General features: G+C 35.1%; 2 protein-coding genes across 2 annotated transcripts in view; both read right to left on the bottom strand.

Annotated features, from left to right (window-relative positions):
* LOC129225663 (monocarboxylate transporter 12-like) overlaps positions 1–2,500 on the bottom strand; it is a 43,522-nt gene extending 41,022 nt beyond the window's left edge. Inside the window, exon 1 of the mRNA XM_054860139.1 lies at positions 2,399–2,500. The gene's annotated coding sequence lies outside the window, so the exon portion shown is untranslated. The remainder of the gene's footprint in view (positions 1–2,398) is intronic.
* Positions 2,501–41,083: 38,583 nt separating this feature from the next.
* On the bottom strand, positions 41,084–137,204 carry LOC129226786 (monocarboxylate transporter 12-B-like). Its single transcript, XM_054861415.1, has 10 exons — positions 137,181–137,204; positions 57,209–57,550; positions 56,023–56,166; positions 55,409–55,671; positions 53,405–53,599; positions 50,536–50,727; positions 45,678–45,983; positions 44,025–44,451; positions 42,753–42,878; positions 41,084–41,415 (listed from the first exon to the last, which is right to left on the bottom strand). The coding sequence occupies exons 2-10, from the start codon at positions 57,543–57,545 to the stop codon at positions 41,243–41,245; spliced, it is 2,163 nt and encodes a 720-aa protein (XP_054717390.1). The 5' UTR covers positions 57,546–57,550; positions 137,181–137,204; the 3' UTR covers positions 41,084–41,242.
* Between the last annotated feature and the right edge of the window lie 6,975 nt (positions 137,205–144,179).

Genomic DNA, 144,179 nt, shown 5'->3' with positions numbered 1-144,179 from the left:
ATCTATCTATCTGTCTATCTACCAAACTATCTACCTATTTATCTGTCTGTACATCTACATATCTACCAATCTAATTATCCTAGTCAATCTATTTATCTATCTATCTACCTGCTTTTTTACCTGTCTATCTACCTATCTATCTATCGGTCTATCTACCTGTCTATATATCTACCTACTATTTATCTCTATATCAGTCTCTCTACCTAGCTATCTATCTCTATATTAGTCTCTCTATCTACCTATCTATTTTTTAACCACTACCTATCTATTTTTCTATCAATAAATCTATCGATCCTACCTACCTATTCTATCTCTATATTTATCTACCTATATATCTATTTCCCTCTTATTTTTTATATATCTATCTCTATATCTTCCTCTATCTATTTATCTATCTGTCTATATAGAAACATACATACATACATATCCACCTATCTATTCTCTCTCATTGTATATAAATTTCTATTTCTCTATCTCTCTATCTACCTGTCTATCTATCAAGAGAGATAAATATATAAAAAGATAGATGTAGGTAGGTAGGTTAATGTACAGATAGAGATATAGATAGAGAAAAGATAAAACTCAGTAAAAAGTGCATTGTTTACAAAGACAAAAATAAAGAAATTATAAAATATATAATGAAATACATAAATAAATAAGCATATTAAACAACTATCTGCATTACAAAAAAGTACGAAAATGAAAATACCTCAAAGAAACTTTAAATTTCTTTTTAAATCGAAAGAAATTTTGCCATTGTTCTTTCACTGGGTTTTTGCAATTTTTCGTACCCAGTGACTGAACACCCCTCTACCTGAAAATGTACGCATTCTGCATTGACTGAAACAATTTAAATCCATAGCCTAAATATGTATACTTAATTTTTCTTTCGTAGAAATAAAAAATAAAATTTATTGATAAAAATAATATGTATCAAAATAATTGCTAGCACGAAACCAGCCTTATTATTTTGAAAGAGAGAAAGAACGATTCACGGCAGTCAAAATTTCAAATTTTTTCCAGGAAAAAAATACGTATCCAAAGTAACCAATCAGGTGTCAGATAGCTCAGAATATCAATAAAGAACGCTTTTGTAGTGAATTTATTCTGAAAAAATTTTTTGGAAGCTTATTTTTTTTAAAAAAATGACGTGCTGTTCATTCACTGGGTGGTGTTCACTCACTGGTCGGTCTACCCTACAATCAACATTATAAAACTTTCAAATCTTGCAGTAATACGTAACAGTACTAGTTCTAAGAGAGTTTCTCCGCCAAGAAAGCGGAACAATCAAATTCATTTTTTCTCTTCATAACCTTAAAGTGGAACTTATTTTCAATTCTTACTGGCGATGAAAATATATTTGTAAGCAGTTTAAATTTGAATGGTGATATTATAGGTATAAGAAGAAAACACAAAAACACCATTAATTTAATATAAGTTTTTACGTTTTCAAGTATGGAAAATTTGCCATGATGTTTGTCTGAATCTTAGTCTTCAGTATTTTCAAAGTAACTCGGTGCTTGTAACTGTGTATTAAATTTCATATATTTGTTACGAAAAACTGCAATCTCATAGCCCAAAACTAAGATTCTAATTGCCAGTAAGTTAGTTTTGATGCTTGATAAATTTTCAATTTGAGCTATATAATTTAAAGCAGTGATATTTTTATGAGTCAATTCGCAGGTCATGAATAAGTTTATCTCTTTCACAAGAAAGAAAAGTAGAGAAAATAGAATAAAAATAAGTAAAAGTTTTTTTTTTCTTTCTTTTTTTTTTTTTTTTTGCATTGAAGTTTTTGGGAATGATTTTAAAATGAAGACACGCTATCTGCTGTCTTTATTTTCCACATGTTTTTTCTTAAAAATTTAATAGCAATATCATGGAAAGTAGCAGCCACTACATTAATATGTAACTGGATTATTACTTGTGGTTATAATTTAGAACATGCGTGGAAACAGGGCGCCAAAATGGGAGGTCTGGGGAGGTCACTGTGACCTCCAAAAAATTTCCTTATTCGTCAAATTTTGTCAGAGGATTCGACAAAATTATCATCATTCAGCAAAATTTGGAATTCTATTCGGAAAAATTTGAGTCATTCAGAGAAAGTTGGAGTTTTATTCGGCAAAATTATCACCACTTAGCAAAGTTTGTATTTCTATTCGGCAAACGGATGACAAAAATTTAAGTTCGGGGAGCCCCTGCGTAGAAAAGACGCTTTAAAAATAGTAGAAGAGAAAAAATATTTTCATTGGCAATTCCTTTTGAATTTATTCATTTAACTATTTAAATCACAATTTCTTAGCCCCTTGCAAAACAATTTAAACAATTTGTGCAGATAATTTTCGCATGGCCACCGAGTGTAAAATTAAAGAAATAAATTAAGATTTCAATAACTTACTTGACTTCGGCAAAGCCTTCTTGAACTGAGATCTTCTCTGAGAACAGGACTTAAATAAATTTGTGCTCCGAGTTCACAGTTATAAACATTTATCAGAGATTCATCTTTGATTCTTAGCACATGCTTTCGATGGAGCAAAAACCGAACGTGCTTCCTCTCCGGTGACTTGGAGAAATGCCTGAAAGTTGTAGTGATGAAAGAAGCACGCCTTTAGCTCGACTTATTTTGAAATTACTATCGCACTCTTATGAGCGCCCCCTGGGTTGAAAAACCTCAGCTCCTCAATGAAATTTTATCTTGATGATCATTTTCTGCAGGTGGCTTCTAAAAACAACTTCAATCATATGTTTTTCGCCAGTCTTCTCTGTGGTTGCTTATTTATTTATTTCCGTACATTAGAAAGAAACACTGCTCTCCTAAGCAAAAAGAGCGCATCTTATTATCATTAAGTGTTGTTGTTTTACTTTATATTTATTTATTTATTTTTTTAATTGTCCATTTAAAAAAACTCTTTTTTCTTCTATGCATCATTTATAAGGTTCACAATACTGACATTAAACTTGAGATGACGATCGAAAAGGAATTTCGATTGAAAGTCAAAAAAATGTTTCTCCACTATTCAGCATAAATAAGAAGGCAATGAAATTGTGTATAAATTATTCTAGTTAAAGTAACAAGATTTTTTTTTATCTCCGCTAAAATATTCGCATAATAATTTAATAATTTTACATCAAATGTGGAAAAAAGTTGCTTTGATCGAGTTCTTAGGATTAAAATTTTATTTGATTCTGTTTTCTCATTTAAAGTCTAGTTAAACTACCACTATTTCTTACTATAAACTACGATAATAAAACTAAAATTTAGAACAAAAACTCCTTCTTGCAGTCAACAAGCTGCAGACAAATATTTATCTCCAAAATTAAATAAATGAATAAATAATAAATAAAAAAATAACTGAAAGGCACTGCGCGCTTACCTGTTGCAAAGGGTAAAAAGCATCTTCGTGACTGAACTACTGAGGAATAGTTTTATTTGGCCACAGAAATAGAATAAATTCTTTTTTGACAATATTGTTATTTTCTCTAACAGATTTTAAATGTAAAAAAAATTTTTTGGTCAGTATGCATTATTTTATACTGTGGTTTTTAACTAGGTAAATCGTACACTTTAAGACTTTTTTTTTGCATTTGTGTTTAAATATTCTTATTCCTGGGATAGCCAGTTTTTCAAAAAATCATGAACTTCCACATTACAGCTACTTTTACAGCTACAATACAAATAAAAGCACTGTTTTGAAGCTAATGTTACGCTCTTTATCAAAGATGTTACTCGCAAGTGAATAGTTTTTGAAATATGATATGAAAACCGACAAACCGCACCTAAAATCCGAAATGTTTCAGCATATTTTGATAGGCATTTTAACAGAAACATATTTATCTACTCATATGTACAAAAATTGTGTTTTGCTTTAAAAAGATAAATGGAGACAGAAATAAGCAGAGAGATCTTTTACTATTTATTGCATGTGAAAAACATATTAGGAGCTGATAACTAAAAGTTACAGCTTTTGTTCTTGGTCTTTCACGTTAAGGAGTGAAGTCATGTAGTATTCAACAAAGCGGCCGTTAAATGGCATATAATAAAGTTAGAAACTTCATCATACTTGTATTTAAAAGATTTATTTCTTCATCAAATGTATTACCAAAAATACTTATCAACAAAACAAATATATCTTTTGAAGGTAGAAACATTAGATAGTTAATTATTTTTCGCGAGAATTCAATGTATACAGTAGTTGTAGTGTTAGAAATAGAGACACGGCATCAAAATGACAAATGAACGATGGTCGAAATGAAAACTTCGAAGATAGCAATAAATTATCTAAACAAAGAAAGAAACTGTTTCAGAAGCAACAATATTTAATATGAATCAGTATCCCCTGAAAAATGTTATCAAGGTTTATTGGATTGATTTGATATTTGCTGTGGTTATTAAACTATAACTAACATTTTTGAACCGTAAGAATATAGAGATAAGAACAATTGAAAAAGCATTTTTTTAATGAAAAGGGAAATACTGCTTTAACATCTTCATGTGTATATAACACAAAATATATTCTAAGAACAAAACATATATTTATCACAATTTGAAAAGTGTATCACGTACAGAAAAATAGTTTTAACATTAAATATCTATTTTTATTGCAGACTTTAATTATGAAAAAAATCTTGGAAAAAGCACTTTGACATGGCTAAATGACGGAGCCCTCAACAGTAATAAATCCTTTAACCTAGCATTCACCAGTATCGAATTCTTTTAAGGTAACTTTCAAATTTTTAAAATAATTTATTGTTATTATTATCATTATTTCAAATCAGAATAACGGCAGTAAAACATCTAGCACGAAACGTCAGTGTTACACAAATATTGAATCAAATACTCCAACGCATTGATAATAAGAACATCGATGTTTGAGTGTTAATAAAATGTCTTGGAAATCTCAAAAATTTTCCAATTTCTAGATTTTCTTTTTTGCAGAAAGTTACGATGTCTTAACAAGAACATCGAAGTTTTAATGACGTCAACTTCTATGTTGCCTCTTTAGCTAGGAACAACAAATAAATAGACAGAAAGCTAAGTAGACAGTTCATGATGTAGCCGTGTTTTAATTGTGTATGATATTTTGATTTGCATCAAAATATCATACACGAGTTTCAAGCTTACATGAAATCGTTTCATCTCTCAGGGTAAAAATACAAATTATGCGATAAAAATACCTAATCATGCTTTTTTATCTTATCACATGCATCATTTTCATGCACTGCTGTACTCCAAAGGACGTGAATGCAATTTTCATTTCATATTCCTTCCTTGACATATGTTGTTTTTCATCAACCTACATTCAATAACTGTTTAAAATGTGAAATGCCGAGTTACTCAATTTTTTTTTTTTTACCTGTTAGTTGTTTTAACGGATAAAAGGCAATTTTTCCAAGTCAGAAATATCGTGAAAAAAGAGTCTCAGAAATACCAATATTTTTTCAATAACTAGAATGCCTGTTTATAGAAAATTACATTCATTTTATTTGACTCTCAGTGTTTGCCGCTTTTTCAGTAATTAGAATTTGTGCTACATAAAAAATTTCATTTATTTTATTTAACTCTGAGAGTGGGCCGCTTTTTCAGTAACTGCAATTTGTACTATATAGAATTTTACATTTATTTTACTTAACTCAGAGAGTGGGCCGCTTTTCCGATAACTAGAATTTGTGCTGTATAGAAAATTACACACATTTTATTCAACTTTCAGTGTGTGCCGCGTTTTCAGTAATTAGAATTAGTGCTACATAAAAAAAATCATTTATTTTATTTAACTCTGGGAGTGGGTCGTTTTTTCAGTAACTACAATTTGTGATACAAATAATTTTATATTTATTTTACTTAACTCTGAAAGTTGACCGCCTTTCCAACAACTACAATTTGTGCTGTGTAGAAAATTACATTCATTTTATTCAACTCTCAGAAAGGGCTACTTTTCCAATAACTAAAACGTGCATTGTATACAGAATTATGAACATTTTATTTACCTCTCGCTGTGAACCACTTTTCCAATAACTAAAAATCGTACTACCTGGAAACTTAAGATCATTTTAAATTCTGTGGTCCATTTTTCAGTTTCAATGCTAAGGAAAATTAACTTTTTTATTGCATATAAGGGTTTTTTGTTAGGAAAGATTTCATTTTCTTTGAAAAACTAAGTGAGCAGTTTTTTCATAAAAATAAGAATAATGATTTTTCTGATATAGGATTAAACAGGTATATAAATCCTCATCAAACATACTAACATTTGTTGGTCAGAAATTTATTAAAATGTTTTGAACAAAAATCTTTACTAATAATCAAGCTGAAAGTTTGTGTCTGGATATCTGTGTCTCTGGATGTCAGTTACGCCTAGACCGTTCGACCGATTTTCAGAAAATTTGACGCAGATTTAGTTCGTAGCATAGGAATTGGGATTTTTCGAATTGATTTTTCTAAAATTCGATTTTGTTCCTTTTCTATTCCAATTTTAAGAACATTTTACCGAACAAATTACTATAACGTAGACTAGCAAACTACTATATGCGACCATAGGCGAGCAAATTGAAATAGCAAATTGGCGAGAAATTCGGCATTATTTGTAAATATACAGGAGAACCAAATGACCTTTTAATTTTTTACTACGGGCATATAGCCGTGAGGGTACCGCTAGTGTAAAATAGAATGGAAAACATTCCGTCAGAATTATCAAGAGTTTAAAAGGAAATCCCCCCAAAAAAAAACTATTTCGTGAATTCTAGATTTGGTCCGAACCAATGTGTAATAATTTTAATCTATGATCTTAAGCATAGGTTTTGTTATTTAATAAAAATAAGTTTTCTTCATATGAAACTGGAATTTTCACGTTACCAAATAGAATAATACTTTCTATTACGCAAATTAACAAGTTTACAATTTAAAAAATGAGCAATAATTTCTTAGAAATTATAAAACTGTTCCCAAATTTATTTTCCGTGTTATTAAACAACGAACTAATTTCGATATTTAGAAAAGGCTGCAGATTATGACCATAAACTGCGCAGAACTTTTTTACTTACTCCGTAAAGTTTTCTGGAATTATATATTACATAATCTGCAGAAAATTATTGTGCGGAAGGTCCGTTATTGATTACTGTTATTGTGTAATAACAGCAATTAACCCCCCCCCCCTCCCCTGCTCTTCATGTGTAGCATTTCTTCCTTTTTTTCCAAACTCAATTAATCCAGCTATTACTTGTTCAAAACAGGAACGTGGGATGAACGTGACGGGCCTCCATCCTTTTTGTTTCAAATGGATTGACACGTGTCTCCCCCCCCCCCAACACACAGACACGCGCTTTTCTTATGGAGGGGGGGTATGAAACAGGTACCTGAGATAATCTTGAAAATGTGTTCAAAGTTGCTTTTTAAACTTATCTGCTTAGAACTTCCCCAGGGCATCTGCCGAGCTAATTGATGTTTACTTCTGTTATACAGTAACTTCAAGTGCGACGTCACCTAGCCACGTGTTCCAAAAGCACGTGCCATTCTATTGATAAAGCAAGCTCTTCCAACAAGGCGGTTTCTACGGACATTTAATCTAATCCCCCAAACGAAATTTCCCTATCTTCTTATTGTCACAGGAGTATCTCTGGTATTTAAGAAATATGATTCCGTTTATTCGGTATGAAGTTAGAACTTTTCCTTCAGAGCAGAAATCAGGTGAGCCCCGATCTTAAACTTTTGGGCTGGCTGAAATTCTCAATTTGCCAAATGGAACTCCAAATTTTGCTGAATGGAACTCCATCTTCAACCGAGTGATGATAGTTTCGCCGAATCGTCAGACAAAATTTATTGAATAAGGTTGGTTGGCTCTATGGGTCTTATGGCGCAAGAGCCTTGATAGGCCATACTGCGCCAAACGGTTGACCGAGTAAGGAAATTTTTGAAAGGTCATAGTGACCTCCCATCGGGACATGAGGAAGGTCATAGTGACCCCCCTGGCTGAAATTTTGCTCAATAAAGGGAGAAGAAAAAAGGCTCCTCTAATAATGGAATACTTTTTACTTAGTTTTTATAATTATAGAGAAGTAAAACCTTCTGTAAATATCTTATTTCTTCTCTTTGAGAAATGCACACTAAAACCTCGCGAAGTTTTGGAAGTATTCGATGAAATGGCTTCGTCAAAATTACTACCGTAAACATTTTTTTTTTAACAGTAGAACTTGAACATAGGATTCATTGACTAGGTAAACTATTTGTCAATTGAACATTATAAGCTTCTGAAACAGCCAAAGAAGAATCTTGTCTTGCAATTGAAGAATCCTCGAAAAGGAGCGATTTATTTCCAAGGGTGTTGATAGATATAAGTTCAAGTAAAATACCTTGAATTAAATTTAGTAATGGAAAGAACTCGATCAAAATTCAACGTACCTTATTAAAATATTTTATTTGTTCTAAATGTACTTCGCGAACTATAAAAATTGCCTGTTATAAAAATTTTCGATTGATTAAATACCCATACATTTGATGTCGAGAAAATTTTATTTTGAAACATAAATTTCCAGCTCAATTTCCCTATTTTAAAAACCCTTTGATAAGTTTGTTCTTATAATTTTTCCTCAGTATCACATAAGTGTAACTTATTTGTACAAATAATTTCAAAACTTTTTTAACCAGTTGAACATGATATAGTTCATATGATGTTTCACGTTTTAAGAATGCAATAAAATAATTTTGACGTCGCTTTACTAAAAGGCAAAGTAAGAAACCAAATTTCCAGCAAAGATGATTGATTAATAAAAATGGCATTTCTCTGACAAGCATAAACAGCTGTTACGATGGAGCTGAGCAGTCAATGAAACAATAGAAAGGGTGAAAATGGAAATCACAATTCCGACGTAAAAGACGTAACTTGAACAAACAACCTTCCTCCAGCAGTGCAGAATTTGCTTTACCCTTTCGCATGAATTTTCATCGAGTTTTCTCCTTAATAGTACCAGTAAAGCTTTCATGGGAATTTATCCAGTGCAATTTTAGATACATGTCGTTTTTAAATAATACAATGATCATTCGTATAAAAACTATTAATTTTATTTAAATTACACTAAAGTTATGTATTTAGAAATATTAGAAATATTTTTTTGAAAATAGGTTTAGGTTCTTCCTTTCGTACGTAACTAAAAATACATTGCTAAAAGAGTAAATGGTTTTAAAACTTTCTGAAAAACTATTTCATATCGGTTTTTTCCCCAAGAAAAACGTTAAAAATATAAAAATATGCTAGTTTTGTAGATTAGATTGTAAATGTTGGAGAAGTGACCTATGAAAAGGAGCTGGAAGCGTGTTTAATCAAATAAGTGAATAGGAGCTATTGATTGTCCTGCTTTCACATAGTAAAGGAGCCATTGGCGCCCCGATGGGAGGTCACGGGAGGTCACTGTGACCTCCCACTTATTCGGCAAATGTCGTCTCACTGTTCGGCAAAATTTGGAGTTCTATTTGAACAAATTATCATCATTCGGTGAAATTCGGAGTTCCATTCGGTGAAATTTTGAGTTCCATTCGGCAAATTGAGAATTTCTTCCCACCCAAAACTCTGAGTTCAGGGTGCTCCTAAAAAGAGCTTATAGACTGACTGTGATCGAATCATTCGCTTATTTAGAATCTTATGAAGACGCGAACATTAAGGTTTCCAATCCCGAAATCCCGATCCCGAATCCCGTGGGATCTCGCCGGATATTTAGCAGGAGTGATTTTGACCCCAATCCCGCGATTTTTTTTCCATTCAAGCGTTTTCCAGCTTTTGTCGCTCATAAAATGATTGTTTTAAAAGCATCATCTGAAATTTGAGTCTTCCTCGCATATCTGCAAGAAGAGCAAGAAAAACTCTCATATGACCAACGATGGATTTACCATTTAAGAACACAATAAAAAATAGAGTATATTTCTCTGAGAATGAATTGGTATTCTCATTCGAGGTTTCAGTTTTTATACATTCAGCAATTGAGAAAATGTGTAAAACTTATAAGCATTTTCGGAAACCATCAGTAAAATTTTAAATTCAGTAAATTACGCTTTAGAAAAAAATAGAAAAAGTGTATTATATGTACATATTTCAAAACCCGCTGAAGTAGCTTGAATGCAATGTTGGACCACTTATGTAAGCTAATGCACTCAAAACCTTCAAGTTACAAAAAGTGCACTCCAAATCCAAAGAAGAAAGCAGTGAAAGGTCTGACATTATTTATTATTTCGGCGCGACTTTAAAAGAGGAGACAGAAATTTGTATGAAACACTGTTTGACTCTCATGACAGTACAGTCAGTAAGTTAAGCTCTGCTCATGTTTTTTAATTCCTCTTTAAAGTAAGAGGTAAAATTAGCTAAGTTATCGAAACACTTTTACTGAGACTGCGACTTGGTGAAATGGTGAAATCAAGCAGCATTCACCCCTTGCTGCAATGAATCAAATTCACTGACACATGAGCAACGTCAATGAAGCAACAAGGGTATTTTCAATGCAAGTTAAATTGGATACATCAAATCACACATGCAACAAACATCGTTTTTGTCCGAAATTTGCAGCTCTTGGTGCAAAAACCTAGCATAAGAAAACAAAAATCTATTTCCGAAGGAAAGTTATGAAGTTAATTCGAATCGAATCTTTTTCTAAATGTCCACAATTATTTAATTTTGGTAAAACCAATTGCAGTGTTTGCAACTGCTGTACGGAATTCAAGAAGACTATTTTTATTCAAGTAATAAAAGCATCACTTCCTAAAAAGCACATCTTTTTCTATTTGACATAAAAATTTAATTTTTAAAAGAATAAAAGTCAATCCCGCGAAATCCCGCGAGATTGACTCCTTACAATCCCGAAATCCCGCGGGACTGAATTTGGCGCTGGATTGGAAACCCTATTGAACATAAAGTTTAGACTTCGAATTATTCATTAGAATGATTTTATAGTCGAGTGATTAATTTAAGTCCATGTCATAGTATGACCACAATATGTTTTTGACCTTATAGCGGATGTTGACATTGCAGCAACTAGTCAACGTGTAGACATCCTCATATACATAATAGAGAATTCATTGATCTAGAGCTGCTACATATAGGGGCCTTACACTGATCGAGTAACGCTCTGATGTCATCAAGAATAAATCTCGCGTCATAGCATAATAATTTGATAATATTTTTTGGTAATGCTTGACATGCATGGAAATGTTTTATTTTGAAGAGGCTGAACTGGATCCGATAACTGTACTGTTTTGCAAATATAACTGGGTTTAAGGAGAATGAAGAAACGAAAAAGTGGTTAACAACAAGCGCTATTTACTGGAGTTTAGGGTTATTCCACTGGGGTTGGGGTTAAAATTTCTTCGTAAAAGTTGCTTCGTTCAAATGTAGAACCAATTTTCACCCATCACATCTTGACGAGCGATTTTCTAGTAATAATAATATTAAGGTGCTTAAATTAAAAAACTCAACGAGTAATGTTAGACAATCTAATTACCTACATTTTGCATTTAATAAACAGTTTGGCATCTGGAGCTAGGAAAAGTTTTAGGTAGCAGACAAATTATTTATTAGAGTTTAGGAAGAAATCCAATGTAACATTGCGTTTCAAAGATTCATGTTCTTAAAGAGCTAGTCAGTAAGGTATTCCTTTTAGTCGTCTCTCGGGTGACCTGCGCTCGGGATTTGTGGATCCCACGCCCATATGCTCGGATGCACACCTGGGGGGGGGGGAGGAGGGATCATATCGCAGACTGTGCCATTGAAATTTTTAGAGGGATATATTTGTATTTTTTCTGAAGTGGTTCTCACTAGTATATCGTAGTATTGGGGGGGGGGAGCGTCCTTGCTCGTCATGGAATGGGCACCCTTGCCGTATGTAAAGTAATTCCGTTTCGAAACACCTTAGAAACACTATGTAGGCGTAATAATCGATGCATCGTTTCTCTGATGCAGTTTCAATTAATTTCAGTGCCAATAGACAATATTGCTCATTTATTGATAACTCCATTAACTAGTTTAAAGGTATGCTTGGAAAAGAAACTGGGCTTTGTACTACTTCCCAAAGTTTTCTATTATATTTTTAAACTCAACCAATTAAAAAATCGACAGCGAATATTATTTCAAGCAAATCAAATCACAGCTGATGTGATAAAAGGACAAAAGGTAAAATATGTAAGCTTCTTAAACACAACAATTGTGTAAAGTAAGAAATAACAACGTCAGAAAGTACAAATTGCAGATTACTGCAGACACGTGTTTCGGCGTTACAAGGAACGCATTTTCAACGCGAAAAGAAATGAGCTAATGGATGAAAAGACATTCGACAATCTGCAACTAGTGCTTTCTGACGTTGCTATTTCTTACTTTACTTTTCAACACAAAGGTATTCATTTATCTTACAACTAGCTGTACCCGCACAGCAATGCCCGCGCTAAGAAGTCAAAGGAAGTCCGTTGAACAAAAAAACTCCACGCCCCTAATCCTAATTATTTTTTTAAATGTCAGAGCAAAATGTTTCATTGTGTGACATCACTAGTGAAGACAGCCATCTTGAACCGGAGTAGTCTTTTCTGGCAAGATATCGCCTTTTAGTGATTTTCCACAGCGAGCAATTACTAGCGGAATGATAATTGTTAGTTAAATATAATATTCATTTGGCGAAGTTTGTCTATGTCCTGAAACTTTATTCTGGTAACCGTAGCGACTTGTGCACTTGTGACGTCATCAGCCAAGATGAAAACAGTCACTGCAAGTCTTTTAAAGATATTTTTTTGAAGACAAATTACAACTCAAAATGAAGAAAAAAAAAGTAACTCACCCCATGTTTTCGATCATGCTCTTTCAAAATATTTTTTTTTTTTTTGAAAAATGGGAACAACCCAATTGAAGCATTTACATGGAAAAGAGAGTAAGTTAAAAAAATGTTTTCTTTTTGCAACTTTCTTCTAATTAGCAGACGCATCAAGGTATTCAAATTTAATAAAATTATACGCTGGCAGAATTCAATCTTATTTATGGATCATTTTTAGAGCAATATTGTCATCAACAAACATTTTATAGAATGTAGCTTTGAATAGTTCACATCTCATACAAAAATTCGTCGTTTGTGATTACGCCCTACCCGCGTCAACACCTCAATTTCTTTTCAACATGAACTAATTGACACTTGATCCAAAGCAAAAGTTAGATATGAAACTTATTCTAATGGGAGTTCTCAAAAATTTGCATCTTTTCTTTGGCCTTCGAATATCGCGCAAAAAACTTCGAATCATCAAAATGCTTGTTAACGTTTGATCCAAACCGAAGTCGGATATCTAACTTCCGGGTAATAGGAGCTCTGATTTTAATTTTCTTCTGTGGAATCGTAAGATGTAAAGAAAAATACTGAATCCTAAAAATGATTAGTTAAATGACGCTTAAAAAAAACTTAAGCCAGATATCTGACTTCCGTGCATGAGGCTCTCATTTTCATTTCTTCTTCTGTGTGTCGGTGCAATTTAAAACATTGAATACTGAAAGTGAAGTAGCAAATTCAATTTTAATGCAACACCAAAGTTAAGTGAAACTCTCGTTCTTCTTTTCTGTGTGGCTGCAAGGTGTAGTGAATCTTAAATATGATTAGCTTATTGATAATTGATCCAAAAGCAGTTTTACATATAAAACTTTTGACTGTGGGAGAAGCAGGGCTACGGAATCAGGAGAAAAATCGCCGATTCCGACATTTTGAAAGGTTCGACTCCGGTTTTATTTATTTATTTATTTTATTCTATTTTTCCAATTCTCCTCCTCATAAGCAGAGGGGAAAATCTCTAAACAGAGATTGAAATATTAATTCTTTTTCATGAAATTTTCGCGTTATACACTGGTGTGCAAAAATTAAGGACAAGGTCGAAAAATTCGCATATCAGCTGAACGAAGAGCCAGAGCGAACAGAAAGACCAATCAGGAGATTAAGTAAGGTGATATACGGAAGCACATGCGCAGATATGCAGGCAGACGTAATGGGGGAGTGTCTGAGTAGTATAAAGCATGTTGTCGGTGTATGATCAGTATTTCTGGCAAAGAGATTGCACGCCATATAGCAGTTAAAATCACTCCGAGTTGCTGCCTCAGCGAGAAATGGCGAATAATCAATGTGTTAGACGACATCTGGATGCTTTTACCCGAGGTCGAATCATTGGGAAGTTGGAGGAAGGCCGCAGTGTGACAAGTGGGGCTGCAGAGTTCGGAATTGCTCACAGCATCGTTTCACGACTTTTTGAGACAATTTCAAACTACAGGAACAGCTATCCGGGGGTTCGGTAGAGACAATGAATGGGGACGTGTACTCTTAACAGATGAGAGCAGATTCAGTCTGAGTAGCGCTTCTCATCGCATACTCATCTGGAGAGAGCGGGGAAGCCGCAATCATCCCTCGAACATCATTGAAAGGGACAGGTATGGAGGTCGCGGTGTTCTCGTTTGGGGAGGCATCATGCTTGGTAGTCGTACAAATCTTCACATCTTCGACGCAGGTTCAGTCAACGGGACCCGTTATTGTAACGAGATTCTTCTTCCATATGTGCGTCTTTTTAGAGGCGCTATGGGTCCGCAGTTCCTTTTCATGGACGACAATGCACTATGTCATCGCACAGTAGCTGCCGAACAGCTCTTAGAGAGTGAAGATATTGAACGTATGGATTGCCGGCACGATCTCCGGATCTCAATCCCATCGAGCATGTATGGGATTTTCTAGGCAGACGCTTGGCAGCTCGTACCTTACCACCAGTAACGATTCGGGAGCTTCGATTCGCGCTGCAAGACGAATGGGCAGCAATGCCTCAACAACTCATTGACACCCTCATTCTCAGCATGGGCAGACGCTGTGAAACCTGCCCAGCAGTCGGGGGAGATCATATCCCCTACTAAAGACCGGATGTTTCTTGCTGGACAACCATCACATGGATGTTTCGGCCTTCAGTCGCATTGTGCTCCATGCTACTTTTTCAATAAAGCTTCTTTTTATCCCTCTGATTTCTCTTTTAGTAAGTGTTGCTTACATTACACATGTCCTTACGTATTGGGGATCTTACGGTATTAAATGTGTTGATTTGGAAAGCTTTTGTACAAAGTTATATTGAAAAAACCGTCTCGTCCTTAATTTCTGCACACCAGTGTATTTTATAGTAAAAGTATGATGCATAAACTTTCGAAATTCAATTTGAAAATCAAATTTTCCAATAGTTACGATTTTAAAAGTGAAATTATTTAAAAATCCAATTTAAAAAAATGAAAAGAATTAATATGCTCTTCTTTAATGTTTGATAAATAGATGTTGATCAAATATTATGCTTTCAATTTTTGAAAAAGTTACTTGAGAGAAAAAAACTTTTTTGCTAAGTCGAAAAACCTTTCTTGAGAGGAGGCAGTCCGGCCCGGGTGACAACCATCTGGTGGGTGACACACGGAGTTAATTTCAGAGTTTATAAAATGTATAAGCATCTTTAGTTTGAAACATTTCCCAAATATAGCTTGAATTATATTTCATCTATAAAATTTCAATTAAAATAGGGCACTATATTGTGGGGATAGGCCGGGTATATGCACGTCGGGATCAAATTTAATTCTATTGACAGGGCCCTACTCAACCGGTAAACCACATATGTGGGTGGTACGGGGAACTCTGGGGTGAAATGTAATGTAATGCTTTATAATTACCTTTGTATGAAGATTTTAAGATTAACTTCAGTTATTGAGTGTGGTAACACAGTTATCATATATATTTATTTTGTTTCATACTTTTTAGTGAGAACCAAGCCTATAGATATAGTCTACAGATTATAGTCTATAGATATAGTCTATAGATAGTTTGACTAAAATATATATTTTATCGGATAGTTTGAATTCGCACTTTCGCGTCAACACTTATTTGAATTTTCAATTTCCGGAACACCCTCAGAAGTTTCCTCCATAGCTACACTAGCTACGGGTCCTGACTAGCTCATGGGTTACACTCTATTTAAACGCTGTTTTATAACTGAGATCGAAGTAAAAATATATTACTATTTTTAGTGATATATTTTAGTTTTATTTTTAGTGTATTAGATGTTAGGTAGCAAAACCATTCGCTGGCATTTGCTATTAGTTAAAGAAAATTAAAAAAAAACAAGCAAATTAAGGTACGGTGTAGACAGCTATTACAGAAAGTTCGATAAACAGTCAAGCTAGCAGGTAGCCAATGACAGTTATTTTCTTATTAGTAGGCCTTTATGCAAGTGATCGAACCAATTGGTAATCAGTTTTTTTTTTTTAAATACAAAGAGAATCTGAAAATTAAGGAAAAAAAGAAGCCTGGAGTCGGAATCGAAATGTTTTCTAACGCTTCCAACTCCGACTCTTTTACCTCAAAATCAGGCCGACTCCGACTCCTCAGCCCTGGGGAGACGTCCTTCATTTTTTTCCCTTCCACTGTGTAGTTTAAACTGTTATTATAAAGATTTAGTCTTAAAACGATGCGCTAATAGATACCCTTTTCCCAAATCAAAGGTAACTTTTAAAACATTTGAGCGTGGGAGTTTGCATTTTCATTTCTCGTGTAGTTGTTAGGTTGTAGGGTAAGATCATCAGTAACAGACAACTTTCTAAGGAACAGACTGTCCGTAGTTTGAATATTTAAACAAAAAAAGCGATTAAAATTCTTTTGCCAATTAAGAGGGAAAAATTAATCGCAGTTTTAAAACTTTTATATCGGTTGAAAGGGCTTTAAGCCCCACAAAGAATATCAACTTTCTGAGAAACTCAAAAAGTAATGAGTTTAAACTTTATTTTTAAGAGGAAGGAGTACATTAAGTTACTATTAAATTTTTAGTTTTCAACATTATGCTGAAAGTGAGTAAAATAAGGCCGGAAATGAAATTAATGAATAAATAAAATAAATGAAGAAAATAAAACAATTGCTAATCTTTAAAAAAAAGTATTTTAAGCTACTAACATGTTAATAAATAAAGATTTCATTTTGTTTCGTTATCAAGTCAGTATTTCTCATGAAATCTATGTTTTTCACAGAATGCGAATGACTAGTCTAGTTAAAAAATATTAAAAAGAACGTAGCAGTGTGGATAAATCAGTAAAAAATTCTACAAATACAGTCGAGTCCCGACTTACGCACGGGGTGCGTTCCAAGAACTCTCGCTTAAGTCGAAATTTCGCGTTGTAGAGAAAAGGATGTATACGAATTTTTTTATTAACATATACAATCATTTTAGACATTTTTAAATAATCCTCAAGCTGTTTTAGACCACTTCTGAACTATACATTACCGTTTCTTACGTAAAAAGCTGAATTTTTACTGTATTTAGAAAAAAGCTGCATTATTCAACATAAAATACTGTTACAATGCGAGCTTTTTATTAAAACTAAGGTCTGACTTATACGGAGTGTCTTTTCTTGACTTTCAATTGTACACATGGAAGATTCACTCATACCTAATTGATGTGCTACCTTCGCTCCACTTTTTTCAAGCGTATCAAATATCTTTACCTTTTCTTAAATTGCTTCAAGCTTTCGCTTTTTCTTTCCATCTTAACAAACTTTAGAAAAAGCATCGTGCCTAGGTGCTACAATATTTCATTACCTTTCATATTTAGAATTAAAAAAACAAATGAAAACTATGGAGTTTTTTTTATAAATATTTATGCGCAATAACAATGCAATGTTTATACTAGTGTGGTATGGGAACTTGCGCAGTCAATGATGCTAAAAGGGTGAAAGTACATTCACGAAACCAATATTTAGTAGTCAATATTGAAGCCGACACTTAAGACCACGATTCTTTTTCAAATATTTTTGTGTTACGAGCGAAGAATTCGTATCAGCTCTAAAATTCGTTGCTATTGAAAAACTCGTGTTATAGCCATTTCGCGTAAGTCGAATCGCGTTGCAGCAGGAGTCGACTGTAAACATGAGAGGAGAAAAATCAACAATTAATCAGAACTGTATCAAGTAATAAAATGTGCAGATCAGGAAATAAAAGTTATGCATGTCATTAGCTCGCTATTTGGCTATCAGGAAATGTTTTTTTTTTTTTTTTTTTAATTTTATGATCAAAATAAAGTTGTACATTAAATAATACATTTTAAAAGATAAACAGCATGAGTTGTGTAGTTCAGGATGAAGTTCAACAAACAAACATATAAGATATTTTTGTTCGGTAGTTAATCAAAGTTTAAAACCAAGCAAATAGTTAACAAGCTGCGAAATAAAAAAATATGCACATTTTGTTTCGTTACATGCTTGCTAATGCGCATAAAATCAATGTCTTTCATTAAGATTTTTCTTTTTTTTTTACCATGAAAGAAATTTTGTAATATATTTTCAGCATCGGTCCAAGAAAATCATTAATCACTTAAGCTATTATTCAGCCCGCTAAATGACAGACGTTACATATTTACATTTTTAAAACGCTACGTATGAACAGTCTGATGTGTCAAGATGTCAACTCATCGAGCGAGAATATTTTTCTGAAAATGATGACACCGCCTATAATTATGTAACGGTTAGGCATGTTTTGGTACTTGGGCATCTTGATCAAGGTTAACTGTGTTTCCACCCTAATCGGAAGTGAAAGAGAATCTCTTGTTTGGCCGCCTCGTTGCGTCATATTGGGTTTTGCTTTACGCTGTTTACCTTCTCTGTATTGACAGCCCAACATTTAACACATTTTATTATTTCATTTTATAGTAAACATTGTTAACTTTGAACAATGTCGGTTAATTTTCCACCCCTTCATATTGCTAAGATGTACCGTTTTGCAGTAAAAAAATAAAAACAAAACGAAAACAAAAAGCATTGTCGTCCGAAAAATAAATAAATAAATCGACAAGATGTGAAAACATTTATCGTCTGCAAAAAGAAAAATTAGTGTTCAAAAAAATATTCCTCGTATGCAAAAAAATAATAATAATAATAATAAATATCAATTAGTAGGTATGAAAAAGCACTTTTCCGATTTCAACAAAGCACAAGAGGGAGAGAAAAATAGAAAATAAGGAATGAAAAGGATTCGATAATAGCTATCGTCTGCAAAAAGTGCTGCAGTAGGATGCGAAAAGATCATCTGGTAGAAAATGAAAAACTTTTGATTTTAAGTAAAAAATAGCCTTTATTCTCCAAATACCTGTAAACTTTAACAAAACGTCAATGAATAATGTTTCAAAAAAAAAAAAAAAAAACGTGAATAATGTTTAAAAAAAATAGAATTAATAAAGCGCAAAAAGATTTCTTGTCTGAAAAAAAGTGACAGAGAGAGAGAGAGAGAGAAAAGAAAGAAAATCAAAAGATAAATTATATGATGCAAAACTGCTTACCGTCTGAGGGGGAAAAGATTTATTAAAGAAAAACACGTAAAGTTATGTGGCAAACGTTTTAATGTTTTTAAAAATACAGCTTTTAAAAATATTAGGATTTTTTTGTTGAAATTATTGTGCTTATGTGTATATGCAGGGTACCGATTCCCCTTAACGCGAAGAACGAAACGTTTGAGCTGTTGCTGAAAAGAGACAAATAGCACACTTTCGCCTGACACATATAAAAAAATTGAAATTACGGGTAGCATTTTGAAATATTACAGCCATCTTGGATTATAACCACTTTGGAAGATCATCATCTTATACCCCGTCATTTTATAGCTATAAACTACTTTCTTCCACAAAATGCATTAAATTGCAGTTCTTCATTGATTTTTGTCATGTAGCACCATAACGAAGTTTACAGAGCAACCAGGGTGCCCCGATGGGAGGTCACGAGAGGTCACCATGACCTTCCAAAAATTTCCTTACTCGACAAATTTTGTCTGACGATTTGGCAAAACTGTCATCATTAGGAAAAATTTTGAATTCCATTCGACAAAATTTGAAGTTCCATTCAGGAAATTGAGAATTTTCGCCCTCCCAAAAATTTGAGTTCGGAGTGCCCCTGACAGCAACATATTTCAACGTACATTCGACTGAACTTGAATCATACCGCTTCTGCGTCAAATCTATTCCAAAACTAAGCGATTTGCGTAAACATCGTATTTTTGTTTTCAGACATAAAACTCGTCGTTTGACTTTCGTTTACCCTAAGTAACTCCTTAGTGGTGATTTTTAATATTCCAGTGGCGTTCTTAAAATTCTGGAAGCTCTGTTAATCTTTCAATGGCGTCGGACAGCAGGCGGTTGTTATGTGAGTTCATTTCTTTTTTGCTTAAGACTCAAAAGATTATTTATTTAATTCCAGAAAATGACAACTTCAGCGCCTAAAAATAACAGAAAGAACTCATTTTGTAATCTTGACATTAACCAGTAAAAAGAATTTCAATGAGCCAAATCTTCATATTCTTTTTTTTTTTGCCAAAATTTAATCTCATCAGCTCTACTAGTCCTTTCTCAATTTTATGTGAATTTTTGCACATTAGACGGATTTCAGATAATTTAAGAATGAAAAGTAATTCACACACGCCCCAACATTTATCTTTCTTTCCTTCTTTTTTTTTTTGAAATAACGCTCTTCACGGACCAAAAGGTTCGGTGTCACTGTTTAGAGTCACCACCAGCAATGCGTCTAAAAATGAGCTGAGACAACGGCCGGGGAGTAAACTCAAATTTTCCAGCTATGCAAATTGCCGTGTTTGTCCCCCGGAAGTCAAACAACTTCGTGAGGCTGATCGGTTTTTTGTTTCAGAAAACAAAATAATTGGGTTGAGAACATCAAATTGAAGTTTGTTTGTTATTTGTTCTCATCGGGATTTAATCGAAACATAGTGCTCTGCTCAACCGCTAAGTTATGCAATTCAGTTTGAACTTCTCCTTAAAAATCAATCATTTTGGGTTTATCGAATTGATTATGCGCTTCATGCATAGTGTGCACCATTACCATTTATCTAGCAATGTTTTGGTTTTCGTTTCAACTCTTCAATGTTTTTTAAGAGTTTAATGTCGTTTACTTCATCATCGTTTTGGATCACTTCCTTCATTTAAAATAGATATGGTAAGGAAGATGAGTCGCCTTCAAAACAGTTCTGTAAGCAAGTACTTCGCATTTTAAAGACTCTGTATCGATTTTGCTTGTGAAATAGATTCTACTTACGCAGTAACTCATAAAATCTTCTTAAAAAATTTTCTCAAAAATGTTTAACAAACAACGAACTATTTTTTGGCACCAAATTCTTGCTTTTTATTTGTATTTCTAACTACTAAATGACACAACTTTGTGGATCACGGATCTCGACAGAATTCTGGATTTAGATCAATTCGTACCAGATATGAACCCAGGTTTGACTGCATAGGCCGTAGCTTGGCGGTAATGGAGTCCACAGTTGCTTGTTCAGTTTTGAAATACATTGGAATCATTGGAATTGGGAAGTTTCAGCTCAGTATTTGCTCTACCAGCTTATTTTGCACCCTTTTCGAGTACTACTTAGGGGAAAGGGAATTTATTTTACAGTGAATGCATTGAATTTTTGAACATTACACTGCAAAATCGAGAAAAGAGAAATGCCTTTGCATTTCTGTGGCTAAAACAGCAACATTTTCAATGACAATAATTGTTTTTTAAAGAATGGTAAGTTGTCTCTCCCAAATTGACAACATTCAAACATCTCAAAAATCGTATTATTCAAAATAATATGAAGAAAAAAACAGCAAATAGCATTTTACCGATAAAGAAAAGCCAAAAAAAAAAAAAACAATTTTTTTGAATTTTGACGTTTTGAATTAAAATTACGTTTTTCGCAATTACGAATTGCGATAGGAGCCTACTCGTTGGGTTTCTTGCTTCCACAAATGAAATAGAAATGGCCAAAAAATAAGATTTTATGACCGATATCTACCAATGTTCTTAAATAAAGATTAGTTACAGCGAAAAAGTTACTTTTTTTTTCTTGTCAATCTTATATAATGTGAATTAGTAATCTTCAAATTTTGTATTTAGATGAAGTTTTTATCTCTATAGGTGTTTTTTCTTGAAGGAACGTAGTTTTACACATAAAACACTTTTTTTTTTAATGTTAAGTTTGCTTGAGTTAAACCCTGGAAAAAAAGATGAATAAAATCAAACCGCAGACGATTTGCTACGACAGCGAAAATTTCGCTCTCTAAATAAATTTTAAAAACATCCGTTGTCCTGGTAATTTGAAAAATCAGAGCAACATCAACTTTGGTCAAGTGAGGATAATGAGCGATTCACGATTGCTCAAAAAAAAAAAAGAGAGAAGAAGCTTGTTTTCAAACTTTTTAAATTATTGTCAACGCTTGAAAGCAGAAAAAGAAAAGAGAGAAAAAGGAAACGGGAGAAAGTGATACATATCAATGATTTTTAATGAAGTTTCACGTTCCTTTTTACTCGAACATAAAGTAAGTTCCATGTATTCAGCAGGGTTTCTTTCATTGGTCTTTTCACTCGGAAACGGCCACAGCAACTAACAGCCACGATCCTGGCACGTGAGGTGTTCCCTCCTGGCTAACTGCCAGCGAGACACGAAAAGCCACATCTGCGGCATGGCCATGAAAACCAAGTGTCAATATTATGATGCGATGCTGTCTCCGAGACTCTTCTTTCTCACTGAAATGTCTCGGAGAAAGAGAAAAAAGAGCTTCGCAAGAAAAGTTGCTACCGTTTTCACTTCACGGCAAATCTTTCCCAATCGTTCATTGTGTGTGAGGGCGCTGTTGCATTGACCTTTCTTGTTAGTTTACTGCGAACAGAAACTCCGCAATTATATCTTGAATATTCATCCATACCGTTGCAAGTTAAAAGATCACAGGGGTTTTCATGAAATCATATTTTTGGCATTTTTTTTCTTCTTTTTTTTATATAAAAAATCTATTTAAGCTCATAAAAACTATTCAAAGCTTTTTGAACTATTTAAGATAACACGATTACATAACATAAATTTACATGAAACTGTTTAAGATAACGGGAGTAAGGCGAAAACCTTGGGAGAGAAGAAAAAGAGGATCCTGAATCCAACATTCATTAGAATTTTGACGTGTTGAATTTAAATTGTTTTTCGTAATCACGCATTGCGATAAGACTCTGCCCATTGGGTTTCTTGTTTCTCCAAATGGCTCCTATCGCAATCATAATCGCGGAAATCATAGTTTGAATTCAAGGTGGTGAAATTTAAATGAATGTCTTGGGCTGGATGCTAGATGTTGTGTTCTAGATGCTAGATGTTGAGTGCTGGAAGCTAGATAATGTGTGCTGGACGCTGGAAGTTGTATGCTGAATACTGGATGCTATTTTTGTATAAAGAGAACTACTTAAAGCCGAGGAGGCCGCTTATAAGTAAAGTCATGAACTAGGACAAGGTGGAGAAATCACCGCCACCGCAACCACCCAGGCGGAGTATCCGCCTTCAGGAGCCGGTGAACCTCAAAAAAGGATAGGACATCAACTACAGTCAAGAAAAAACAATAAGCAATCGTGAATGCTCAAAAAAAAAAAAAAATCCTTAGAAAGAAAACCATTCTTTTTGAGCACACAATTATATATACTAATAATATAAAGCAGTAGAGTTTGTTTGAACGCGCTAATCTCAGGAACTACTGGTTCGAATTGAAAAATTCTTGTTGTGTTGAATAGTCCATTCAGTGAGGAAGGCTATAGGCGAACGTCATGCTATGACGAATACGAGTGGAGCAGCAACAAAAAATGTTATGAAAACGGGAAAATATATGCCATAATATAAAATGCTTGGAACGCAGAATATGCGTAGCCACGGTGGCTCGACCTTAAAGCGTGGACTTCGTGATCCAGTGGACGTAGGTTCGAGTCAGTCATGCGGCATAATTGAGTATACTTTTCAGAGGAAATCCTAAACGTTGCTAAAAGTGATGTTATATAAATATATATATATATATATATATATATATATATATATATATATATATATACTAGAGTGGTCCTTATTTTTGAAGTTGCAGATATCTTACGCGACGCCCCCTCAATTTGTTCCATTGTACAAGTAAATGATCCTTGCAAAATTTAAAGTCAATCCATGAACATTAACACGTGCCCCTAGGGCCCCCTTCTTTGAGTTTCGAAGAAAAAATTGCGGATTTTCTCATTTTTATGTAAAAATATTCTAATGTTTTATATTTAAAGTAATTTTGAACCTCAATACGTGCTGCTACTTCCAGATCGACCATTCTCTCACTTTCATTCTGTAAAATTTAACGTGTTGCAGAGAATAAAATGTATTCCAATGGCCTTGGGTCAAGCGCACCGCTCTTCGGCGCTTGTTCCAACCAAGCGGCAGGGGAACGTTTCTTCCCATCAAGATGGACACAAGGGATTCTATAGGCCATTAATGAATGGCCTAGGCCATTAATGAACGATCTTTAACAACAACAAATTGCCTCCTCCAGGTTTTGCGGGTGTTGATTTACAAAATTCTCTGTGTATGTAATAGGTGTGGCAAATAGAGTCGCAAGGTTTCACTGCTATAAATATAAGTAATTGCAATTATATTTTAATTCGCTGTTCTTTAGTTATAAACATATTTAAATGCTCTGCAATTTTTAATTTTTAAAAGGTAAATTTTAAAAATTTAAAAAAATCCTCGATTACTCTAACATAAAAATATACTGTATTTTCCATAGCTAAAATATAAATTTTAAAAAATTATCCAGATCGGAACAATGTAGAAATCTATACTTTAAATTAATTGTCTTCTATTTCAGTACATAGTCCTTTATTTTCATCAAATTCTTGCGATTCACAAGATTTAGAAACCGAAATGGATATCTATCCTAACCTGTTGAACTATTGTTTTCTACAGCTGGTGTACCACAATGCAAAAAAGCTTGACAACTATTGCTCGCCTTTTATCACTGTTAAACAAATGCCGTATTACGGATAAAGATGTTGTTCATTTATTTACAGCTTATGTAGATGCAGTAAATTTAAATCCAAGTGACCTAATGATCAATCGTACATTCCTTAAGAGAGCAAAAGAAAATCTTCGAGAGGTAAAATTAAATTTCATGAATTTAAGTTTAGATTTTGTAGTTATTCACTGGGATACAAAGCTACATCCGGATTTAACTGGAAAAAGAACGCCTACAGGATTACCGTGACAGCTTCAGGTCCTAATATTGAACAGCTACTCGGAATTCCTTAGATATTTCTTCAGTTGTATATGATACCTCAGATGATAGTTCTTTATTGCTAACTGTTCTAGCTGTAGTGTTTTATACAGCGGCTTACAATACCGGCCGTATGAATTGTGCCTGTAATTTTTTAGATCAAATGCTGAACGGTGATATATTGCATTTGTATTGCTATCATCGTGCACTTTAAATTGTACTGCAGAGTGTCTTTAAAGAAGTTCTTGCCTTTCTTAGTTCTACACTCGATATTCCATTATTTAAGCGCTTCAAAATTCAAAAATTACACATACCACTGAAATTCTAAAAGAAGAATTTGATGACATATTATTGTTCATAGAAAGCGGAATTAAGAAATACTACAGAGAATTCTCACAACGTGTAATAAAATTTCTTGGTGAAGTCCTCCCTCCTACAGGGATATGTTTTCGGCAACCTGGAGCTTATCTGTGAACCAGATGGGCGGCAAAAGGAATTTATTGTTTGAATATTTATATATTTAGGAAACAATTTAAATTGACCTTACATGAAGAGATTTCCCGTAAATGCTGTTTTACGTTGTATGAAGATATAGTTTTTCGCAGCAACCCAATCGAGACTCCTTTGAATAATATAATATGTCGGAAACACTAGCAGCGTACAAAATGACGACAAACATGCAGCAGAAGCAGTGATTGGAAAATTCATAAATCACTTATGGTACTTAGGGGATTAAATTAGTAGCTTTGTCCGTATTGGATGAAGGAAATAAATTTTGAAAATAGTTAAAGACTAGTCCAAAAAATGTTTGTGATAAGGAAGACGTGTCTGATGACTGTTTAACAAATTTCAGATAACAGTAGATGATTTGGAATACTTTCTTAGTAAAGATCTTCCTCTTTATAGAATCAATTACGATGTTTTCAAACAAACATTTTATCAAACAAACATTTTCATCAAACTACGTTAGTTTGATTAGTTGCAAATACTAAAAGATTTTTTCCTATTTGATCCTGATTCACGGCAAAATGAAGGAAGCTATTTAAAGGGAAGAGAGATCGTTAAAATACTGAAAATTGTGAATGATACAACTGAAAGAGGAGCACAATTAATTGAAGAATTTCACTACTAATTTACCAAATATGAGTCACAAAGCAATTTATTTTACAGACCGTCCAAGACTCGGAAAAAAATACACACTATCGAGATACATAGAGAAAAGCGTACGATTAAGGAAAGTTTCTAAAGCATTATTTCATTCCTTTCAACGTAAAATCTTTAGATGATATAAAGTAATTAAAAAGATTAATTTTAGTGCCACCTCACTGTAAAAATATTTTTTTACAGCATTATTTCATTCCTTTCAACGTAAAATCTTTAGATGATATAAAGTAATTAAAAAGATTAATTTTAGTGCCACCTCACTGTAAAAATATTTTTCAAACCTACGAGAAACGATGCACTGGGTCTGAAGTAAAAACTCGAAGATTTGTGAGAAAATTATCAAAAGTGTTAAAGTTCAACGGCCTAGGGGCACGTGTTATTATTGACCTATCGAGTTCAAATTTTGCACACGTTACTTGTTGAATTCTGAAAAACAAATTTTCCCATATAAATAAGGACCACCCTAATATATATATATATATATATATATATATATATATATATATCTTTGCATCAATGTTTTTTTTTTTTTTTTTGTTATTATTAACTAGTAATTTAAAGCCAGAGAAAGTGTTCATTTGTTTGAACGCGCTAATCTCAGAAACTACTGGTTCGAATTGAAAAAAAATCTGTTTGTATTGAATAGTCCATTTATTGAAGAAGGCCATTGGCGATTTTTTTTAAATAAGATGGAACGAAATATTTGTTATTGCAAATTAAATGTTTAATTAATTGCTTAGTTCTATGAATGCCTAATAGATGGCGGGGTAAGTTAACTCGAGAGGGCGCTGGCCGATAATATGGATAGCTGCGAGGAACCATGCCCATACTACGCTGTTGTAAGCAAAGCGAACAGATTTTTGAATGCATTTTTTTTTTCCTATTGGGTTTTGTTTTCCTTATTTCGTCAACGTTTGTTTTTGTTCTTATAGTTGAAGATAGTTACTTATCTAAGTAAATACAGTGAAACCTGTGTAAGTTGACCACTTGTGATGCACTACTTTAGTGGTCAACTTAAACAGGTGATCAACTTATAAAGGTTGAATTATATGAAAAAGATCTAATTCTTTGCCTGGAAATAGCGGTCAACTTAGACAGGTGGTCAACTTACAAGGGTGCTCAACTTTACAGGTTTTGTCGTATTATTCAATTTTGATTGTTCTTTATAACGTTTTTATTATAGCATTGTTTATTTGGTGAAAAACTTTAAATTACAAGGGAAAAAACCGTTTCACTCGCTAAAGGGCAAGGTTACGGTAGCGTGGTTGCCTGGAGCGAATATTTGTTATTGCAAATTAAACGTTTAATTAATTGTTTAGTTATATGAATTCCTAATAGATGGCGGGATAAGTTTAGTTCTATGAATTCCTAATAGATGGCGGGGTAAGTTAACTAACTCTTCGAAAGGGCGCTAGCCGATAGTGTTGATAACTGCGAGGAACCATGCCCATGTTACGCTGTTGTGAGCAGCAAACAGATTTTTCAATGCGTTTATTTTTATTTATTTTTTTTTTTTCGACGTTCATGGAACATAATTTGATTTTGTAGGATTTTTCTATTGGGTTTTATTTTCTTTATTTCTTCAACGTTTGTTTTTGTTCTTATAGTTGAAGATAGTTAATTATCTAAGTAAATAATTTGATTTGTCGTATTATTCAATTGTGATTGTTCTTTATAACGATTTTTTAAAGCATTGTTTATTTGGTGAAAAACTTTAAATTACAGGGGGGAAAACTCAATAAAGGGCAGGGTTACGGTAGCGTGGTTGCTTGGAGCGATAAGCGATGAACAAAATAGTTGAAGGATTATTTTGAGTTTTAAAGCTAATGTTAATATTTTTATGTGTTTTGGCGAAGTTTTCTATTTCAAAGATATTTTAATAGTTCTCTTGAAAAGGTGTCGACGCATTTTAGTTGGAAGAAAAATGATCACTCACTTTCAGTATAATGTGAAAACTAAAAATTTAATAGTAACTTAATGTGCTCGCTCCTCTTAAAAATAAAGTTTAAACTTATTACTTTTTGAGTTTCTCAGAAAGTTGATATTCTTTGTGGGGCTTAAAGCCCTTTCAATTGATACAAAAGTTTTAAAACCGTGATTAATTTTTCCCTCTTAATTGGCAAAAGAATTTTAATTGCTGTTTTGTTTAAATCCAAACTACGGACAGTCTGTTCCTGGAAACTTGTCTGTTACTGATAATCTTACCTTACAACCTAACAACCACACGGGAAATGAAAATGGAAACTCCCACGCTCAAATGTTTTAAAAGTTACCTTTGATTTGGAAAAAGGGTATCAATTAGCGCATCGTTTTTACGACAAACTCTTTTTAATAACAGCTTAAACTACACAGTAGAAGGGAGTAAAATGACGGACGTCTCCCCAGGGCTGTGGAGTCGGAGTCGGCCTGATTTTGAGGTAAAAGAGTCGGAATTGGAGGCGTTAGAAAACATTTCGACTCCGACTCCAGGCTTCTTTTTTTCCTTAATTTTCAGAATCTCTTTGTATAAAAAAAAAACTGATTACCAATTGGTTCGATCACTTGCATAAAGGCCTACTAATAAGAAAATAACTGTCATTGGCTACCTGCTAGCTTGATTGTTTATCGAGCTTTCTGTAATAGTTATCTACGCCGTTCCTTAGTTTGCTTGTTTTTTTATTTTCTTTAACTAATAGCAAATGTCAGCAAATGGTTTTGCTACCTAACATTTTCTAAGTAATCACTAAAAATAGTAATATATTTTTACTTCGATCTCAGTTATAAAACAGCGTTTAAATAGAGTGTATTCCATGAGCTAGTCATCAGGACCCGTAGCTAGTGTAGCTATGGAGGAAACTCCTGAGGGTGTTCCGAAAATTCAAAATAAGTGTTGACGCGAAAGTGCGAATTCAAAATATCCGATAAAATATATATTTTAGTCAAGCTATCTATAGACAATATCTACAGACTATAATCTGTAGACTATATCTATAGGCTTGATTCTCACTGAAAAGTATGAAACGAAATAAGTATATGATAACTGTGTTACCACACTCAATAATTGAAGTTAATCTTAAAATCTTCATACAAAGGTAATTATTAAGCATTACATTACATTGCACCCCAGGGTCCCCCGTACCTCCCACATATGTGATTTACCGGTTGAGTAGGGCCCTGTCAATAAAATTAAAATTAAAAATTGATCGAAACAGAAGTATAGGTATAGTAAAAACTATTTCTGCAAAGATGTATACCGCCGCATTGTGTATGAAATTGGATCCCGATGTACGTATTCCAGACCTCTCCCCGCAATATAGTGCCCTATTTTCGTTGAAATTTTATAGATGAAGTATAATTTAAGCTTTATTGGGGAAATTTTTCAGACTAAAAATGTTTATATTTTTTTATAAACTCTGAAATTAACTCAGTGTGTCACCCACCAGATGGTTGTCACCCGGGCCGGACTGCCTCCTCTCAAGAAAGGTTTTTTGACTTAGCAAAAAAGTTTTTTTCTCTCAAATAACATTTTTCAAAAATTGAAAGCATAATATTTGATCAACATCTATTTATCAAACATTAAAGTGAAGCATATTAATTATTTTCATTTTTTTAAATTGGATTTTTAAATAATATCACTTTTAAAATCGTAACTATTGGAAAATTTGATTTTTAAATTGAATTTCTAAAGTTTATGCATCATACTTTTACAATAAATACAACGCGAAAATTTTATGAAAAGGAACAGGGATGCCCATCCCCCCCCAAGTTCAATGGCGCAAATTCCCCCCCCCCCCCCAAAAAAAAAAATTCTCAATCCTCTTCCCCTTTTTTACTTTTTATCTTTTAATTTTTTTTAAATATTTTTATTTATTTATTTTTTGAAATATTTATTTATTTATTTATTTATTTGTTCTTAATTATTATTTTATTAGAAAAGTTCTGTGCTACGCCAAGGACATACACACACACAAACTAAATGAATAAATAAAATAAAATGTAAACTGAATAAAATAAAATAAATAATTTAAATTTAGAATTAGTTAATAAATAAATGAAAATAAATAAATTTAAAAAAGTTAAAAAAATCTCCCCCCCCCCCATTTGCAATTTGCGCCATAATCCCCCCTTGTGGGCACCCCTGAAAAGGAATCAATATTTCAATCTCTGTTTAGATGTTTTCCCCCTCTGCTTATGAGGGGGAGAATTGTAAAAATAAAATAAAATAAACAAATAACTAAAGCCGAAATCGGAGTCGAACGTTTCAAAATGTTGGAGTCGGCCATTTCTCTCCCGACTCCATAGCCCTGTGTCTCCCACAGTCAAAAGTTTTATAAGTAAAACTGCTTTTGGATCAATTATTAATAAGCGAATCGTATTTTAAGATTCACTACACCTTGCAGCCATACAGAAAAGAAAAACGATAGTTTCCACTTAACTTTGGTGTTGCATTAAAATTGAATTTGCTAATTCACTTTCAGTATTCAATGTTTTAAATTGCACCGACACACAGAGGAAGAAATGAAAATGAGCGCCTCATGCACGGAAGTCAGATATCTGGCTTAAGTTTTTTTTAAGCGTCATTTAACTAATCATTTTTAGGATTCAGTATTTTTCTTTACATCTTACGATTCCACAGAAGAAAATGAAAATCAGAGCTCCTATTACCCGGAAGTTAGATATCCGACTTCGGTTTGGATCAAACGTTAACAAGCATTTTGATGATTCGAAGTTTTTTGCGCGATATTCGAAGGCCAAAGAAAATATGAAAACTTTTGAGAACTCCCATTAACATAAGTTTCATATCTAACTTTTGCTTTGAAGTGTCAATTAGCTCATGTTGAAAAAGAAATTGAGGTGTTGACGTGGGGTAGGACGTAAGTCACAAACGACGAGTTTTTGTTAGAGATGTGAACTATTCAAAGCTGCATTCTTTAAAATGTTTGTTGATGACAAAATTGCTCTAAAAATATTTCATAAGTAAGATTGAATTCTGCCAGCATATAATTTGATTAAATTTGAAGACCTCGATGCGTCTGCTAATTAGAGAAAAGTTGCAAAAAGAAACCTTTTTTTTTTAACTTACTCTCTTTATCATGTCAATGCTTCAATCGGGCTGTTTCCCATTTTTCAAAAAAAAAATTTTTTTTTTGAAAGAGCATAGTCGAAAACATGGGCGAGTAACTTTTTTTTTTTTGTTTTGACTTATAATCTCTCTTAAAAAATAGCTTTAAAAGATCTTTAGTAGCTGTTTTCATCTTGGCTGATGACGTCACAAGTGCACAAGTCGCTACGGTTACCAGAATAAAGTTTCAGGTCACTGACAAACTTCGCCAAATGAATATTTTATTTAACTAACAATTCTCGTTTGCTAATAATTGCTCGCAGTGAAAAATCTCCAAAAGGCGATATCTTGCCAGAAAAGACAACCACCCGCTCCGACTCAAGATGGCTGTCTTCAGTTGGGATGTTACACAGTGAAACATTTTGTTTTCAAGATCTGACATTTAAAAAAAAATAATTAAAAATTAAATATCGAGAAAATAAAAGCATTTACTGGCTCCATATTATTATTATAATATTTTACTTTTTTTTATCAACTTCAGTGATTAAAAGTAGAACTACTTTTAACTGAAGGAAACACACCCTTCGCAATTTCGTTTACCTCCCTTACTTTACCGGAACGACTTGAAAAGAATAATCCTACGGTGTTTATCCAAAAAGCGATGTGATTTCTTGGAATAAAAGGAACAAATAAATGACATTTTCACCGAGACACCTAATGCAGCGCGAGTCTATTTTTGATTGTTTTGGATACAGCCGGCGAGAAAAACAAAGTGTTTCTCGAGAAATTATTATTCATCCATTGCGCGGTTTTTTAACTGCTCGTTTCTCCACCACAGGAATACGCTACGCATGCTCAGCTGTCTCGTTAAAGCGAATAGATCCGCGAAGCCAGCTTCTGAAGAAAACAATGTTACTCGCAGATTTTTTTTTTTTTTTTTCCAATGCAATTTGTATCGTTTGACACATCACTGTGAGCTCTTTCTAAAAATACAACTGAAAGTAATTAAACTTTAAAATGTTTACTAAACGAATGAAGCATTGCGGTTAGAAAATCCATCAGATGAGTATTGAAGAAGCTGTTGATCTGTTAATTCTGAACTTAAATATAAAATTAATAGAGCATGAATTGTCAAGCGATTCACACTGCTTCATTTGATTTAACTAAGCATTGTCCGATCTATCGGAAATAAAAAGCAAAAAATATTCTATATGTAAAGTTTTTGAAATGTTTAGGTCAATGATTGCTATTAAATAGGTTAATTTGTTATAACAGTCTCTGAAATATAGAGAATTTAACGTCAGATGAGCATTTTTTTTTTTTGCTAGTATTAAACTTAAATAAAAACTATTATTAGAGCATGAACTTGCAAGTAATTCGCACGGCTTAATTTGTTTTAACAAACCGTAGACCGATCTGTAGGCGATAAAAAGTTAAAAATATCCTATACGTAAAGTTTTTGACATTTTTAAGTCAATGATTGCTGTTAAATAGTTTAATTTCTCACAACACAGACGCTAAAGTGCCAAATGGCGAACATCTTCTTTTCCAAAAAGAAGGCATCTCAATGAAATGAAAAAATCCTTTTGGTTATGCTATTACTTAGCAAATCCGAAAAAAAAAATATTTAAAAAATGTGAAGCAATTTGAGCATGCATTTATTAGACACAGCGAAAACTCTGTGCAAATGCAAAACAAATAGTTAAAGAAGAAAACTGTTTATTTTATACATTTAGCTGTGCACTAATATGTTAAGTTTTAAAAGAAGTTTTACAAATTTAAACTTGATGATTGGGATTAAATAGTAAATTCTGTTATAACGAAACCACTAAAAAAAATCGTTTTGATACACTGACTTTAGAAGATCCGAAAGATTATTTAAATAATTATGTAAATAATTCTTAAGCAATTTGAGTATGCATTCATCGAATACAGCATTGTACAAAAGAAGATCAAAACGTAAAAGGACAAAATAAGTTTTTTAGAGATATACTTTACTGCAAATCTGCTGGTGCTAATTACATTACAATATGCAGCATTTGGGGCTTCTTTCATATCTTTACAGTAACAAATCAAATAAGTACTGTATCATGCTGATATATTAGTCTGCATTATAGATAAATAAATTTTTCATTCGTGTAATTGAGGAATTGTTGCTATATTCGACTCGAGTTACTCGAAGAACTTGAGGAATCGTAGCTATTATAAATTTTACAACAGTTCCTACGTTCATATCATTTTAAATCTACAGGATGAATCTGTTCTGTAAATAGTCACACTTCTAACTATTTTATAGGGATAACACTGAGTAAATTCTTTAAAATTATCATCTTGAAACAGCTCATCACGTTTAAAGCGCATATAATTATTATACATTCTCTTTAGCTTTTCTGGCATTATTGCCGAAGATCGAAATTTCGTCATTTCATCAGTTTTCTTTTACTTATTATTTTCATATCCCCCCCCCCTTTCCTCATCCTCAAAGCACTCAACAACTGATTAAGTCACATTTTTGTTGTTATGAATCGTTACTAGGTAACTTTAACTCGAGGTAGAGAACTTCAAAGTTAAAGATTCTGCAACCTGAATCATTGGAAGTAGTAGGGGCGGGCAATATGGAGGGGGTCCCGGAAAAGTCATTTGTGACCGGCCCAAAAATTTCTGTGCACGCCCCTAAGAGATGGCGATAGATTTTTATCGCGAATGAACTTGTTAGTTTTGTAAAAGGTACGCTAATGTAAATAAATTTTACCCTACAGTTAAAGAATGTGAAATACTTAGGACTTGAATAACTGAATGTAAAAATATTTTCCAGATTTAGACTATCAAGACAATAAAATGGCCTGCTCATAAGCTCCTTATGAGTGTATATATATATATATATAATATCAAAAAGAGTTTAAAACTGGGTGCATTTTTAACAGAAAAAGGGCTAGAAAAAAATTAACGGTACGATAATCAAGAAAAAAAGCTTCTGAAAGTTTGCACCCAAACGTATTTGGTACGTCATTTTTGTTTAATATTCTTACTGTATCATATTTACATGCATTTTCCAAGCATTAAACTTTTTTTTTTTTTTTTTTTTTTTTTTTTTTTTTTTTTGTCCTCTTAGAGGAGAAGCAAAAAACATGGAATTCGCAATGGTTAGTGCTGCTTTAACGGGTTGTAGAGAACTGCAAATGGACCATTCCACCGTCACGTACGGGACAGTCCGACTCGATAATTTTACCAACATTTTGTTTTAGATGTTTATATTTTAATAAAACATGGGGTAAGCACATTTTTTAATCATTACACATTTGATACAAAGATATTCCTGACACAGTGTTATTTTTATTAAATAACTTTGTTGCTTAAAATTGAATTTAACTGCATGCGTCACCTGCGGGACATCCGAAGTTAACCTCTTGTAGTTTGCTATGTGCATTACTTCATATTTTTGCTCTATAGATATAGCAATGACGAAACAAATTGTATGTTGTGAAAGTTTTTTTTAAATCGGTTTTGAGGCGTATTTGTCGGCGAACGAATGCTAACAATTGTGCAGTAGACTATACCATAGGGTTACAATGCGTTCGAAACGATATTTTATGATTCAGAGACATTTTCAAACAAACTAAGCAAAAGTACTTTTCTATAAAAAGTTTATTTGGCATTTTTGGTACAAAATAAAAGCATTCAGTTGGTATATATACATCATTAAAAAAGTTACGATTACAATTTCACAATGTTCATTACATTTTTAATTTAACGCTTCATCGTTAATTGAAGATTGTAATCTAGAGATCTTAAAGCATTACATTTAGTGATTGCAATATCGGTATAACGGTGGACCGAATACCGGCATTTTGAGCAGTTTTCATATTACCGGTATTTACTGAGGTAATATACCGGTAGTTTCGGTATTAGCTGAAAATAATAAATGTCTTTTAAAATTGAAAAGTTTTCAATTTAAATTATTATACATGTATATTTACAGTTAATTATCTTTTCAATGAGACTACCAAAATCAATCTATTGATGTATAAATTTGGCCTTAAAAGCCCGAATTAATGGAATATCGATGAATAAAAGTAGCAGAAAGATTATGAAATGATATTTTCACCACTATAGATGAATTGAATTGTCGTGCGCTTATGGGCTCCATCTTTTTTTTATTTTTTAAATATCCTAGACACTTACCCTTTTGTTAAAGTTAATTTTAAGTGTGATTGCAAATGTATTTGCAATAAATAATTTTTTCCAACAGTCAATTGCAACAATATTTTATGACATTCTATTAGATATTTGACTCACCTGTCCTGAATTTTGAGAAAATCTTTTTCTTCTTAGAATAACAAATGTTGATTTGTTGTCACTGGTATCGGGGTGCTGTTCTGTCTCGCTTTTAAGCTGTATGCTCGGCGAGATAATGCTTAGCAATTATACAACCCAAATTCCAAAAAAATATATATAATATTTTTTTTTTGAGGAAAAAGCTTAATCTAGCAAAATATATGAACAAAGTAGGTATTTAAATGAACGTGCCGCCTTTCTTAGACACTAAAGGGTACATAATACTTCATATAAACTTAATTAAAAATTATCCAAAAGTTTATAGTGATGATATTTCACAGTAAGTCAAAAAAATAGAATATTAAAATTAAAATTTGAAAAACATTTTTAAACGAAACAATATCAATATTTTGTAGCTTCATTTTTTACAAGAATCAATTTCAGATTCAAGTTCCACCAGTTGTTTACATTCAAGGCTACTGATACTGTTTCCAATGCGGCAATGAACTCAACTTTGTTAACGGGCTCTAGGTCTTGAATCTTTTTCTTTAGATTTGACGATGCCATAAATTTTGAATGGTATTGAGATTGGTTCAGTTGTCCGGCCAGTTTAAAACAAAGAGCCTTCTTTCTACTTAAAATCTGTGAGTCGATTTAGAGATGTGATACGAAGCGAAATTTGCTGAAAGATAAATGTGTCACTTAATGTGTCTCTGCTGTGTCTCAGAAAAGATTATAATGTAATCCAGTATATCTTGGTAAACAATGGAATAAACATTGTTTTCAGATACATACAATTGTCCAGTTCCAGCAACTCTCATGCCTCCCTATACCATTAAGGATGTATCAATTTGAGAGAACGTCTTACACGAGTTTTCTCAAGTACTTCGCTTTTCTAATGCCAAAACCAAAAACACCTCTTTCTCCAACAGATATTTCAAGTGAATCGATTATTTCAGAAAGGGCATAAGTCCAACTAATGCAACTTTTCAGGGATCAATAAAAAGTGATTATTTCATTCAGAAATGAACTAAATTCTATGAAAATTTTTATGACTAATCTAGCCACAAGTAGGATCATTAACTCACCTTAAATTGCGTTTCATTTCTTCACTGAAATCAATTATTTTTTTTAAATATAATTTAGACTTTCTAATTCCCATCTAATGCCCTTTCTGCATTAAATATCCTGGAAGACTAGTTTACAGTGATGAAACTGTAAAACAAGTGAAACAAATTTGTTTCAAATTGATTTATGATAATAAAAAAATAATATTACAAAATGACAAAAATAAGTTGTTCTTATTTTGACCAGCGTACATATCACTGAAAGATACAGTTTTTTCGCAGTTCCTAGAGTGATGTTATTGAAACCCCTGAGAAATTAGCGAATTTCATTTGGATTCTGCGATTTCGATCCCCCCCCCCCCCCCTAAACCCTCGAACTGACGAACCTACCATTACCGAAATTATGTTAGATCAAAGGAGTTATTTGTTTTTACTTCATTACGCCAAAAAATCTGGTTTTTCTATGATTTCGCCATTGCGTCTTACTATTTCCTCCTTCGCGTTTAGTGCAGAAAGGGCATAAGTCCGGGACTTACATTCTTTCTGCACTAAAAGAAAAATATCACCCCCTAAATAAAGTGCTTTGTTGTACAAGAATTGACTTCCCCGCTACACTAGTCGATGTCTCTACATCAAGCATGGGAAAACCACAGCTAACTCAATGTTACCCCAAAGGAGCTTTCTCTTTGCTCAAAGACAGTTGGGCACGTCTATGCTTCATGTTTATCTTTGGTTTTACTTCGAGGACTCACAATCGCAACTGCAGTTAATGCAATCGTCCAAATGTAGTTGGCTTGGACAGGATAACTACACATTCTTTCCAACACTTATGGATGTAAGAGGCATTTTTAAAACAGTTACTTTGGACAATTCACTGTGATTTGCGTTCATCTCTACCACCTGTTTCCAGCTTTGTACCTCATTTACTTCGGTTATTTTTCAATTGATTGATTCTTCTATATTCCTTTAAAATCTTCAAGAACATATATAGTAAATTCTTCTTTTAATCCAAGATTTACTGTTTTTTTTCTGACTTTAAACAATAATACAATAAGCAATTTCTTTGTTGCTGATTTTATCACGTTGACGAACCATTTTCAGCAAAAGAATAACGCAAAATTTTCTGAGCACCAAGCTTTATACTTATCGCAACCTGCACAGTTAACAGGCATGCAAATATTTTCGCTATTTTTCAAAGTCACATTAAATGAATTGATTATTCTAATTTTTTGACTCATGTAAAACATTAACCTAATTTTCAAATTTTTCAACGACCCCTATCTTGTTAAAATAATACCTTTAAGGTTGCTGAAATTGTTTCACCCATTCATTAATAACATGTTTTACTTTATTTAATTATCCTGCATTCATTTTGCCCGACTTAGTGACAAGTTTTGCTTAAACAGTTATGATATTCTATTTTTGTGAATTTGGGTTGTATAATACCTAGGAAATTTACATAGAGGAAAGGCATAATCAACTGGAACACATTTTCAGATATTTATATAATTCTGTAGAATTTTGAAAAGAAAGTGAAAACGGAGTGAAACTAAAAAGCTGAGATGAACTAAACTAAAAGGGTCAAATTTAGTTAAGTTCATCTCAAATTTCAATAAATAAACGCAAACACAAACCAATCCTGATCAAGAGAAAATCGTTGTGCATGATATTAATATTGTAAAATAATTGCCTCTCGAAGACAAATTAAAACTAACTATAGTTTTAAAAAAATACTACACACAATATAAAAGAAACACACACTCAAAATATAATTTATACAAAACCATCGTAAATTCTGAACGTGTATCTTTAATTGCAAGAAGTTCGTACACTAAAACATGTTCCAGGCTTAGTGACAATTTTATATATGCACTAGCTGCGTGCCCGGCGTTGCACGGGCTACTTAAAAAATGAAAGCGATGTCCAATTGATGGTTTTGTATTACTCTGACATCAGTTTTAAAAGCGCTAAGGAGTAAATAAACACGCGTAATGCAAGGTTTGCAAACACCAGTAGAGCATATTTTTGGCAAAAATCTCTTAAAAAGTTAATCATAGTTATCAATAATGCAAGTTATGAGTATTTTCAATTAGCACAAAAGATGAAAATATATGCATTATCAATTATAATCTGTGCTCACTTTAAACTGAATTAAATCTGATAGACTATACGTAAAACATTTGTATGTACAATTACGATCAGCTTTTTACATAAAATGACACATACTTTTTGGTTGCTTACGTGAAACTAAAGCACCAAGACTTAATAAATACCAATCATCATTAATTTAATACCAAGTCATCAGATTCGAATTAAGCTTTAGTTAAAATCCTTAAAAACAATATTTTTGTTCAACTCTGTTTCACAAATCCAAACATCTTAATTTAACATGTTCTTTTAACAATACAAACTATATTTCAAAAATAGAAACAGGAAGGAAAAAGAGAGTTATTACAATTCGAAAACTCACAGATGTGACGGGAAAAAGTCCAACAAAATAAACATAATTAGTTGCACATCCTAAATGTACCAAAATATGAGGCCGGTGAATGATAAACTTACACTACAATCAATAAACATAGCTAAAGAAACAACTTTCATATGTTGAAAGGAGTTAAGAACGTTGAATGTAAAAAATAAAAAAAGGACAGACGATAAAATAAAGGCTATATCCGAATAGAGCAACCAATTTTAAACTAATTTAAAATGAAATTCTAGATGGAAACGTTGTTTTAAGATTTGGACAGCAGCCAAAAAAATCTCTTTTAAAACAATTATTAGAATTTTACTTGCTCACGCAAATTCAAAATGGCAACAGAAAAGAAATAAAATTCCCGAATAACGTTATGTTAATTAACGTTTTAATTAATATCTCCGCTAATTAAAGTCGCACAATTACGAGATTGGTCCTATTGTTTTCTTTGGGAAATTTCGAATTGATCGGTATCTCGTTTGACTCCCGATTCGCAGCGGTTCTCGAGAAGATAGATCTTCAGACAGACAGACAGACGCGAACAGATTTTAATATTATAGTGGATTATGTTTCTTACTATTATTGATATCTTATTATAACATTTGGTCTTTCATTTTATATTCGTTAAAAATAAATTTTCATTAATAATGCAATTTTTGCACAAAATTATGAAATAGGTCAAAGAAACAATATTATTTTGATATTTTTTTGTGAAATTCCTAGTACCGTTATTTCGGAATCACGTTTTAAAAAATACCGAATACCGGTATTGCATATTTGTTCCGGTATTGCAATTCCTAATCACATTTAAAATTTCTCACTTATTACCTTACTAGCGTCATTTTCTGTTTTATAGTGTATGATTTTTAAACACTGTAGCCAGGGACACCCCGACGGGAGGTCAGTGTGACCTTCCAAAAACTTCCCTTTTTAGCAAATTTTGCTGATGGTTCGGCAATTTTGGAGACAGCACTGAGACATTGCGATTTTTTTTTTTTAATTTTGTAAGTTGTCTTTTTAAAAGGGTGCCGAATGTCCTTTTGCATTGGGTGAAATGAAATTACGGTTGTTCAATTTTAAAATTTAACAATTCATTCCTAAACAAAAATGGCAAAATTGGGTCCTTGAAAAGAATTCACAAACCCATCATGAAAGTCAAAATTCTTCGGCCTTCACAAGCTCCATTAGATAGAACAAAATTCTTTTACTTCCTTTCTTTCAAAGCTCTTAGTTTTAGCATTCCTTAACATATTTGTGCTAACCACATCTGAGGCTCAGTGCACGTTCACTTGACTGCAAATAGCAAACCGTGACTTTAACCAAATCAATCGAAACATACTCGTAGTTGCTGCCAGAGATGCGTAATAGCAACTTGATTGGATGAGATACTTCTGTGACTTGTTGGACTGTTATTATCTTGAAACCAAACTGCGCTAAAACGTTACAACAAGATTGGCAACATAAAAGGTATTAATCCTCAACTATTATAAAACTATTAAATGTGTTTATTACATGAAGATAAGACATGTTTTCTTTCGATGTCCTAGAAGTTACCACCAGTTTGAAATTACAGCAATCAACTCTCATTTAACAATTTAATCTTTAAAAGTGTTTTGTGGACTTGGAACATCATGTTTTGTATCAGATACAACTTGTTATACAGGGATGGGATGCCCACCAGGGGGAGTCTATGGCGCAGACAACGCCACTGAAACTTTTAGGGAAGATTAATTTGACAAGGTTTATGATCTCATTTTTTTATTGAAGGAGAGAGGGGTGCTCTTATTCTGGGGGAGAGGTTCTACCAAGCATTTGAGGGGGCGCACCATCGCCCTTGGGAGGATGGAAACCCCTGTGTTATGCATTAGTCACCAAAATTTTTAACCTTATCACACACACAAAATTTTAAACCCTCGTAGAAATCTACACTTTTAAAAAGTTTACGTGCTAACACCTCTCTCTCTCTGTCTTCCTCTCTGTATTTCAAAAAATTATTTTTATTGTCTTTCAAATGAGATGTAAATGCTGCCAACAACTTAATTAACACCGAGCGGTGTATGTAGAGTGTCAGAAGATCTTGAAGAAATAAAACAATAACAGATGAAACATCTTATAACGTCTGTTCTTTTCCCGTTTGTGCTTCAGAGACTAGTTGTTGGCTCCTTATCTGGCGTGGGGGCCCGCACCTGGAGTGCTGGTCCTTTTCTTCTGCTGACCCAAGGAATCACGAACGTACACATGCCAGCACCTATGAGTAAAGCCCCCGCAAGGTAGAAAGGGAGGTCATAGCTTCCCGTCCAATCATATACAGAACCTAAAAATCGAAGTTGATGAATTTCAAAAAAGCAATTCTGATGTTAACACGCCATACTTCTTTGTATGCCTATTTAATGACACATTTTTGTTAACTAAAAAATGATAACTATTGAAATTTGAAGATCAAAATCTTTCGCGAATGTTAATCGTTAATTGCGTACAATATAGTAATCAAAAGTTAGTGTGTGCCGCCAACACTCGCCAAATGAAGGGAAACTATAGAGTTGGACGGCTGGAAGGAAATACATATCTTAGTACGAAAAGCGGTTTCAAATTATCATTTATTTGAGACAAAAAACGACTTTTCAGCATCTGAGTGTAACCAAAAAGAGAGATGAACATTTCACAGGTTCAACATCAGAAATTTCAACATTCCTCGGCGAACTGTTTCTTATGTACGGGACATATATACGAACTTGCATATGTCTTTCCAATTTGTAGGGATATTACTCATATTTTCCATAAAAATGTATGCATCAAAAGATAGTATTTAATCAATAAGAGTATGTTACCGAAGATCCTGATGGAAAAAAGTCTCAGTATTTTAAGGAGAAGCGAAAGTGTAATAGCCTAGATATGTTTTTTTTTAATGAGTTAAGTATTTAATTGTTTATTTTTTAAACCTAATCTTCAAAAGTGTTCACGAAGCCCTTGGATAAAATCATATGAACCATTAAATCAATCACAAATATGCGTTTAAATTTACTCAGATTCTTGCATACAACGTATTTTTGCATTGGTGCGAATGCTTATTTCCTAATTTTGAGCATTTCAGAAAAAATGTGAAGAAAATATGGTTACGTAGGAGTTGATCTATAATCTTTGCATCGATTCCAAAAAAATTGTCTAAAACTAGCATCGATTGCGTTTTAAGAATAAAATGCTAAATTATAAAATTTTATGTAAACGAAATTGTTATTATTTTTCCTCAAGGTTCAAATAACATTCTGACTTTTTATTCATCTCAAAGTGACTTTATCAATACGTGAAAATATGACTGAAGTATAACTACTTTCCTAATTCTCGTGATAGACCTGGAAAGTTTTTTTCTAGTGAATTTGATATGTGATGTGTTTTACGTTTTCATTATTGCTTTTTTATTTGGTGTTTCGTTTTTGTCAATCGTTAAGTTTTGTATTACTTAGATTGTTCTAGTAACATAAACAAACAAATTTGCAAAATGTATCTCAACCTGGTTGGCTTTAATATGTCTCGTGAAAAAGTCAGGGAGCTTCAAAAACACTAAAATGTAATTAAGGAATACTTTTAACAAAAATTTTTCCTGACTAATGGTTATTCGGGAAACATGCGTTTCAGATTTAAAAATAGAGTTACCTGCGAGTGGCGGCCCGATGATCGAGGCAAAGCCCCGGAATAAACACAGAAGACCGAAAGAATTGGTTAGACGGTCCAGTCCAACCATTTCCACCAGAATGATAGACGTCAGTGAGATGTAAGCAGCTGAAAAAGAGTAGACCTTCATCACACTGAGCAGCAACTCCGTAACACATTTCAAAGCAGCATGGAATAAAACCTTTAAAATTTTCCATTGCTTATTTGTTAAAGTATGACAAGTATTAATGTTAAATTAAAAAAAAAAGATCCTGATGGACGATCTCACTCTAAAAAAAAAATCCGAAACCTATTTTGATGTAACGGAAATGTTCCTGGAATGAACGGAATCCTTTCGTCAAAAGCATTTTCTTATCTATTCTATAAAGTTTTTCATTTCTCCAAAGGAACATTTTTGATGCTGAGCTCAGAAGCGTTTTTGAAAATTTCATGAACCGCAGCTGCCCTATATGTTCAAAAGCGTTTCCGGATTTTTTTTTACAGTGCATATTAAGATGAATCTCTAGGAAAAGAACACATAAGTTTAAACGCATTTATTTTTTTTACAGTTGCGACTAAGCTTTCTTGACAGCGTTATGAAAGCTTTCAAGTTAACCTTGCCCCAACAGTAGAACATGGGGAAAGCAAAGAAAAGGGAAAATAATCACAACTACTAAGTTTTGCTAGTCCTAGAAGCAGAATCAAGGGAGAAAATTGAAAATCCTTTAAGGAACCTTGCTTGCTAAAACCAATTCTAAGTATTTTATTCATCAACAAATATAAACGTGCAACAGATAATTTTTTTTAAACATTGTTATTTCTGTCGTTATCAGCCCAATTATTTTTAATTCAGGCAGAATGAGCGGCACAGTTTGAAAAGAAAAGAAAGTACAATGCTTAGAATTATTCATTACAACCAATTCAGAAAACAACCAACTAAAGAGAAAGTTTAAAGCGAAATGTGACAAATTCTCTACCATTCCTGTCAGATAAGAAAATGTATTTCTGTACATTGGTTAAAGTATTTCACGCATTGAGTTTTTTCCTTTACAAATATTTTCTCCTGATAAAACTGGGGTAACTATATTCTTAGCATACCTAAACCTGGCAGCGTCGTAGTATACAATAGTCAATATTGATTTACTTTAATTAACAAATCACATTCAGCACGGTATTCACCTACATGGCAGCTGTACATTTCATCAAACAACATTAAAGACAATGTAAGTTATTTTTTGAGGCATTTTGGAAATTCGATTAAGAAATATTACTTACAGACAAAGACACTGAAAAACACGCATGCAGTAACTATGGTAGCATATGAATTACAAAAAGGCACCGATAGTGTGGCAATCCCACTGACGAAGAGGCACATGTTGTTGACGTCGAGGGCTTTGACGCCCGCTTTGTCCACCACCCACCCGAAGACAAGACGACCAATCAGATTCGTGATGCCGATCACGGATAGAAGAAACGCAGCAGCATCCTTGGCGATACCTTTCTTCACTGAGCTGTCTGTAACATAGACAAAGGGTACGTAAAATCCCATCATCCCGAGGACATTGGCGAGACACATCAACAGGAAAACAGGCTCTTTCAACAGGGAGAAGTCAAGGGCCTCACGCAGTGTATGCTTCATGCTGGGTGGGAGTTTTGGACACCACTTGGGACAACGTTTCTTTAATGACATTGTGGTTTCTACCTGTAAGACATAAACTGTTAGCACTTCAAGATGTGGTTGATGAAGGTGCCCAACCTCCAATGTCATTTTTCATAACTTTTATTACATTTTAGTACTTTTTTTTAACAAGCATAATGATATTACACATTTACATAAGTTTTTCAATATCTTATACAAGGTCTAGCTATTAATTTCCAGGACTGACGTAACTATAGCAGAACAAAAAGCCGGATGAAGGCGCTAATGATTGCATATTGAATAGCGTTTTCTTGCGCATGTGCAGTGCAATTGGCGTCAATCTAAAGTAAGTGGTTCTCGTGGAAAAGCGCAGTAAAACGTAGCTCTCAAATTCCTGTGGTCGAAGTGAAAATGGAGGAAAGAATTAACATTAAATTTTGCTTCAAATTGGGCAAGATAGCTGCAGAAATATACGAAATGTTGAAACAAGTTCACTTGAACTTTTGAATGGTTTAGACATTTTCGGTACGGGCGTAAAAGGGTCGATAATGATCCACACATGTCGGTCGCAGTCCGTACGCACGTTGGAAGGAATTCAAAAAGGTCGCATTAGGGTAACAGGAATTGAAGAGCTACGTTTTAGCGCCTTCCCACGAGAACCACTTACTTCAGAATGGCATGGCCCCGATTACACTGCGCATGCGCAAGAAAACGTTCTTCGATGTGCAATCATTAGCGCCATCTTCCAGCGTTCCGTTCTCTTACAGTTACGTCAGTCCTGGAAGTTAATAGCCGGACCTTGTATTATTTCTTTCATGATGATACTGAGAAGATGATGGTACTGATGATGGTATGATGTCACTGATAACTAGAAACGAAAACCTAAAACAGTTTTAATGATCCCCCATAAACTTGCCTTTTTGGCATTGAAGATTAGGTACCTTCGTCATCGATATATTAAGAAGTCCAACGTTGTTTTTTATTTTTTTTATCTTACATTATTAACCGAAATTCAACCAACCAACTGTATTCTCATGTTTCATAAGCTTTTGAAAACCAAAACGGAGGTCCATTGAAGGTATTTTCAAAGCCCAATAATAAATTTTTCCATGCTTAAAACCATTATCTGACCTACTGTAACATATGGGAGTGAAGCAAGGACCATGACTAAGGCTCCGGGGCAAAGTTGGATGATATGCTCTCTGATCCTACGCCAGATATATTTACATTGAAAATGGATAGTTAGTACTGTCAGACTTCCAAAGAGGATAATGGAAATAATCCCTTACCTCATCATCGGACTCGTCTTGAGGTATTGTGGTGACGCTCTGCATGTAAGATCGAATGTCCGCCTTGGACTGTCGGTACTGAGGAAGGTTTACAATGCTTCCGCTGTAGAAAATGTCCTTGCGATAAAGGGGCCGTACTACATCTTTTCGACTAGACAGGCGTCGCTGCTGCCTACGGGCCGCAGACCAGGATTCTCCTCGCGGTCCTCCCTGCAGTAAAGGTGTGGCATTGTTGTTGGAGGATGGAGCAAGTGCAAAGGTTGAAGCAGGCATAGCGGCTGGCATTGTGAAGCGACGTTGGAGCTCCTAGAACAAAAGAAGACAAATATTACCTTCATTACAGTAAACTGTAACAAAAAAAATTACGTCTGAAACTAACCAATAAGTGTTAATTTTATTTCCGTTAAAATGCATCAATAAAAAAAACATATTAATTTCTGAATATATTAACCAGTGACATTTTAAAAATTGTACAATTAAACAAAGAATATACTTTTTTTTTTTTTTTTTTTTTTTTTAAAGAGAAGAATGCAGCAAGAACCAGTTGCTTTCTCAGCACTGTTACTGTACTGATTGTGAAAACAGTTTTACAGAATGTCTTTTTTTTTCTTTTAAATTTGGATTTAATGCAAGACGGGCCGGACGATAAAATTGTTCAGCAGTTTTAAATGGCTTGGCGACAGTCACATATTATCTGCAGAATATAAGAAAAAGCTATAAATCATACGAAATCCGAGATTCGGGAGGTTTTTTTTTTTCATCCTTCCAGGCTACTTCTGCGTATAAAAACCGATGTACAAATGCTTCTTTTTTTTTTTTTTTTTTTTTAAACAGTGAGAGATTTCTGTAGCTCTGAGTGATTTTTCTCAATAATATTGTCAGTACCAAAGCATTAATACCCTTTTGTGTGAGCTGCATATAAGTATTTGTTCTTTCGAATACGTTACAGCGTCGTTGCAAATAGTTCTTATATTATTAAAGTTTAAAATTTTTCTAAGTTCATATTCGGTTCTTCGTTGCTGTTATGACTCAACAACATTATAGTTATGCTATGCGGGCCAAAAACGCAATCTATTACGCAAATAAATCTTAATATTTCCATTGTGTACCATTCATAACTATTCAGTGCTATGTTTCTTCAAAGTCACATGCATTGGTTCTTATTTTGAACAAGATCATTGGATAATGAAATCTCACATATAATCCGCAAGAGAAAGATAGAAATTGAAAACAGTGAACACTTACATGAAATACACCGCTGGCTCAGTCAATTCCAGCCGAGGACTGCAGTTTCGTGCTTATTAGCACTCATCAGCCCGGCATAGGACTAACTGAGCTGAGTGCTAATTCTATATTAGCTACCAGTTTGTTTAGCACTCTTGGCTTCCTTAAGAGGTTTTCCACCTCCAGCTCAGTTAGTACTATGCCGGGCTGATGAATGCTAATAAGCACGAAACTGCAGTCCTCGGCTGGAATTGACTGAGCTGGCGGTGTATTTCATGTATTTCTGCCTTAGCCCTGGCTATAGGGCGGTAACTTACTGAGTGAACACTTAGTTTCGTGTAGAGCAGGGGTTCTCAAACTTTTAGACATTGCAACCCCCTTTTTAGATTTAGTATTTTGGGGACCTTCCCAGAAAGTTTTAATTCTGTCTAAACCCTAAAACAAGAACTGAAAAACCTACTTAAATGGTTAAGTTTTATCCTTAGAAACACAAGCGACTAGTAAAAGAAACATGAATTTTTGTCTCTTGAATTATTTTATAATAAGAGAAAGTAGTAGACCGAACAGATTTTATAATCTTGCAGTAGTTTTATGACAGCTATTGCTGTGTTTTCAATAAAAACACAATAATAAATTCTTTTTTTTTTTTTTTAATTTTTCTTCCACATCTCGCAACCCCCTGGACACACCCCGTGATCCCCTGGGGGTCGCGACCCTCCGTTTGAGAACCCCTGGTGTAGAAACACTTCTTAATATGTAGTTTGCCATTCTAACTGCACAAGATATAACAGAAACTTTACTACGTAACAACCTATCAACTTAAGTGCAAAAAGTAATGAAAACTCCTCCCCCCTCAATAACATCTCTTCTAAAGTGTTTAAAACGTTAATTTTTTTTTTTTTTTTTGAGCAATCACATTGCTTATTGTTCTCACTTGACGGTTTTGATGCCTTATGATTTTATTTTTCCACCGCCTCCCTCTGCAGCACCACCGTCGACCGGCCCCACGATGCTGTTCCTCTTGCGAAAACCGTCTCCAGGTTGCGTCCATGTCCTACACACACAAATGCATACATGCACACCTACACACACACACACATACACACATACCCAAACACTCATGCCTGCACACAGACACAAACACACACACCTACATATACACACACTCACACACGTGATTGCGAAAAACATAATTTGAATTCAAGATGTCAAAATTCAACTTATTTATTTTTTTTTTCAATTCAGTAAATTTCCGATTATCCAGGGAATTGAGTGACACAAATGTCGCGGATAATAAAAATCGCGGATAAACCGCAACTTATCTACTTCAAAAACTTGGCTGTATTGATGCATAATACTTTCTATGAACAGCGAAAATATATACAGTACAGTAAAAATGTTTTGTACTTCTACCCAAACGAACTTCACATCAATAAAGAACAAGTGTACGTAGGATGAAGAAAGCGCAATAAGTAAATAAATAAGCAAATAATAATAAAAATAACAACCGAGTTTAAATTTACAATTTTTCAACAGGAAAAAAAACAGCCATCGGTATTTCTTTTTTTCCCCCGAAAAATATCCATTCCTCATCGTTGATTTACTCGCAAATAAACTACCCCGCGGAGAATCCGCTTGCGGATAACTGTACTTCGTTCTTCGTTATTTTGCATAAAGACACAATGTACTTGAATAATACACTGTATAACCAAACAATCGACGCACTAAGAAGGAGTTATCAGAATGAAACGAACTTATAAACACAGAATGGACACATTGATATTAGAAAGTGATAACAAAATGAAAGGAAAATGGTCATTTATTAGCTGGAATGAAGGTTTAAGTACGATTAAGTAAGTTGAGCCACCTCTAGCGTGAATGTCAAGGTGATATGGTTGAGCATTGAGGCATAGCCGTCCTGTACAATGTCCTACGTCGTCTCGTTTCAAAGTTACGACAAACACGACGCTAATTCGATCAAACTCATAGGCTGCCCAATTGACCGTCTCAAGTGATCCCTGATATGCTCGATTTGTGACAAATCGGGGCATTGCGAAAGCCAGAGAAACTGATAGTTTGGAAGAAGTATTCCCCTACGACCTTGCTGTGTGTGACTGAGCATTGTCCAGTTAAAAAATGGCGCCGCCATGAGTGGCAACACATGTGACGGAAGCATGACACAAGCGTATCGTTTGGCTGTCACAGTGCTGTGAATCAATGTAAGGGATGACCATGTTTCGTATACACTAGCAATTCATAACGTCTCTCCAGCTGCGGGTGTGGTGCACCACTGAAAAGTAAAGGCCTTATTAGGGCATTCACACTGTCGCCCCCACTTAATGGCAGTTCATTTATCGGCCATCCGTCCCGTCCATACCGTTTTTTGACGTGACGGACTGCCGACAAAAACAGAGTAGCATTCACATACGTTCACCGTACATCAATCACGTGGCTGAAACCACCCACCAGGAGGGAACCAATGAAATGCTGTCATACTTTTGACGGCCTGTCAAATATCAAGGTTCTTCTGATTGAAACCGGTCCCATTCAAGATGGCTTGCTGTCATGGCAACCAGCAAAGAAAACCTGTTTCGGGGGGAAAATCTCGGGATGGACATAACGGACGGCCGTAGTGTGAACAAGCCCTTAGAGCAGTGTCGAGTTCGACGGGATTTGACAGCAACCGAATGAATCCAAATCGTCTTTAACGATGAATCTATATCGAAATTGGGCAATTAAGACATTTTTGTACGCTTATGGAGAAACACGTTGTGAACTCCCAAATAGTGCCTTTGCTTTCCGGTGTTACATCGCACCCTCAGCTGAGGTGATGTTATGGGATGCTGTCATATACGAAGCATGGTCACCCCTAAAATTGATCCACATCTCAATGACAACATAACGGTACGTTAGTGTCATGCTTCAGTTTCATGTGTCAGAGCATTCATGGCGGGGCTTCTTGTAGCCATTTTTTAACGGACCAATTGTCGGTCACACACAGCAGGACTGTCAAGAGATTTCTTCTTCCATATTGTCCCCTTTTCTGGCCTGCGCGATGAATTTATTTGTCACAAATCGAGAATATCTAGGATTACTTGAGACGGTAAATAGGACAGCCTATGCGTTTGTTAGTACTGGCATGTTTACAGTAACTGTGGTACGATGTGACATAAGAACATGCTACAAGACTTAAATCCCCAATGCTCGCCTGTATCGCCTCGTACAATCACACCAGATGTAGCTCAGCTGGGTACTAAAACCTCCATTATTTCCAATTCTTCGAGTAATGAATGATAATTTTGCTTTCAATTTAATTACTGACAAGCAAAGGTTATATCAATGTAGCCCTGACGCATATTAAATTAATTGTCATTCTGACAACTCTTTCTTGGAGCGTCAATTTTTTTGTTATAAAATCTAGAATATACAAACACATAAAGTACAACATAAAAACCATAATAAAAAGTACGTATATAATTTACTTTTCATTGACGCTTAAATATTTCACATAATTACATTTTTTAACCGTTGTCTCTGCTAGTTAATGAACCAGCATTGCAATTTTTAAAATTAAAATTGTATAGCTACTTCATTCTAAGACAATTTTCTCGATACAGCTCTGTGAATCCGCTACCTTGACATTAATGTGGCTGTGACTTATCTTGATGGCGATAGGTTTAGAAGTCTTATCATCCACCAAGGCTCCAAGGGACGAGCCGTCTGCATGGGGTGATGCGTCCGGATTCAATCGTTGTACGGCATCCACGGAGCAACGCAGATGTTCTTCTGGTGTCAGGGCGGAAAGCAAGGAACTGGATTTAGGCTCCTAAAACCACACGAGAATAAACCTATGAGCGTATTTTACTACATTTTACGACAAACAGGGTGATTAATCCAGTAAATGATTGCTTAAGTGAAATTTCATTTTCAGACATTCCTTTTATTTTTAAAACTAGCATTCGGTACGTGACGGTAAAATTTTTTTTTATTGATATTTTTAATTGTTGAAAGAAAGGGGAGACCCCATGTGAGGTTCTATTTCAGTTTTCAAATAATTTAAATGAAAAGATTTGCAGCAACCCAGTTAATGAACATGTCTACACTGTAAATCTTCTGACACCTTTTGAACACGGACAATGGGGTTGTTTCCTTCAGCCAACAGTAGTAATTTTTGTCACTGAAATTGATAGAATAAGCAAAAAAAAAAACATGGATCCAGAAAATACTTTCATTTTTCCAACAGTTATTTTTTAATTAATTTTTTAAAACGTCCGATCTTTCAAACAAGGCGTGGTCTTGATGACGTCACAAATGATGCAATTTGCCGCATCTTTCGACCGCGATTCCACGTTATGAAAATCAAGAAACGAATTAAAATTGCGCTCTACGATTACCATCAACCATATCGTTGCCAATACACGTGAGTAAAGATTTTTTTATTTTATTTTAAACCAATGATACCTTCGTACCTGCCATTTCTAGCTTAACCGGTGAAGGGTACTATGGTGGTTAAGGGGGAGAGAAAGAAACTGAAGGGAAAACTCTTGAAATACATATACATATCGTACATACGCACATACCTATACACACATACATACATATATATATATATATATATATATATATATATATATATATATATATATATATATATATATATATATATATATATATATATATATATATATATATATATATATATATATATATATATATATATATATATATATATAAATACATATACACACATATATATATACATACATATACACACATATATACATATACACACATACACACACACATACATATACATACATATACGCATATACATAGAAAAAAAACAGGGGGAAAAGGCTTGAAAAAGTTAGTAGGCTCGAGGTGCTGTGAATCAAATATTTTGCTCTGTGAATGGCATTTCATCATTTGTGATGTCATTGGACAGAAGCATAAACATTGAAAGCGTGCCGATTTAAGTAGTTTTTTTAAAATATTAAACTTAAACAAATTATTTAAAAAATGGTCAGATCCTATGTTTTTAAGCATGCTCTTTCAGAAAAAAAAATACTTTTAAAATTTTGGAAACGACCCGATTGTCTCCTTTCACAAAGCGCTTTGAGACACGAGTTTTGGAACAACTTTTGAAATGATTTTCAATTTTTTGAACACGCACACACGTACCTTCTTTTGGAACAATTTTACGGCAATTACGGCTATCTCTTTGATCATACCGGAGTAGTAATAATCAGTCTCATAGTTTTTGCTGCTACTTTTACACCAATCTTTAGAAGCAACTGTCAATCGCCGCCTGGCAATGGACGGTCTTCGACGGGAGAAAGCCATACGTTTTGATGACATTCGAGAAACCAACCGACAATGATTCCTTGAAACAAACTTTCCAGTAGTATTATATTCAGAGACACTATTGAAGTAATTAATTAAAGCTGCTGAAATTACATTCTTACGAAAGAAAGCGATAATATCGCAAGTGTGTCCAAATTAGTTCTCAATCTGTTCTCAAATGTGCCCTCAAGTTTTTCTCAAGTGTGCTCTCCAGCTTAACTTTTGCAAATAGGCTGAGCGGGACACATTCAAACAAACATTTCAGTGCACTTTCTTTTTAATGGAGCACATTTTAGTGCACATTGATGCACCTGGAATATTTTTTCTGAACTGAAGTGCTCCATAAGTGTTTCTAATGCTAACTGGGCAGTGTAGCATCTTTATGCTTTAATTTCTTCATGATTCATCAGAATGCAATTCAAGTGTATAACAGCCCCTGATCCAACGCCCCTGAAGAATTTGGAATGGGAACTTAGTGGATTTTGTGACCTTGACACATTTAACGGCCCCAGTTACCATTAGCGAACACGGAGGATCTTTGACCACTGGCATCAACCCGATATCCAGCCACACCTTCTATTTTATTATTTTTTTAATTTGAAAAATGTTTATCTTTTTAATGTTATTTTTTACTTGGATAACTTCTTTTTTTAAACTCATTAAGCAAAATTATTGCCTTAGATTCTCCTCTCAATGAAATTTTACACGAATTTGTTACTAGTTAAACAGACATTAAACAAATTTTTGATGATATTTTACTGAGTTTTATCTGGTGTCAACCTTGATATTATTAATCTAAATTAGTTTAATGTAGTATTTACTATTTTCAATTTTCCATTCCAACGTCGGGTTTCTTCTAATTTCGAGCAAAAGTACTATTAACTAAACCTTTAAAAGTACTATTATTTTCTTAGAGCAGGAATTAAAATGGAGCGAGCAAGTCCAATCATGGGCTGAGCAAAAGCTGACCCAAAGATCCCAAGTCACGTGACTCAACAACGACGGATGGTTGGCACGTTTTTCGTGAAACAAACGAAAGAAACTCGACTCTTCCAATGCTTTTCTTTGAAATCTATATCACGTGACTTGGGGGATCTTGGTTTCATGAATGGAAGTCTTCACTCCCTCCATTTTATTCCTCCTCAATGGTTCAAACATACAATGTTTGGACACCAATAACAAAAACTACCAAACAAATTAGGTTCAATCCGACTTACTTGGTCTAAGTTGAGCGTAGACTGGACCCCTGGTTCGGTATTGATGTGAGGAACTTTTAAGGGACCATCTTTAATAATGAGTATGTCACCCTCCAATTTCTCCTTGTTATCTGAAGATTTTTGAACTCCATTCATTGACTTCTTGAAAGGTTCAGCATCGAGAAACATAAGCAAACAATTATTGCCTGCATCTTAATTTTAAAAATGGTTTGACAAACAAGAAAATATAAGTAGGTATGCATAACCACAGCTTAAAATTCATCAGTATTATAAGCCAAAAATAAATTATTCAGGCGTAAGACGACAGTAATACCATGGTTTAAAGGAATAAAAAGTAATAAGGATGTAAGTGAAAAAATATGAATGTTAAAAAATACATTTGCTCACTATTACTGCAAATATATTTAAACCCAGTTCATTTAGAAGAAGGCAATTTAATTACGTTTTCTCGACGTAAATTTAAAAGAAAAAGCAGAACAAATAGCAAGACATAATATATGTTTTCATAAAGTGTCCAAAGCGAGAAGATAATTTTATTTAATTGAAATTTGTCGATGGATTTGAATTTAACAGCATTCGAGTCAAAATATGTTAAATTTATTTTTGATGAAAATGATTAATTTTTCGTCTAATCTATATAAAAAATATAAGCAGATACAACGCTGTTAGAATTCTAATTAAAAAATTGCTTATACAAGCTTCGGAGTTGCAATATTTGTGTGATTGCAAGAAATTCTTCAACGTAGGAAGTAAAGCAAAAAAAAAAAAAAGTCACACACTTAAGCTGAAAAAATTAAATGAGGGAAAAGCTATTATTGAACTTAAGAAAAACATTAATACCTAGTATTAAATTTCCTCTACATTTCTAACTTTGTATCATATTTTTTACATAAAAGCATGAAGTCCAAAAAGCATAAACCGCGTGTTATACTATTTTAACTGAAAATCAGAGCCATAAGGAAATTGAATTTCTTAACACTAATTTAGTTTTAGGAAAAATAAGCTATAATAAGGAAATTACTGTTAGACTATGAGCAAATTACTGTTTTTCTAGTTCTGAAAGCTAGAAAAAAAGTAACTTAAGTAGCTTCATGTATAACTAGATGAGAAAAAAAAAGTTTACAAGTTGGTTTTGTTCAAATTGTCTTATTCATTGATATGTGTTTTTAAAATTCATTTAATGCGTCATGTTTTCATAAAATCGTTTTAATGACCCACGCACACATGCAAATTACTAAACGGTTTCATGTAGACCCGGCGGAACTTCTCAAGCTTTCTCTAATTGACTTGCTGTGAGGTTGAAAACAATCGAGGCAATATAAATTTGATTTTTATGTGCAGTAGCGTCACTACCGGAGGGCGGAGGGGCTATCCACCCCGGTGACACACTTCTGGAAGGCAGAGGTGCCGACGAAGAGGAGTTCATGGCGCAGACTGCGCCATTGAAATTTTTAGGAGCGGGGTGTTTTGAGGGGCATTTTTCTCTTTTTTGGAGGGATCGATATTTAGGGGGGATGCCCTTGCTCTTAGGGGGTGGGCACCCTTGTGGAAGGTGACACCCAAAATTGTTTTAAGAGTTTATAAAAAGCATAAATATACTTCAATTCTGAAAATCCCCCCTCCCTCCTAATATATCTAATTTTAATTTATAAATCCGATTTCAACAAAAACTGGGCACAATCTTCGAGTAGGGGTGGTCACAATGCGTTCATAATTTATACTTGTCTTTTGATTTACACTGTTTATACCACCTTCATCAAAATTTGTTTTCGTAACTTTGCTTACATAAAGCATGAAAAGTTTCGTTTCTTTTCTTTCTTTTTTGGGGGGGAGGGGGAGGTGAGGAGGACGGTTACACCACAAATTACCGCTCCGGGTGGCAGCCATGGCAGGAACGGCACTGTTTATGTGTTGAGGCTTTCAATTAACTTTCTCGATATTACTGACCTTAGAGGCTTGGGCGGTTGGTCTTGCTTCAAGGGGCTGCATGAGAGCACCGAAGACGGCGCAGTTGAGAGCGAGTCCTGCCAAGATGAGTAGGGCGCCCTTCCAGTCGTAAGAATCCAGAAGGAGTTGGGTGAGGGGCGCAAACACGAAGGTGCCCATGCCAGATCCGCACACTGCCAGCCCCGTCGCGAAGGCTCTGCGCGTCGAAAAGTAGTAGCCGACAGACACAATAGCTGGCAAATAGATCAGGCCAAATCCCACACCTGAGGAAAGAAAGAAAGCGAAATGTGACACAACGACTAACATTTCTCTAATATGCTCAATTTGTTTCACGGGTGTGACATTTGTACGGATATATTTGCACAGTTATCATATTCAGGAGCGTGTTGAACGTTTTGTTGAAGGCACACCAATTAGCTCGGGCCCGAGCCTGAAGGGGGCCCAATATTTTTAAAACTAGGCGTTAAATATAGGAACAAACAATATGGAGGGGCCCCCGGAAAATTCATTTGTGACTGGCTCCAAAATTTCTGTGCACGCCCCTGATCATATTAGCTTGAACACTTCACACAATGTACAAATAATTCATGCACTTATCATCGCAACGGACTCACCGGCCATTATTCCATATGTGATCATAAGGACATCAACAGACGGCGCAACTATGCTAAGAAGAAATCCTAGACATGCAACGATGCTGCCAGCTATAGTCACAGGCCGACACCCAAACTTGTTGGTCAAGGCACTCACCACAGGCCCTATTTAAGAAAAAAATGAGGATTTTTTATGGGTGATATCATAAAATTCAATCTTTATTTGAACTAAACATTCAAACATACTTTCAATATCAAAAACATTTTTAGAAAGCAAGTTTCTCGTACTTCTAAATGAATTCACTCAAAAATTAGTTTTCAAATAAAACAATAAAAATAACACTAATTGAAAGATCACAGTTTAGGCACAATATACTTGGAATAATTATCTCATGATTACCGCATGAGGCTGCGGGTATCCTAACACAACGCTTATTGCATCAGTACTGTACTGTACCCCTTCCCCTAAAAATTTCAACGGCGCAGTCTGCGCCTAACCCTCCTTCACCCCCTCCCAGGTGGGCAGTCCTGTATAACGTTAAAAAAATTATAGAGGAAGTTCTCCGAAATACTTGTGTGCTTGCGTGCCGAAATGTGTGCTTCCCGTGCTTTGAAATTTCGATGATGCTGGTGGGACACATAAGCCTCAGCATTAACTGCGAATTCAAGATATATGTTCCAACCTGTTGATTGAAAAATCTTTGATGGAACGAAATCCAACCGCTGAATTGAACTTCTTTTTGAACTCCAATGTTCATATACATCGTGAAAAAAAAATCGCAGTTGAAAGCTTGAAGACGAAATGAGACACATAAGCAGAAATAAACTTCATTCACGGGAAAAATAGACCGGATGTAAACAAAGAATGCCATCATTTGGCGACCTCAATCACGTGCTTGTTTTGAACAAGAGCAAATTGGTGCCAAACAGGCGCAAAATGCGAATCCTATTGGTCAACATTTTATTTCATTCAAGCGAAATTCCCCAAAAATGGCATAATGGCAAACTTTCTTGAAACCGTTTTGTTTCCTTTTGATTATTTCTGTGGTGTGCGTTCTTTTGTTTACTTTTGGTCTATGTATTCTGTGAAAAGAGTGTAGGTCGGTCAGTTGATTAGAACTGTCATAAAGAAATCATGAATACAAAACTATTAGGTAGCTGAATTTGAAAACAATCAGAAAAATTAAATTTCTATAATATATCATGCCTGCGCTCAAATAGCAGCCGGATAATAAAGATCCAATCCAGGCTGTTTTCCCCTTTGGAGATCCATAAAAGTCAACAAAGTGGATCAGGAAAATGCCGAAGCTGTAGGAGATGCCATCGACAACTACATTGCAGAAGAAGGAAGCTGCGACTATCACCCATCCATATCCACCGTCTGGAGGCTCTGGAATACTGGACCACCACTCTTCTGTCACACCTCCTCCTTCATCCTCCGGCACGCCGACCAGCGTGCATGGCAGCTTAGGTGGGGGTGTCGTTAAGGAGCTCCACACTTCGCCTTCTTCTTCCTCTTCGGCCTCTTCAGGAACACCTTTCATCGTACCTGAAACAAGAAAACTAAAATATATGACGCGTTTTCAACCAAACCACTGTGAAAAAAATAGAAATCCAGCAGAAGTTCAAACAAAATGAAATACAGTCAACTCTCGATAACTCGAAATCTCAAAGGACCAGCTAAAATGTTCGAGTTATTGATAGTTCGAGTTATGGGAAGTTTCCACAACAGTCTCAAGAATTCGGGATCTGATGAAAACTTTGAGATAAAGGAACATTCGAGTTACAAGCTTCGAGTTGTCGAGATTCGACTGTAATCAACTTATATGAGGTTGAAAATTCGCTTAGCCTTATTCATTAATTAGATTTAAAAAAAAAAAAACATGACGTACTAAAAGCTAGAGATGTTGAATGTCGTTCTTTTTAATGATCCGTCTATTGGAGGATCGTTCTTTTTTTTTTTAATCCGTTCATTGAAATCGTTCATTTGAGCGACTTCGTTCATTTAAAAACGTTGCAGGTGATCTCTAAGACATACTCACGTACATTTAAAATGTTTCTTTGGAGTAGTAAAAAAAACAAGTTCGACATTGCTAAAATCAAGGATGAAAAGCATTCCACTTAAAATCAAAAATTTTGGGCAACTAATGTTGTATACTTTGCACAAAATGTTTTACATTCAGCTGTTTAAATGCATTGAAACCCTTCAAGAATAAAATAATAGAAAAAATGTAACAGAAATAATAGAAATGGCTAAAAATTAGTTTTTTTCCCCTTTTCTTTTCTTTTTTAGATAAAAGGACAGGATGCGTTTTTCGATAAAAAGCTAAAAGGAATTAAGAAAGGTACAGGGTAGATAGCATTTAAGTAATTTAATCAAAGGGGGGAAACTTGCACAAATTTTAACTTTCTTATTTACATTTAAACCAGAAACATTTGAAAGTAACGGAACATTAAAACAATGCTAAGACATTTTCTTTTTCAATAAAAAAGCATTAAAAGTTAAGAATGCTGATGCTTTCAAAGTTTGATATTTTAGAAAAGATTTACGGCTCTTAGAAGTCGCGGAGACAATTCAACCATATTACGACTGCGAAAGACTCCGTAAAAGTAAATTGGTACTAGCGGTGTAGGGGCGCCCCGAACCTCAATTTTTGGGACGGCAAAAATTTTCAATTTTCCGAAGGAATCTTCAAATTTTATCAAATGATGAAATATGAGCATACACGCATACATACCTGCATCTAATGTGCATCGTTATTAAAGAAAAATTACAGCAATTTTTGAGAATAAAAGCATTAAAAAAATATTGTTTTTGTTGCTGGCTCCAAATTTGCCGAATAAAGACTTTTTTTAGAAGGGCACAATGACCTCCCGTGAACACCCATCGGACGCAACTGTGCTGGCATGCCGTGCATCCCGTAAATATTTTACTTCTTCATACATGATATGGAAACTAAATTTATGCCCTAAAACTTTTCCAGGAACCAGTTGATCAAATGCTACTCAATACACTTCGACTAGATATTGATTAATACATATAAGGAAACATTTTCCTTCATGATAAATTGAACACTTTATTTCAAAACCCAGTAAAGCGACACACTCTAAAACTTTGGAAAAACATTTTTACCTTCGTATTGAAATTTTTCTATAAATATTATAATGTTTTAAACTAAAAGGGATACATATTTATATGTATTTCTTTCGATAAACAATATTACAATCATCATTGAGCAATTTTATATGGTGATATAGATGTTTTCGTAAAATTAACAATCTTGTCGCTTGACTGGTTTTTGAAATAAACGATTCAATTGTATTTAACACCTTAGCTGCTAAAACTTCAACACTAAAATGAAAAAACCCTACTCACCAATTAAAGCAGTTTTAAGAGAGAAAAAAAATCTGTCTATAGTTCCTTCAATCCACAATGACTCAGAATAAATTATATTTTCAACACGAGAATGAATCCCCCAACATTTGAGGCTGATGCGTTACTTTGACAAAAGCTCGCCCGATGAAAACAACACTTTCTCTCACGAAAAGATCGAACCAAACATATCAGACAAGAAAAACACTTGAAGCACTTAGAAGAGGATAATCCAAATAAACGACAGACACCAAAACATTGAAGACGCGCTTCGAAATTCTTTTTCCTCCCGATGACCAAGACTCACTGATGGCACCATCTGTATCAAATAAGAAAGATACCAGCGCTTTGTGGAAAGGGGGGAAAAGGTCATCACCGATATCGTCACTATTTATTAGGGCATGGATTTCGATATGCGCAAGCACATCAATGATTAGTTCACCTATAATCAATATTAGTGTTTAACTTCAAATTAGAAGGGCTGTTTCGTGATCCTGGATTAACCCAAAAGTAATTCTTGAGAAATAAATATTCACTATGTTAAAAATCTCTACTGACAAAAGCATTGCTTTTCGAAAGTAATAAATTAACTAGATTTATTTAATTGGTTAACGACGGATCTTTTGGTTATTCAATAGGCTTTACAAATTGAAGCAATATTTTGAAAACCATCATGCCTCATATACAGAAAAACTGCTTTCTTCTTTTCTGATTTAATAAGATTAACAGCGTCTGGGTATCTTACAAATTATTATAACTGGGCAATTCCTGACATTTTTGACCATGTGTATTTTGTCACATTCCAAGCGAAATACACATCGTTTTCAAAATATTTTTTCTTGGTTTGTTATTCTTTTTAAGCTGAATTTAAGGCTGATATTGAATTCCCAAAGCATTCATTGGGTGGCTTTTAAAAAAACAACTAAAACCATGAAAACCATGGTAACTGATAACTGACTGACATTCAGGCTACCAGCACATCAGTCAGTTACCATTTTTTTAACTATTTATAAAAAACCAACCAAAAGTTAATTTGAGAATTAACTACACCATGAAATTTTGCTTAAAAAGTACAATAAACGAGGGCAAAATATTTTTTAAATAATGAATATTTTTGTGGAAGGTGATAAAATGCATACGGTTTTGCTTCAAAATTGTCAGTCAGCTACCCGTGGAATTACCCAAATACAAATTCCTAATAGGAGTATATCTCAAAAATATCTTTTATTTCGTTTTTTTTACCGTTTTTAACTTGCTCTAAACTTGTTTAAAATTGCTAATTTTATAGATTCTCCTCAAAAATATTTCACACTTCTGTTCTACCTCGCAATAATTGAGCTCGAGAAAAAAACAAATTTCAAGTCTGTACATATACATATTTTAATATTATAGTGGATGGATAGGAATCCATCCACTATAATATTAAAATATGTTCGCGTCCGTCTGTCTGTCTGAAGATCGATCTTCTCGAGAACCGCTGCGAATCGAGAGTCAAACGAGATACCGATCAATTCGAAATTATCCAAAGAAAAAACAATAGGATCAATCTCGTAATTGTGCGACTTTAATTAGCGGGGATATTAATTAAAACGTTAATTAACGTAACGTTATTCAGGACCTTTTATTTCTTTCCTGTTGCCATTTTTCATATGGGTGAGCAAGTAAAATTCTAATAATTGTTTTAAAAGAAATTTTTTTGGCTGCTGTCCAAATCTTAAAACAACGTTTCAATCTAAAATTTCATTTTAAATTAGTTTAAAATTGGTTGCTATATTCGGACATAGCCTTTATTTTATCGTCTGTCCTTTCTTTATTTTTTACATTCAACGGTCTTGACTCTTTTCAGCATATGAAAGTTGTTTCTTTAGCTATGTTTATTGATTGTAGTGTAAGTTTATCATTCACTGGCCTCATATTCTGGTACATTTAGGATGTGCGACTAATTATGTTTATTTTGTTGGACTTTTTCCTGTCTCATTGGTGAGTTTTCGAATTGTGATAACTCTCTTTTTCTTTCCTGTTTTTATTTTTGAAATACAGTTTGTATCGTTAAAAGAACATGTTAAATTAAGATTGTTTGGATTTCTTTAAGTGAAACAGAGTTGGACAAAAAAGATTGTTTTTAAGGATTTTAACTAAAGCTAAATTGGAATCGGATGACTTGGTATTAAATTAATGCTTATTGGTATTTATTTAGTCTTGGTGCTTCAGTTTCACGTAATCAACCGAAAAGTGTGTGTCATTTTATGTAAAAAGCTGATTGTAATTGTATTATCAGATGTAATTCATTTTAACGTGAGCACAGATTATAGTTGATATATATTTTCATCTTTTATGCTAATTGAAAATACTCGTAACTTGTATCATTGATAACTATGATTAACGTTAAAGAGATTTTTACCAAAAATATACTCTACCGGTGTTTTGCAAACCTTGCATTACGCGTATTTATTTACTCCTTAGCGCTTTAGAGACTGATGTCAGAGTAATACAAAAACATTAATTGGACTACTCTTTCATTTTTTAAGTAGCCCATGCAACGCTGGGCACGCAGCTAGTTACATTTTTAATACCTGTCGAACGTAACACAGATACTTCATGAAGTCTTTTTACTATTCATTTATTTAATACTAGCGGTACCCGCACGTCTTTGCCCGTAATAGAAAATTAAAAGGTCTCTTGGTTCGCGAGTATAATTACAAATAATGTATGGTGAATTTCCTCGCCAATTGACTTGTGCCCATGTTACGGTTCCACGTTATGATTATTTCGTAATTTACTTGTCCATCTTATGGTAGTTTTGTTCTTAAAATTGGAATAGAAAAAGAACCACATCGAATTTTCAAAAAACCGCTTCGAGGTGCACACCCCCATGCTACAAACTAACTTTGTGCCAAATTTCATGAAAATCGGCCGAACGGTCTAGGCGCTAGGCGCGTCACAGAGATCCTGACAGACAGAGAGTCTTCCAGCTTTATTATTAGTAAAAATTATCCATTTTTGATAACTTTTTAGCGATACCAAAAGGAATGTTTCATTTGACTTGAATTGAAATTAAATAAGAGGTTCGTGCTCTCAACGGGGCAGAAGAAGACCATTTATTGATTTTTTAGAGAAAAATTTTAAGAAACATTTTTTCATACCAATAAAACAAAGTAACTGTTGAAAAATAGCTTATAACCATGAAGTATACAAAAACTTGGTAAACCGGTAAACCAAACATCTTAAAGGTTATAAAGGCGTCCCGCATTAAGTGACCCGGGTCACATATTTCGTAGGTGCCCACCTAGGGGGAAGGGGAGGGATCATGGCGCAGACTGCACCATTGAAATTTTTAAGGGAGTTGTTTGGGGGGGGGGTATTTTGCTCTTGCTCTTAGTGGGGTCTTCGCAATATTTAGGAGGAGTTTGCCCTTGCTCTTAGGGGAATAGGCACCCCTGCATATTTCGATATGAAGATGCGTCGTTCTCCATAAAAAGAATCACTTTCTCCAACATTGAGGAAAAACGCGGAAGAGAAGACCCCCAGCCAAAGGGCTGGATAGGACAGAAAGGGATTTTTAAAAGTTATAGGAGTGAACGGATGGAGGGCCATTGCACGGGATAGGGTTAGGTGAAAAAAAAAAAAAAAAACTTGGGAGAGACGATCTTGGCCAGTAACAGACTAAGAGGTTCATCGCATGCTTAAAATCACTCATTTAATCTGATATTAAGCAATAATTTAAGCAATCTAACTTTTCTAAAATTGCTAAAAACTATAAAATCTAATACTTCTGTGTAAAATATTCGAAAATGTGCTTTAAGCGAATAAATGTGTGCCTCACCATATTAAATAAATAAATCAAAAGTTCATTGCATACTTAAAATACCTCATTTGGTCTCATATTAAGCAATAGATTAAGTCATCTAACTCTTGTAATGCATTCGAAACTTGCTAAAAACTTGAAAATTGTATCTTTCTGAGTAAAATTAACCGAAAATGGACTTTAGGAGAGTAACTGTGCTCTCCTAACTTCCATAACAAAATAAAATAAAAGCATAATCGCATACTTAAAACCATTCCTTTTTCTGATATTAAAAAATAATCTAAATCATCCAGTTTTTCGAAAACACTTACTAAAATTTCTAAAAACTCGAAAATTGTGTCTTTCTGTGTAAAAGCAACCGAAAATGTGCTTTAAGAGAACAACTGTATGCTTAACCATCTTTACTAATAATAAAGATGAAAGTATGTATGTCAGGATCCCTGCATCTCTGTCTGTGACGTACACAGCGCCTCGACCATTAGGCTCATTTTCATGAAATTTGGCACAAATTAGTTCGTAGCATAAGGGTGTGCACCTCGAAGCAATTTTTCGAAAATTCGACTTTGTCCTTTTCTATGATTTTATTTTTAACTCCATTGTAGATTTAATTCCTTTGCACCGAGCAAATTACCATAACATGGAGGAGTGAATTACCATAACATGGACGAACAAATTACCATAACATGGACGAGCAAATCAACATAGCATTTTGGCGAGAAATTCATCATCCATCATTTGTAAATATGTATACAGGTGAACCAAATGACCTTTTAACTTTCTACTACGGAAAGAACCGTGAAGGTACCGCTAGTAACAAAATAAAAGGTACATCGCATACTTAAAATCATTCCTTATTGAACAATTATTTAAGTCACCTAATTTCTCTTAAAGACATTCTAAAATTTCTAATAACTCGAAATATTATCTTTCCTTGTAAAATCAACCGAAAATGTGCTTTGAGGCAACAACTGAATGCATTACCATAACACGATAAAATAAAAGGTTTGTCGCTTACTCAAAATCATTCTTTCAATCTGATGTAACACAATAAATCAAGTCATCTAATTTTTCAGTTGATCTATCATCTTAAAATCTTAAGGCTCGTTTCGGATTCGCGGAAAGTGTGCAGAATGTAAACGTAAATGGATAAGGGACGGGAGAGAAACACGACCTATTTGTCAATACTTAAATATTTTCTTTTGATACGAGATAGCAGCAGAAAGTGAGGATGGATGGAATGATGGGTCGTTTATCGCTCTTGACAGAAATGTTTTAAAACAAAAACACACAAAACCAACGGATTACGGTCGCTCGATCTACGAGTTCTTTATTTTTCCTCCGTCAGTCCAACACGTTCAACAAATGCACTGAAGTGCACCGGCAACAGGGCGATTAAAGGAAAAATACGGTGATTTAAAAATCGTTTGCATATCATCAACCGGTTGCTATTTTAAAACTAGCTGATATGTGCACCACATAACTTCCTTTTACTCCAATTTAATGTCATTTTCCCATTATTGGCAATTTTAATGTGATTCAATAGTTTACTCTCTAAATATCACTAATAGTGGCAAAATTGAAACAGATTTTTAAAAAAAAATTAAAAAATCGCCAAATTTGTCGCCAAGTGGAGACAAAACTTGGCGACCAAAAGACTGGCGATATATTGCTAAGTGCCCGCCAAATAATAACACCACTTGAGTTCACATCGAAATTAACATTGATTTCCTCCCAAAAAGGGGCAAAAGATCCCCTTAGGAACATCCGAATGCAACTAAAAGGGAAGGTGCACAACTAAACCCCACTAGCAGTCCACGTACCAAATTTCAACTTTCTAGGACTTACCGTTCTTGAGTTATGCGACATACATACGTACATACATACATACGTACATACAGACGTCACGAGAAAATTCGTTGTAATTAACTCAGGAATCGTCATTATGGATATTTCGTGTGTCTATACGTTCTTAGGCACTTATCCACGTGTGGTCGAGTCGAAAAAAAAAAAACTCAATATTCGTTCGGGACTGAGTGAAATGGAAATCAAGGTCAATTTTTGAGTGAATATTTTTTCGCGAATACAATACTTCCTTTTTTGTAAAAGGAAGTAAAAATGATGAAGGACTTTAAACTTCAAAAAGCATCAACTAGTTGGTGAATTTTTTCCAACCGAAATCAATATGCAGCATTAATAAACTAATTTATCAAAAATGTGTTACTTACATTAATTAATGAAGTAAATATAAACTTCAACAAATTATTTTTAAAAATGTGATTTGCACTTTGAACTTAAAAAAAGGGGCGATTAATTGAAAAGAGTGGTTACTAATGAAATTGTCTCTAATTGCTGGTGGCGCCAAAAGAATTCTCTCAGCTTTGCCCTATTTAAATGAGCAACTTGGCCTTGTACTGTTTTATATTCAGTAGCGAGAAGAAAAAAAATCCACTTGAGAAAAAATGTTAGGTGGTTAGTTAAAAAAAAAAAAAAATAAATAAATAAATAAATAAAGTAAAATAAAATAATTGTGCGTACACATTTGAAAATGTAATAAATTTACGCGAACTTGCTGTCAAGAGAAATTTATAAAAGCGTTATCAGTAGCTTTTGAGAATCACACAACACAACCAATTAAAAGTTTTTTCTAACGTTCAGTTTAAAGTAGAACTCAACTCGTATTAATTTGATAAATTCTAATCTAAAATCAGACGTCTAACAATAAGACTAATTTTACAGCACAAAACTTTTTTTTTATATTGTTTGCAATTTTCTTGAGTGACTCAACTCATATTAATTTGATTAATTCCAATCTGAAATCAGATCTCGAATATCAAGAATAATTTTGTAGTACAAAATATTTCTTTTTCAATTATTTTCAATTTTATTGAGTGACTGAACTCATAGTAGTTTGATTAATTCCAATCTAAAATCAGATCTTGAACATCAAGAATAATTTTATAGCACAATTTTTTTTCCTCTATTATTTTCAATTTTATTGAGTGACTCAACTCATATTAATTTGATAAAATTTTATTCAAAATCAGTTCTCGAATATCAAGAATAATTTTACAACACAATTTTTTTCAATTATTTACAATTTTATCAAGCGGTTCACAGAACATGATTTAAAAACAAAAATAATCATTCTATTTATGATATTTACATGATTATTTTTTTGAAAAAACTATTTAGTAGCTTTATCATTTATTTATATTATGTTTATGAAATATTTAATTAAATTCCAGTAATAAAGAAAGGACAACTCAAACCCACTCAGTTTTGGCCGATACCACGTCAAGAGAGTAGTGAAAGCATAATAATTCTTACCATAAAGCTTTTGGAGTCAGAAAACACACCAAGAGTAAATACTGGTTTTTGTTACCATATATTTAGAGAATTCTTATTTGAAATAAGAAATTGTTACTTTGATCCGATTTTCTTCGAAGGTCAAGAGCATATACTCTATCTAACTTTTAAAATACAGATAATATCTTGTGAAGCTCTCTATGACGGTCAGCACTTAAAGTGTTTTTTTTTTTTTTTTTTTTTTTTTTTTTTACAATTTCGTCTTGGCAAAATAATTTGAATCTACATGCGAACATAATGAGTTTTTCAGTCTCAATACCTAAATATTTTTATTATCATATTGAATAAATGTTTTTCGTTATAAAATAACAAACATATTTTTAAACTTTACCCTAACTAAAAAAATTTCACATCAATCCATCTCAGAGATAATGTTGGAGGAATAGTTTGCCGACTAAATGTTGATAGTTAAAAACGAAAATGTTTCGTTTACGGAAGCATTTCTTTATTACATCTTACTAACAGAATATTAAAATGGGATTTATTTCAGGAAATTGTTCGAATGCTCAGATGATAAGAAAAGGATAAAACAAAAAGAAAAGGAATACAGGAATAAGCAATTTTTATTTATCTTCTACTCATAGTTTATTTGCATTCAAACTTCGATCAGGCACTAAAGGAAAATCAAGTATTTATCATAACAAGATTCAAGCGGATACTTGTTTCATCCGTAATATATTTTCCCTGAAATCAAGGTCTGAGAAATAGATTTGATAAACAAATTTTCGAACCCGCAATATGAACTATATGAAAAGCTAACATCATTTGTATGTGCTTCAGAACTACGTTGTAGGGGAATGTGGAGCAGAGTAAAATGGTTAAGTTTTTCAAAATGAACAAATCGGAAAGTAAATTTGAGTCTTCAAAAAGAAGTGGAAATTTTCACTTTTTTTTTTTCATGGGGTAAATTGAAAAATAAAATATTTTTTTAATGAAATATTTTCTATTCAATTCTAAAACACGTTTTTGATCAAAAGAATCAGTAAATAAAAGGTTGAATGAATAAATGAAAAGATAATGAAACAATATAAACGAATAATTAATATATGAAGAAAAAGAAATGAGTGAGTAAAAGAATGAATGAATAAGAAAATAAGTGAATCAACGAATAAATAAGTGAATTACTAAATGAAGGAAGGTAAATGAATTAGTTCATAGATGAAAATGTAAGTGATTTACGTTAAAGGATTGAGTTAGTAAATAAAACAAACTATGTCACTTTGCCCCGTATGTACTTCACTAATTGTACAATTAATTTAAAATGCAAATAAGCTTACTATTAACTAAATTAATACTGCATTGGATCTCAGGAGGTCTCAACTAACATTTAAAATGTTAATAACAAGAACTTTATCATTTTATAGTAATAAAAATATTTTTTGACTTACAGCAAAATATTACAATATGAGTATCAAATTTTTAAAATTGACTGTATAACCAAATACTTTAATCTTCGGCGGCATTTTTTTCCTGACTGGAATAGAGTACATATGATACTATAAAGTTAAAATAATACCAAATAAGTAGAGCTAAAAGCAGAGTAAATGTTTCATTATTTCACTTTGCCCCATGTTTCCCTTTTTATTGTAACCGAAATGTAACTTATCTGAAAGAAAAACACTTGGGCAAAATGAAAGATTCGGATGAATCGACTAATCATAATGTTCATTTTAATTGAGGGGATTGAGCAACTTTGACCGATCGGAAATTTAACCGTTTCTTAAGGAATTGTGGAATTATTATTTTGTCTTAAACATAATCATCGCCCCCCTATGGCCCCTCATGAATATACTGCTCCTTTGAGAAGCCAAATTGCTCCTTTGAGGGCAATCACCCCCTGGTTGGGAACCATTGGCTCGATCCATCTCGATAGTGCAATGAATATTTCTTGCAAGTGAACATGAACTTTTGGAACAAGTCAAGTTAAAAATTTCTTTTTAACACCTTCGTAACAACCTTTCATTTTTTAAATATGCTCCTGCACTTGAAAACTCAACGTGCACATCCTTCGTTCTTGATTATTTCCTTAGTAGAAAATACTTAGTCTCAAAAGCAAAAATCCGCCATTTGCATGTTTTTCAATCAAAATTCTTTTCTAAATTAGAGCTGCTACATCGTTTCAAAGGCCGAACTGCGCAAGTACTGGAGCGTGCTCAGAATATTCGAACTGGACCTCGATAAACAGATTCAAGGCCACGCATTGACTTGCTGAGGTGTCCTGAGATAATTTTATTATGGAATTCGATTTGATAAAGTATGTCGCTAATTAGCTCATCCTGAAGTTATTTTTGGTGCAGTGCAAAAAAAAATGAAACACGTGATAATCTATGGGGTCGTCCACAAATGAGATAGCCAGGGGTGCCACGAAGTACAATTTTTGGAAGGGCAAAAATTCTCAATTTGCCGAATAGAACTCCTAATTTTTCCGAATGATAATATAGTTGCCGAATCGTTAGACAAAATTTGTCAAATGAAGATAATTTTGCCGAATGATGATAATTTTGCTGAACCGTCCGACCAAATTTTGCCGAATGATGATAATTTTTCAGAATCATTAGACAAAATTTGTTGAAAAACGGAAATTTTAAGATCACAGTGACTTCTCGTGACCTCCCACCTGGATGTCTCACCTTGGAAAGAGGTTCATGAAATTGTGGCAATTTGTCAGAGGGGGAAGTAGTCAGAGGGCAATAAGAAGTGTGACGTCGCATTTTAACCAAAATGGTTAAAATAAAAACATTTTTTGCAACAATTCGTTGGTGCATTATAGCATGGAATGTGACATGGGTAGAAGAGGAGAGCAGGTAAGATTAAGTGTGACACTTAGTTTCAGAGGGGGGGGGGGGAGGGGTGTACATTATTTATGGACAGCTCCTTTCGGGAAGTGTATTTTCTAAGTTTATGCCGTGGAACTCGCCTTAAATGAATTCCAAAACTTCTAAAATTTTAAAAATGAATGTAATCTACGAATACATGAATAAAACATTTTTACCAAAAACGACCAAGCAAATTATACATTTTTACTAATTTTCCAATAATTTCAAATTTTCACACATGTTTATACCCAGAAAAATCATTCCTACTTTCTAAAAATAACACAAACCTGCAAAATGTAGGCTGCATTATGTTTTTAAAAGTTCTATAAGTAATTCTATTTCGCACTAATTGTTCCCGTGGCGACTCGTCCGACCCAACTGCAGTGGGTTGATGTACACCGGCTTCTGCAGTTTTCTTCTGCAGAATTCGGTGTACACCAACACGCACCGGCAAGAAGGAACTTCGTCCCTTCTTGCCACCAACATCAGCATTCTCGGGATTTTTTAAAAGAAGTAGTCCTTGATACTTAGAGGAATAAAGCAGTCATCTGAGAAAAGCAGTATTACGTACTGCTTTTCTAAAAAGCAGAATCCGAGCACCTTTTCTCGAATGAATTTTCACCATAAAGCTCATACTTCGTTGCATTGAAAAAGGGTTTCCTTGAAACCCCAAAATACGTATCTGCAGTAATCTGCAAAAATTTTGTGCAATGAAACATTGTCATATTTTATTTTAAGTTAAATGTTTATTCACATTTTAAAAAAAGTTTAAGATATCTTAGGTTATTTTAAATTTTACTTTTTTTATTTATTTATGGATTCATTTAATTATTTATTTGTCACCGGCAACTAAATAAAGCTCGATTTACCTTCTTATGAATCTTAAAGTTTTACTGTCTCATATATTCTTATGCGCAACGTTCCTGAAACTTGAAAACAAGAATGTTACCACATTATAGAATTATCTGATTCTTACTGGCCCATATGCATTTTAGCTAGAGCTTTTCGTGTTCAAATTCCCACTAAATATGCAGAATTATTTTTCCTTCAATAATCTTTTATTTTACTTTTTAATTTTCCTTATTTTAAGTCCGAACATGTGGTGCTTTGTTTGTCTACTCATTTGCGAATTTTGTCTGAGATATGTAAAAAAATATTTGCTTTATAAACCCAAATTGCTGAACGGAATAGGGAAAAAGGGAATCCATTTATTTTATAATATGAATGAAATCATCAGTGCCGAAAAGTTTTCAATAAATATTCAGTAGAAACGTTTTAATTTATTTAACTATCAGGATCACAAACGATATTTTTCCTTCTTTATCTTTATCTTAATCTTTATCTTTACTAATAATAAAGTTAAAAGTCTCTCTGTCTGGATACCTGGATCTCTGTCTGGATGTCTGGATTTCTGTGACGCGCATAGCACCTAGACCGTTCGGTCGATTTTCATGAAAATTCGGCACAAAATTAATTTGCGGCATGGGGGTGTGCACCTTCAAGCGATTTTTCGAAAATTCGATTTTGTTCTTTGTCTATTCTAATTTCAAGAACATTTTGCCGAACAAATTATCATAGCATGGAAGAGTAAATTACGAAATTATCATTCCGCGGAACCATAACATGGGCAAGAAATTCACCATCGCGAAGAAAATTGGCGAGAAATTCACCATTCATTATTTGTAAATATACAGGCGAACCAAATAACCTTTTAATTTTCTACTACGGGCAAAGCCGTGCGGGAACCACTCGTATGCAATAAACGCGATGTAAGTTCGTATTAAATTTCTCCAGTCAATGGCATTAAATGATTCGAAGGAATTGAACTGCTCGCGCGAAAGGCATGTGTTAAGCCACTTCTAATCCCTTAAAACAAATGTTTATAACACTCTTTCCGAGCAGGAAATTTAGTTTCAGCTTCCCCTACGGAAAATTCGGAAACCCGTTTTCTCGTCTGTCCCATTTATCTACTGATATCTGATTGGAACGAAGATTAACTTTTCATCACAAATGACCAATTGATTTAAAGTTCTTCCGAAATCAAACAAAGATGTTCAAACGTAGCCAGTACTTAATATTCACGACGCTTAAAATTTTAAACAAATATTTATACCGTGAAAAATATTTTCTTGCAAAATTTGTCAGCAAGAAAACATACCATGCAAGCAAGAAATTACTTATTTGTTATAACATAGATAAACGTCGTCCTTTTTGCTGTTTATAATTGATTTGACTATATTTTGGTTTAAAAAAGAATTCAATCACAATAATCTGCTAAGTGACAGCAGTCTTGCAAGCAACATGATAAAAATCCTCATATAAATGAAGATTTTGTCCATGTTACATGAGAGACCTGTAAAATTTTGCTTTGAATTTTGCTTTAAGAAAATATTGTGTTGTTGTATGTTTCAACAAAGAAAGTGTTCTTCGGCAAGTGAAAACACAACACACAAACGCACACAAATTAGTCAAAGAATTGCTATCAGGAATATCAGGCAAGGAATATTAGGTGTTGCGTAGTATACTAAAATTAGTTACAAAACAAATACAGTAGACTCTCGTTTTACGCGGGTTTATTTTACGTGGTTTCGATTATACGTGATTTAAGATTTGACATCTTTATTTTATTTTACCCAGATGAGTTTCGCTTTTACGTGGATGCGGCAATGGAAACAGATAAAATGTTGCCCTCTTTTAAAATCCAAACTCCTAAAGATTGCAGATTACACATAATAAACTGCATTTTGGCTTCTTAATAATCTGCTTGGACCACTGGAGACATTTTATGCGATTAGTTCCAAACCTCTTTTCAGAAGTAGTTATTAAACTCGCACAGTTCAGAACTCACTGGAAGAGAGCTTTTAGGAATAACAAAGGAGGCCAAAACCAACGAGGATACCGACGTCGGTGGCACACAACCACAAACGTTCACATTGAAAATTTTGAGCCATTCCTAGACAATAGAAATGATCTTTCTGATTTGTTAGGGAAGGAAGACTCTGGCATGGAAATGACGCAAGTGATCATGGATGCGTTAATGCTCTGCAAAGAATTGCAAAGAAAAATTCTTAATAACTGCCAAAAGACTATCGTTGCCAGCTCCTCTTTATAAACAGAATACGAAAATAATTTATGTTTTCTTTATGCATGTTGTGCATATAAGTCGATATAAGTACACATTAAACTTGTTATACAATTAGTCATCACTGGAATGAAGTATTGTTTTTATCTACGGAACCAAACCCTTATTTTAACACTACTATTAGGTCTCAATTTACGCGGCATTTCTGTTGAACGTAACCCCCGCGTAAAATGAGGGTCTACTATATTTATGTTGCCAGGATGAACTGTTGAGTTGTGCAAGAAGACATGTGATTGTTGTTACGTTTAAATTTAGCACTGCAGAATGTAAACCGTTAAGTTGTGTAACACTTGAAAAATACCTCAAATCGCACCCTGAATGTAAAAATAATGGATTTAAAGTCTAAATTATATTGGACACACAATTTTGGGAAATGTTGGAAAGAGTAGCTAAGAGAAAGAAAAAATAATTTGAATTTTGACATCTTGAATTGCTATTCCTATTCCTATTCAGAGTCACAACTGACTACAACTGTATTTATGTCGAGGACTGCATACTAAGTGCCTTGCCTCCATTATTTTATACACCGATAGATGGCAGCACCATCTCCGGATCGAACAGTTTTTGAGAATTTAGAACTAGTCCAGGAGCTAATAGCTACCTGGTGCTAGCACCCCCAGAGGTATCGTTTCACTTGGAGCACATTGAGACCACGAGCATATTTAACGTCGCCCAGTCCCCTTTAATGACGACGGTGGATCTTCGACCATCGAGGTTCGAACCCAGGACCCTCCGGCCCCGAATCCGACACTCTACCGATCGGGCTACCACGGCCCCATCTTGAATTCAAATTATGTTTTTCGCAATCACGAGTGTGTGTGCTTGTGTGCGTGGTGGGGTATGTGTATGTGTGTGTAGGTATGTGTTTTTGTGTCTGGGTGCAGACATGAGTGTGTGGGTAGTTGTGTGTACGTGTGTTTGTGTGTGGGGGGAGGGTGTATGTGTATGTAAGCATGTGTGTTTGTGTCTGTGTGCAGGCATGAGTGTGTGGGTAGTTGTATGTGTAGGTGTGTGTGTATGTGTGTGTGCAAATGTGTATGTGTAGGTGTGTGTATGTATACGTGTGTGTGTAGGATATGGATGCAACCTGTAGACTGTTTTCGCTAGAGGAGCAGCATCGAGAGGGACCGGTCGACGGTCATGCTGCAGAGGGAGGCGGGGGGGGGGAAATAAAATCATAGGAACATCAAAACTGCCAAATGAGAACAATAAGCAATTCGTGATTGCTCAAAAAGTAGAAGCTTTGATCGAATCAAGAGCACTTTGGGAAGATATTGTTTAGTTTTTTACACTGGAATCTTATCCATTCAATATAAATCAAACGTATTAGAACTATGCAAAAAACCTTATAACATTCTGAAATTAGAAGGACGTCCGTATACTAATTAATATTTTGATCCTTTTTTTAAGGTTTCATAAAATGACCCTGCCCTCAATTTCTAAACGTTTTAAACAGTGTTCACAATTGTAAGAACGGAGTACCGATTTATCTTTGAAACTGGTTTCCTCAAAAAATGAAAAGACATACAGATGCATCTTGAATATTCATATTCTTTGACTTTGAATGGAGTAACTTTCATTTAGTCAATGTCGAGTCTTATGTCCATTATTATGTCAAAGTACAAGCAATATTTTGTCAAATAAAATCACAACTTTAGTTTGTCGATTGTATCTTATGAAAAAGGTGATTTCTGCAAAAATCTAACACAAATAATTTAAATGTGTACTCTTCTCTTCTAACTGCAATCTAAAAACTTAGTTCTTGATAGCGACAGAACTTGTCTGAAAACATTGTGGCCATTTTTGTTGGACGGACTGGAAATTTTAGTCCGGAAAAAAATATATTTTGAGAAGGGAGGAGAAGTTGCCCATTCTAGTTTTGTAAAGTATAATGTATGTGTGAACATATATTCTGTTAGTTATTATTGTTTACATTGGTTATTCTTAGACTGTTCTTGATAAAAAAATGCTAATTATTCAAATATAAATGATCAAATTTTTGACCAACATGATGCACTCACTGTACTGTGAACTGGTTTACATGTAAAATAAACTACATTTCAATCAGTAAAAAACATTTTAAAGTTACATCCGTCATTACCATGACTTGTTCCAAACTGAAAACTTTATTATTTGAAGGATTACAGTAACAATTGAAATGCTTTAATGTCAAGGACAATAATTGACTTTGTATTTCATTTCTATCCTTTTGCTTTATTTGGAACTTAATTCATAAGAAAAAGAAACACTACTCTTTTTTTGAATTACACTGCTCGACATTGAAAATGCAACACCAAGAAGGAGTGTTCAGAAATGTATGCAAATTTTTGAGTAGACGTACAACACTGAGTTATGTAAACGATGTGAAATGCGCAGCCCTCCGACGCTCGTGAAGTAAGATATAAAGGAAGGAACTTGCAGAAAGGGCAATATTCGTGTCGTTATTTCTGACTGGAGAATTAACGAAAAAATTTTATTTTGTCTTGGAGGATACGTGTAACACGAGAGAATGCCAGGCCGCCGTCAACGAAGGCGATTCTAGCAGATAGACGATTTTACGAGGGGTATGGTGATTGGATTGAGAAGGGGAGGTTGGTCTGTAGGTCAAATCGCAGCTGATACCCACATGAATGGGAGCACGGAACATCAGCTCTGCCGAAGATGATTGGAACAACGAAATGTGGCAAGATTGAGGGGTGCAGAGACAGCCAGAGTGACGTCAGACCGCGTGGATCAACGCATCCACCGACAAGCTGTTTCAGACCCACAAGTCACTTGTTCCTCGATTCTGCAGCAGGTGCAAGATACCCTGAATGTTCCCGTGACAACCAGAACCATTTCCCGTCGTTTGGTAGCACGATGTCTGCAATCACAGCGTCCGCTAAGAAGACTGCCATTGACCCCACAACATAAACAGCAACGTTTAGTATTGTAACGGATTCGGTGCGACTTCCACTTTCTTGAAATAAAAACACAGTTCTTGATAAAAACACAGGAAATTTATTTACACTATGTACAGGAAAGATCGTCAACAACTGCTAAATTATTCATCAGCAATTAAGCAGTTATCACACAACACCGTAAACTCAACGTTTACACACGTATTTACTTCCAAATACGAAAACAACACAGCGAAATGCCTCGCTATAAACAGAGCTAATACACACTCCCAGTTCGAAATCTCCAGCGAAACTCACTGTTTATCCATCGCTAACGGCTTAAATACACCGAAAAGAAATTTCTCAAATATTCCACACGCTTCTGTAAAGTAGTAGACCGTTATCAAATTTTATCAATGAACAAAAAGGAAATAGGGGTCGCATACTTTAGCCATATGAAAAAGGGGTTGTATATTCATTACGGGAAACTATTTACAGGTTACGTTCCTACAATAATTACTATTTACAGGATTTGTAACATTGCCCCCTTCCTAAGGACTGCACGTCCCGGGCAGTACAATCCCCAGAAAGGGTGCCAAACTTCTATCACAAGTTTACAATTACACACATTAAATAATAACTAACAGATACAGAAAACACAATAATAACAAGAAATATTACTAAACATTAAAAGCAAAAATTATCTACAACTTTTATGTTATCAACCATGGTTGTTTACGTAATACTCATGAACTATGGCCATAGTATGGGGCTAACCGATCATAATGAACAACCCTAGGTTTTGCATTAGGTGATTTTTGGATCCTCACTACGACGTCATTCAGTCGGTTAAGGACTTTGTAGGGTCCATCCCAATAAGACTGTAATTTGGGTGAAAGACCTTTCCGTCGGATGGGATTCCATAACCAAACCTTGTCGCCTTCGTTGAATTCATGTCCAGTAGACCTTGTGTCGTATCGGGACTTCATCTTCTCCGCCGCGATGTTGATTCGCTCTCGTGCGAAGTTATGAACGTCTTCCAACCGGGCCTGGAGATCCTGGATGTACTCCTCAGGCGATGCAGGCGCATCCGGAGGACGACCGAAGACGAGATCGCAAGGTAGCCGAAGCTCTCGTCCGAAGAGCATCTGAGATGGGGCATATCCGGTAGTCTCGTGGACAGCACTGCGGTAGGCCAGCAGGAACAAAGGTAGCTTCTTGTCCCAATCCTGTTGATTTCTGGATACCATAAGTGAGAGATTGTTCAGGATTGTGCGGTTAAATCTCTCCACCATGCCGTCCGATTGTGGGTGTAGTGGTGTTGTCCTAGTTTTCTCAATTCCGAGAATTTGACATAGGCCCTTAAACACAGCAGAGATGAAATTCCTCCCTTGATCGGAATGAATCTGCAAAGGTGTTCCATATCTCGAGATCCAGTGTTGGACTAGAGTCTCTGCTACGGTGGTAGCCTCTTGATCTGGAATGGGATATGCTTCCGGCCATTTGGTGAAGTAGTCGATGGAAACAAGAATGTATTTGTTCCCATCAGCAGTTCTTGGTAGAGGACCCAGGATGTCCATCCCAATTCGTTCGAAAGGAGCTCCAACGTTGTACAGATGTAGCTTCCCTCTGCTTCTCTTCTTCGGTCCTTTACGAGCAGCACAGGCGTCACAAGAATGGCACCACTTCTCCACGTCATCCTTCGCCTTGCTCCAGAAGAAGCGCTCCCGAACTTTATTGAGGGTTTTCAAGACACCAAAATGTCCTCCAGTCGCACTACTATGTATTTCTTTCAGAACATCTGAAATCCTTGATCGGGGAAGTAGTAACTGCCACCTAGACGTTTTGCCGTCATCAGATTCCCATTTTCGGTGTAGCACGCCGTTCCGTAAATGGAGCGAGTTCCATAAAGCCCAGTATCTTTTTGTTGCAGGACTGAAGATGGAAACGTCCTGCCAGCTAGGTCGCCGACTGTCACTTTCCATGAACTCCAAAATTGGTTTTATGTCGGGGTCTTCAAGTTGATCTTTTCGAACTTGGTCGTCACTCCATGGATCAGGTTCTGATGATGTTGGAGTCACTGTCACCTGATAGGCGGTAGGGCTAGTCGTTCCATACTGTTTCTCGATTCGGGAACAATAGTGGCAGTTCTCAGGACAGGGTCTCCTTGATAAAGCGTCAGCATTACCGTGAGATAACCCTTTTCGATGCTTGATCTCCATCTCATATTCCTGGAGCCGCTGTATCCATCTGGCTATCTAGCCTTCCGGATTTTTGAAGTTCAAAAGCCAAGTTAATGAGGCATGATCTGTCCGAAGCAGAAATTTTCGGCCGTAGAGGTAATGATGGAAGTGTTCTACAGCTTTCACTATGGCCAGTAACTCCTTTCTGGTGACGCAGTAATTTCGCTCCGACTTTGATAAGCATTTGCTCCAGTAAGCGATGACATGTTCATTTCCGTCAATTTCTTGGGATAAAACAGCTCCGATGCTCTCGTTGCTCGCATCAGTGTCCAGGATGAAGGGTTTTTCAGGCTGAGGATAGGCGAGGATAGGCGTTGATGTTAAAGCCTCCTTCAGTCGTAGAAATGCATCTTCGCATTCTTTGGACCATTCAAACTTTTGCTTGCTCTCCGTCAGCTTATGCAAAGGTCGTGCAATGTTGGAAAAACCCTTCACAAACTTCCTATAGTACGTGCAGAGCCCCAGGAAACTTCGCAGCTGATGGATGTTTTCGGGACGACTCCAACTCTTGACCGCAGATACCTTCTCTGGATCGGTTTGCACACCCTCAGAAGAGATGATGTGACCAAGATAGTTCACTTCCCGGCGGAACAAATTACATTTGGACGGACTTAACTTCAGATTGGCTTCCTTAAGCTTTTGCAGCACCTTCCTAAGATTTGCCAGATGTTCTTCGAAGCTGCGTCCCACGATGATGATATCGTCTAAGTAGACCAGACAGGATTCGTAAGAGAGTCCTCTTAACACTGTCTCCATAAGACGCTCGAACGTAGCTGGTGCATTGCAGAGGCCGAAGGGCATCACTTTGAACTGCCATAAGCCTTGTCCAGTTGTAAACGCTGTCTTCTCTCGGTCGTCAAGGTGTATTTCAACCTGCCAGTAGCCGCTCTTCAAGTCCAGGGTCGAAAACCACTTGTGTCCGGAAAGAGTGTCCAAGGTGTCGTCTATCCGTGGAAGAGGGTAACTGTCTTTCTTGGTGATTTCATTCAGCCGTCGGTAATCAACACAAAATCTGGTGGAGCCATCTTTCTTTCGGACCAAGACGATGGGAGAGGCCCAAGGACTGGATGAAGGTTCGATTACATCATTCTCCTTCATCTCTTTCAGGAGGGTCTCAACCTCTTCCTTCTTGGCGAACGGTAGTCGTCTTGGATGCTGTTTAATAGGGGGGTGTTCTCCAGTGTAGATCCTATGCTGCGTTAAATTCGTCCGACCCACATCCTCCGATGTAGATGAAAACAGATGCTTGAAGTCGTCCACCAATTGTTCCGCAGCAGTTCTTTGATCTTTCGTTAATGGTGCACTCCCAATTAACTTCGATGTCAAGGACTCAGAAGACACAGTCTCGGGGGAATTGATTCTTCTAATGATGCAGTTTACTGGAGTACAAGTTGCTAACACATCACCTTTTCGGATATTCCTTGGCCTTTCACTCACGTTGGCGACTCTCACAGGAATTACATCCTTAGAAAGGTCCACAAGCGTAGATGCTACCAGTACTCCTTTTAGGCTATTGCTTAGGTTAGGGTATTCAATGAGTCCAAATCGAAAACTATTGGTTTCTTCAATGGAGCCAGGTATTAATGATTCTGACCTTGAGGGAATCGATAAATCTGTTTGGGCTATTATTTGATGAGCGGATTTTACATCACTTTCTGCAGGGAAAACGGCTATGTCTTCTCTCATCGAGTGCAGCTCGTTAGTCTTGAAGTCGAGGTTGAAGTCATACTTCTTTAAAAAGTCCAATCCGAGAATGAAGGGGTCTATGATAGCAGCAACGAATGCGGTATGATGGTAAATGGCATTTCCAAACACAATTTCTAAGTTCACTTTACCTTCAATCTCGATCTTGTCACCTGTCACAATTTGGAGGGTAACGCAGGGCGGCGTCCACAGAATGTTGAGTCCAAATTGACGAGCCACATCTGTTCTAATGATCGTAACATTGGCTCCAGTGTCAATAATCAGTTCGCATGGAAACCCGTTTACATATGCGTAAACAAACAGTCCATCACTGCCGCCACTCGTCGATGAAATCTGGAAAACTTTAAGATGGGGCTCATTCCAATTTGGCGACCTCCGCCCCGCGAGATTGCCATGGCTTAGTTTTCCTGGACCTGCGAGGGAGAGGTGCTCTTCCCTCTGGTTTCTTGACGAGCTTCACAGTTTCTTCGTAAGTGACCCTCGCCACCACATTTCCAGCACTTAAGTGATTGTCCATTATGGTCCTTGGGAGCTGAAGTCCTTTTGAGGATTCCTGCAATTTCTTTTATTTGCTTTTCCAGTTCAGCAAAACGTGACGAAACCGGATCAGGCTCATCAGTTTTCACGCCGCGGATTGAATGGCGATCCTTGCGGGTTGCTTGCTGGGCGGCCTCTAACTTCATCGCATACACAACAGCAGAACTCAGGTCTTTGACATCCGCCATCCGTAGAGCTTTCTGGATTTCCGGATCTCGAACCCCGTCGATGTAGTAGTTGAGTGCCAGGTTGTCTCGAACATCCGCAGGACAGTCACAAAAAGCAAGATGAGACAATCTCTCGACGTCCGCCGCTAGCTCTTGCAGGGTTTCCCCGGTTTTCTGGAAACGGGACTTCAACTGGAGTCGGCTGAAATCTTTCTGGCACTTCTCACCGAAGCGAAGCTCCAACGCAGATGTGAGGGCGGCGAAATCCAGGCGCTGGCTGTCCGGAAGGGTCTGGAGAATGTCCGCTGCGTCACCTCTCAGGGATGCTGCAAGATGACAGGCCTTGGTAGCAGAGTCCCATCCGTTCGCTTCCGCCACTATCATGAATTGAGTTTTGTAAACCTGCCACGAAGTTTTCCCATCAAATGTGGCAAGTTTAATGGACGGTCGAGCAACCGATGTGGGAGCGCCAAACTGTACACAGCTGCTTTCCGCGGTCGCCAATCTCCTTTCCACGTCCTTAAAGATCTCTTCTTTAAGTTGATGAAATCTTCTATCTTCATCTTCAAATTTATTTACTACAGCATTGAATCGGCTTTCAACGGTATTAAATTTTTCTTCAATAGCATCAACTCGATGCTCTATGTCATTAAATTTATTTTCCATCACAGTCTTTACCGAAATAAGGTCGTTTTTAATTTCTTCTTGGTTAGACGTTAAGTCCTTTTTCAGCACCGTTAAATCGCTTTTTAACTGGTCTTGATTTGCCAACATACTTGCAGTCAGATCATTTTTTAATTGTTCTTGATTAGCCGCCATATCATTTTTTAATTGTTCTTGATTAGCCGCCATATCATTTTTTAATTGTTCTTGATTAGCCGCCATATCACTCTTCACAGAGGTGATTGCGTCAAGAAGTTGTTTTAATTGTTCATCCATTGCGCGAGTAATCACCATAAAAATAAAATCCTAATTCAAAAAAGTCTTTATGAAAAAATGTCCAAAGTCACTTACTCCAAGAAAGTCCAGAAGAAGCCCCACGTTGGGCGCCAAATTGTAACGGATTCGGTGCGACTTCCACTTTCTTGAAATGAAAACACAGTTCTTGATAAAAACACAGGAAATTTATTTACACTATGTACAGGAAAGATCGTCAACAACTGCTAAATTATTCATCAGCAATTAAGCAGTTATCACACAACACCGTAAACTCAACGTTTACACACGTATTTACTTCCAAATACGAAAACAACACAGCGAAATGCCTCGCTATAAACAGAGCTAATACACACTCCCAGTTCGAAATCTCCAGCGAAACTCACTGTTTATCCATCGCTAACGGCTTAAATACACCGAAAAGAAATTTCTCAAATATTCCACACGCTTCTGTAAAGTAGTAGACCGTTATCAAATTTTATCAATGAACAAAAAGGAAATAGGGGTCGTATACTTTAGCCATATGAAAAAGGGGTTGTATATTCATTACGGGAAACTATTTACAGGTTACGTTCCTACAATAATTACTATTTACAGGATTTGTAACAGTATGGTGCCGGACTAGAGCAACGTGGATGACAGAGTGGCGAAATGTCGTGTTCTCAGATGAATCCCGCTTCTGTTTATCCAGTGATAGTCGCCGCATACATGTGTGGCGTCGACGTGGAGACAGATCCATTCCGACTGTAACTGCGGAATGTCACACCGCACGACAACGTGGCGTAATGGTTTGGGGCGCAATTGCGTACAATTCCATATCGCCTCTAGTTCGTATTCAGGGCACTATGACGGTTCAACGATATTTGGATAATGTGCTGCGGCGGGTAGCAATCCCTTACCTTCAAGGGATACCTAATTCAATTTTTCAGCAAGATAACGCCCGACCACACAGTGCTCGCATCTGCCAACATGCTCTCCAAGGCACACAGATACTTCCCTGGCCACCGTACTCTCCTGACCTGTCACCAATCGAACATGTGTGGGATGTGATTGGACCCCGTTTGCAGACTCTGTCCCTGCCTCGTTCAGAAGACGAACTGTGGCAAATGGTTCAAAGGGAATGGAGAGCCATCCCTCTAGAAACCATCCGCACCCTTATTGACTCTATGCCTAGACGTGTATCGCTGTCCGCGGTGGTCCCCACATCCTACTGAGCCGACGCCGTATTACTTGCTGTCTCTGTCTTTTTTCCAAATTTCATCCCTTTCTGACCACTCCTTCTTGGTGTTGCATTTTTAATGTCGAGCAGTGTATTTTTAACATTTTACTCAGAGTATTTATCACGTGTTATTACCAGGTTCCTTTTTACTTATGCATAAAATTTAAGAAGTTAAACTTACTGAATATTTTATAAAGAGCTTTGGAAGGGTGAGCATACTAAGAATAAATATTCAGGTGACCCTACAGGGGAGGGATCCATGGCGCTGACTGCGCAATCGAAATTTTTAGGGGAGTAGTTCAACAGGGTTTTTGATCTCAATTAGGGGGCCCTCATTCTGGGGGATACTCCACAGCAGTTGAGGGGGTGCACCATTGCCCTTGAGGGGGGAGGAGATGGACACTCTTGAAGTTTTAATAATAGTTTGAAATTGCTATATCCAAGCCAAAAAATCCGCTCAACCGTAGTAGTCATCAAGGTTTCTGAAAACAGTAATGATGCTTCGGCACATAGTAAAAATTTTTAGGCTCGCGAAGATCCCCGGAAGCATTAACTTTATGGGTGGCACGTTTCATACCACTTTTGTGATGTGTAGTGAATGAAATTTGATCTCGCTCTCAGGGCACGATTCAGAAGTTTTCGGACAGTAAGCCAGACTCATCTGTGGGGATCCCCTTGAACAGTACTAACAAAAAAGGTTATGTACTGTTACAACCGTACACCTTTTCTGTCATTGCATATGCTACAAATTAAAGTACACTAAAGATGTAGACTGCCTAAATGAAAAATATTAGATGGTAAAAAATTGTTGTCTTGATAAAATTCGTATTGATATATATTTTACGCATCGATATTGATTTGCAACATCAAAATATTTAAACTAAAGCCATATTTTGTGGAAAATTTCAAAATTTACAGTATTATGTAGAAGTAGAGACGGGGCTTAATTTGCATGAGAGCTCAACTTCCGGACTCCTTTCTAGCTTCTCGTGGGAAGTTTCTCATTGCCGTCAGAGTCTAACACTTCTTTTACTTCCTTTTACAAAAAAGGAAGTGTTGTATTCGTGAAAAAATTTTCACCCAAAATTCGACCTTAATTTCGATTTTGCTCAGCCCAGAATGAATGCTAATTTTTTTTTCGACCCGACTATACGTGCATATATACCTAAGAACGTATAGACGCCCGAAATGTCCATTTTGACGATTCCCGAGTTAATTACAACGAGTTTGTCATGACGTCTGTATTAACGTATGTATGTGCGTATGTAAGTATGTATGTCGCATAACTCAAGAACGGTGTGTCCTAGAAAGTTGAAATTTTGTACGTAGACTCCTAGTGGGGTCTAGTTGTGAACCTTCCCTTTTGGTTGCATTCGGGTGGTTCTAAAGGGGTCTTTTGCAGCTTTTTGGGGGGGAAATCATTGTTAATTTCGATGCAAACTCAAAATGCCATGATGTTACAATTTGGCGGACAAAAGGTGATATATCGCCAGTCTTTTGGTCACCAAGTTTTGTCAACTTGGCGACAAATTCGGCAATTTTTTTTAAATCTGGTTTTAATATGGCCAATGTTGGTGATATATAGAGAGTGAACTGTTGAATCACGCTAAAATTGCCAATAATGGGGAAATAACATTAAATTGGTGTAAAAGGAAGTCATGTGATGCACACATCAGCTCATTTTGCTAGAAATTAAGTCGAGTCCACTTTTTCATGTTTATACATTTAAAACAAGGATCAAACATATTCGGGGTCTTTGTAGGCATAGACTATAGCGGATAGACTGGGAGCACGTTATTCTTCTGAAGAGTCTGAGATTAGTGTGAAAGAATATATAATACTCACTTCACTAACTGTCTTCGAATTCAAGGGTAGATGATATCGCAACTCACCCATTACTTCTTTTTAATTGACTTCAAAAAAGGAAGTTATGATTTCGTCATGCGACTTTTTATGTATGTTTTCGGATTATTCCAAGACTACGGGACCGATTTGAAAAATTCTTTTTTTTTTTTTTTGTTTGAAAGGTTCCCATGGTAATTTGGTCTGGATCTGATTAGGGGTCCCGGAGAAATCCAAGAAACTTTGAATTTCACACGTTGTGGATACGTAATCCAGCTTACGTCAGTGGACGGAATACGTCACCGGTCACGTGGTTTTCCGTGACCGGTGCATTTTCACAGCAAAGGTTTTGCCTTCGTCTTAAACGAGAATTCTTGCGGCATATGGATGATTAATTTTCGTCGCCTGTTTATTTTCACTTATAGGCGCTCCTAATGTTTTACTATGTAGCAAAGCAGTATATTAAATATATTTTGCTATTTTAATAGCTGAATCAATTACCTTAGTATTATTTTTAACTAAAATAATTTAATTTATTCACTTTTTTTTGATAATTCAGTTTTTAAACATATTTAGTTTCCAAGGGGAATTGAATTCAGAACACCCCTCCCCCGATGAGTCAACCTGTATTCTTTAACAATATGTTGTAATTGGTGTCTGATTTCTCAAGTTTGACCAGTATTCTAGATTTATTATTTCACAATGCCGCAAGTTTAATTTGAAATTAGGGTTATACTAATTAGCAGGCTTCAAAAAAGGGAAGAGGTTCTAAACTCGCCGGATTAGTTTTTTCTTTGTATAATGTCCTATAAATACCCGAAGACATCTATACCCAGGGGCGTGCACAGAGGGGGATGAGAAAGAACACCAGTTCGTCTGGGCCTGAGAATGAAGGGGGCCCAAAATTTCTGTGCACGCCCCTGCCTGTACCGGTTAGGATTTTTTCTTTTTTTTTTGAAACGGTACACTTCCCCGGCGGTTTAATGGTAATTAAGTTCAGGTATGATGAAATTGGGGGAACTCTTCAAATATCATACTCAGATTTAAAGCGATTTGTATTTTATTAACTTTGTATATCGTCTCACTTAGTAAACCGGTTTTCATGTTTGTTTTTTTTTTTTTTTTTTTTTTTTTTAGTGATGGTTTTGTTTAGGGGAGGTCTAACTTAGGTTCCAAATATTTGATTTAGCCTGTTTGTTCGTTAGAGAAAAGTTATGGTAGAAAACAATAAATTTCATGTAATTTCCCTCACGAACGATTAAATATAAAACCCATTGTTAAAAGAAATGCCATAAAACAAAGGTATGTGTTTTCTTCACCCATAGTTAAAGAAAATACTAAAAAACATTATTATTAAGAGTAATCATAATGAAAATTTTGAATCAAGGATTCTCTGAAGCAAACATAAAATTCATTCTAGTGGAATTGGCATTTGAAGAACCATGCGACTTTTATCACGAGTTACATTACACGTATTCTTGTGAAACATAAATTATAATTTACAATTTTACAATTTCCAATGTTACAATTTATAATTTACAATTTTACGACTTACAATTTACAGTTTATTTGTAGTTTGGGAAACCGTGAACATTTAAATGGTTCTAACTAGATACTGAATCCAGTTTATACTGTATCAATTGTTGCATTTCTGCTAATGCTCGTTCATCGTGAGGTTTAGTTAAAAGTTTAAAGGGTTCAAAATCAGATCGAGCTATTACTTCAAGTCTTGACTATGCTGAGAAATACTCTTCTTCCTTTCGCAAAGTTCTATTTTCCTAAATCTATGACAGCTTTATCGAGGCTTGTGTGATGCGTATTGTTGTGAAATATAATTTACAATTTACAATGTTACAATTTTAAAATTTACAATTTTACAATTTTAAACTGAAAGCGATTTTAGTGATCCGTGCATTTGTTTTCAGAAAGCGAACTTTGATAAAGTCGAACTAATAATGAAGACAAAATTTTTTCTATCGTGCTCATCTTAGTTGTTTTTAGACCCATGTGCTCGACGTTTTCTTATTCGACATGCGCGTAAGAAAGTCCTCAACGTCATGTACCACATAATCTATCCTACGAACTTAATTTATATTTACACCACTAAAAAGCAAAAAATAAATTACTTTAAAATAAAAAAAAAACCGCCTTCAAAAACCACCAAGGAACTAAAAAGCAAAAAATAACCGATTACACTTACTACATACTATTTCCTACTCAAAACTAGAAATGAAATTTATTTTGCAATTCGAGTACAAAAATTAACAAAACTAAACACCCAATTATAAAATAAACACTGATTTTAATTACAATACAATGAATTATTTTAAATACCTAACTAATTATGTACGATCTCTTAATGTTTAATAACTTTTTGGAGTCAGGGCCTCCTATAAACTACTACTTAACGTAACTGAGTAGGTTTAGTTTTAAAGACTTATTTCGTGTTTAGTTAAATTAGTGTTTAATTCAGGATTCGGTGGGTTGTCAGTAACGTTACATGTAGTAGTTCATAGGAGGCCCCCGAATCCAAAAGGTTATTAAAAATTAAGAGATCGTATAGAGTTAGTTAGGTATTTAAAATAATTCATCGCATAGTAATTAAAATCAGTGTTTATTTTATAATTGGGTGTTTAGTTTAGCTAATTTTTGTACTGGAATTGTAAAATAAATTTCATTTATAGTTTTTGGTAGGAAATAGTAAGTGTAATTGGTTATTTTTGCTTTTTAGTTCCTTGGTGTTTTTTGAAGGCGCTTTTTTTATTATTATTATTTAAAAGTAATTTGATTAATGAAAAAAATATGTGTATCTGAACCTAAAAGAGTCATTTCAAGCAAGGAATCTAATGGCGAAATTATGGATTTCTTTTTCAGCTTATAAGAAGTGAAAAATTTAAAAAAAAAAAAAAAACGCATGGCATTTTCTGGGCAAAAAATGGGAAGTTTGAGGGAAAAGGCATGTAATATAAAAATGCAATTTCAACTGCATCCTGGCTTTACGAACAAAGCAGCAAGTGCTTCAAAATTCCCGAAAAAATAGTTAAACCTTATATATTATGAAGCTATGTTTTTATTATTTGCGTAATCTTTTGCTGTCTAATAAATACAATGTCTTTTGTAGGCGAGGGAGGAAAGGGGGCATTATAACACTCTCCCATGAGAAAAAATATAGAATTATAGATATTTATAAAAACTCAATATGAGGTTGTGAATCTGTCTTACACGCAAGAATATCCATAAAATTAGGCTTGCCAGACGTCCAGTTTGACCGGGACAGTCCCGGTTTTCAGACAAAATCCCGGTGTCCCGGCCGGTTTACTTCATGTCCCAGAAAAAGATAAATTTGATTACAAATGGCCAAAAAGGCCTTATAAATAATGAACTGTGAAGGATTATTTAGGATAATTACTGATACTTATTCAGTGTTACTTATGTCATTTGTAACATTTAATTGTAAAATTAAAACCGGTTTAGCTTGAGAGGAATTTTACAACAAGATTAAAACCACAAAAGACTGTCTGAAAAATCCTATAAAATGAAAAATATCCTTATATATTATTTCTGTAGCCTGTTTTTGGTTTCTACGCCAGATTTTCCTCAATTCTTGATCGATTTCTTTGATTTACGCCTTATTTTAAAGCTTATGGTGCTGGCTACTGACGAAAAATAGATCCACGGTCTAAAAATTGTTTTTTTTTCAGCCGAAAAACCTGTTTTAAAGAACCAGAATGAGATCTTCGGTTAAACTTATAACTTTAATTTGCGCTATGACCGACAGAGCTGAATAGCTTGATCGGCAGAGCGTTTTCTTCGTAACCAGGAGAATCCGTGTTCGGGCCCACGTCCGGACAATCTGCAACAAAAAAATTAAGAGAAATATCACGCATTACATGAACACTTAATTAAGTGAATAACAACTATGGAGGAAAAGAATAAATGAGAAGGAAACGCTCCTTGCTGATATGAAAACTTGAAGTGACGTTGGGCTAAATTACTTCGGAATTGTACGTTTTTTTTTTTTTTTCTTTTTAAGCTTTGGCTCTGGTAAGAAAATTAAAGCATAATGTAAACGAAAATATAAGTAACAGGTTTAAGATTTCAGACTACAATAGAATTGTTTTTTGTTCAGAAAAAAAATAATAAATCGTATATCCTTATATATTATTTCTGTAGCCTGTTTTTGGTTTCTACGCCAGATTTTCCTCAATTCTTGATCAATATCTTTGATTTACGCCTTAATTTAAAGCTTATGGTGCTGGCTACTGACGAAAAATAGACCCACGGTCTAAAAAATTGTTTTTTTTTTCATCCGAAAACTCTGTTTTAAAGAACCAGAATGAGGTTTTCGGTTAAACTTATAACTTTAATTTGCGCTATGACCGACAGAGCTGGATAGCTTGATCGGCAGAGCGTTCTCTTCGTAGCCAGGAGAATGCGTGTTCGGGCACACGTCCGGACAATCTGCAACAAAAAATTAAAGAAATATCGCGCATTACATGAGCACTTAATTAAGTGAATAACAACTATGAAGGAATAGAATAAATGAGAAGGAACCGCTCCTTGCTGATATGAAAACTTGAAGTGACTTTGTGCTAAATTACTTCGGAATTGTACGTTTTTTTTTTTTTTTCTCTCTTTAAGTTTGGCTCTTGTAAGAAAATTAAAGCATAATGTAAGCGAAAATATAAGTAACAGGTTTAAGATTTCAGGCTACAATAGAATTGTTTTTTGTTCAGAAAAAAATAATAAATCGTATATTGAAATATATATTCTTCTAATGAGTTTTTGACTCTTTGTACAAATAAAAAAATTACTTCCTCAATTTGAAGGGTTAAAATATATATTTTTTCTTCTTTTTGCAAAAAGACAAATAGCTTATCACATATTTACTAATTCGAAAAGCTACGCTTAAAAAAGAGCATAGTTCAATTTATTTTGTATTTTAATCGTGCTGTTAAATGATGAACACGTGCTGCCATCTAAGTCATAACGGTTCAAGCAGCCTGCGGTAACAAATTGTAAATATTTTCAAAAATAAAAACATTTTTCTTCAATATCTTATCTTATATATTATTCCCCCTCTCATTTTAAAACTTATCAGGCTGGCTAATGACGAAAAATAGACTTAAGGTCGAAAAATCAAGTTTTCGAAAAGGCCCCTTGCTGTTTCAAAACCTTGATACAACCTGTAGTTCTTATGCATTTTTAAAAAATAAAGTTCTAATGCAGTTTTCCAATTTTTTACGTCGCTTTCGACCAAAAAAAAAAAAAAAAAAAAAAAAAAATAGCCTGTGTGTGTGTTTATATTTTAATAAAGCTTAAAAGCACTGGACTTAGTTGTTCGGTTAAAATGATTGGGTTTTTTTTCGGTAGAGCTTTCGGCTATAAACTATCTGAACTTCGGGCAAGCTTGGGCTGTCCGACATAATATCAAATTTATATTAGTATTACGCAATACATGTACTCATAACATACACACGTAATAAAATAAATGCAGTGGGAATGCTAATTGGTGTTTTGACTCCTTTATGCAGGTTACAGTTATCATTCGGATAAGTTGACTGTTAATCGAAGGGTGTTCTTCCTTTTTTTTTTTTTAAGTTTTGACTATATCCAGATCACTCAGCATAAAAAAGTATTAAATTTACCTAAAGGAAATTCTTTTTGTGCAGAAAAACATTTTCATTGTATGCTGAAACATAGATGTTTCTAACAGCAGTGTTCGACCTTTTGTACAAATGAAAAAAATACTACGCCAAATTAAAATTACGAGTTTCACCCAGTAAACCTTTAATTTTTTATTCGCGCGAATACGATATAAAGCATTAAAATTATTATCAACTTCATTAGCAAGAAATCATTTTCCACTTCTCTGCTTTCTGCTGAAAAAAAAAAATACATTTTGTCTACGCTCGAAAAATTACACTTAAAAAACGGACTCAGTTCAACTGGTTTTGGTTTAAGTGTTCGATTAAAAGAGAAACATGTGCGGACATTTAAGCCGTAACGGTTAAAGCAACCGTTGTGAAATAGTTCAATATTCAAAGATAAAAACATTTATTTTCAATCTAATTTATTACTTCTCTAGAATGTTTGTTTCAATCGCTAAGTAAGATCTTCGTCAATCTAATCAAATTCCATGCTTTACGAATAATTTTAAATCGTATCATGCTGGCTAATGACAAAACATAGAAGCATGATCTTATTATTTTTTTTGGCAAAAAACTTTTTTGCTGTTTTTTACTACTCATTCCTTCAATGAATAGCTTTCGAAAAGGAAGGCGCAATTGCTAGGTTTGTTGGGGTGTCGGGCTGTTAATCAGAATGGCGCCAATTCGAATCCGTGCCAATAAATATCTCTTTAATGTTTCTTTTTTTCCCGTCAGATGCTCACATGGGCAGGACTGTATTTGCCACAACCTGCTTTTTCACATGCACAATTATTGCTTTTTCACGAGTCACTGCTCAGCTACACTTTTAATGATATTTATGTTTGCATTGAAAAAGGTAAGCGATGATCAAATTATCACAACGTTGTATTTAACGAGGTTTTGCTACTAATCTCTTTAAATTGCATGCCTTCTCTTCTGCGCTTACTTTTTTTCTGTTCATCTTCATAATGTTCTTCCTTTGAAATTTTTAAAGAGCGAAATGCCTTATGAAACGATTCGAAGCACAGTGCGGAGTTCCGCACGGGTCGACTAGTGTCTATAAATATTGTTTATTTTTTTTATCCCTCATTCAAAGTGTATTTTTTAACTAAAATAAATTGCAAATATTTACATCTAAGAAGCGAAATGATCAAATTTTATCTGCTTAAGTCATATTTTTGGTTCATAATTAGTAACCATAAATTCATAGCATTGAGAATAAACTGCCCAATAAAACAATCCAGCTACAGCCCAATAAAAATCAGCCACACCCTTTTGAATACTAGCGACGATTGGGGGGGGGGGGCATTCCGGTGTCCCGGTTCAGCATTTCAGAAATCTGGCAAGACTACAATAATGTTACTACTCATATCTCAAGCAGATGACATTAAATATCCAGCCTAAAAACTTTCAAAATTGTCGTTTACATTGTATTTACCAGTCATTCCAGTCTTATTTAGCTTCTTCACTTGTATACTTTGTTCATTTTATTGTTTATGATTTTATATTGGTTTCTGTGTTTATCAAAATTGTTTGAGCCAGTGTCGCTCGTGAACTGATCTGTTCTCCCTAGTCACTACATCCGGTTAGACCCTCCCCAGGGTTGGTACGGTGGTGATTGGTGGGGTTTAAATAAATAAATGAATAAATGGGTCTGTTTTAACAACCTCTTGATTTAATCATCATGACGACGTTTTTAAGTACAACCACTCATTACTATAGCATTTGGAGGAAAGTACACAAAATTCAGTTATTTGTTGACTTAGAGTATTAAAAAAGATATTTTTCGTCCTCATTCGAAGCAAATTAGTTTATAATTGTTCTGTACATTAAAGTAGATAAATTGGCTGTAAGGGGCCTTAAAAGGCACTTTAAAAGAACTTCACGAGATTTTTTTTTTTTTTTAAGTATTGGAGAAGGAGCAGGGTATTTTGTTCTACAGTTGATTCGTCTATTAAAATAGAATTTGGCCCAACCATTGATCTCGCGTATAAATGTTTTGGTAGAGATTCTGGTTACGCGTTTCGCTCTCAAAAAGACAATGTGCGCGAAAAATTAGAGACTGGGGGGAAAGGATACAGTGAAGATGGATATGCGCATCGATAAGGGTCGAGAGCATCCCTGTGTTTACACCAATCAAAGTGCTGTTCTAATTGGAATGAAAGACGCATTGACGGGTACCGATAACTGAAGAATGTAGTGATTTGAATGAGTATAAGTTGTTTACTTCCTCTTTGATGATTTTCCGTTTCCGTAGGGTTCTGAGAACTTCGGAAGAGAAAAACTGATTTTTTAACTGGATTAGACAAAGTGCCGCCCGTAAAGTTAATACTTATTTTTGGATCATTAAATGAATAAATGGGACACAGAGAGGCTGTTTTGATAATTTAGGAAAGGATAAAAAAGAGCAAAGATTCCTGAAATCATTTTACCAGATATTGAAGAGAAGTAAAAAAAAAACTTTTTGCACCAGACGTTTATAACATTTTTTTATAAATTTATTTCAATATAACTGCAGTGAACAAAAATATAATTAAATTTTGCATCTATTGTCCTTGCATTCGTCTTCGAATTGAATTTGACTTTTGATTTAAAACATTTTTCCATTTAAGCATATCGTCGGCTGAGAAAAACAGACATTTAAACGTGGAAATAATAGTAAGAAATCCTACTATTGTTCCGGGATGACGATATGGTAGCCGACTTAAAGTTAAAGTTTAAAAATTAAAACTTCTAAAGTTTTGTTTTTATAGCATTCGTTTTCAAACTCCTCTTTTGATGTTGTATGCAATGCCTAAATTCCAAACAGTTATTGTCAGGAAAATAAATATGAAAAAAATAGGAAAATTCTTTAATGTATTTATATTATGAAATTATTTTAAGCTAAAATTTTAAGTAACTTTAAGGACCTAGTTTAACATCAGGTAGACATTGTTTTGGTCTAGCAGCATCTGTTTAAGAGTATTACGTTATGCAATCAAAAAAAAAACAATGTATGAAATTAATTTGCTAAATTCTGTCGCTTACACAAACCAAATTCTCCTTACAACACTTTTTTTAAGTTCATCAATCGTTCTAAAATAGTTTAAAATTAATAAATTTAAAAATTATCTTAAAAATTAATTAATTAAAAAAATATTTAGCTCAGAAGATAATTAGTTTTAAAAATAATTAATATTGTAAAAATTAATTAATTTAAAAAACTATTTCTTTTAAAATTAATTTCCCTAAAAATTAATTTATTTGAAAGTTAATTTCTTTAAAAATTAATTTCTTTAAAGATTCATTCCTTAAAAAATTAATTAGCTAAAAAATTAAATTAAAATTCATTATTACCTTTAAAATTATTACTTATGTACGATAAAATATGAAATTGTGTAAGATTTTGCATTTTCTACCCCTCATTCACAGTCCGAGAATCGATTAACAGATACTGGGTAGGTATAGCATTAAGGCGCCTGAAGTGGAGGAGCCGACGCATCCGCCATTTTGACGCAAACTTGATCCAGCACTTCACAGCGATAGCATTGCTGCTGATGTTTACATTTCTTTAGCACGTATTAAATTGAGTCAAATGGGTGGTTGTTCGACTGTTAATGGGGTTGTTTCCTTCAGTCAAAAGTACTACTTTTAATCACTGAACTTGATAGAATAAGCAAAAAAAAAAAAAAAAAAAAACATGGACCCAGAAAATACTTTCATTTTCTCAACAGTTACTTTTTAATTAATTTTTTAAAATGTTCGATTTTTCAAACAAGGTGTGGTTTTTATAACGTCACAAATAATGCACTTTGGCGTATTTTTCTATCACGTTTCCACGATATGATAATCAAGAAGTGAATTAAATATTGCGCTCTACGCTTGCTATCAACCATATCGTTGCCAATACAAGTGAGTAAAGATGCGAATTAAATATGTTGTTCTGTGAGTGGCAACAGTGAATGGCATTTCATCATTTATATTGTCATCGGCAGAATCGTAAACAATAACAGCGCACCGGTTAAAGTATTTTAAAAAATATAATTAAACAAACAAATTATTTAAAAAATGGTCAGTTCCTATGTTTTTAAGCATGCTCTTGCAGAAAAAAATAGTCTTAAACTTTTGGAAACGACTCCATTATACAAACAGCTCCAAGAAAAGATTTCCAGCAGATGCAGAAAGAAAATAGAAATGGATAATTAACAGCAGACGAAATGACTGGCAGCCTGGAAATGGAGATTGCTCGTGTGAGGTTAAATCGATTTATTTCTCATGATTTTACCATCATTATGTTATAAACTAGTCGACCCGTGCGGAACTCCGCACTGTGCTTCGAATCGTTTCATAAGGCATTTCGCTCTTTAAAAATTTCAAAGGAAGAACATTATGAAGATGAACAGAAAAAAAGTAAGCGCAGAAGAGAAGGCATGCAATTTAAAGAGATTAGTAGCAAAACCTCGTTAAATACAACGTTGTGATAATTTGATCATCGCTTACCTTTTTTCAATGCAAACATAAATATCATTAAAAGTGTAGCTGAGCAGTGGACTCGTGAAAAAGCAATAATTGTGCATGTGAAAAAGCAGGTTGTGACAAATACAGTCCTGCCCATGTGAGCATCTGACGGGAAAAAAGAAACATTAAAGAGATATGTATTGGCACGGAGTCGAATTGGCGCCATTCTGATTAACAGCCCGACACCCCAACAAACCTAGCAATTGCGCCTTCCTTTTCGAAAGCTATTCATTGAAGGAATGAGTAGTAAAAAACAGCAAAAAAGTCTTTTGCCAAAAAAAATAATAAGATCATGCTTCTATGTTTTGTCATTAGCCAGCATGATACGATTTAAAATTATTCGTAAAGCATGGAATTTGATTAGATTGACGAAGATCTTACTTAGCGATTGAAACAAACATTCTAGAGGAGTAATAAATTAGATTGAAAATAAATGTTTTTATCTTTGAATATTGAACTATTTCACAACGGTTGCTTTAACCGTTACGGCTTAAATGTCCGCACATGTTTCTCTTTTAATCGAACACTTAAACCAAAACCAGTTGAACTGAGTCCGTTTTTTAAGTGTAATTTTTCGAGCGTAGACAAATGTATTTTTTTTTTTTTTCAGCAGAAAGCAGAGGAGTGGAAAATGATTTCTTGCTAATGAAGTTGATAATAATTTTAATGCTTTATATCGTATTCGCGCGAATAAAAAATTAAAGGTTTACTGGGTGAAACTCGTAATTTAATTTGGCGTAGTATTTTTTCATTTGTACAAAAGGTCGAACACTGCTGTTAGAAGCATCTATGTTTCAGCATACAATGAAAATGTTTTTCTGCACAAAAAGAATTTCCTTTAGGTAAATTTAATACTTTTTTATGCTGAGTGATCTGGATATAGTCAAAACTTAAAAAAAAAAAAGGAAGAACACCCTTCGATTAACAGTCAACTTATCCGAATGATAACTGTAACCTGCATAAAGGAGTCAAAACACCAATTAGCATTCCCACTGCATTTATTTTATTACGTGTGTATGTTATGAGTACATGTATTGCGTAATACTAATATAAATTTGATATTATGTCGGACAGCCCAAGCTTGCCCGAAGTTCAGATAGTTTATAGCCGAAAGCTCTACCGAAAAAAAAACCCAATCATTTTAACCGAACAACTAAGTCCAGTGCTTTTAAGCTTTATTAAAATATAAACACACACACACACACAGGCTATTTTTTTTTTTTTTTTTTGGTCGAAAGCGACGTAAAAAATTGGAAAACTGCATTAGAACTTATTTTTAAAAAATGCATAAGAACTACAGGTTGTATCAAAGTTTTGAAACAGCAAGGGGCCTTTTCGAAAACTTGATTTTTCGACCTTAAGTCTATTTTTCGTCATTAGCCAGCCTGATAAGTTTTAAAATGAGAGGGGAATAATATATAAGATAAGATATTGAAGAAAAATGTTTTTATTTTTGAAAATATTTACAATTTGTTACCGCAGGCTGCTTGAACCGTTATGACTTAGATGGCAGCACGTGTTCATCATTTAACAGCACGATTAAAATACAAAATAAATTGAACTATGCTCTTTTTTTAAGCGTAGCTTTTCGAATTAGTAAATATGTGATAAGCTATTTGTCTTTTTGCAAAAAGAAGAAAAAATATATATTTTAACCCTTCAAATTGAGGAAGTAATTTTTTTATTTGTACAAAGAGTCAAAAACTCATTAGAAGAATATATATTTCAATATACGATTTATTATTTTTTTTCTGAACAAAAAACAATTCTATTGTAGCCTGAAATCTTAAACCTGTTACTTATATTTTCGCTTACATTATGCTTTAATTTTCTTACAAGAGCCAAACTTAAAGAGAGAAAAAAAAAAAAAAAACGTACAATTCCGAAGTAATTTAGCACAAAGTCACTTCAAGTTTTCATATCAGCAAGGAGCGGTTCCTTCTCATTTATTCTTTTCCTTCATAGTTGTTATTCACTTAATTAAGCGCTCATGTAATGCGCGATATTTCTTTAATTTTTTTGTTGCAGATTGTCCGGACGTGTGCCCGAACACGCATTCTCCTGGCTACGAAGAGAACGCTCTGCCGATCAAGCTATTTCAGCTCTGTCGGTCATAGCGCAAATTAAAGTTATAAGTTTAACCGAAAACCTCATTCTGGTTCTTTAAAACAGAGTTTTCGGATGAAAAAAACAATTTTTAGACCGTGGGTCTATTTTTTCGTCAGTAGCCAGCACCATAAGCTTTAAATTAAGGCGTAAATCAAAGATATTGATCAAGAATTGAGGAAAATCTGGCGTAGAAACCAAAAACAGGCTACAGAAATAATATATAAGGATATACGATTTATTATTTTTTTTCTCAACAAAAAACAATTCTATTGTAGTCTGAAATCTTAAACCTGTTACTTATATTTTCGTTTACATTATGCTTTAATTTTCTTACCAGAGCCAAAGCTTAAAAGAAAAAAAAAACCGTACAATTCCGAAGTAATTTAGCCCAACGTCACTTCAAGTTTTCATATCAGCAAGGAGCGTTTCCTTCTCATTTATTCTTTTCCTCCATAGTTGTTATTCACTTAATTACGTGTTCATGTAATGCGCGATATTTCTCTTAATTTTTTGTTGCAGATTGTCCGGACGTGGGCCCGAACACGGATTCTCCTGGTTACGAAGAAAACGCTCTGCCGATCAAGCTATTCAGCTCTGCCGGTCATAGCGCAAATTAAAGTTATAAGTTTAACCGAAGACCTCATTCTGGTTCTTTAAAACAGGTTTTTCGGCTGAAAAAAACAATTTTTAGACCGTGGGTCTATTTTTCGTCAGTAGCCAGCACCATAAGCTTTAAAATGAGGCGTAAATCAAAGAAATCGATCAAGAATTGAGGAAAATCTGGCGTAGAAACCAAAAACAGGCTACAGAAATAATATATAAGGATGCTCTGAAATCTTTGCTAACATGTTGCAATGTTCTACGAAATGTCTTTTATTCGGTATTTCCCTGTTGCACGATAAGTACGCATTCTCCCACTTGCTCCAATATGGCGGATGCGTCGGCCTCTCCAGTTATAGGGGTTTAGGCAGCATTTGTTAATTTGTTTAGTCATTTATTGAATATTTATTGCCTGAACAACACAGTAAGAAGCAAAACAATGTTCCAAAACTAAACAGGCCTGTTTTCCTGTACACCCCAATATCTAGTTTATAACAACGGTAATGCTATCATCTATTGCAGTGTATTCTTCCATTCAAATACATTGACAATGCATTTTTTCTTCATCCACTAAAGCTTCGCATCATTTCAAATATAACTTTTTAACAGATAAAACCCTTTTGTGAGAGTAAAATGCGTTAACTAATGTAGAAAGAGAAGTATAGTTAATGTAAAAATAAAATCACATCAATTCTCTCGAACGATAATGTATGATTTTTGTCGGATGTCTTTTCATCCATAAAGATCATTTCTTTTGCATTGAAAAGAGCGTTTCTTGTAACGCCGAAACACGTGTCAGCAATAACAGTAATCTGTAATTTACTTTTTGACGTTGTTTATTTCTTATTTTACTTTTTAGAACAAAGGTATGTAGTTAACTTATAATATACTAGCAGTACCCACACAAGCGATGCCCGTGCTAAAAATTTAATGGAAGTCCGTTGAATAAAAAAAAAATCCGCGCTTCCTCCCCCTCTGATGTGAAATGATCATTTTTCTTTGTATAAAATGCGTACACACCTTTTCAAAAAAAAAAAAAAAACTATTAAAGTTTCTTTGGAATTTAAAACTTTTCGTCAAATTATTAAATTAGATTTAGTTGCTTTAAAACTATTTAGCGAGTGAAGCGGTTTTTACTGCAATTTAAAATATTTCGTCAAATCAACAACAACAAAAAAAAGACATCAAATAATATCTTTCAAATAAATGTAAAAATAATTCCGCAACTCTTTTGTTTATCGTCAAACTCGCCCGGCAACCACCCTATCATAATCTAGCCGTCTAACGAAAAAAAAAAACATCCAGTGAAACATTCAAAAATCATCGTCAGAAAAAAAGAAGAAAATGTCGTACATTTCACTCGGATAAAAACAAATCAAAAGTTTCTTCTCTTTTAAAACAAATCGCCAAAACAATGAGTTACATTTACGGTTGCTTTAAAACAATAATCCTAGACTGCTGCTCAGCGCCTAACGCGCCAAGCGGCCACGCTACCAGAACCCAGCCCTTTTGGGAGTGAAGCGGATGTTGTTTCTTTTTGGCAATAACAAATGTTTCGCTAAACAAACAAAAAAGTATTAAATCACATTAATAGTAGCCTTCAAATCTTTATATATTAAGAGCTGCGTTGCCCGGCTTTGTCCGGTCTACCTTGAGAATAAAATTGTGTCAAGTGACATACATTCAACAATCAGGCTTAAATAAAAGGAAAAAGAAAATACCATACAAAATTACCCTTCCAAACAATGACGAGGAGATACAGATATTAAAATACTTTTAAGAAATTAAAATGCGAAAAATGGATTTTAAAAGCGTAACCATTGAAACAGGAAACAAAATAAGTTTAAGAAATTAAATGGAGAATAAGGAAAGAAACAATGGATTCAAAAAGCGTAACCGTGGAAACGCGAAAATAAAATGGTTGACAACCTGAATCAAAATGACATTTTTCGAACTTGACTTAAAAATTCTTATAACTTTTTTTCCTTTGAAGATAGAAGTTCAGTTTTTCGATCATAGATCGAGAGAGATCTGAAGTAAAAAATGTAGCTTTTTCCAATGGTGTCAAAAAGAAAATGTGGGGCAATTTCTTCACTTTTTATTGGTAGATTTAATGAAGAAAGTATTGCCTAAATTTCAGCTTAGCCTAAAAAAGTTCAAGCTAAAAACGTAAATTACTCCCGCCGTAATTAAGTTAGAGCATTGAAACAAATTGTTTAGAACGCGGAAAATTCCACCCTTTTCAACGATATATAATATTAATATGTGCAAGTAATTTTTCACTCCCATATTCTGGAATTTATGTGAAATTTGGGCCTAAATTAGAATTAAAAAAAAGGAACTACAGTAAAACTCCTCCTAACGGACACCCCTCAAATGCGGACACCCCTCTTATGCGGACAATTTTCAATTCCCCGATTACAAGGCAAATAACATTATTAAACCCCTGTCCTGAGGACACCCCTTTGTTGCGGACAAAAAAATTCGCCCCGTTTGTGTCCGCATTAGAGGGGTTTTACTGTATTTATCGGATTTTTTTTCGAATTACAGCCTATGTCACTCAGTAAGAAAGCACCTTTCATATAGTGAAGGAATTTTTCAAATAGGTGCGTGGTTCCGGAGATTACCTCGAACATATAAACACACATAAATCCGCCTTCTCTCTTTATAATATATGTATAGATGATGTTGTGTTACAATATTTTCCAATCATTGCTGTTTTTAATTTTATTTCAAATAGAAGCATGGTTTTTTTTTTTTTTTTTTTTTTCTCTCAAGCTAGGCAAAATTAATCCCTGAACTCGATCACAACAAACATATTCCCCAACAAAAAAATTCGAATCCGAGTAGGCGAAAAATAAATAAATAAATAAATAAAACGAATATTTTTCAATCAATACTTTACAAAACCCCCTAGTTACGAGCAGATTATCTTGAGCTTACTTTATTCAATTATTTCACAGCAAAATCATTTCACTTTTTAATAATTGTCGAAGAGAAAACTGATATAAAAAAAATGAAAGTGCTAAATGGCATCATTTACAACTGAAAACAATTTGCAGTGTTGCAATGCTTTCTCTGAATTTGCCAAATCGTGAGTAAAAAATTGTCGAAAAGGAGAAATTGTTGGTTGGCCACAGTAACCTCCCATCTGGGGAACCCAGGGAATTTTACTTATAGATAGACAATGGTAGGCCTTTCGTTGTAATGAAATTTACTAAACAGAAGCATTGCAAATATGTTAAGTTTTTGGCATGGGCAATACATAAAACTTCCACATTTTTTGCCTTTTGAAAGTAGTCTGAAAAATAGGTATGCAATACAAGCGAGAAAGTGTCTGCAACATCAAGATGTTTCTAATGTCAGGCACTCATCAGAAGCCCTAAGTTGTGAATCTTAAATTTGATGAAAAGAACATCTCACTCAAAAGATTTTTTCTATTCAACAAAACAGTGAACAAGAACAAGTATACCGTATATTATTATAATACAGGAGAGTTGTCAGAAAAAATGGAGAAAATTGGGAAAAAATTGAACACACACAGAAGACATAAATATATATATATATATATATGTGTGTGTGTGTGTGTGTGTGTGTGTGTGTATATATATATATTATATTTTATCATACCTCTTGCTTTTGGTGACAAGCAACGTAAGAAATAAAATAAATGGAGGAAGATGTATGTGTGGAAAAAAATTAAAAGAGTGAATATCAATGTCACCACGATACGATTTTATTTTCAGAACGCTTGTTTTCACGCGCTTTCTTTCGTGAATATTAATTTTGGAAAACAGGTGATATAAATGCAAGGAGGGTGCGTTTTTAGTAAAACAGAAAGAAAGAAAGACATCACTCTATAACAAAACATTAGAAACCAAAAAATGTCGTCTCTTTTTGCATTTTCTGTTTTGCTATAAATATTTTTAATGGCATAAAAAAAATGAAATGCTTAGTAAAGGTTTTGATTTTACTAATCATCTTCAATCACTCTTCTATGAGCCAACTTTAGTACCCTAATTAAACTATTCCAGTATGAAATATTTGTTTAATGACGCGCAATACAATTAACGCCGATTAATTGAATCAGGGGTTAATTGAATCAACCGCTCTATTGAATCGAATTGTCAATAACAGAACAAAATCCAGCTTTATTGAATTAGCCGCTTTATTGAATCAACCGCTTTATGGAATCAAAACTGCTTACCACAATCGTTATTCATATAAGCGGCGGCCACTGAATAGCGTCTTTATATATTAATAGGCAAGCCGTTTTCTTTCGGTACCGATTCCTCCTCTGTTTGTGAACCGATTTCCTTCATTCTTTTTTTGTTCAGTAGCTATTGCCGAGTTTTAGTGTCATCAATAAAAATTTTTGAAATCGAACGCTAATTAACGGAGAGATCAATAAAAAACGAATTTTCGTCTTAAATGTCTCTCTCTACGCGAACGGATGGTCCAATTTTTTCGAATTTGATATGGCTGGAAAGGTCTTCAAAAAATGCTCCTAACGAAGAAAGGGTCAGGGCGTCCAAGGTCCAATAACCTAAATCCACTAGAAAAAAGTTATAAGCGTTTTTTAGTTAGCGAAACTCAAAAATTTTAATTTTATCTCTTTTCCATTGTTGAAATTCATTGTTGGAAGCGTGAAACATTAAGTTTTAATTCATTTTTTAAACCGCTTTTTCTACACGAAAAATGCATTTTAATGCTTCGAGCTTGGTATGGTTGGAAAGCTCGTGAAAAATACTTCAAAAAACGTCCCCCCCTCCCCCCCGTTTTACGACAAAAAAAAAAACAAAATCCTGCTACGATGACTAGAAAATGAGCTAGAAGCAATTATAAGTTAGCGAAAATTCATTTTTATTTAATTTTTCCCCCGATTTAGTTAGCGTGAAGAAATTTCTCGATAATATTGTCTCGCCATTTTTAGCTTGAGAGTGAAGAAATGAAATTCGTGCATTAATTTTTATTATTGAGGCTTTGCAATATTTTCAAAATTACTATTTTTGGACTGTTGATACTGTTAAGGATTTTGCAGCTAATGTATTTCGGCCTTGCTCATAGTTTCAGAACTAAACGACTGTTGTCTAAAATTTGGCAATCAAACCAAAATACCAGTTTAAATTAAACGTTCTCTAAACTTTTCTTCAAAAATTTCACTATACTGTTTTTCTTATTTTTACACAGCGAGGTTTTCTCACTTATTTCCATTATCCCTCAAAATAGAGTATTCCCGTAGCAAACTTTTATCAATACCTACTCTATGTTAGGTATGTAATCGCTCAGAAATCTTATATCTTTTATTTTAAAAAGTGCCTTAATTTATATTTTTGTACTATGAACATTGACTGTCATTACTTCCATTATGCCTCGATGTAGAAAATTAACAGGTCGAAGTACGAGACAAAGAAGCAGGAATAATTACTCACGTAATAGTATAAACTAGTCGACCCGTGCGGAACTCCGCACTGTGCTTCGAATCGTTTCATAAGGCATTTCGCTCTTTAAAAATTTCAAAGGAAGAACATTATGAAGATGAACAGAAAAAAAGTAAGCGCAGAAGAGAAGGCATGCAATTTAAAGAGATTAGTAGCAAAACCTCGTTAAATACAACGTTGTGATAATTTGATCATCGCTTACCTTTTTCAATGCAAACATAAATATCATTAAAAGTGTAGCTGAGCAGTGACTCGTGAAAAAGCAATAATTGTGCATGTGAAAAAGCAGGTTGTGACAAATACAGTCCTGCCCATGTGAGCATCTGACGGGAAAAAAAGAAACATTAAAGAGATATGTATTGGCACGGAGTCGAATTGGCGCCATTCTGATTAACAGCCCGACACCCCAACAAACCTAGCAATTGCGCCTTCCTTTTCGAAAGCTATTCATTGAAGGAATGAGTAGTAAAAAACAGCAAAAAAGTTTTTTGCCAAAAAAAATAATAAGATCATGCTTCTATGTTTTGTCATTAGCCAGCATGATACGATTTAAAATTATTCGTAAAGCATGGAATTTGATTAGATTGACGAAGATCTTACTTAGCGATTGAAACAAACATTCTAGAGGAGTAATAAATTAGATTGAAAATAAATGTTTTTATCTTTGAATATTGAACTATTTCACAACGGTTGCTTTAACCGTTACGGCTTAAATGTCCGCACATGTTTCTCTTTTAATCGAACACTTAAACCAAAACCAGTTGAACTGAGTCCGTTTTTTAAGTGTAATTTTTCGAGCGTAGACAAATGTATTTTTTTTTTTTTTTCAGCAGAAAGCAGAGGAGTGGAAAATGATTTCTTGCTAATGAAGTTGATAATAATTTTAATGCTTTATATCGTATTCGCGCGAATAAAAAATTAAAGGTTTACTGGGTGAAACTCGTAATTTTAATTTGGCGTAGTATTTTTTCATTTGTACAAAAGGTCGAACACTGCTGTTAGAAGCATCTATGTTTCAGCATACAATGAAAATGTTTTTCTGCACAAAAAGAATTTCCTTTAGGTAAATTTAATACTTTTTTATGCTGAGTGATCTGGATATAGTCAAAACTTAAAAAAAAAAAAGGAAGAACACCCTTCGATTAACAGTCAACTTATCCGAATGATAACTGTAACCTGCATAAAGGAGTCAAAACACCAATTAGCATTCCCACTGCATTTATTTTATTACGTGTGTATGTTATGAGTACATGTATTGCGTAATACTAATATAAATTTGATATTATGTCGGACAGCCCAAGCTTGCCCGAAGTTCAGATAGTTTATAGCCGAAAGCTCTACCGAAAAAAAACCCAATCATTTTAACCGAACAACTAAGTCCAGTGCTTTTAAGCTTTATTAAAATATAAACACACACACACACACAGGCTATTTTTTTTTTTTTTTTTTGGTCGAAAGCGACGTAAAAAATTGGAAAACTGCATTAGAACTTTATTTTTAAAAAATGCATAAGAACTACAGGTTGTATCAAAGTTTTGAAACAGCAAGGGGCCTTTTCGAAAACTTGATTTTTCGACCTTAAGTCTATTTTTCGTCATTAGCCAGCCTGATAAGTTTTAAAATGAGAGGGGAATAATATATAAGATAAGATATTGAAGAAAAATGTTTTTATTTTTGAAAATATTTACAATTTGTTACCGCAGGCTGCTTGAACCGTTATGACTTAGATGGCAGCACGTGTTCATCATTTAACAGCACGATTAAAATACAAAATAAATTGAACTATGCTCTTTTTTAAGCGTAGCTTTTCGAATTAGTAAATATGTGATAAGCTATTTGTCTTTTTGCAAAAAGAAGAAAAAATATATATTTTAACCCTTCAAATTGAGGAAGTAATTTTTTTATTTGTACAAAGAGTCAAAAACTCATTAGAAGAATATATATTTCAATATACGATTTATTATTTTTTTTCTGAACAAAAAACAATTCTATTGTAGCCTGAAATCTTAAACCTGTTACTTATATTTTCGCTTACATTATGCTTTAATTTTCTTACAAGAGCCAAACTTAAAGAGAGAAAAAAAAAAAAAAACGTACAATTCCGAAGTAATTTAGCACAAAGTCACTTCAAGTTTTCATATCAGCAAGGAGCGGTTCCTTCTCATTTATTCTTTTCCTTCATAGTTGTTATTCACTTAATTAAGCGCTCATGTAATGCGCGATATTTCTTTAATTTTTTGTTGCAGATTGTCCGGACGTGTGCCCGAACACGCATTCTCCTGGCTACGAAGAGAACGCTCTGCCGATCAAGCTATTCAGCTCTGTCGGTCATAGCGCAAATTAAAGTTATAAGTTTAACCGAAAACCTCATTCTGGTTCTTTAAAACAGAGTTTTCGGATGAAAAAAACAATTTTTAGACCGTGGGTCTATTTTTTCGTCAGTAGCCAGCACCATAAGCTTTAAATTAAGGCGTAAATCAAAGATATTGATCAAGAATTGAGGAAAATCTGGCGTAGAAACCAAAAACAGGCTACAGAAATAATATATAAGGATATACGATTTATTATTTTTTTTCTCAACAAAAAACAATTCTATTGTAGTCTGAAATCTTAAACCTGTTACTTATATTTTCGTTTACATTATGCTTTAATTTTCTTACCAGAGCCAAAGCTTAAAAAGAAAAAAAAAACCGTACAATTCCGAAGTAATTTAGCCCAACGTCACTTCAAGTTTTCATATCAGCAAGGAGCGTTTCCTTCTCATTTATTCTTTTCCTCCATAGTTGTTATTCACTTAATTACGTGTTCATGTAATGCGCGATATTTCTCTTAATTTTTTGTTGCAGATTGTCCGGACGTGGGCCCGAACACGGATTCTCCTGGTTACGAAGAAAACGCTCTGCCGATCAAGCTATTCAGCTCTGCCGGTCATAGCGCAAATTAAAGTTATAAGTTTAACCGAAGACCTCATTCTGGTTCTTTAAAACAGGTTTTTCGGCTGAAAAAAACAATTTTTAGACCGTGGGTCTATTTTTCGTCAGTAGCCAGCACCATAAGCTTTAAAATGAGGCGTAAATCAAAGAAATCGATCAAGAATTGAGGAAAATCTGGCGTAGAAACCAAAAACAGGCTACAGAAATAATATATAAGGATAATACAGAAAATAATGAAATTAGTTTGCGAGCTACATTTAAATGCGCATTGAACGCCATTCCAAGAACTTTCAATAGTTATGACTGCGGAATGATGGATTTACAATGCAGGTTTTGCAATGCAAAACATTTCGAGTCTGAAGTGACTTTAGGTAATAGGAACGCATTTACTTCCTGTTGCCATAAGGGTAAACGCTATTACCGTCTCTAAGTCAAAACGATTATTTCAAATCATTGTACAACAGATTAACTTCAAGTTAAACTTCAATAAAAACAAAGTCAAAAAATTATTTTAAAAATATTCGTAAATTTAATTCGTTAATTTAGTATGACATCAGTTATGCACCGCCCTTAACAATGTACAAATCTCAAAGACGACCTCTTTTTAAAAATTGTACTAATATTGCCGGTCCAGTGTTTTCGAATGGACAGTTATGTGTTGCCACGAATAGAGTTCGTTTATTTGGTACTTGGAAATTTATATTTCTAATGCAACTTATTCAGTAATAGTAGACGTTTTATAAGTAATGTTGTTCACACAGAAGTTTTACGTATAAACTGAGTTTTGATGCTTCATTTTATACGGGAAGATTTCGAAAATTAGATAATTGGCGGTTTTTATCCATTGGCGTCACATTTTTTGTTTCAAATACCAGCGCGAAGAATTTATTTCCTTTGCATACGTAAACAAAGAGTAGGGAAATATCTATTTGCATAGTGTTAGCACAAAGCAACATGATATCCAAAATAAAATTATTCAAACCAAGAATTTGACGACCACACCAATTTCTTAATGGGGTTGTTTTCTTCAGTCAAAAATACTACTTTTAGTCACTGAATTGATAGAATAAGCAAATGAAATTACGTTATTTTATATTATTTTTTTAAATGTTTGATTTTGGAAATAAAGCGTGATCGTCGTTACAAGTACTGTACTTTGGCGCGCTACTCCATATCCGCGCTAAATGTTTATGCTTTGCTGTCAATCGCGTTTCCAGGTTATGATATTTTTCGGTGTGCGATAATGGCATCAGTGAATGACATTTCATCGCTTTTGACGACATGTGCAGAAGCGTAAAAAATTAATTTCAATCTGTGCACCGATTAAAATAATTGTTAAAAAATATAACCTTTTTTCAAATTATTTAAAATATAGTTAAAATGGATGTTTTTAAGCATAATCTTTCAGAAAAAAAAATACTTTTAAAATTTCGAAAATGACCCCATTACCGAAATATCCCTTTTCATCCATTTATTTTGAGATTAACAGACAAAAATCAAAATTGGAATAAATTATTACTGTCTGTTATTGCGTGCACATATAAAAATTGCATGTTTCCAGATGTACAGTGAACATGAGTAAGAGTAGAAATAAAAACGTTGGAAATAGTTAAAATCATACAAGTTTTATCAAATATTCATTTATGAATATGGTCGAGTTTCGACCACTAGGCGAACACTAGTATTTATTTATCCTCCCTAAAAATTCCATCCATAAGCAGGGGATAGTACAAATGTGACTAGAGAAGAAATGGGGATAAAATTATCTAATTTTGAGTCATTTTAAAGTGAATTATCAAGGGGTAAAACAAAAACAAGTGATCAGATCATGATTTAAGCATCGAAGGGCAATCTTTTATAAATCAGCGTAGAAGAAATGCCGAAGTCAAAGAATTAACAAGGATTTAGCTCCTAAACATACGATTCCACTTCAAGTAAACTCGAGGCTTGCCTTGAATTTTTTCTTATAATTCCATTTCAATTTTAGGGTGTAAGGTTTGTTGCACATGTTGTAGACATCGTTCAAACTCCAATAAATCTGTACATAGGCGGATTTAGGCCGAAATATTTGGGGGTGCAACAATAACAGGGATCTGAGGAGGGGGGGGGCTATTTCCGGTATAACAAGGCAGTGGCGAAATAAGAAAATAATTTTAGGGCGGGACACACTTTTAAGTCTAAAAAATGCGATGCAAACCATATTTAGTAAGATTAGGGGATGGGCAATTCTTAACATTTCAAACTGCAGAAAAAGTCTTAAACGAAAGTCGATATTAGAAGCAATGGGTGAATCTAGCTACTGATTTGGAATGGGATTCACGCCCCAGAAAAAATTTGAAATAGTAGTTTTGAAAACGCAGTTTTACAGTTCTTGGTGATATTTTAGAGGCAAGAAAGGTACGTATGGCTCCAAGGCTATTTTTAGAAATTTTAGTCTTATAAATGTGGTTATAGTCCATATTTATAGCTTGGGTTATGAATGAGACTCATAGACTGCCTCCAATCGATTTTTTGAAAAGCAGATAGAAATACGTAACCCCCTCCCCCCACGCTACCTCTTTAACTTTTCATAATTGAAGTTCCAAAAATACTACGGAGGACAATTTTTGATGCTGTTACCGGACGGGGTGTTCTGGAGCTCTCCCCTGGAAAATTTTCGAAATTGAAGTCCTAAAAATGAAGTTCTTCTGCAATAATCCATGGTATTAAAAAAAAGGATTCTCCCACTTAAATGTTTCAAAATAGTAGTTTTCAAAACCAAAATATTAACATTCTTTGATGATAATAGAGAAAGGGGGGTCAGAGGCCCTTGTTCGAATATTTTCCAAAATTAAAGTCTTAAACACATGAGTGTAAGACCATGTTTGGTAACGTTAGGGACACTGCAGTTTTTCAAAACTGAAGCTCCAAAAACGAAATTTTAAACGATTTTCGATGTATTTTGGTGATTAGAAGATCTTTCTTGGACATTTTACGAAAGTGAAGCCCAAGATTTGGAGAAGAAACATTTTGAGGACCAATAGATAAAATGAAAACGAAATAGAAAAAAATAAAAAAAAGGGAGGGGGAGATATGAAAGAACGAGGATTGTGCGAGAAGGCACACAATCCGCCTCCAATAATCTAAAGCTGTTGAAAAATTTATATGTCAATATTTCTTTTTGAAAGAGAAATTAAGATTTTTTCCCAACATTCTTTTTTTTTCCGTAAAATAACTGCGTTTTCTCAAAATGAGATCCTTTCTTCTCTTCAATAATACAGAATATTTTTGTAAAAACTTCTACTCAGCATTTTGTGGGGAGGGTCACCAGTTTTGTGCCCCTTCCCCCCTGGATGCACAACTGCAGCAAATTGTCCGGTAGTCCTCCTTTAAAAAATTTTGATATTTTACCTTAAAATTTTTGGTTTTCGGTTGATTTCGGTGTAGATTTTATTGATCAAGTTTCTTGCAAAAGCCATGTTTTTTTGGCTTTTTTTATTTTTTTTTTGGACTTTATTAGCCATTGTTGTTTTAAAATAGAAGAATTTGTATTGAATAGAATAAATACCCAATTATAGAACATGCAACTATTCTACACAATAACACGGCACTGAACAATAAATTCTTTGAGAAGTTTCTTTATTTGCATGAAATTATTTATTAGGTTTTTTTTCCTCCAAATAGATAAATTTACTTTAATTCTTAATATGAGCACAGTTATGTTTTTCTTTCACTAGGGACGTTTGGTGATACACTGGATTTAAGTAAATTTACTAGTATAGCAGCTATGAATTTTTTCCCCCAACTGCATTTCTGAGTGAAATATACTAAACTAATTTTTTTTCAAAACCCAACCAAAAATTTTGGGGGTGCGGCGCACCCCCTGGCACCCCCGTAAATCCGCCTATGAATCTGTACCATCCAGTGTATTTATTACGGATTTTAAGGATGTATAAAACTAAGGGTGTGAAATAGTTTTTTCCATGCGTACTAATAGTAAATGTTATTAAAAACTCTACTCAAAAACAAGATTTAGCAATCGATTCTCAAACAAACATTTACTGTCATCGTACGTAAACTCATTTGCAGAGTTTCGAGTTTCTTTTTTAACTTAAATTGGGTGAAACACTAACTATAAACCAAACAGATTGATTCACACATACATTGTGAATAACTAAAGATAGTAAAAATGAATCTTCATTTCCTTAAAGTCATGGACTTCGACTGTCGTTTTAAGAGGCATGCACTGTGTGCAGTGGTTTTCCATTCTAAGTAGAGTGTGAAATTTAACTAGCTTTTTGTGTTTCTATTTTTAAGCAAATCTTGCGAATTTCAACATACAGTCCATTCAAATAAATTTGAAATTTTGTGTACTGTAGGAGCCCAGACCGGGGCGCCCTAACCACAGACTGCCTTGAGATAGCTGGAGGAGCCGGCGCCACCGGGAATCAACATATCCCACGAGTCTGCGTGACGAGCGAAAAAGAGCCAAGAGAACGAGAATGAAGGGACGCGCTGGAAAGCCGCCCGAATAGTTTTCGCTGTGAAATGCCGTAGTTCAGGGCTTCGCAACCGGTGTGCCGCGGCACACTGGTGCGCCACGACAAGGAACCGGGTGTGCCGCGGTATTTTCGTAGTTATATAAAAAGAAAGAGCCTTGATGTATTTTATTTTAAAGTTACAATCAAATAGCGTTTGTATCGTTCTGTAACTTCTCAATTCACCCTGTAGATCCTGTGCAATAAGACATACTCAAAAAGGGGAGAGGCGGGATTTGCTGCCCCACCTCTTTTAAACTTCTTGTGATCCTATTACCTTCAGTTTTTGAAAACGGATTCTAATTTCCACGAAATCAACTAATTATACAGAATTTTTCTAAATCTTTCGCAAACGGGATTTTCGCCCCTCCTCCAGGAAGAGATCGTGCCCTCCCGCCCAGAATTTTAGCCACAGCTTTAACTTTTGTTTTCCTCTTTTCCGGTTCCGGTACTAATTTCATTTTATCGTAGTTTCTCAAAGCTTGGTTCTGAAACTTAGCAAACTGGAAATTAAAACCATATACTGTTTCCACCATCTTGAAGCTCTCATGGCAAAGATCTTACCAGATAAGCTGAAGTCAGTTTTGGCTGAAGTCGTGAAAATCGTGAATTTCATAAAATTGAGGCCACTTAATTCTCGCCTTTTCTCCGTATACTTTGTGAAGAAGTGGGTGCAGATCACCACTCCCTACTTTTTCATACAAAGATTAGCTGGCTTTCATGTGGTAAGGTAATATCTATAATTTTCGAATTGAGGAACAAGGTACGACAGTTTTTGATTTTAAAAAATGAAATGCAGTACGCCAGTTTGTTGTAAGACAAATATTGGATGGGAAAACTAGCGTACATGGCAGACATTTTTGAACACCTTAACAAATTGAATCGGAAAATGCAAGGACAAGGAGAGAATTTGGGTTACATGTATGCACAAGCTAAACGGGTTTAAATCAAAAATTCAGCTGTGGAGAGAAGTAGATCGTGGCTCATTGGACATGTTCAAACGGACCGTCAGCATGGTATGTGAAGGAAATGGCATGGAAGAAAAGCTGCCGAATGTGGTGGCAGAGCATTTAGTCATACTTCAGGACATGTTTAAGCACTATTTCAAGAATACTGACAAAGAACAGTATGACTGGATTCGCGATCCATTCTCTTCATCTGCGGATGCATCATTTGAAGACCTTTCTTTGAAGGCGCGAGAAGAATTTATGGACCTCAAGAGCGACCGTACTCTTAAACTTGGGTTGAGCGAAGTGTCTCTGGTCGAATTCCGGTTGCTGGTTAAGAATGAGTATCCCACCATCTCTTGTCTTGCTATTGATGTGCTGCTACCATTTTCAACGACATATCTTTGCGAACTCTGCTTCTTAGCCTTCAGACTTATAAAAAACAGCAAGAGAACATCTCTAAAGAGCCTGGATCAAGAGTTTTGTGTAGCTTTTTCCAGCATAGAGGCGAACATCAAACGTCTTTGCTCCTCAAGGTAGACTCAAGTGTCTCATTAGTGTCAAACGGAAGTTAGGTGCTTGGTTTTAATTTCTTGCTTTCTTCTTTCTTGAAACATTATTTGATAAATCGTTTAACTGCACTGCACGCTTTAATGACATGTTTTACAGAAATGCTTTGAAACATATGAAGCATAATTTTCTGTTAAGTCTGATGTAGGTAGTTTTGTTGTTTATTATCAACCTCAATGCATTCGAAATATTTTTACTTTCTAAATAAATTTAAATACACTACATTAGTTATAACCGTTTTATTCATATGAAAAAAGTCCACCTCCCCTCGTCTTTTTACCTGTGAATGATAAAAAGATTTACATATTACCATTGCGAAATTAAGTTCAGTGTGCCCCGTTGATTTAGATTTTTTTTAAGTGTGCCGCAAAGTAAAAAAGGTTGAGAAGCACTGCCGTAGTTGATAATGTAGAATTGATCTTTGATTTCATAATTGTAAATAGCTGTTGTATATAGGTTCTGGTATTAATTAAAATTTCCTTATGAGTGCTAATTGGAATCGTTCGTTGAGTGACAGGGTCTTTAGTGTCAATATCAGAACCCATCGGATCCCACAGTACTAGTAATGAAGTATTGATTTAGCGAAATTGTTACTTTTGTTTATTCTATTTATCATATATTTTGTGGTGTAAATATCGAGAGCGTTATACTAATATATATTTGAACGTTTCGTTTTCCTAAGCGTAGTACATGTGTCCTCTGATGCAAAACTTATATTCAATGCCTATTAACATTTAAAGTTCTGATAATTTCGTTTTAAAACTACTTTTACAAATACAACTACTATGTGTGGTTAAAGAATACGTTACTGGTTTGACTGCAAGGCAAATTCAAAGTTTCATACTTGCTACACACATTTTCTTTAGATGAAAAATATGCAAATGAATTTCATGCCATCATTTAAAAGAATACCAATAAGAAATACAACTTTAAGAATAAAATCAAACACTAATTTTAAACATGAAGGTTAAACATGCGTCTTCAAACAATTTAAAAAAGACTTGAAAAAAAAAATTTACAAAAGATCTTACTTGTCATGAAATTGTCTCAGCTTGTGAGTCCAGAGAGGGAGAGAAACCGAATGATTCTGAAATCCCTCTTTAGAACAACGAATAGAGACGCTCTAGAGATAAGATCAACGAAGAATTTTTTTACGCATTTCGGCCGATTTGGATGATAACATGAGCCCTTTTTAAAAATGAGAAAAAAAAGTCGAATTTTCGAAATGGCAGACGATGTTTTAACAAAATCATTCAGATGCAAGAAACTGAATTTATTTTCTAAGCTACTAGAGCGGGGCAAATCTTGAAACAGCCGCCCCTAGCTATCTCTCTCGAAATTTTTTCACAAAAAAAAAAAAAAGAAGATAAATAAAAAAAATTAACTCTAATTTGAATTCCGAAACTTTGAATTCAAATTATGTTTTTCGCAATCACGAGTTGCGACAAGACTCTACTGTTTTGAGATATTGTTTCTAGAAATGGCTCCCCCGCCCAAGCATGTCCCTCCTCCTGGGTGCTTACGTGTATATAGTTGTGTGTGTAGGCTTACGTGTGTGCACGTAGGCGTGTGTATGTGTGTAAAGGCGTGCGCGCGTAGGCGGCTGTGTATGAGCATGCGTGTGTAGGACGTGGACGCCCCGCAAAAGTGGATTCCGGTGGACAGTGCTCAGGACTAGCCGCGCCGCCGCCGGTGGACGGTGGTGCTGCAGGCCTGGTCCAAGCTGAAAAAGGAACCGGAACATCAAGGACTGTCAAGTGAGAACAATAAGCAATCGTGATTGCTCAAAAAAAAAAAAAAAAAAAAAAACATCTGCGTCTGGCGATGGACCCTTAGGACCCTTTTCATTTGAATGCTGGCAAGTTGCATTTAAAAGATATTTTCGCAATCCGAATTGCGATCGCATCTTAGCACGTCAGTAGTGCGATAGCACGTTCTTCATCGGTTAGTTTTCGTCGAAGCATGACAAAACTATAAGATATAAACCAACCTAAGGTAAGGAGGAAGTCGGGAAGGTGTAAACCAACTCCCTGATTTCGTATATAAATTTGACTCCATTGTGTTATAATATTATATTGGGGATATTTTGATAGTTGAAATTGTAACCCTAACTCCAGTGGATTAACCATAGACTAATAATAAGAGTCTAATAACTCTTATTATTAGTCTATGGGATTAACTCTAAACTCCAGTAGCTAGGGTTCATAATTGACCGCTTTTTCGTTTCTTCATTTCCTTGAAATGACACAGTCTTACCAGTAAAACAGTTAAGTTACTGAATCGAGTTCAGCCTTGTCACGACAAAGCCTTTCGCTGCATGTTAAACATTACCAAAAGACATTATCAAATTATCATGCCGAGGCGCGAGTTTCATTTTCGAAACACGCGCGTTACTCGATCTTGGCTATTATATACTTGGCTATTATATTAGTTGTTTATTATATACAACACTAATTCCTTAAAAAGGAATTAGTGTAAATCTCATTGAAGATTCTTTAGTCAGATTTCGGACTGCTTTCAGGTAAAATATATTTTGCTTTAAATATATAAACGAACACATTGAACAAAAATTCCGTTTTCGAGTGAAATTTCAGAAAGTTTCTATTCGCTTGAATCAGAAAATCGAACCCTTTTGAAAAGTTTTCTAACATGCTCCAATCTGATCCTTTGTTTTTTAGAAAAAAAAGTGAAAATTGGTATTTTCCGCTATTATTCATTTCAAAAATAAATAAATAAATAAATAAAATAAAATAAAATAAAGCTTTTCCAAATGCCAACCTTGTTAAAAATCTTTGGTTCTTAGACATCCTGAAAAATGTTTAACAGTTTCCTGTTTTTTGAAAGATCTCAAAGAAATTTTAAAATTTCTATCCAAACGATTCAGATTGCAATATGCGCTCGTTTGTTCCACAAATTTGTAAATAGTGAGTGCTTCATTTGTTTAAATGATTTACTTATTTTTTAGTCTGAGCTCCTATTTGATGGTAACCGCTTAACAGCCGGTATTGGTGAGAGCAGCATCGATAAAAAGAAGTGAGGAAAAAACTCCCACCAGTTGATCAACGTCATTTCTAAATTTTTTCTCCATTGAAAAATGTCCATTGATTTTTAAAAATTCATCCTCATCAAAAATAATCGAGGATTCTCAATTATTCTAAACTTTTGAATTTCCCTAAATTACATTTTACCATTTAGTCAAAATTTTGTCAAAATATTTTGTTTTCGGAATTTTTACATAACAAAATAACGAATGAAAAAGTTTGCATTCGAAGTTGAAGTTAACTTAGTCCAATTATCTGCAACGGCATTCCAACTTTCTTCAAGACATTATAAAAAATAAACGTTTTAAGTTTCATTGCCAGAAATATTTAGCGCACCAGAGTTTTCAACCAAATAATAATAATAATAATAATAATAATGATAATAATATGCTTTATGCAAAATAAATATTATTCAACTTACTTTCAAGCACTTAAAAAAACAGCCAATCAAAGCACTGCTAAACTTGAAAAACATGATCGATTAAGTAATACAATCGTTATTTATACTGAATTTTCATCAACAATGTTTTATCACAGAGTAATAATATACATTTCAATCAATCACCGCAGCTCAAGATCAGAAATTCCAGCTCAGATTCTTTATGAGAAGTATAATTTAAACTTTAATGAAGACTGAAAATAAGTAAGCCTAACTTGAAGCAATTCAGATAGTCATCTAAGTAATCAGCAGAAAACTTACAAAAGCAATAGAAAAATGAGAAAAACGTGTAGTTAAGTCATGTGAATGATATGGGCTGCACTACACGTCCTGTCGGCACATGATAATTTATATATGAGGCAGTAAGAAGCAAAGGGATGTAAGTGAACATTTTCAAGTTTTGAGTAAAACGCGTTTAAAGATGATGTCCTAGGTAGGTTTTTATTGAAAAGATTTTCTAAATCATGTTCTGAAACAGAACCTGCAAGGGCTACTAGTACCACCTCTTGCCCCAAGACAGAGGAGAGGTTCACCTAACATGAGTACTGGTTATTTTCAAATTTTTAATTTTGTCACTTGCATTCCTTTGCTTCTCACTGTCTCATATGATGAAACAAGTTTTTGATGTAGAACATAGTAGATAACGCCCAAATTTGCAATTCAAATTGATTCGTTAGTGAGTACTTTGTAAACGATATTCTGCCAACAGAATAATATATTGTTACAAATTCTGTAAATAGTAATTATTTTTGTGATTAATTTGTTGTAATCTAGCTAAATTCAGCGTTTATTCCATTATCTTTCATCTAAAATTATTTTAGTATCGTAACCCGTAAATAGTTTCTTGTAATGTACATGCATCCTCCTAACATTCGACTAAAGTATACGGACCTCCCATTTCTGAACGATAAGGTTTGTGAAAAAGGAAGATATGAAAAATTTGTAGAACTTAGTAGGATTTTCTAAATATTTTTTCGCTCGATATAAAACGCTGGGCGTCTTATGAATGAGAGTAAAGTCAGTTGTGCTTTTTAACTGTCTGAGATTCGTCTGGGCCGTTGTTATGTTTATCGTGAGGCATTTTGCGCTGTGTTTTTGCATATTTGGAAGTAAATACGTGTGCCATCGTTGCGTTTACGGTGTTATTTGATATTTGCTTAATTGCTGAAGATTGATTTAGCAGTTGTAACTACATTTCCTGTACATAGCTGTAAATAAATCTTCTGTGCTTTTCTCAAGAACTGTATCATCATTCAAAGAAAGTTTGAAGTTGTATCACGAACTCTTAACAATATCCATCAAACGGGGTTCGCTCTTCCGATACTAATACTAGAAAAATACAGGGTGACAAGAAATAAATTAGATATACACATAATGCATTATAATTTTAATGCTAATGAAAATATTACGACCAAACTTGAAAATAAATATGGATACATTATTCCATCCAGTATATTAACAAATTTTCAATGTGGTTAGCCTTAATACAGAGTTTTAAACGCGTCACAAGATTTTCAGCTATGAGCTGCAACTCACTTCCTGATACTTTATCCTATTCCTACTTGCATAAGATTTTTTTAGGGATGCCAAAGTTTTATGAGGTTTAGCACACACCCGTGTCTAAAAGACATTCTTGCATTGTTGAATGGCGTCAACGACCCCAATCTGGGATGCTTTAGGGTAAGATACGTGCTAGTGGAAAACACCACTTTGTTTTTCGTGAAATACCCCGCCAGCTCAGTCATTTCCTGCCGAGGACTGCAATTTCGTGCTTATTAGCACTCATCAGTCCGGTGTAGGAAAGTGACTGAGCTGGAGATGGAAAACCTCTAAAGGAAGCCAAGAGTGCCAAACAAACTGGTAGCTAATATAGAATTAGCACGGACCAGACAAGTGACTGAAGCAAGGGTTCGGTTCAACTCGTAGATTGAAGACAAGGCATGGTATATTCAGTAAATTACCGCCCATTAACCAGGGCTAAAGCAGAAATACGTGAAATACACCGCCAGCTCAGTCATTTCCAGCCGAGGACTGCAGTTTCGTGCTTATCAGCACTCATCAGCCCGGCATAGAAAAGTGACTGAGCTGGAGATAGAAAACCTAGCACGAAACTGCAGTCCTCGGCTGGAAATGACTGAGCTGGCGATGTATTTCACGTATTTCTGCTTTAGCCCTGGCTAATGGGCGGTAATTTACTGAATATAACACTTGTTTTTGTCGATCAAGGGATATAGATTATGCAAGAAATATTTTTTAGGAGAATTTTTATTTTGCCAAATGAAACGAGTTTTACCGAATGATAGAATGTGAGCACACACCCATACTAAAAGAGACATGTGGAGCCATAACAAATTTGCTTAAAAGTCGCAGCTTTGCAATGCAAACCAAAATATTTTTCAAGTAATAATAATAGCGGTACAAATATTTTTCAGATTTTACAGGAACTAAGAAAAATATTTTTACTTACTTGATGCTTATGGGCAATACATTAATCTTTTGTTCAACATATTTGACGAAAACAGAGCTATCTTCATTTGTGGATCCTTGCGCTTCTAAAACTCTGCAAGTTCAAGAACTTTCCAATTATTTTAAATGATATAACATGATTTTGAACTAATTTTAACTCCGATAAAGAAAACTCATCGATTCACTATCGAAGCGATGAACACCCACAAAGCACTGAATTTCAAGAGCATCGAATATTAAGTCCATTGCATCAATTGAATTATAAAATTTCATTCATTTTGGTGCATTGGTGAGACGCAATGGACAAAGAAAACATTAGTCTTTCTTAATCACATTTGACAGCTCGACAATGACTGAAGAAGAAAAGGACAGAATCACCATTCCTTAATGCATATTTTCTTTTGGACGTTTTAGCTGATTAATTTTTTTAATTTGACGGAGCACATGAGGAAGTTCAAATGGAATTAGAAAAACAAAACATCCAGTATCAGCAATAGTATCTTATGAGTAGGAAGAAATCTAGCAGCGTTACTCTCCCTTGTACAACTGTTTATTTACCCAAATTCCACATCTGATATCATCCCTGGAAAAGCAAAATAAATTGGAAAAGCAAGTTTGTGCCAGAAACCGTTCGCCCGAAAAATATCGCAGCATAGTGTGAGTTAAGTTCCGGAGGAACTATGTCAGAGAGTTATTTCAGTAAGAGGAGCTTAAACTAATTTTCCTTGGGAGGGGAAAGGGAAAGAAAGCCGATGAATATATTACAATACCCGCATTTAACTCAATGTCACCGAGGTTTTTTTTTTTTTTTTTTAATTTTTGAATGATATTGAAGCAATCAATTTAAATTACCTAATTTTCAGGCCAAGTCATGTTAGTAACGTTCATTCAATAGATGAGAGTCTAACTTTAAATAATAATAATAATAATAATAACGTCGTGGGTTTTTTTTTTTTTTTTTTTTGAGGAATGAAGAATTGCTTACTATCCCCAAATGACCAAAGTTGACGTTTCTCTGATTTTTTAGATTACCATGGCAACGAGAATACGTTTAGCTCATTGTTTTCCTAATCATTAAGAAGAGAAATTTTCGTCGCCATGGTTACAAATCGTTTGCGTTCATTCAAGGTTCAACTTAAGCATAAAACTGTGAAGCCGGTCTGTGAACTCCGCTGTCCACTGACCTCCGCGGTGAGCGGCACCACTCCTACACATGCCTACACCATTGAAAAGAGATAAAATGTAGGGAGTGAAGACTTTCATCCATGAAGATAAGACCCCAAGTCACGTGATAGATTTTAAAGAAAAGCATTGGCAGAAATCAGATATTTTTCGCTAGTTTCACGCAATACGTGTCAACCGTTTGTCATTGCTGAGTGACGTGACTTGATTTGACGTGACTCCCTCCATTTAATAATTCCTGCTCTATGGCCTACACACAAACACACACCTCGCGCCTACACACACACATACACGCCTACACACACACACGCCTACACACATACACGCCTACACACACACGCCTGCACACATACACGCCTATCACACATCACACATGCACGACTATCACACATACACGCCTATCACACACACGCCTATCACACATCACATATGCACGACTATCACACATACACGCCTATCACACACACGCCTACACGCACGCACGCACACACACACACACACACGTACAAAAACATAATTTGAAATCAAAATGTGAAAAATCATTTTTTTTTTTTTTTTTTTGCACATAAATAGGAAAATTTTGTCTCAAATTAGTAGCTTGATTTCAATACTTCTGTGTCAAACATTGGAACGTATATTCAGTAAATTACCGCCCATTAGCCAGGGCTAAAGCAGAAATAGGTGAAATACACCGCCAGCTCAGTCATTTCCAGCCGAGGACTGCAGTTTCGTGCTTATTAGCACTCTTCAGCCCGGCATAGGAAAGTGACTGAGCTGGAGATGGAAAACCTCTTAAGGAAGCCAAGAGTGCGAAACAAACTGGTAGGCTGCTAATTCTATATTGGCTACCAGTTTGTTTCGCACTCTTGGCTTCCTTAAGAGGTTTTCCATCTCCAGCTCAGTCACTTTCCTATGCCGGGCTGAAGAGTGCTAATAAGCACGAAACTGCAGTCCTCGGCTGGAAATGACTGAGCTGGCGGTGTATTTCACGTATTGGAACGTATGTTTTTTCGACTCTACAAAGTTCGACATATCTACTTCTCGTACTTGGATAGGGGGTTGTGCGAGTCTTGGATGGTATACAGAGGTTGAAGTGGTATCGATAGATAGCAGTATACGTGCCAATTGCAGTGTAGCAATGGCATGTCGCTGCGACCACCGTCATATGTTTTTGAGGAGTGTAGGAAAACGTTGGACAAAACTGGATCCCAAAATGTTTTTGTTTTTTCCTAAGCTGCTACCTGAATAAAATTGCTTCGATGTTCTTTAGTTCTGTTCAAAAATATTTTTTAGTGTGGACAATAATTTGGAGGGTAAATAAATTATTTTTTTGAAGTATACGAGTACCTGGTTTATCCGACCTGGTGGAATACATAAAAGAATAATTTAAAAAATGTTGTACAACTGAAACATTTATTTAGAACAACAAATTGATACAGAGGCCCTCCTACACTGAGGAACAAATGTGATTTAAAAAAATTAGTCAGTTAAGTTCAATTCAGATTTGAAAGAAGCTTTAAGAATAGAAATGACAAAATTTCGATCGTGCTCTTCTGCATTGCTACCGATTTCATGTCTTCTAGAGATTGTTACCTGGCGTACAATTCATTACGAAAGATAGAGCTTCGTTACTCCCCGTTTTCTTCGTTTGATGGCGAGGAATCGGTTTTTACTCTCTGGCTAATTTTGCGATTTCCACCGGCAACTCAACTGTGACTAAATCTACTCATATCGCGATTTCCGCGGGCATACTGTAACATTGCCCCCCCCCTTCCTAAGGACTGCACGTCCCGAGCAGTACAATCCCCAGAAAGGGTGCCAAACTTCTATCACATGTTCACAAATACACACATTAAATAATAACCAATAATGCATAGGAAACACAATAATAACAAGAAATATTACTAAACATTAAAAGCAAAAAAATTATCTACAACTTTTATGTTATCAACCATGGTTGTTTACGTAAATACTCATGAGCTATGGCCATAGTATGGGGCTAACCGATCATAATGTACAATCCTAGGTTTTGCATTAGGTGATTTTTGGATCCTCACTACGACGTCATTCAGTCGGTTAAGGACTTTGTAGGGTCCATCCCAATGCGACTGCAATTTGGGTGACAGACCTTTCCGTCGGATGGGATTCCATAACCAAACCTTGTCGCCTTCGTTGAATTCATGTCCAGTAGACCTTGTGTCGTAACGGGTCTTCATCTTCTCCGCCGCGATGTTGATTCGCTCTCGTGCGAAGTTATGAACGTCTTCCAACCGGGCCTGGAGATCCTGGATGTACTCCTCAGGCGATGAAGGCGCATCCGGAGGACGACCGAAGACGAGATCACAAGGTAGCCGAAGCTCACGTCCGAAGAGCATCCGACATGGGGCATATCCGGTAGTCTCGTGGACAGCACTGCGGTAGGCCAGCAGGAACAAAGGTAGCTTTTTGTCCCAATCCTGTTGATTTCTGGATACCATAAGCGAGAGATTATTCAGGATTGTGCGGTTAAATCTCTCCACCATGCCGTCCGATTGTGGGTGTAGTGGTGTTGTCCTAGTTTTCTCAATTCCGAAAATTTGACATAGGCCCTTAAACACAGCAGAGATGAAATTCCTCCCTTGATCGGAATGGATCTGCAAAGGTGTTCCATATCTCGAGATCCAATGATGGACTAGAGTCTCTGCTACGGTGGTAGCTTCTTGATCTGGAATGGGATATGCTTCCGGCCATTTGGTGAAATAGTCGATGGAAACAAGAATGTATTTGTTCCCATCAGCAGTTTTTGGTAGAGGACCAAGGATGTCGATCCCAATTCGTTCGAAAGGAGTTCCAACGTTGTACAGATGTAGCTTCCCTCTGCTTCTTTTCTTCGGTCCTTTACGAGCAGCACAGGCGTCGCAAGAATGGCACCACTTTTCCACGTCATCCTTCGCCTTGCTCCAGAAGAAACGCTCCCGAACTTTATTGAGGGTTTTCAAGACACCAAAATGTCCTCCGGTCTCACTACTAAGTATTTCTTTCAGAACATCTGAAATCCTTGATCGGGGAAGTAGTAACTGCCACCTAGATGTTTTGCCGTCGTCAGATTCCCATTTTCGGTGTAGCACGCCGTTCCGTAAATGGAGCGAGTTCCATAAAGCCCAGTATCTTTTTGTTGCAGGACTGAAGATGGAAACGTCCTGCCTGCTAGGTCGCCGACTGTCACTCTCCATGAACTCCAAAATTGGTTTCAAGTCGGGGTCTTCAAGTTGATCTTTTCGAACTTGGTCGTCACTCCATGGATCAGGTTCTGGTGATGTTGGAGTCACTGTCACCTGATAGGCAGTAGGGCTTGTCGTTCCATACTGTTTCTCGATTCGGGAACAATAGTTGCAGTTCTCAGGACAGGGTCTCCTTGATAAAGCTTCTGCATTGCCATGATACAACCCTTTTCGGTGCTTGATCTCCATGTCATATTCCTGGAGCCGCTGTATCCACCTGGCTATCTGGCCTTCTGGATTCTTGAAGTTCAAAAGCCAAGTTAACGAGGCATGATCTGTCCGAAGCAGAAATTTTCGGCCGTAGAGGTAATGATGGAAGTGTTCTACAGCTTTCACTATGGCCAGTAACTCCTTTCTGGTGACGCAGTAATTTTGCTCTGACTTTGATAAGCATTTGCTCCAGTAAGCGATGACATGTTCATTGCCGTCAATTTCTTGGGATAAAACAGCTCCAATGCCCTCGTTGCTCGCATCAGTGTCCAGGATAAAGGGTTTTTCAAGCTGAGGATAGGCGAGGATAGGCGTTGATGTTAAAGCCTCCTTCAGTCGTAGAAATGCATCTTCGCAGTCTTTGGACCATTCAAACTTTTGCTTGCTCTCCGTCAGCTTATGCAAAGGTCGTGCAATGTTGGAAAAACCCTTCACAAACTTCCTGTAGTACGTGCAAAGCCCCAGGAAACTTCGCAGCTGATGGATGTTTTCGGGACGACTCCATCTCTTGACCGCAGATACCTTTTCTGGATCGGTTTGTACACCTTCAGAAGAGATGATGTGACCAAGGTAGTTCACTTCCCGGCGGAACAAATTACATTTGGACGGGCTTAACTTCAGATTGGCTTCCTTAAGCTTTTGCAGCACCTTCCTAAGATTTGCCAGATGTTCTTCGAAACTGCGTCCCACGATGATGATATCGTCTAAGTAGACCAGACAGGATTCGTAGGAAAGTCCTCTTAACACTGTCTCCATAAGACGCTCGAACGTAGCTAGTGCATTGCAGAGGTCGAAGGGCATCACTTTAAACTGCCATAAGCCTTGTCCAGTTGTAAACGCTGTCTTCTCTCGGTCATCAGGGTGTATCTCAACCTGCCAGTAACCACTCTTCAAGTCCAGGGTCGAAAACCACTTGTGTCCGGAAAGAGTGTCCAAGGTGTCGTCTATCCGTGGAAGAGGGTAACTGTCTTTCTTGGTGATTTCATTCAGCAGTCGGTAATCGACACAAAATCTGGTGGAGCCATCTTTCTTTCGGACCAAGACGATGGGAGAGGCCCAAGGACTGGATGAGGGTTCGATTACATCATTATCCTTCATCTCTTTCAGGAGGGTCTCAACCTCTTCCTTCTTGGCGAACGGTAGTCGTCTTGGATGCTGTTTAATAGGGAAGTGTTCTCCAGTGCAGATCCTATGCTGCGTTAAATTCGTACGGCCAACATCTTCCGATGTAGAGGAAAACAGATGCTTGAAGTCGTCCAGCAATTGTTCCGCAGCAGTTCTTTGATCTTTCGATAATGACGCACTCCCAATTAACTTCGATGTCAAGGACTCGGAAGACACAGTCTCGGGGGAATTGATTCTTCTAATGATGCAGTTTACTGGAGTACAAGTTGCCAACACTTCACCTTTTCGGATATTCCTTGGCCTTTCACTCACGTTGGCGACTCTCACAGGAATTACATCCTTAGAAAAGTCCACAAGCGTAGATGCTACCAGCACTCCTTAGGCTATTGCTTAGGTTAGGGTATTCAATGAGTCCAAATCGAAAACTATTGCTTTCTTCAATGGAGCCAGGTATTAATGATTCTGACCTTGAGGGAATAGATAAATCTGTTTGGGCTATTATTTGATGAGCGGATTTTACATCATTTCAACGTTGAAGATGGCTATGTCTTCTCTCATCGAGTGCAGTTCATTAGTCTTGAAGTCAAGGGTGAAGTCGTATTTCTTTAAAAAGTCCAATCCGAGAATGAAGTGGTCCGTGATATCCGCAACGAATGCCGTATGACGGTAGGTGGCTTTCCCAAACACTATTTCCAAGTCCATTTTACCCTCAATCTCAATTTTGTCACCTGTCACAGTCTGGAGACTTACGCGTGGCGATGTCCACAACAGTTTCAATCCAAATTCACGAGCCACATCTGTCCTAACGATTGTCACATTGGCTCCAGTGTCGACAATCAGTTAGCAAGGATTCCCATTTACATGGGCGTAAAAGAAAAGTCCATCACTGCCACTACTAGTAGAGGAAATCCGCATTGGTGGAGGTGATTTCTTTCCCTCGCGTAGCTTGGCGAGCAGGACAACTCCTTCGCAGGTGCCCTTCACTACCGCATTTCCAGCACTTCTGCTCTTGTTTCTTTTGGGCTGTTATGCTTTTCAGATGTCTTGCCAAGTCACCGAGTTGTCTCTCAAGTTCAGCGAGATGGGACGACCTGGAATCAGACTCATCAGCTTCCTGAATCCGGATTAGATGGCGATCCACACGGGTTGCTTCTTGGGCGGCCTCGTATCTCATCGCATATATTAAAGCGGATTTCAAGTCGTTTACATTCGCCATCCGGAGGGCCTTCTGGATCTCAGGATTCCGAACTCCGTCGATGAAGTAGTTGAGTGCCAGGTTGTCTCGAACATCCGCAGGACAGTCGCAAAAAGCAAGATGCGACAGTCTCTCGATATCCGCCGCTAGCTCTTGCAGGTTTTCCCCGGTTTTCTGGAAACGGGACTTCAACTGCAGTCGGCTGAAATCTTTCTGGCACTTCTCACCGAAACGAAGCTCCAACGCAGATGTGAGGGCGGCGAAATTCAGGCGTTGGCTGTCCGGAAGGGTCTGGAGAATGTCCGCTGTGTCACCTCTCAGGGATGCTGTAAGATGACAGGCCTTGGTAACAGAGTCCCATCCGTTCGCTTCCGCCACTATCATGAATTGAGTTTTGTAAACCTGCCACGAAGTTTTCCCAACAAATGTGGCAAGTTTAATGGACGGTCGAGCAACAGATGTGGGAGCGCCAAACTGCACAGAGCTGCTTTCCGCGGTCGCCAATCTCCTTTTCATGTCTTTAATTATTTCTTCCTTAAATGAAGTAAATTTCTTGTCTTCTTCTTCCAACTTATTTTCCACATTGCCGATACGCTCTTCCACAGTATCAAATTTTTCTTCCAGAGCATCAACTTTATCTCCCATGGCGGTTAGTTATTCTCCATCATGGCTTTCATCGACGTTAGGTCACTTTTTATTTCATCTTGACTTGTAGTAATTTTAGCAGTTAAATCACTATTTAACTGCTCTTGGTTAGTCGCCAATTCATTTTTCCATTGTTCTTGGTTAATCGCCAATTCATTTTTCAATTGTTTTTGGTTAGTCGCCAATTCATTTTTCAATTGTTCTTGATTAGCCGCCAAACTTTCGTTCAAGTCACTTTTCACAGCATTAATTGCTTCCAGAAGTTGTTTTAATTGGTCATCCATTGCGCGAGTAATCACCATAAACAAATAAAGTCCCAAATTCAAAGTCTTTATGAAAAAAATGCCTAAAGTCACACTTACTCCATGAAAGTCCAGAAGAAGCCCCACGTTGGGCGCCAATTGTAACGGATTCGGTGCGACTTTCACTTTCTTCAAATAAAGACACAGTTCTTGATAAAAACACAGGAGCTTTATTTACACTATGTACAGGAGAAATCGTTAACAACTGCTAAATTAATCATCAGCAATTAAGCAAATATCACTCAACACCGTAAACTTAACGGTTACACACGTATTTACTTCCAAATACGAAAACAACACAGCGAAATGCCTCGCTACAAACAGAGCTAATACGCTCTCAGTACAAATTCTCAATCGAAACTAAACTTTTTATCCAGCGGGACGCTTTTATGAACATCAAAAGATATCTCTCAAATATTCTACAAATTTCCAAATGCTTCTTGAAACGCGTAGACCATTATCAAATTTTATCAATGAACAAAAAAAGAAATAGGGGGATCGTATACTTTAGCCGAATGTTAAGGGGTTGTATATTCATTACGGGAAACTATTTACAGGTCACGTTACTACAATAATTACTATTTACAGAATTTGTAACAATACGTTTCTTCCTATATTGAGGAGTGCATCCCCTTTTCCCTCCGTTTAGTCACTGAAATAAATTATGTACAGTATTAGACTTTTAATTAACGTTTTGGCCACAAAATGACCTTTAGTTGTCCACTAAATTGCGGCATTTGAAGGATTCCTGATAGCGATAAAAAGTGGTTGTCCCGGAAGACGAGAAAAAATTACACAATTTTTGAAGCGATTACGATTTGCAAATTGAGCAGCAAGAGAGTTTTCTCAACATCTTTTTCTTCCGTGTTTTGACAGTTTTTTTTCCCAAGGGACCGTGAACAAATTCCCGTTCCAATTTAGAAAGTGAAGGAGTAAGGATTACTGTCCTAGGCTTTTTCACATGCATTGGGTTTTTTGCACTGGGGGAGGTTTATTTCTATTGGGGATATTGAGAAAGAAGACACTATAGTATAGTTAAACTGGATCCTGTGTGTAGAAGTTGAAGGTTACTGATCATCGGCTTTTAGTGTCTCAGCCTTTTCGCGAACATTGGTTAGTGAAGAAATCTCAGTTTCTGAACACGTTTCAACTCCAGGTTGTCGGTTGTCGAGGCAAAAGGTTGTCAATGATTAAGGATTCAACTTGAGGCCCTTCAGGAGGCAAAGAATTGTCGATGATTGTTGATTCAACTTGAGGTTGTTCAGGCAAAGAATTGATGATTCAACTAAAGGTTAATATGTCTCCCAATCTAAATTGGTTTTCTAATTGTATCTGAGGGTGCGAAGAGGTGATGGTCTGGAAATGCATCATTGTGGAATGTGTAGATCTCGGTTTTCTCAAACCCCTTGACAGCTGTCTGAGGAATCGCTGCACTTAAATATGCAGCTCTGAATAAATGTCCAGTAAATTGTCACAATACCACCAAGGATGATCGATTATTCATTTTATCACTTCCTCTTGGTTGAAGGCACCTAAAGGTGCCACCAGAGACATATCAAGATGAAGCTGCTGTAGGTGGTGTATTGTATATTTGTACTAAGTAGAATACAACGATGCAGAAGCCAATATTTAAACAAAGTCCCTTTTGAAAAGTAATAAAGTTTTTTTTTTTTTTTTTTTGCCTTTCATAATACTATTCTTGCTCTTTGAGTATTAATATTTTACAAGTTAAGCAAAATGTTTTCATCTCACAGAATAAAAAAAAGCTGTCCAAAACCGGGTACTATCCGGTTCTGTCTCACTGCCAAGGTCCTGGTTTTACCCGACAACTCTAGTAATCAGAAAAGAAGTCTTAGCACAGTAGCAACTCCAGAACAAAATTTTGAAAGAGGCTATCCTCTGTGTGTATGATATTTTTGTATGACATTCGCCCTTGATGCTGTTAAAGATATACCCGAAAAGACTTCAATTTCGAGCATTTTCCGGCGAAAAGTTCTAAGCCCGTATGTGTTTTTATGGCTATGAGACATATGACGCCCTTCTCCTCCCCATTCTTATTTGTGTGTGTGTGTGTGTGTGCAATTGTAGGCCTCTGTGAATGACATTAGATGAAGGGATGGGGTTTTGGCACTCCTCCTCCCAGGAAATTTTCGAAATTAAAGTCCTAAAAACGCCAATTGTAGGACTTTCGATGACATCATTGAATTGTGTTCAAAGCTACCACCGGGAAATTTTTCTAAACAGTGTTTCTAAAACTGCATTTTTGGCTGAGCCATGATCGATGATGTCAGCGAGAGAGGGTTCGGGAACTCTCTCACAGCGATTTTCAAAAATTGAAGTTTTAAAAACGCAATTTTAGATTATCTTCGACTATGGTTGGAGGATAACATGGTTCGGGGCTCTCTCCTGGAAATTTTGCGAAACATAGATCCTAAAAATTAAATTGTATCCCACCTTTTATGACGTTATGAGAAAGAATACAATTTTAACTGTTCCCCCTAAATGTTTCGGAATTAGAGTTCCAAAAGCTCAATTTCAGACGCTCTTTGATGGTGTTAGAGAAATTTGGGGGCCCACACAAAATTTTCTCAACCATTTTTTCCTTTTTTATTTTTTAGCTCGCTTTTTTTATTTTTTATATATTTTTTTTAAAATTATTATCATTATTATTTTATTAGAAAAGTTATGTGCTACGCCAATGACACACGCACACACACATACTAAATAAGAAAATAAAATGCAAACAGAATAAAATAAAATAAATATTTTAAATCAAAAATAAATCAATAAATAAACTTTTTTTAAAAACTTAAAAAATCCCCTCCCCTCCATTTTGATGGTGCAACTTGCGCCATGATCCCCCCCCCCTCCGGGCGCCCTTGACCCCTGAAATAATTTGTCTGCGTGCGTCACTGTTTGCAGGTGCAGAAGTCCAGAAATTCATAATAAAATAAATTATCAATGTGAGAATTAAAATTTCTATCTGTATGTCCTCCCTTTTTTGCATACCCAGGATAGTTACCTCGTACCCCAACCTTAGTCACATCATGCTGATGAACGAATAATTATCCGTAAAGATTTAAACGAATCTCGGATGGAGAATCGAGTGAGCGACAGTTCAAGGTGGGCCCTATTTACCAAAACACGAAGAACCCGAGCCCAAAGGGTAACTTTTCTTTTCACTCTGATCTGTTTTCCGCACCATTCACTCATTTATTTAGCTTTCTTTATTTGGCAATCGTCCAGCAGCAAAACACGTGTTCCATTCGAAGCACAAGTTAGCCTCTGGTCGTTTGTAATAAGGGATGAAATCATCTGGTTCCCAGGATCACATTTCGGCGAAATGGTACTGCCGGTGGCAGTTTATGGAAGAAGAAGATAGATTCCTGACGATATTAAAAGGGTTAATTACAGATGAAATAGGGGTGGGGCCGCGGCGTTCCCAGAAGAGCACCTGTGTCAGCTGACGTCAGATCGCCCTCGGCCCGTCTGCGGCAGACTGTTTGGCGACAGATGGATGACTCATAAGATTGAAGTTGTTCGTCCTGGCGGGCAAGCTTTTGAAAGTAATAATGGGTCTTGTTCTTCTGAGAAAAGTTGAACAGATTTTCCTTGGTGCAGGTGTGTTAATTAGGTTTCATTCCATGAAAAGTTGATTCGCGACGTGACACTTTATGTAGTCAATGACTCATCTATGGCATTCATTAGCCAGTGTTTCTCTCAATGGCCATCTCAGCTGAAAATACCTCTTTTTCAATCACTTTCAAAAATTAAATACTATCTGAACAGCTAAAACGATGATAGTTTCTTGATGCTGATGGCATCAATATCAGCCGTTGGAAATGACTAGGGATTGTAATTCCGGTATACCTAATACTGGTATTTTTAGCAACTTTGCAATTTTGAAATACCGGTTTTTGCTGAGGTAAAATACCGGTATTTTCGATATTAGCTGAAAATAATAAATTGTTTAAACTAAAGAATTTTCAATTGAACTTATTAAATACTTACTTATATTTTAAATGTATATTTCTTTTTCCATGATACAGAACCAAAATCAATCTATTGATGTAAAATTTAGCTTCAAAAGCACTAACTACTAGAATATAATTAAACAAAAGTAGCTGAAAGCTTTCAAACTGATACTGTCATTACTAGATTGTGAGATGAATCGCATTTTAGTGCGCTTTCGAACACCAAGTTTTTGGTTTTTCCATTTCCCTGATCCCTAACTTTCCCTTTTGTGAAAGTTAAAATCGAGAGTAATTTTGAATGCTTTTGTCCCGTGAAAAATTTATTCCAATCATATTGAAGTAATACTTTGATTTTTTTTTTTTTTTTCAACTTTACTAAATTTTGACAAAAACATTTTCTTGAAAGCATTACAAATAGTAATTTGTTGTCACCAGCATTGGTTTGTTGTCCTGTCTTGCTGTTTGGCTTTATACTTGGAAGATAATAATTTTAAATTATATAAGTAGTGCCTTAAATTTTGCATAGAGGTAAAACTTAATCAATTGAAACATACTTTGAGATACTTACACAATTATAATTGTAAAGAATTTTGAAGGGAAAAAAAGCGAAAACGAATAAGAGAAACTAACAAGATCAAATTTAGTCAATTGTATCGTAAATTTCAAACCAAACTGCTAATGAAAAGCAAACACAAACCTCTCCTGAAGAGACAATGATGTTAATATGGGAAAGTATCGTATCTCGGAATCAACATTTATGGACAGCCCCTTACCGAGAAATCGGACGGAGATTTGCAGAACTACGTATATGCAGTTTGAATTGGTGGACTGAGGACGCGCAGAAAATCAGCACTATACATACTGTTTAAGGAAATTGATAACGACATTGATTTAATTTGAATTTGTTGTTACTGAGGATACCTAAACTACAAAACTGTTAGGCAAAAAAAGAGGACTCTGTAAACCATATGGACATCAATGTCAGTTAGAAAATTGAAACAACGGTCAAACAGAAGGTTTCTGTCCAACTTTCATAATAACAGTCAGCTGACAAATCCGTTAATGATGAAGCTGTTGAAAAACGAGACAAATACGCTCCGAGCTTTAGGTGATGTTGACGTTGATATTGCTGTGACGGCTATCATCAGATGGCAAAATTCTTCGGTAGCTATCATTTGAGAGGAAGTCCGCCTGGTTGTTCTCTTGATAGCCAAATCCCCAACTGATCACCACATTCTGCTGTCAAAATGTATCAGAAATCTAAAATCATACAACATGTATCTAAGGTATATATCAACAGTTCTTCTTCCCCTGATCCGCTGGGGTCATAATAAACTCTCATGGTATGGTGTTCTAACCACAAAAAAGTCTCCCAACGAGTTCCGTTACAGATCATTTATCAAAGTAGCTGCATACATCGACTGATCTCTAACTCTGCGGTACCACCAGGTACACCTGTAATTTGGAATTTAATGATGAAGTATCGGATTGGGGGTTTGGTAGGGAGGAACGATCAACTCGTGCCGAAAATCTCGGAATCAGATGATGCTCCTGACGGAATCTTGAAGATGCTTTTGATCAATTGCTTTTCTACAAGTGACCTTCCGGTCACTTGTAGATAATCACCGTTAAACTAATCCGTCGCAATAAGCTTGCATTGCAAGGGCAGTTGCAACAACAGAATCAAAATATTTACCCAGGACGAAGGAGACGACGATGACATCAATACACTACAATTTCTAAGAACAACTTTTCCACTGCTGGTGACATGACCCTTCCGCCTCAGAATAAAACCAAGATGTCACCTTAAAGATGATATTTTCATTTTCTAATTACTGTTGGTCCATATTCCATATAAACACTTTCAAAATATGATTAGTAATAATGTAATAAAAACTAAAATTATTTACGAAAAGGTACTGCCTGTCAGCTACATTTATCTTATTTCTATTATTAAAATTTTCATGATCATGCCATAGCGTCACATATTCATTTCAGTAAGAATAACGAAATTGAGTGCATGATAGAACTTTATAGTTTTGGTTGCTTGTCAGCTGTGTATCGCGGTGATTGGTCATAGGCTTCGTATTTCTTTGGTATCAGGTCTGAATTTGCAGTTCAAGTGTTCAGCCGGTGGATTTTCAAGACACAGAAAACCGTCAAGGTCCTTATGTGTATGGAGCTAATTCAAATTGCATATACGTAGTTCTGCAAATCTCCGTCCGATTTCTTGGTAAGGGGAGCTGTCGGTTAATGATGTTACACTTTTTTTCAACTTTTTTGACCCCCTCCCCTTTTGTCAAAATTCGTTTTGCAAGCTACTTTTCATAAACATATTCGTATTAAAAAATGCTTGATGTCACACTTCTTACTCTTTCCTTCCCCCTTGTCACAATATCACGCCCCCCCCCCCTTAAACATCATTTGTGTTGTAGTAATCCAAAAATACTTCTTTATTGTCCATCAGGATTGTCGAATTCATTGAGGAAAGAGAAAGTGCGCAGTCCTTTCGAGTCAGTTTGAAATTTGTGAATGGCAAGTGTTCCATTTTTTGCCGTGAAAATTTATGTTTCAAATTCTGTAACTTTTGATTGGTTGAATGAAATGTTACAAAATAGCATACCAAATTGAAGGAAATTTAAAGCTCTACAACTTTGTTTCTGACAATTTTCATGGATACTGATCCTAGGAGGCACTAGGAGCAAATGTTTGATAAAAAGAGGGAATTTTTCCGAAAATCATCAATTTTTCATAACATATACCCAGAAAATTATTGGAAATTTGACAAATATGTATAGCAACAGTTTCGTAGGAAGTTTATTTAGCTTGATTTTTACTTTCTTCTATATCTAATATATAGAAGAAAGTATTGGATTCGTGCAAATTTTCGAATTTCGAATTTTGACGGATTCGAACGTTTTGAGGTGTGCTGAGTCCATTTCGACCATTTTTGGAAAATGTCTGTCTGTCTGTGTGTGTGTGTGTATGTGTGTGTGTATGTATGTATGTGTGTGTGTATGTATGTGTGTCACGTCTGTGTGTGACCAGTTTTTTGTGGCCGCTCTACAACAAAAACTACCGCATGAAATCGAACGAAATTTAGTACACATATGTGCCCCTATGTGAACTTGTGCCCATTAGTTTTTGGCGCGAATTCCTCCAAGGGGGGGTGGAGCAATGGGACGTTTTTCGAGTTACGCGTGCTTGCTATTCCTCAGGAAGTTACTGGCGGAATCAAACAAAATTTGGTCCATATGTTGGTATTAACAGGAACAGGTGCTGATTCAATTTTGGTGTCAATAACTCAAACGGGGGTTGAGCTATAGAACGTTTTTTGTCGTCAATTGTGACTGCTGTATCTCAACAAATAATGAACGGAATGAAAGAAAAATTTATCGGCAAGTAGCCCTTAGTGGGTATAAGAGCTGATTTTATTTTGGTGTCAACAGCTAAAAAGAGGGTAGCGCAATCGCCCGTTCTTTTTTTCCATTGTGAGTGCCCTATCTCAAGAAGTAATGCTACGTTCTGGTTGAAATTTGGAATATATGTGAATCCATATGTAAAGAGGCTTTGGTTCAATTTTGACGCCAATCGCTCCAAGAGGTGTTGATTTTTTTTTTGAATAAAAATAGCTTTATTAATGCAACAATAAGAAAGATAAATCGTAATAGATTGTCGTCTGCGTATTTCCCGTGATTTTAATTGTATGGAAATGATCGGAAATATTATCTCAATGATTTAAAATTTTTAACTGTTGCCATCTTATGTTTGTTAACAAATAAAATATTTGTAATTAATTCAAGCAAGGCTTTTAAAATAACTTTCAATTTTCGCTCTTTGTTTTGCTTTTGCAATAATTCAGACATTGAGATGGTCGTCAAGTTTTTGCATGTGTAATTTTGTTTTCATTGGGAATATTGCTTCCTCGTCAAGCATGGGGAGGGATCAGAAAAAAAAGAAAGATGTAGAAGAAAGTTTCGTGATGGCCACAACATACTAGTTTATTTTAAACTCATTTTCTCCACCGTTTCCTACATTTTCTCGAAAAACCCAAAATTTTCTTCCCCCTTCCCTCGCACTTTTAGCTCACCCCCTAGGGTCGGGGACTTTTAGTAAGTTTACTTACTAACTACTCCCTTACAATATTGTGAAGTCAAAAATTATCGCATATTCCATGCACGCTACACCCCTGTTTTGAGCACTCATTGACTGAACTATATTAGCACTAACTGGCGGTTATTTCATGTATTTCTGCCTTAGCCCTCGCTATAGGGCGGTAACTTACTGAATATGCCTTACCTGCCTTTAATCTTTGAGTTGAACTGAACCATTGCTTCGGCCACTCGTCTGGTCAGTGCTAATTCTATATTAGCTAGCAGTTTGTTTGGCACTCTTGGCTTCCTTATGAGGGCTCCCACCTCCAGCTAAGTCACTTCCTATGTTGTTGAGTGCTAATAAGCACGAAACTGCAGTCCTCGGCTGGAATTGACTGAGCTGGCGGTGTATTTCATGTAAATCTAAGAAGGTTTCTCTGCCTTTATATAGGAGTTTAGTAAGACCTTATTTAGAATATGCTGTTCAGTTTTGGTCTCCTTATTGTAAGAAAGATATTTCTGAATTGGAAAGGGTTCAGAGAAGGGATACTAGATTAGTAAGGGGACTTTCAGATTTAGACTACGATAAAAGAGTTAATATAGGCTTAATATGCATAGCCTAGAGTAAAGAAGAGTCAGAGGGGACATGGTTCAGTTATTTAAATTTATCAAAATGAAAGATGTTAACAGGGTAAATTTTAGCCCAGAAAGCAGGACGAGGGGTCATTGTCTTAAGCTATTCAAATCTCAGGATAACCTGGAAATTAGGAAAAATTACTTCTTTAGTAGGGTTGCTGGCACTTGGAACAGCTTACCAGAGGAGGCGGTAATGAGCAAGGGGGTGGATAGTTTTAAGAGGATCATTGATCTTCATTGGGGACTTTTAAACTGACTAGGACCAGCCTAGCTGGACCAAGAGCCTGTTGCTGGTCGTCACAATTGTATTTGTATTTGCATTAACAAGCAAAATCAAAAATTGCGTTTTTAGGAGTTTAATGTCGAAAATTTCCGGAGAGAAAGAACCCTCGAACTCTCCCATACCTCATTAAGTAGCATCACCAAAGGTGGCCAAAGCTTGACTTTTAAAAATTTCAATGTCCAGGACGAGCTCCTCCTGACTCCATAGCGTCACCAGAGATAGCATAAAATTGATTTGTGAATTGATCAACAATCAACCGAACACGTTTCTAAAAATATAACACTGCTTCAGCCAAAAGACATCATTGTGTGTTGGATGACCGATCAGCAAGGCAACTCGTATACGATTGGTAAAAAACTTCTAGGTGAAATGTCTATTTTAAAAGTTGAAATTAAAATAATATGTGCAACGACATTAATTTGCTGAGCTTAGTTTAACAATGTCATGAAAATGGATAAAAAACCAAGACATACTAATGCCTGTTAAACTTTTTACTTTTCTAGTAATGTTATACATTATATGATGAAAAATTTCGGGACACTTTTAAAAATTCACATTTTTACGGATTTCTCGATAAATAAAAGACCAATTGCTCTGTAATTATTTTTTTCATATAAAAAAATATTCTAGCTGTAATTTCCAAAAACAATTAAGTCTGCTATTCATTTAGGGGACCAGCAACAAATTGAGGAAACAAAAAAAGGTTTTCGATCATTTTTTATTGTAAATAGCTGAGAATAAGCTATAAATTTCAGTAATAAGTTTAAAAACTATCAAGAATTTATTTTTATATTTCCGTGAAAGTATCTCTTATAGCTACGGAGATATGAGCATTTCTTTTAAATATGCCTTTTTTTTTTATTGAGGGTGTTTGGCTTATACACGCAGAGTTTTTCGACAGATAAACAAATTAATTAGATAATACAAATTTAGGTCGTTACATTTCTCAGCTTTAAGTCAGAAAATTTCTGCCGGTAAAATAAATAGCAAAGATGGAATTGGAAGAGTAGTTTTGTAGCGTGACTTTGCTTTTCACAAATAAACCAAACCATGGTCGCCACTTCTGGCGACTGGAACTTGATTTTTGGTAGCCTTTTAAATGAAATGATCGCCAGTTGGCGACCGCTGATCTGAAGTTTTATCTTCCTCCCCAAAGAAGACCTTAAATCGAAATTTATGCATGGCATTTTGAAAAACTGCAAATTTTGTGCAATTGGGAGGATAGTAAACATAGCAAAAATCCCATGTTTTGGAAGTTTTCAAAATTTCCTCAACAAAAAAAATTCTGTTTATTCCTGCGTTTAAACCGGGTTTTTCTCCATTCTTTACATCTCTACGTAAAGTATAAGAGTATTGTCAAAGCATGGAAAAATTTTCGGCGGCTGTCTCTCTGCGAGTCAAAAAGTTCTTTTAATACTGGAAACAAAATATCTCAGGTTATCATACTCAGCTCAAAGCAACTTCAGGATATTTTAAGTTTTGTATAAAATAGCAGTGTAAGCGAAATTATTTTTGCAGAAAATTTAAAAAGAGTCACAAGTGCAAATTTTTCTCATTTTAAAACTTCAGATTACTTAGATTTTGAGTTTGACGTCAAGAACAAAGTTCGTGGGCACCGCTGACTAACAAAAGGTAAACTAAAGTATAACTCTCACTCTGCCAACTGAAAAATAAATAAATAAATAAATAAAATAAATAACTTTCTATTCCTTAAATTACGAAAAAATAAATAAATAAATTTAGCAAATAAATTCAACGCAGGAAGAAATAAAGGAACTGTTAATTTGTTACTTAAAACTTCTCAAAACAGTAAAAAATCATTATTACAAAACCAAAAAATCATAAGTCCAAACCAACCGAAAATTACTTTCTTATATAATGGGTTGTACTTCGGGCATTTCTTAAATGATAATTATAAGTATTTATAAGTATACATTATGCATCAATAAATTTTTAGACGCTTCTAAGATATCTTTCCTTAATTTTATTTTACTTCTAAGATATTGAACAGATTCAACACATTCATCGTGGCAATTGCGAGCCTTCATCCTCTGCGCTAAGATCAAATTGCAGGGATTATGTAAAAACAATGCACCAATTCCTTTAAAGCTATTTCACTTCATTTTATTTCAAAAATAATAATCCATAATAAAAATAATTAATTATCTCTGCAATGATTTCAATAACGTAAAAAAAAATAATAATATTTTAAAAATATTTGCATTAGTTAAGAATTCATCTAACTTGTGATTAACGTTTCCGTATTCAGAAATTTGTAAAAGCATAACAAGGACGGATGCAAGGGAGGGGCGATGACCCCCTCCTTGAGCCGAGATGCAGGAACTCTCCCTCGGCATATTTTCGATACTGAAGTTCCAAAAACGACATTAATAATGCAATGCTTCAGTATGACGCAATAGAGGGATTTTTTTCCCTTTAATTTACTCCCGGAATTTTTTTCAGAACTGAAATCTTAAAAACGTAATTGTAGCAAAAGTTGCACATCTCTTTAATACTTTCGTGATAGGAATCGAAACTATGCACAGGAAGTTTTTTAAAGTTCTAAATACTCATTATTAGACGATCTTAGATAATAGATGGAGCTCGAGGGCTCTCTTCTACAAAGTTTTTTTTTTTTTAATTGAAGCTCAAAGAGGCAATTATAGGACCCATTTGAAGGAAAGGGATGTAGTTCAGTACACTAATTCGAAATATTTAAGAAATGGAAGTTCCAAAATAAATAACTTTTTTTAAGACGATTTTTCATAATGTTAGGGGTGGAGGATTGGAAATTTATAAAAGGTTAAGCATCTGAGATAAATCGCCCCCTCCTTGAACCCTTTCTGGATCCGTCCTTAGCATAACAATGCAGACTGGGGTGCGTTAATCAAGAAAAATGTTGTAGTCGCGTTATCTCGTCCTCATCGTAAAGGTGTTAATTTGTGCATTTCATCAATAAATCAATCATTTCAGCAATCAAAATTAAAAAAACATTATTCACAAATTGTGATAAAAACGAGAAATATTACTTACTCAGAAACGGTTTCGTTGAAGCCATTTTTGAATCCTGCGCCCAGTAGTGACTTGGGATTATGAATTTCGACAATTTTTCATTTTAGTGATGCATTTGGAACAAAGCCAGTTTCACGCTATTTCACATAAACCGCTCAATTGTCCTTCAAAAAATTCTCCAAGATTGCCATCAAAGGGTGCGTCTTGGTGTGATTCGAAACTATTATCCACCAAGTGTTTCCTGCAAAACACGGCCATTCTGTGAAGGTTTTCAAAAGCAATTTTGTAGCAACAAATGGAGCGTTGCAATTAAAGTTCGTGGGACGCAACTAATTTTTGTACAAAATAGTACTTAGTAAAAAGTAAAGGAGTTTATTTTTGTGCCAGAATAATAATCTCAACAAAATAAATGCATAGCTAGCAATAGTATTAATAAAGCTTTTAGAAGTTTTGCATTGATGAAGTTGATTAACCCTGCATCGCCAATTGCGCCATAACACGCGTCTTCAATTTTAATACTACAGTGAAACCCCGATTTTACGTTTCTCAAGGGACTGGGTTGGAAACAAAACGTAAAGTACGGGAAAACGAAAAGTAGGGACATGCATAGAAAGCAAAAATCAAATAGAAAAATAAATAAATAAAGGTCTTAAACATAGGCGGCTGGTGCACGAAAAACGTGGGGGGTCAAAAGAAGTGTAAGAGTTGGGAACCTGGCCGCTGAAGCTGATTTCTCTTTTTGTAAAATTGAGCTATATTACTGCCTTTTAATATTATTGACTTAATTTCCGAAAATGTGGAATATTTGCATCAAAAATCGGGACGGATGGCCACCGTAGACTTTCCCTCCTCCGTTTTAAAATTCCATTCTTACAAATCAAGATAAGAAACGTTCATTCATTTGGGAATTTTTAGTTTTTACTTTCGTAAAGTAAATCAATCCACCCTATAAAGATCATTTTTAATCAATCATTAATTTTTAACTCTGAAAATAGAGGGGGAAAGGCATTTTACTTTTGGTAGTGAGGAGGCAGTTGCCCACCCGTACGAGCCGCCTATGGTAGTATTTTAATGACTCCTTATCTCTCAAACGGTATTATATCTACATTTTACTAAAGAACATGTTTGTACAGCATATCATTTTAGATCATTTTAACACATTTAGTTGCGAATCCGAGCATTTAGGTTGAGAATAGTCCGTAATTGTGAATTGTTTTTTAGTTTTTGAGTTCAAAGCAAATGCAACATCTACCAGGATTGAAATACTTTAACTTTTTTTCGTGGTGTTTATGGGAAAGAAAATAGTCTTTTACGTTTTTAAAGCTCTTTAATGCAATATTGAAAGAAGGGACGGGGTGTGCTTCCGGTTCTTCTTGTTCATCTTCATTGGCGGACGATGAAAAGTCCAAAAGGTTTGAAGCATATTGCTTATTTTAGAACATTTTTCTTTTCTTTACTTCCCAAGGAAAACTTAAAATGTGGGAAATTCATAAGTAACAAACTTTCCATTCGGGTTAAATTAAAATTATAAGTATATGGAAGAACTGGAATCTGATGGAAAAAACGTTAAATCCATGAAAAACGTACATTCGGGGGACATAAATTCGGTGTTTCACTGTATTTGTATACGTTCACTACCTTGATTTTGTCATTTATTGCATTTTGTATTCACAATACCTTAAAGCTTTTTTATTTTAAAAAAAAAGTTATTCTGACAAATTTAGTTTTGTAGCAAAACGGGGTTAGTACAGTGGATGCCGGTTAATTGAATCAGCAGCTTTAATGAATCAAATTGTCAAAAACAGAATAAAATCCAGCTTTATTGAATCAACCGCTTTATGGAATCAAAACTCTTTTGAACAAATGTGATTCATATAAGTGGCGGTCACTGTATATATGAATCAAATGATTTTAGGGGAAAAAACATTGAAAAAAATAATTCAAATTTTTTTTTTTTCAAAATTCATTTTGCAGTTTCTTAATGTATTGTCTGCCAAAAACAAATACGTTGCATTTGCAACTTCAGCCTCAATTAAGCAAGGTCTCTCTCTCTCTCTCTGCCGTGCCCATCTGTCTGTGTGTGTTTTTAACCGTTTAGAATAATAAGTGTTTTAGAATCTGGCAATATTAGTTATTCTTCAGAGATGAAAAAAAGGACAAGTAAAAATTGCAGTTTTTCAAACACCAATTTTGCAAAGAAAAATTATAATTTCATGGAAGATTCTTTTGCTAAAAACGCACATGATTAGGAACAAACTGAAATTTCTATCTTAAAAACAAAACCGCTTCCTGCAACAATCCACTAATTATAACATATACGTCCGAACCTTAACATTTATGAAATAATTAGAAAAAGTACCCTAATTTTGATAGCAAGCTGCGTGGATCTATTAATTCAAATTGCATTTCCCCCTAAGATCTCCTTAAACGACCCCTGGTAAAAATTTCAATGACCCAGTCTGCATTATGCCCCCCCCCCCCCCGTTGGCACCTCTGCAATCCAGAACTCCCATTAAAAACATAACATAATTGCTTTGGTTTATTTCAGATTTCAAAAGTAAACTAGTATGTTGTGGCCATCACGAAACTTTCTTCTATATTTTTCTTTTTTTTTTCTGATCCCTCCCCATGCTTGACGAGGAAGCAATATTCCCAACAAAAACAAAATTACACATGCAAAAACTTAACCACCATCCCAATGTCTGAATTATTGCAAAAGCAAAGCAAAGAGCGAAAATTGAAAGTTATTTCAAAAGCCTTGCTTGAATTAATTACAAATATTTTATTTGTTAACAAACATAAGATGGCAACAGTTAAAAATTTTAAATCATTGAGATCATATTTCCTATCATTTCCATACAATTAAAATCACGAGAAATACGTAGACGACAATCTATTACGATTTATCTTTCTTATTGTTGCATTAATAAAAATATTTTTATTCGCAAAAAAAAAAAAAAAAAAAAAAAATCAACACCTCTTGGAGCGATCGGCGTCAAAATTGAATCAAAGCCTGTTTACATATGGATTCACATATATTCCAAATTTCAACCAGAACGTAGCATTACTTCTTGAGATAGGGCACTCAAAATGGAAAAAAAGAACGGGTGATTGCGCTACCCCCCTTTTTAGCTGTTGACACAAAAATAAAATCAGTTCTTATACCCACTAAGGGCTACTTGCCGATAAATTTTTCTTTCATTCCGTTCATTATTTCTTGAGATACAGCAGTCACAATTGACGACAAAAAACGTTCTATAGCTCAACCCCCGTTTGAGTTATTGACACCAAAATTGAATCAGCACCTGTTCCTGTTAGTACCAACATATGGACCAAATTTTGTTTGATTCCGCCAGTTACTTCCTGAGGAATAGCAAGCACGCGTAACTCGAAAAACGTCCCATTGCTCCACCCCCCTTGGAGGAATTCGCGCCAAAAACTAATGGGCACAAGTTCACATAGGGGCACATATGTGTACTAAATTTCGTTCGATTTCATGCGGTAGTTTTCGTTGTAGAGCGGCCACAAAAAACTGGTCACACACAGACGTGACACACATACATACACACACACACACACACACACACACACACACACACACACACATACATACACACACACAGACAAACAGACATTTTCCAAAAATGGTCGAAATGGACTCAGCACACCTCAAAACGTTCGAATCCGTCAAAATTCGAAATTCGAAAATTTGCACGAATCCAATACTTTCTTCTATATATTAGATATAGAAGAAAGTAAAAAGAACTTTAATTAAAATCAGGGGTGATTGTGAGTTCATCAAAAAATACCTGAAAGTTTCAAAACGAGAACGGAGGGGGGGGGGGGTGTAGGGGGGTGTAATCTTTGGCCCCCTATTACTTAAGTGCACCTTTGCCATAGTTTTAAATAGTTCTGTGTCAAAATTTTGTGTGCACATTTAATTAAATTTTTAATGGATTACAAAGTTACTTTTGAGCTGGTGTTATACAAATTATCTTCACATTTGTCCATTTTAAGGGATAGGTGTCCATCTTAAGGCTCTTGCAGGTATATTTGATGAGTATTATATAATAATAATAAAAAAAAAAAAAAAAATTGCGGAGGTAGGGAGATAAAAGCATAACGAAAAAAAAACATAATTCCGGTATTTTCGGACATGAAAATACCGGAACACAATCACCCCTGTAAAATTCCTCACAGTTTTTTTCTGTAAGATTGTGTTATTATTCCTCGTTTCTTAAACCTTAAATGTGAATTGAATAATGCACGTACACATTAAAATTGGTTCCATCGTTCTAAACCTTAAAATTTAAATACTTCATAAAATATAGTATTTGTGGAGCCTTAGAAAAAAAAGGGAAAAAAAAAAAAAACACTTCATTTGGGGGGTTGGGGGATGGAAATTAACATGCAATGGAAATCTACTTTCTTGGGGGAATCGACGTTATTCTTATACAAATAGCTACATAAAATTGTTGCAAATTGCTATGTATGGTTTTTCATCGGGTTGGTTTAAATTGAACTTATATTTCAATTTCAGATACTTAAATTCATGAAATATTTACCACACTGGATCGTACAAAATGTAAGATCCTGACTTCTTGACTGTTGAAACCCTAAAACGATCTTTCAATATACTGTCCGACTAGCACAGGCGGATTTTTTCTTATAGGGAGAGGATAGGCAAAACAGTTCTTACCTTACTATCCTAGGACGTTAATAAATGACAAGACTAAGAGTTCAGGGGGGGGGGGGGTTTACCCTCAAAACGCCCCCGTGCTGCACCCTGCATTGTGATTGTGAAATAAATGTTCAAGCAATCTGAATTATAATTTACACCGCAACAAATTTAGATAAATTAAAAACCCCTCCCCTTTTTACTTTCTTCTATATCTAATATATAGAAGAAAGTATTGGATTCGTGCAAATTTTCGAATTTCGAATTTTGACGGATTCGAACGTTTTGAGGTGTGCTGAGTTCATTTCGACCATTTTTGGAAAATGTCTGTCTGTCTGTGTGTGTGTATGTATGTGTGTGTGTGTGTGTGTGTGTATGTATGTGTGTCACGTCTGTGTGTGACCAGTTTTTTGTGGCCGCTCTACAACAAAAACTACCGCATGAAATCGAACGAAATTTGGTACACATATGTGCCCCTATGTGAACTTGTGCCCATTAGTTTTTGGCGCGAATTCCTCCAAGGGGGGTGGAGCAATGGGACGTTTTTCGAGTTACGCGTGCTTGCTATTCCTCAGGAAGTAACTGGCGGAATCAAACAAAATTTGGTCCATATGTTGGTATTAACAGGAACAGGTGCTGATTCAATTTTGGTGTCAATAACTCAAACGGGGGTTGAGCTATAGAACGTTTTTTGTCGTCAATTGTGACTGCTGTATCTCAAGAAATAATGAACGGAATGAAAGAAAAATTTATCGGCAAGTAGCCCTTAGTGGGTATAAGAACTGATTTTATTTTTGTGTCAACAGCTAAAAAGGGGGTAGCGCAATCACCCGTTCTTTTTTTCCATTTTGAGTGCCCTATCTCAAGAAGTAATGCTACGTTCTGGTTGAAATTTGGAATATATGTGAATCCATTTGTAAACAGGCTTTGGTTCAATTTTGACGCCGATCGTTCCAAGAGGTGTTGATTTTTTTTTTTTTTGCGAATAAAAATATTTTTATTAATGCAACAATAAGAAAGATAAATCGTAATAGATTGTCTGCGTATTTCTCGTGATTTTAATTGTATGGAAATGATAGGAAATATTATCTCAATGATTTAAAATTTTTAACTGTTGCCATCTTATGTTTGTCAACAAATAAAATATTTGTAATTAATTCAAGCAAGGCTTTTAAAATAACTTTCAATTTTCGCTCTTTGCTTTGCTTTTGCAATAATTCAGACATTAGGATGGTCGTCAAGTTTTTGCATGTGTAATTTTGTTTTTGTTGGGAATATTGCTTCCTCGTCAAGCATGGGGAGGGATCAGAAAAAAAAGAAAAATATAGAAGAAAGTTTCGTGATGGCCACAACATACTAGTTTAGTTGCTAGAAAGAGAAGAAACTGAGCTTTTCTCAGAAACGCTATGTCTTTACTACTTAGGTCTCAAATTAAAATGAAACTAGTGAGATTGTTTACTTGTATGACTAGGAGTCTAAAATTAAAGCTTTTTTTTTCTTCCCATTTGTCGACTTTTTTTTTTCTTTTTTGATATATTTTGAAAGGAATTGATTGCATATTTCGCTCATTTAGAAGAAGAGTGCCCAATACAAAGAAATGAAATTTTACAGAAGCGTGTAAAGTCATGGGCGGATTTATGGGGGGCAGAGGGGGGCAATGCCCCCCTCCAGTTTTGGGAGAACTTTATGTAGTAATAACACATTTTCCAAAAATAAAAAAATCATTTTTTCTTTCTTTTTTGATTAGTTTAGAAGAGCATGGGTGGATTTATGGGGGGGGGGGCATAAGGGCAATACCCCGCAGTTTTGAGAGGACTTTATATAGTAACAACACATCTTCCAAAATCTTAAAACAAAAAAATCATGACTTTTTTCTTTTTTGAATAGTTCAGTAAAAATAAAGAGAATACCGAATGTCCTTTTCTGATGGGAGAAAAGAAAAGGAAAAAAAAAAAAAAACGAACATCAAATACAAATAGTGCAGCTGTCACTGGGGTGCTGAAAATGTGTCTAAATTCAGTATTTTGGACTGAAAAACATTTGGGCAAGTGTATGAAAATATAGGCTAAACAAGCTCTAAATTAAGCTGCAACACTCAATAATAATTGACGATTATTTTAACAAATTAGAACCTAAAAAAAAAGGGAGGATTCCCCCCCCCCCATTCGCGCTAAAAGAACGATCTACTCGTTATGATTTGTGTCCACATTTAAAGCATATTTGTGCAATGTGCATAATATTTATGTTCTTAGTAGATTAATTGGCTTTTTGAGAGATTCTAAAAAATAGTCCCCCCCCCACACTTTTTTTGAGAGAGAGAGAAATTAAATTCTAACACAAAT

The sequence above is a fragment of the Uloborus diversus genome, chromosome 7 (genome assembly GCF_026930045.1).
Source record: "Uloborus diversus isolate 005 chromosome 7, Udiv.v.3.1, whole genome shotgun sequence".
Classification (NCBI taxonomy): domain Eukaryota; kingdom Metazoa; phylum Arthropoda; class Arachnida; order Araneae; family Uloboridae; genus Uloborus; species Uloborus diversus.
Note: the sequence above shows the minus strand (reverse complement) of the source record. Positions and strands in the feature narration are given on the sequence as shown.

Excerpts from the sequence above, each read along its gene's own strand:
- LOC129226786 (XM_054861415.1), bottom strand. The coding sequence starts at position 57,545 with ATGAAAGGTGTTCCTGAAGAGGCCGAAGAGGAAGAAGAAGGCGAAGTG. Across the intron at positions 53,600-55,408 it reads CAACCGCCCAAGCCTCTAAG|TCAATGAATGGAGTTCAAAA; the intron begins GTCAGTAATATC and ends CCTTTCAAGAAG. Across the intron at positions 42,879-44,024 it reads GTTTTTCAGTGTCTTTGTCT|CTGCTTACATCTCACTGACG; the intron begins GTAAGTAATATT and ends ACTCTTTTTCAG.